Here is a 120438-nt window from a genome sequence, read left to right on the forward strand (position 1 = left end):
CATTGGCTGTCCTGCCTATGGTTGCTGAGAATTGTAGTCCAACAACAGCATGAGTCTGATTCCTGAGATAAAGGCACACAAGCATTATTTATTTTCTAAAATTTGCCCTCCATCATGCATAAGAAGGAATGCTTGAAAGCCAGATCATAACCATCAATTCACATGACTGTATGTGTGCCACCCTTACTGTCTCATGGTCTGAATATTTAATACTAAAAAATTAGAAAATGTTCCCAGTATTTTATCAATTTAAAATATTGTCTTTTTAAAAAACCATTCTTTTATCTTGCAATGCTAAAGTTCTGCTCTATCCAATACATCTCCATGTTGAGACTGCAATGCTGCCTAAAGATCTACAAGTCCATCCAATTCATATCTATTCTTCCTGAGAAGAGCTCTGACCTCATTTCTTCCCTTACCTTGTTCTGTCCACATCTCTTTCCTAAGCACTCCCTCTCCTTCACCCACTCACTTTGCTTTGAATGCCACTCTATAAAAAATAAGACAAAACAAAGGCCTCAAAGCCATTAATTGCCAAGCAAAATTTGCTTGCAAAAATTTCTGCAAGGCTTCAAGGCTTCAGTATCATATATTGGTATAAAGGTACACCAAAAATCAAAATCACATCAGAATCAGTGCTTCATACACTAAAGGCAGCTTAGATGGAATGATTCTTCTTTCTCACTGGTACTGTATAATCAAACTGCCAGTGGAGGTGCAGAATTGCAAGCCACCAGGAAGATACAAGACAAATGTGCAGGATTCTATCAACCTGTGGCAGGCGTATGGACAAAGATCTCAGCCCATATGACTGGTGAATCCTGGAAACAACAGAATAAAGTTGTTAATGAAGTTGTTGCATCCACTTGAGGTATCATTCCTCAAATTAGCACTCCTATTGCTGGGACACTACATTTTTCTAAGCATGTGAACAAGAAGAGTCAGTGCTCAAAAAATAATTATCCTTTCCCAAATAGTTAAGCAGATTTGGATGGAGGTGACTACTATCATTTCGGATGTAATTCCAGAGGAGCAAATGGCAAAATGGACTTTTAAATATTCCATTGCCTATTTTGTGAATGATGATCAGTGACATAACTTCCCCACCCTGGCCTCTGCCACTTGGGGTCATTTTATTTATTGCTTCGGTGGTATTTAGGGTAGCTAAGTTCTGTTACATTGTATGCAAACTCCGACCCCAAATGGTAAATGGGAACTAACATAGGCAAGTCTGTAAATCTGTTAGGTTAAGACATTTAGGGAAGAACCTAGGAAGTAACGAAGTTCGACCTAGGACATGTCTGAGTTCAATGTTAGTCGACAAAAATTGGGATCATAATATTTTAGAATATGATATCCGCTGTTTACCATTTAAGTTGCCGCCTTACTTTGCTTATGCCTCAAAATCTGTGCATATTATAGACATAAAGTTTTAACGCAAGGGAACTGGGAACTAACAAAGCCAATTTTGTATAGACCGTATGATTCTAGGAGAACCCTAGGAGAGTTGGCGGTTGGCACCAGATTTGCCTTAACTATTTTTTGAAATGGTAAGAGCCCTTGCTTTTATTTATGATTTTAATGCTTGTATAATTGTGTATGATGTTAATGTTCATAATCGTGTATAGAAATCTATGAATTTCTATTGTGACTTTCCATATTTATATGCTGTGATTTTGTTGGTCAATGACCGAATAAATTTTATACATACATACATTTATTGCTTCAGAAATTGAGCAGTCCCTGATGTACCATTCCAAGAACATAAATCTAGCTATAAAATGTAACTGGTGAACACAGCATTACTTCTCCAACCATAACAGTAGTCTGCTGTTCTATGAACATCTTCACTTCATATCATTTCCTTAAGGCTGTGTAGTCTGTCTGTTTAGAGCTACAATGCACATTTACTCAAAGAAAACTGCACATTTCTGTATGTCTTCTTAAAAATAATAATAAAGAGAAACAGAATAAATAAAGACAAACAGGAAGGTGAATTCTGTCTTTAAATCAGGACTTGAGGAAAGTAGTACAATGACAGCATGTGACTGAAGCTTTCATTGACCATAAATTAATGTTTATCTTGAAACAGATGACAATGATTCTACTTAATATTTCTATTTACATGCAGCACCTCAGCCATTTTTACAACAATACTGGAAGGTAGGTCACTTAAATTTCTTTGTTGTAGGTAGGCTGAGGCTAGGTTTGGAAGTTTGTTGAAAGCAGTTCATGGCCAAGGCAAATTTTGAATAGGATGTTTACTGGTTCACAACTCAGTCTCTCAGGCCCATATATCACATGTTCCTGACTATGGAGGAAGGAAGATAACAAACTACTAGCTCACTTTTCTGCTCCCTCCATAGCCACTTGCAAGTCTAAAAAGGATTTTCAGAAAGGAAGACCCAAATCTGCATTTGGAATTGAGTAGTAATTAACAAAACCATGCAATTTGCATTGCAGTTAACATTCTGAATTAAAATGGTTTACTACCATAATGGAAATAAGGGTGTTTTATAGAAGTACATCCTGATGATTCATAAACAGCATGGCTCTTCATGCTGGCAGGGAATGATGGGAGGTGTAGTACAAAATGTCTAGAGGTCCACAGGTTGTATAAGGCTGAACTAGGGGCAAAACAGTGTAACAGAACTGTAGTTGGGTAAGACCTAGGGTAACTCCCCTTATTTCATAACAACAGAGGATTAGTTAATGAAACAATATTAATGGCATTTTGCAAAATTCCAGCTTATTGTCTAATTATGGAGCAAAATGAATTTTTTTACACATAACACTATAAACATCTTACAGGGTAATTCTAGGAAACGTTCTTACCTGGAAGTAAGACTTGTTAAACTCAATGACGTTTAACTCTGAGTAGATGTGTATAGGGCTGAACTGTCAGAATCTAGTTACATTATTATTATGTGGGTGGTAATGTTATAATGCAATATAATAAGGAGAACAGAGCCATGATTAAGTGTAATGTGTATTTTAACAAAAAGGTAGATGGTGCTTTTAGTGTGTGAAAATGCATAAGGAAACTGAACTACATTCTTTTAGATTCATAGAATCATAGAATCGTAGAGTTGGAAGAGACCACAAGGGCCATCCAGTCCAACCCCTGCCATGCAGGAAATCCCAATCAAAGCATACCTGACAGATGGCTATCCAGCCTCTGAAGACCTCCAAAGGAGACTCCATTACACTCCGAGGGAGTGTGTTCCACTGTCGAACAGCCCTTACTGTCAGGAAGTTCCTCCTAATGTTGAGCTGGAATCTCTTTTCCTAGAGCTTGCATCCATTGCTCCGGGTCCTAGTCTCTGGAGCAGCAGAAAACAAGCTTGTTCCCTCCTCAATATGACATCCCTTCAAATATTTAAACAGGGCTATCATATCACCTCTTAACCTTCTCTTCTCCAAGCTAAACATCCCCAGCTCCCTGAGTCTTTCCTCATAGAACATGGTTTCCAGGCACATCACCATTTTAGTCGCCCTCCTTTGGACATGCTCCAGTTTCTCAATGTCCTTTCTGAATTGTGGTGCCCAGAACTGGACACATTATTCCAAGTGGGGCTTGACCAAAGCAAAATACAGTGGTGCTATTACTTCTCTTGATGTAGACACTATACTTTTATTGATGCAGTCTAAAATGTTCAGTTTGCTCCTTGGTAAAGTGTCAGACTGAGCAAATGCCCACAATTCACACTCTACACTAAGCAGAAATCAGACTCATGGACAAAAGTGATTAAATCACACTGTACTGATTGTACCACTTATTTAACAAAGCACAGTAGCATATTGCACTTTGAAAAACAGCTACAAATGGACTGTGAAATAACTAACCTCAACATTTGGATTATTATTATTATTTATTTTGGAAAAAAATACTGTAGGAGAAAGGATACTTCTTTGGCATCTGAATATGAATTTTGTAGTTATGAATTTGGAGGGCCCTTTTATTTTCACATCTAGTAAATATTTTAAAGAATGTCTTTGAACTATTTTGGGGAAAGTACTTGGTTTTACAGACTGTAGCTATTTTTGCTTAGGCTTGGATATAACAGCCATAAGGAAACATTATTTATAGCTCCATTAAATGCAAGTCTTTCATATTATAATTTGGAAACAGCAACTGATCATGCAAGGAAAAAATGTCAGCCATAAGTAAAATGGAGCTCTGAAAAGGCAGAGGTGCACAAAGCAACATCAAAAAGTCCTGTCCCTGAAATGTGCCTTTAAAGGGGCTGATCCACCAAATATAGGGGTCTGGACTTAATGTCTGAGGCCTAAACCTAGTTGTTGTAGGCCTAATACTTCCACCAAATAAATGGGAACTTGGAAGGTGCAGATGTAACGGGAAGGAATAATGCAAAGTAGGCAGCATAGCATAATGGTTTGAGTGCTGGACTAACTCTGGAGACCAATGTTCAAGTCCACACTTGGGTGAAAACCTAATGGGTGACCTTGGGCATCTCACACACTCTCAGCCGTCACAAAACTTACGATAGGGTCACCATACGTTGGAAATGATTTGGAAGGAACAAAACAATAAGGCATCTATGATCCTCTATGTGGCTGCAGCGACATAATCCCAGTTGTTAGATTGTGAACCATTCTTGGCATTTTGTGAAGGATAGGTTAAAGCCTGTGAGCAATAGATTTATTTATTTATTTAACATGCTGATTTTCTCCCAAATAGGACACAAGGCTGCTCACAAAAGCTTAAAAGCAGCAACAATGAAACAGTACCATTTAAAAATACAATTAAATAGAGCTATAAAATAGAAATATAAATGAAATATAATGGGAAATAAGGTAGAGCAGGAGCCAGTGTGGGGTACTGGTTTGAGCGTTGGATTATTACTCTGGAGGCCAGGGTTTGAATTCCTACTCAGCCATAGAAACCTACTGGGTGACACTGGGGAAGTCATACACTCTCAGCCCCAGAAGAACGAAAGACAAACCACCTCTGAACAAATCTCGCCAATGTGAAGTCGAAGGCTTTCATGGCCAGCATCCATAGTTTTTTGTGGGTTTTTCGGGCTATGTGGCCATGTTCTAGAAGAGTTTATTCGTGATGTTTTGCCAAGAAATCCTGCCAAGACAACCCGATGATAGGGTTGCCTTAAATTGGAAAGGGCTTAAAGGCACACAACCAATGTGTATGTATACGTGTGCATGCGTCTTCAACTTCTCTGCAGACTTATGGAGACTACATGAATTTCAGAGGATTTTTTAGGAAAGGAATAGTCAGGGGTGGTATTGCCAGTTCCTTCCTCTGAAATATAGCATACAGCATCTGGTATTTGTTGGTGGTCTCCCATCCAAGGGCTAGCCAAGGCTTACTCTGCCTAGTTTCCATGATCAGATGGGAACTAGTGCCTTTAGGGCAAGGGTTTCCAACTTGGGGTGAGAGAGGGAACTTCATGGGGTGCCACAAAGAGTGGCAATCATAATTCATTTCCCCCCCTGAATAAATTAGAATCTATTTGCTCAGTTTAGATTTGCATTTTTATGCACTGAGTAAAAACTTATTTTAAAAAAAATTAATTTAATTTGTTCACCCGCAGAACTGTACGTGGTTCAATTTGTGGTTCAAAAATGATAAATTAGATTTCTTTGTCTTCAAATGTATTATCACTTTTGTAGGGGACACAGAAAAGGCTTCAGGGTATCCAAGGCCATTTTTACACAAAGGTAAGAGACCTTTTTTCCACATTCAGATGAAGCAAAGTGACATTATTCTTCAAATCTTATCTCCAAACCTGAGAATTGTCCTTTAACCAACATCCTTCTTTTGTACTTGCTTTGGAAAAAAACCTGAAGAACATGAAGATTTTAACTTCTAATGTTAAAATCTGATTCAAAGATAAAATGTCCTTGGGAATGAGCTGATGAGAACCAGCAGAGAAACACACTCTGCACTGCAGAAATAATTTGGTTTGACACTACTTTAATTGCCATGGCTCAGCGCTATGGAAATCTGGGGATTGTAGTTTGAACAGAGTGTGCATTATCTTATGTTTTATATATATTTTCAACTGTTTTAAAAGCAGGCATGAGAATGGCAAACCCGCTTTGAAGAAACAGGCCAAGAAAATCCTAAATTTGCCTTAGGGTCGCCATAAATCAGAAATTACTTGAAGGCACACAACAACAACAACAACAACAACAACAAATATAAATTCATGCTTCTAGTTTATGTTCCCAATTTCACATTTGGGGATTCCTCCAGGGCAGAAATACAGGATGTATCCTGGAAAAGTCATAACAATCCCCAGAATTTCATAGCATTAAGCCATGGCAGTGGTGTCAAACCGGATTACTTCTCCAGTGCAGATGTACTCCACATGCACTTTATTTAACTTTGTTTCCAAGCAGTTTGGCAATATTGGTACTAAAAAAAAACCCAAACCAAAAGCAGCTTGGGAGGACGGTTCCGTTTCCTGCAGCCTGCCTTTTGGCGAAGGAAGAGTGGGGAGAAAAGGAAAATGCCAACTTCCTCTATTGTTGTCTGTGGCTTCGCAGATTGCAATGCAGAGGTTCTGCAGAAGCTGTGCATTGCAATGGTCACGGCCTCTAGGAGGCGCTGCAGCGGGAGGCTCGGCTCAAGGGCTGGAATGTCGGAGCCGAGGGAACCAAGCTGGGACCTTAGAGTGTGACATCACCAGCACAGCCCTAAGGCTGATTGAGCTCCAAAGCAGAGATCCAGCGTGGCGCAGTGGTTTGAGGGCTGGACTGCGACTCCAGGAGACCCGGGTTCGAGTCCCAGCCCACTGGGTCACTGATGTCCTCCTCACCACAATGGCACCATAAAATGTGGGGCATTCCACAAAAAAATGGAGGACATGACCCAAAATAAAAGCACAAGAAAACACTCATGAAAATGTAAATCCATGCTTCTTAGTCATGCTCAAAATGGAGGACATCTTGGAATTCTTCCTGGACAGAAGGTTGAAATGGAGGACATGTCTTAGAAAAGGAAGGCATCTGGTCTCCCTGCCATTGGGCAAGTCACACTCTCTCAGCCTCAGGGGAAGGCCATGGCAAACCTTATCTGAATAATAATAATAATTCTGTTTATTTATATCCTGCCTTCCACCCAGTTCAGGGACTCAAGGTGGGATATAAATAAGACCTATTCATTTATTTACAGTATTTATACCCTGCCCTTCAGCCCTAAAGGCTCTCAGACCAATGCCAATAAAATCTTATAGGGTGATCAGAGGTCCTCCTGTTCCAGCACATGTCCTACATTCTGGCCTTCTGTCCAGGAGGCATTTCAAAATTGCTTTTATCTCTGGTCCTACATTTGTTGGTACCTTGTCCTGCATTGCAGTTAGGACATCTGGTCATCCTATTCCAAGATGACCTTTGCCAGGTCACGGTGGAATTTCAATAGGCCCTCCATTATGAGCCTCACTAAGAAGCATGCATTTTCATTTATATTAAGTGTTTTTAGCTTTTATTTGGTCGTGTCCTCCATTTTTCCTGGAATGTCCTACACTTGGTGGTGCCTTGTCCTCCTTTGCGGTTATGACATTCTGATCATAAGGGTTGCCATAAGTCGGAAATGACTTGAAGGCACACAACAACAACAACAACAACAGTTGTTGTTCTTGGGTTTCCCTGCCTGGCCCCTTCTTCCAAAGGCAAAGGCAGAGAAGGGAGAGATCTGCAGCTGCAGCCCCCTTCTCTCCCTCTTGCCTCAGGGATGGAGACAATCGCCACCCGTCCAACCTGTTCCAGACAGGCTAGGCCTGCCCAGGAGGGACTTTTAGACAGCAGCTCTTCCAAAAGCCCATCCCTTTTGGAAAGATGTTGAAACACAAAACAGATTTGTCCCCCAGCCCCCCAAGAGCCAGCATGGTGCAGTGGTTTGAGCGCTGGGACTACAACTCTGGAGTTATTGTTGTGCAGGGTGACCAGAGGTCCTCCTTTTCCAGGACATGTCCCTTCCACATTTCAGCCTTCTGACCGGGAGGAATTTCAAAATGTCCTCCATTTGGAGCCAGCCTGAGAAGCATGAATTTGCATTTATAGTAGTGTTATTACCTTTATATTTTAGGATGCCCTACATTTTTCTTGAACATCTTACATTTTGTGCCGCCTTGTCCTCCTTTGCGGTTATGACGTGATCAGAGGTCCTCCTTTTCCAGGACATGTTCCATATTTCAGCCTTCTGTCCAGGAGGAATTCCAGAATATCCTCCATTTTGGGCATGACTGAGAAGCATGAATTTATATTTCTGTGAGTGATTTAGCTCTTATTGGGTCCTGTCTTCCATTTTTCTTGAACGCTCTATATTTTGCAGTGCCTTGTCTTCCTCTGAAGTTATGACTTTTCCAGGATACATCCTACATTTCGGCTTTCTGTCCTGGAGGAATTCCCAAATGTGGAATTTGGAGCATGACCTAGAAGCATGAATTTATATTTGTTGTTGTTGTTGTTGTTGTTGTTGTGTGCCTTCAAGTAATTTCCGACTTATGGCGACCCTAAAGTGAACATATCGCAGGAATTTCTTGGCATGTTTCTTCAGAGCGGGTTTTCCTTTCCTATGCCTGTATTTAAAACAGTTGAAAATATATATAAACCATAAGATAAAGATACTGCACACTCTGTTCAAAACCTTTCCTCACAAGCAATTAAGAACTAAAGTTGTGTGCCTTCAAGTTGCTTCTGACTTATGGAAACCCTAAGGTGAACCTATCTTGGGGTTTTCTTAGCAAGTTTCTTCACAGGGGGTTTGCCATTGCTATCTTTCAAGGCTGAGAGAGTGTGGCTTGCCCAGAGTCATCCAGTGGGTTTACATGGCCAGATTCGAACACTGGTCTCCAAAGTCGTAGTCCAACCACTACGCCACACTGGCTGTCATGACTCTGGAGACCAGGATTCAAATTCCTGCTTGAGCATTAAAAACTCACTGGGTGACCTTGGGCAAGTCACACTCTCTCAGCCTCAGGGGAAGGCAATGGCAAACCTCCTCTGAATAAATCTTGCCAAGAAAACCCCATGATAGGATTGCCATAAGTCAAAAATGACTTGAAGGCACACAACAACACCCCCCTCCTCCGAAGTGTGAAAGAAAGTTCACATTATGTCCCACATCACTGCCAGATCCTGTGTGGGCTTGCAAGGAAGGAAATCTGTCCGTGTCTAATCACTGCACATAAGTTTTCAGTCACACAAGTCAGCCTTCGGTTCCCACCCTGTTTTTAAAATGTACTTTTTGTTAAAGTACGTTTTAAAGTACTCTTCGTCCAAAAGACACACACACAAGCTCTGAATAGCCCTGTGAGGGGGATTAATGGACTGCTTGGAGGTTACACAGTGAATATGGGGGTGGAAGGCAGGATTTGAAGCTGGTACTCCCCATGATGTTGTGGTCTGAATGTTGGACTATGACTTTGGAGACACTGGCAACCCCTCCCCCCCCCCCTTTAAAGAAACTTGCCAAGGAAACCACATTGAAGGCACACAGCAAGAAACTGTCTGTTGTAACCGTGCATCCACACACCACATCAGATACGTTCACAGGTAACTCCCTCAGGAAAGTACAATAACATTCAAAATGCACAAAACAGCAATACCTTTATTGGGCTAACCAATATAGCTGTTTTGTGGATTTGGGATGCTATTGTCCTTTGCTCTATGTCCATCACCCTGGATATGGTCCCTCAGGAAAGAAAGGCCTCTCCCTGGACCCCACTTCATTAAACCAAACATTGGTATTGATTATTATTATTATTATTATTATTACTGATCCACCTCTTTCCACAGACAGAAGTGGGGAACAACAACAATTAACAGACACACAGTTAAAACACACACATCAATTTAAAAAGAGAAACAAGATGTTCGCATACAGTAGGCCCTTGGTATCTGCTGGGGTTTGGTCCCCCATACCAAAATCAGCCGATGCTCAAGTCCCATTAAATACCACTGTGACATGGGATCCCTTATAGAAAAGGGCAAAATCAAGGTTTGCTGTTTGGGATGTAGACTTGGTTGAATATTTTCAAGCTGTGGATGCTGGAATCCGTGGATAGGGAAGGCTGACTGGGTTAAAACAATCCCCATTTGAAATTCCTTCTCCTAAGCTTCCCCCTGACTCCCCTTCCTCAGAGGAAAACTGGGCTTAATGACCCAGCCTTTTCCAGTAAATGCATCCCATTTCCTCCCAGTCTCTCCCAGCCCCCTCTGTCCTGCCTCAGGCCATAAGCCTCCCCCTGTGTGTCTGAGTAGGGGGGAGAGCAGTCCCTCCAGTAGTGTGTGCGTGTGTGTGTGTGTGAGAGAGAGAGAGAGAGAGAGAGAGAGAGAGAGAGAGGAGATACCCATTCTTCTAGTACTGTGTGTGACAGAGAGAGAGAGTAAGGGGGGGGAAGCCACTCCTCCTGTAGTGTGTGTGTGTGTGTGAGAAAGTAAGGGGGTCACCTATTCCTCCTGTAGGGTGTGTGAGGGGGACCCATTGCTCCATTCCTCTCTGTGAGTGTGTGTGTGTGCGTGAATGAGTGAGAGAAAGAGAAAGGGGGGCACCCATTCCTCCCCTAGTGTGTGTATGTGTGTGAGAGAGGGAGTGTGTGTAAGGAGGCACCCATTCCTTCTGTACTGTAAGTGTGTGTGTATGTCTGAAGTGGGGACCCATTCCTCCAGTACTCTCTCTGTGTGTGAGGGGGGGACCCGTTCCTCTGGTAGTGCGAATGTGTTTTTAAGGGGGGGCATCCATTCGTCCTGTGTGTGAGAGAGGGAGAGAGGGGTTCAGTCCCTTTCCTCCAGCAGTGGAGGTGGTCTCCTCCCTCGGCGACGGAGGGAGGGCGCTGGCTCTTTCCCTCCTTCTTTCCCTCCTTCTCTCTCTCTCTCTCTCTCTCTCTCTCTTCCCAACTTTCTGCTCCTCCCTCCTTCGCAGAAAAACTTTCCCGTCGCTCTGGGTCGGTTCCCGGCTCTCAGCGCTCCACGGATTCCAGAGCCAGCCAGCAGAGCCTCCCTCCTTCTTTCCTTCTTCCTTCCTTCCTTCCCTCCTTTTCTTCCTTCCTTCCTTCCCTCTGGGAGTCCAGTCTTTTCCTGTCACCGAGGGCTCCCCTCCATAGGAGGCTCCCCCACCGGCGCCCCCTTCCCAGGACAGAGCAAGTAAGTAACACAGGCTTGTAAGTAACAAGTAAGTAACAAAGGTTTGGCTCCGCTTTAACTCCTTTCTGGCTGAAGGCTATGGAATTCTGGGAGTTGGAGTTTGTTGTGGGGTCCCCCCACAACAAACTCCAAATCCCAGAATTCCATAGCCTTCAGCCAGAAAGGAGTTAAAGCGGAGCCAAACTGGGTTATATCTCCGGTGTGGATGTCTCTCCTCATCTATCCCAGCCTTTCTTCTACTCAGGAAGAGTTTTCGAAAGGCCTTCCATTTTGAGCACAGGAGGGGATTGCTATTGATGGGAGTGTCTTGGAGCTTTGATTTCTTGGGGCCTGTCCTCCATTTTTGTTTTCTCCTCCCCCTCCCCCCTTGGAAGGTCCTCCATTTTGGGGTGGCAGTGAGGAGGACCTCTGGGGCCACTCTGATTTCAGGAGGAGGAGGAGGAGAAGAGAGAGGAGAACCAAGGCAGCTTTTGTACTTTCTTTTGCATTTCTGTTGAGGTTTGGAGAAGAAGGACCTCCCTCTTTCTATGAAACTTCTGGGGGTAACCATGAATTCTCCTCTTTGGAGGAACTAGTTTCTTTCCTCAGGTCTTTTCTTTTAAAAAATTATATAGTCTCCACTTGGAACTCGTCCAGAGATGGGTTGAAGAAGTCATGGTTTTTCTTTCTGCCTCCCTCTTTCTCAGTTTTAAAAGTTTCAAAGCCAGGGGCCTGTTACAGATTTTTGGATTAGTTTCTTGATTCCCCCCCCCCCCAAAAAAAAAAAAAAAAAGTTCCTTCCACTTTGTCTATCCACTTAGTTGTAAACTGTGGTCACAGTTCATTTTCTGCCAAGGAAGCTTTGCTGGTGTGTAATCCAGACTTTTCCTGCCAGTGTTGTATGTTTCAGCGTAAAGCTAGAAGTGTATCTCCCCCCCCCCCCCCCCAGTTCTTCTGAAGCTTTGAGACCACAAACTTTGGGGTGGTTTTCAAAATGGATTACTATTATTATTATTATTATTATTATTATTAAAATTGGAGGGGATAGCTTGTGTGTGTGTGTGTGTACTGGCAGTTAGGCCATAGTGTTGACAACTGCTGGATTGCACAAACACATTTCCTCAATTAATTACCTTTGTGTGAGAGATTTGCGTAATGCCGTATTTTTTTCATGCCATGGTCACGTGGACGAAAACAAATGTTTTTGTAAATTGTGAAGTCGAAGGCTTTCATGGACGGCATCCATAGTTTTTTGTGGGTTTTTTGGGCTGTGTGGCCATGTTCTAGAAGAGTTTATTCCTGATGTTTCGCCAGCATCTATGGCTGGCGTCTAGATGCCAGCCACAGATGCTGGCGAAACATCAGGAAGAAACTCTTCTAGAACATGGCCACACAGCCCAAAAAACCCACAAAAATCTTTTGTGGATTGGTTGTGTGTGTGCATGTATGTAAGAAAGTGACAATTTAAAATGGCACAGTAGGGTATTGGGAATGAGTGTGGTTCAAGGTGCAACCAGCGCTGTCTTCCCGTTGGGAGGAATAAAGTGAGATGTCCTAGCAGACCTGTCCACACTACAAGAGTTCTTATGTGAAGCACTTTCTAACTTCTAAGGCCTTGAATCCTATTTACCGTATATACTCGACTATAACTCAACCTCATATATAAGTTGAGGGTAGGTTTTGGGGCCAAAATTATGGATTTTGATATGACCCATGGATAAGTCGAGGGTAAAAGCATATAACAAAAGAATCTAAAGCGGATGAAGCAAAGGAAAACAATGCCAAAGAACTTACAAAATTCCAGCAGGCAAAACTGTTTGTGCTCATACTAAAGGCTGGATGGATGAGAGACTAGAAAGGGGGGGGGGGGGGTCAGTGCTTCCAGGGCAGGTTAAACTCTTGCCTTTCACCATATATAATAATAATAGTAATAATAAGTTAATTTATATACCACCTTTCCAAAAAGATCAAAGTGGTTTACAAATTACATAAAAATATATAATACATTATATATATATATATATATATATATATATATATATATATATAGAGAGATAAAATACAGTACTTGCATTGACCCATGGATAAGTTGACCCAGGGTTTTTTGGGTCAGTTTTTTAACCTAAATTTCTAGACTTATACATAAGTATAATAAGTATACTGTATAAGTATACTGTATATAAGTATATAAAGTAGCTGCTTTGGATCCTATTTTGGGGGCAAGGCAGGAGATACATCCAATATAAATTGCTCCGCACACTCAGAACAACTGGGAAGAACTTGTTGGAAATTCCACCTTCTAAATATGTTATTACTTCCCAGATGGCCTTCTCAGTAGCGGCCCCACAAATCAGGAATAGTCTTCCCCACGAGCTCCATCTTATCACCCCCCCCCCCCCCGGAAACATTTAAAAAGAGGCTTATAACCTTCCTCTTCTGTCAAGCCTTCCCCCCTGGAAAATGAAGTCGTGTACTCTGATCCCTTTGACTCTCTTCCTCACCCTATTGATTGATTGATTGATTGAATGATTGTTTTTAGATTGTATATTTAGTGCTCTTGGTTTTATCTATTTTATGATGTGTTTTGTAATTGGTTTTAAACTCTATATAAACCGCTTTCATCTTTTTGGAAAAGCGGTATATAAATAAAATTTATTATTATTATTACTATTATTATTATTATCATTATAAACAAATAAATGAATAAAATCTTTGACACTGCTTGAATGGCTGTGGCTCAGTGTTGTGGAATCCTGGGATTTGCAGTTTGTTGTGGCACCAGAACTCTCTGACAGAGAAGGCTATATAGCTCACAAAACTACAGATCACAGAATTCCATAACACTAAGCCATGGCAGTTAAAGCGGTGTCAAACTGCGTTATTTCTGCAGTCCAGATTCGATCTATAGTGTCCAAGATAAAATGTTTTTGAGGTAGGCATTTGTCTGTTTTGTATGAACTTAGATACAACTTGAAGTCACATAACAACAAAGCTATGAAAGAGCTAGTAAGGGGTCACTGAGAGAAACAGCACATCCCAGGTGGTACATCCTTTTGCAAATAAGGACAAGGCCTCATTTAGAAGCTTAATTTTTTTTGAAGCGGGAGGGTGTTTTGTACTGGATACCATTTTGAGGCCCCACAGGCAGATTGCTATTTGGTCACAGCCCTGCAGGGTTGGATATATGGTTAATCACGTGGACTTGACAAGTAAGTGCTTGCACTAACCAAGGGAAAAACTAATTGAAAGTAGAACCCAAGTAGCTCTTTGTGTTGCCGAGCAGAATCACAGCTTCCAAAAGGAGACCTCCTGCTTTGGAAAGAGCCATTGCTTTTAAGCCATTCCTTCAAGAGTAAGATAAGCAAGATAATTTTGTGTCATGATCAGATATATATATAAAAAAATAGTAGATCCCTTCAGGTAAGTGATAAACTTACCTTCCCCTATTTTTACATGGAGGAACTGAGGTAGGAGGTGATGAGCCATGTTTCAACTTGCTAATGCTTTTTTCCCAGTGAGGCACATAGACCAGCTGAAAATAAGAAGCTATGTATAAAGTACCTTAACTTTCCCATAAATCAGGGCAAATTTACTAAGATTGCAGTTCCCTGTATACTGATCTAAGAGTAAACTCAACTTACTACAGCGAAACATATTTCGGAGAAGACATATAAAAGACTGTGCAGTGAGCCATTTTGTGCTCAGTAGGACTATAGAAGGTTTTGGATTGCACTGTTACATATTGAGGTGGATGAGTGCTAATGGTGACAATCATAGGTCGAGGGGAGTGTTTCTCCGGCTATCTGATGTGGGGGACTAGCAGTTATTATTTTTCAGCATGCCAGGGACCAGTACCATATTTATGCCCATTGGCTACGCTTGTTTCCTTCTTTCCTGGAAACTCGCAGAAACCAGCAGCCAACAGCTTGGGCCAGCACCAGTCCAGGAATTACTCACTTTGAATAATACAGCTCTAGGGAATATCCTGCAAATGTCTAGTGATGTATTTTCTTTATAGAAAGCTATGGAAGTTGTTCTAAAAGTATTATGGCTTTGGGGGGTGGGAGGGAAATAGTATGTCTTATTTTGTGCATTTATATTACAGATGCGGGGATGGGGGACACATTGAGCTGGATACCTATCTTAACTCTGGAGGAACAAGATTGAAGTCCACTTCCTGTAGCTTTAATTTCTGTGTGATAATTTATATTTAATGTCAAGCCATGTGTCTCTTCAGCTGTAAGAATGTGTGTGTGTGTGGTAGTTTTGCCAGTTTCTTCCTCTGAAATTTAACCTGCAGCACTTGGTGTTCATTGGCATTTTCCCATTCAAGTACCAACCAGAGCTGCCCCAGCTTAGCAGAATCTAAACATTGTGAAACTATTTCTAAGGATTTGACAAATGCCACAGTGTGGCATTGTGTCATAATGATGCCATCCCTGCTCATAAACCTTTCCTCCTTGCAAGCAAGAGTTTCTCTTGAAATAAAACATGCTGCTTGTGGAAGTTATGAATGTCAGACAGTTTCAGGGGCTACAAATGTCAGTGCTTAAGACAGTAGTTCCCAACCTTCCTAATGCCGCGACCTGTTAATACAGTTCCTCATGCTGTGGTGACCCAAACCCATGAAATTATTTTACTTCATAACTGTAATGAAATAGGTGTTTTCCAGTGGTCTTAGGCAGCCCCCATGAAAGGGTCATTTGACCCCCAAAGGGGTCCCGACCCACAGGTTGGGAACCACTGGCTTAAGATAAAAACAAATTCTAAACTTCTTGTGAAACCATTTGTACAAAGCGTTTTTATTGGAAGTAATTGTCACTGGGGCTTTTATTTCCAGGCAAATGAGTATAGGGTTGCAGTTCTGCCATTGCCATGTTTAAGGAGCATAGTGTATATCTTCTGAAATAATCTGTACAGTCTTAAATTTACATTAAACATGGGGAGAGGGGGCGATTTAAGTTTTTATTTAGGAGTCTGAAGTGACTTCAGACTGAACTGCAAGTAATGGCAGCTGTCACAATCTTATATGTTTTGTGAAACAAGTTTGACAGCTCTTGGTCCAGTTTCCTTATGGGACTTGTGCTTGTCTTGCAGAAACCACCAGCCCTATTGACAGTAACTGGCCCTCCTTGTTTGCAGTTTCAGTAGATAGCACAAACTAGCTGCACCACAGAATTGCAATTGCCTCCATAACATTACTGGGTTTGGTGGTATGGAAATGTCAGACATGACGTTTCCCCTCATTTTTACATGTTTGATAAATTGATGTGTCTCATAAATTAGTTTGGTATGTTTCATGAGCAAATTCTAACTGGGATGCATAATAGGTTGCTTGAATGAGGTTTATGGGGTACCTGTGTGCTATTACAGTCTCAGGTAAATTTTGCATGTCACGCTAAACCATAATTACTGATGTTCATGTGTTTGCTTGGGGAAACATTGTGGTAGAATTGGTAACAGTGTGGTATCAGCAATATTTCCACAGCATGCAGAGTGCCATGATCTCTCTATTGGCAATTACCTTTGAGAAGTATCATATCTTTCTGAATGTACTGTGCAGTCACAAGAAGCTGTAGTTGGTCTGCTTTCTTCACTGAAGCATATTGAATTCTATTGTAAAAAATGCTTTTGACAGTCTAGTTGTACCTCTGTCTTATGGTGGATAATTCAGTAGCTTCTCTCTGTGTCTCTCAGTGTGAATGAGACAAAGATCTTCAAATTGATGAATAGGTAAATGGTGCATTTTAATTAATTTGTGGGTTGTGGCCATCATGTAGATAAGGTTCGACAGTGGAACACACTCCCTCAGAGAGTGGTGGAGTCTCCTTCCTTGGGGGTCTTTAAACAGAGGCTGGATGGCCATCTGTCGGGGATGCTTTGATTGTGAGTTCTTGCATGGCAGGGGGTTGGACTGGGTGGCCCTTGTGGTCTCTTCCAACTCTACGATTCTATGATAAGGCTGAATGCATTTAGAAGTTGAGTTGGTGTCCAAGTCTTCTTGTCCATGCTTAGCAAGAGGGCTGAGTAATGGAAATATGTACAATTGTTTTCCCTTTCTGTTGTGGTCTGAATTTTTCTTTTATTGCTAGTTGCCTCATTGAGCTACATTGTGTGAAGGACGTAGCACTTCCTCCCTAAAAAACTAACAAACCCAGACTTATGAAAGACGTGTTCCCACTTTATGTCACATCACTGTGTCTGTGTTGAGGTAGATGTAGGACTGCCAGTTGACCAGAAAAGTGTGGTCTGAAATAATCCTGTAGATTTAATTTCTGTCCTGCAGAAATTGGTAAGTGAAACTTTCCATAACATAGAGATAAAACTGCAGATAGGTATTATGATTAAGTCTACAAACATATTTCTCTTCAAACGCAGAGGAGCAGAGGTTGTCTTAGTTGGCAAGCTTTTTAGTCATTGGCCACTATATGTTATATATATGTACAGTTTGAGTATCCCTTAACCAAAATGCTTGGGACTGTGTTTCATCAGACCCCCCTCCCCCCCACATTTTGGAATATACATAATGAGATATCTTGGAGATGGGACCCAAGTCTAAACATGAAAATAATTTTGAGCATAGACTGAAGTTTGTGTACACTGAACCATCAGAAAGGAAACGTGTCACTATCCGCACCCATGAAAAAAAATTGGATTTAGGAACATTTTGGATTTTCAAAATCAAATGCAGGGATACTCAACCTGTATTATACAAAAAAGCCAAGTAGTACATATTTAATTGTAAAGATAAACATTTTGTTAGAAGTATTTAAAGTGGGTAAGTCTAGAGTGAAACTGCTTTCACTCAATTTTATAATGGAAATGACTGGATATTTGGGAGAAATAAGTGCTTATAGCTCATGTTGTGGCTTCTTTGTCAAGAAATACTAAATTTTATAACCCTGGCCTAAAGACATTTTGTTCTACTCCTGACATGAGGAGGTGCTGTAACTCATTGACAGAGCACATATATGCTTTGCATGTAAAAGACTTCAGATTCAACCTCTGGCATCTCCAGGTACAATTAGCAGCTTGACTACATCAGCCCAAATATTCCAGGTACCAGTGGGAGTATTTTGCCCTGAATCCAGTCACACATTGTTAATAAAGCGATCAGATGTCATCTGGATGTCTACACAGTTCCCCAGCCTGAATGCAAATCAGCACCACTTTGTTGTCCCCTACTTCCATGGGTTACCTCTGCTGGTATTCTGGTCCTGCTGACGTCCTAGCTACACACCCTCAGATCTCTGCTGGTGATAACATCAGCAACGTCCCTATGAGGCATCCAGCAATGTGATCAAGGAAGGGAGGGCAATTGCATGGACAGTGGGGCTTTGCCAGGTGGAATCAGCTGGATGTGTGTGCAGGAATCTGGTGCTTGGACAGGATAGTGGCAGCAGCAGAGGATCCAGAGCACTGGGGAGGAAGGCTTTTTAATAATAATAATATAATAATAAATCTTTATTTCTATACTGCTTTTCCTGGGATCAAAGCGGTTTACAAATTCAAAACAACTATACAGCATAAGATTTACAATATAAAATACAATCAAAAGTACATTAGGTTAAAACATCATATAAAAGCAGTTAAAATCTCGAAATCACACTTAAACATCCTAATACATTTCACATTACAGGATAGGGAATAGGAGGATGCATTCTCTATGATGGATCAGGAGGGTATGCTAAACGAAACAAATGAGTTTTCAACATTATCTTGAAAACATCAAGGGAAGGACTGAGACGAATCTCTTCAGGGAGTTTATTCCAATGTGTAGGAGCAATAGATGTGAATGCTCGTTGGTGAGTTGCGGACAGTCTCACCTTGGGATATTCCAGTTGGTATTTGCCTGTTGTTCTGAGAGTGTGGGGCGGATTATGTATTTTCCCCTTCCCCACCAATGTATGGGTTCAACTGAAGTGGGTGACAGGCAGCACTGGCCCATTAAGGATAGCAGTATTTGCCACCCATCTGAATCTGGACCAATCCAGCTCCGAATATACAGCAAGAGCCAGTGAAACTGTATTTTCTGGAAAACTCCAGAGTAAAGGGGAACTTATTAATTTGGAGTACCAGCCAAAAGAACCAGATTCACCATGGAACTGGACTTGCATCATGTAAACTGATTGTAGCAGGGTTTTAGCCAGTGTAGATGGGTGGTAGGAAGGAAATGATAGAGGACTGTTGGTTGCCAGTATCAACAATAAATGTCTGATCATATAAGGCAGCTTCCTAACACATTAGGGTGTGCAGTCTGCAGCCTTCAGCTTAATTTGAAAAGCCCTCTGCAAGTTCTCAATTCTGGCAAGAGTGATCTGTCCTTTCCCTGGCAGCCTACTAGGTAGCGTGTCAGAGGGAGAGAGAGAAGAGGAAAAAGGGAATTACTTTGTTGGCTATCTTCACCCATGGCCAGCACACAGCCCCCGAGAGATTATCCCCAAAGGAATGTGGCCCTCAGCAGATGTATAACCTCTGTACTATATACAGTATGGCCTTGGCCTCCATGTTTCCAGTGGTCTGAAAAGGATGAATAGTTATCACCCAGATTAATTAAAGCCAGCATTTCTTTGCCAAAACAAAAATATGTTCTGTCCTGACTGGTGCAAGACACATGTAGTCGGAAGGACAGGTGTGAGGGGTTTGTATGTGAGAAAGGTATTGCTGTAAAGGGGCTCCTGTTTGTAATTTTGCAACTGTCTTCCATGGCACCTCACACTTGATGCAGTAGCATCCTTGTGCATTATGTCAAGTTTCTTTTTGCAACTTCCCTGGGATTTTAAAGTTCTTGCATTTAATTTAAAATAAGATGGCCACACATATTTTGGACTAAATACTTGAGGTGTGTTTCTAGTGAATACACTGGTGATATTATTGTCTCATAAAATTTGTTATTATTAACTAAATTTGTATGCCACTTTTCACCCCACATGAGTCCAAGTGCAGTTTACAGAACAATAAATCAAAACACTAATGAAAGCAATGAAAGTGAATTTGCTAGTTCTAAAAAAAAATCAAAGATAAGGCAGGCAAAATTTTAAAAGAGACTTTCATTTTCCTGTCTCTTAACTGAAGCTGTTATGAGATCATGGCAATATGGATGTTTCCATTTCCATGATAATCTAAGAGATAGTTATCTGATGTAGGGTACTGGTAATTCCCCACCCCACCCTAATATGCCCAGAACTAGTACCTTTGGCAACCATTGTTTCTTTCTTGGAAGTTGTCAATGGACCAGCAGCTGATGGTTTATGACCAGTTTCAGTCCATGAACCACCACTTTGAATAGCACTGGTCTAATCATCAATATTAATCTTGTCTCATGATTTGAAAAACCTAACATATTAGTGATACTTTTGAAAAGGGTAGCACATTACTCATTTTACAGTACAATAGTGTTTTTTTAAACTTAGAATTAAAAAAAATCCTCCAGTACCCTCAAAGGAGCCTCCTTTCCCAACAACTGGTGGAAATAACAGAAAAACATTATTTGTTACCTTCCGAAAGTACCAGCTATTTTGCCAAATGAATGCTGTTTAGTCCTTGTTATCCCCCAAAATAATACATCACAGATAATGTCATTATTTGCACTTAGCATTTTGTAAAATGATGAAATGTTGTTTGTGTTGGTATAGATCTTTTGGTGTCTCTCTGTTTCAAATGCCATGCTTTTGATGAATAATATACAGTCATCCCTCCATATTTGCGGCTTTGATATTTGCGGATTTGATTATTCACAGATTTCATTAATATGTTCTCTCTGCGACTCTCTAGGTCCTCCAGTGCAACTCTGTGGTCAACTTTAACTAAAAGTTGCACTGAAAGACCATTTGTAGCTACTCCAGTGCCATTCTATGGTCAGTGTCTGTTGGACATTGACCACAGAGTTGCACTGGAGGACCTAGAGATTCCTAGAGAGGTGTCCTCTCAGGTAAAAACAGTGTTTTTGTTATTTGCGGTTTTTCCATATTCACGGGGGTCTTGTTCCCCTAACCCTAGCGAATATGGAGGGACAGCTGTAGTTCTAATTTTGAACTGTACTTTCTTAATATGCAATCCTCTGAACATTGACATTAACAATTGTATTATATACCCTACTTATCCTATAATGAGTACAGAAATTGAAGAATTTTGTATGCATTCATGTGGTGCAACACTTGTTAGATGGGCTGACCACTGCTTTGAACATGTGATACTGTATGTCTATGCAATATCAATACAAACTTGAATGAATATGGAAGGGAGTACAATGAGTAGACTCAGAAAAATAATGTACTTAGCAGTCTGATTTATACATGTTTATTCAGAAATAAGCCTCACTGACTTCAGTGAAATAAGTGTGGATAATATTACAGCCTTCTGGTCTAAAACTAGAAAACTTAATAAAAATTAAGTAGTTCTGTGGTGGACAGAAACCAAACGAGGAAGCTTCACAGTTGTTCCATGTTTCTGAGACATGTTGTGTTGATGTGAATTGTGAGGAAAAGGTTGTCGCAATCTGGGGATCCCAGTCAGCTGAGCCAGAATTTATAGTGTACACCAATGGATATGGTTAAATTGAAATGTTAGCAGAGATTTTTTTAAATTCCTCTAATTAAAAACTGAACTAAAGCTAGGATTTCCGCAAACACCTGGTAGTAATCTAAATCCACTCCCACACAAGTGAGTGGTGTAGTAGTTCAGCTAGAGCAAGGTGAGGTCAGTGCTGAGCTATTTAGATTTCCCTCTTTGGGCAACATGAAGGAGGCTGCACTGGAGGCGGTGTGTGTGTGTGTGTCTGATTTTGTTCCAAAACTCTCTAATCCATGTCCACTGTAGTGATAATTAGGCCCCAGATATTGCCCGTTATATGTTGCAAGACACTACAGATTTAAATCTTTGCTACAGTAATTGAGATGATTGTAATATTTATAGGTATCATCTAATTTATTGTACATTTTTAGATAAAGCCAGTAAAATTATGCTTCTTTTGGAAATTGGGCTTATGCAGCACCTATGTAAATAATATATAGCTTTTTCCAGAATTCCAAGAACCAAAATATTCCAGAGTTCAAAATTGTCTACATGGGTGAGATAATGACACCTTTGTTTTTTGATGTGAACAATTTGCTTATTAAATTTGATCAAGGGCTGGAGCTTAGTAGTAGGAACCTTGTCTTGCAAACAAATAACCCATTTCACTTTTGGTGTCTCCAGGTAGGACTGGGAAAGACTCTTGTCTGATACTGTAGAATTGCTGGCAGTTGTTGTAGATACTAAACAGGTAGACTGACTCAGAATCTGGCTGCTTCTTATATATCATCCCGATTTGCCTAAGGACTAATGAGAAGTTTTCCACTACAAGGCTACAAAGCTTTAAGATCTTTTAAAAATAAGTCGTTTCATTTACTTTTTCATTTTCTAAACTGCTTGCTGAATAGATGGAACATATGATGAATGTTGTTTTGATGAAGAGAGAACATTTTTGTACAAAACTTTTCTTTGTTCTGAAATGTATTCTTCCTTTCCACCTTTCAGCAATTCAAGATATTTTCTAAGATACGTTTTGCTGATATTGTTGCAAAGAAGGATTTGATGAAGCACACTTTTCTAGTATAGGTGCTCTTTGTACTCATATATTGGCTAAAATAGCAAATGTATAATTTTTACCATTTTGAGAAATAATACACCAGTAATCAATATTTCAGAGGGTTTCTCCCCTGTATCTAAAGGCTATCTATATGCCATAATTTTGAACACAGTACATTATAAGGAAATAGTAGTACTTGAATCTGGATGTGTGTTGAACACCATGCAATTGGCCTTTGTTTGCCTTTTTAAATTTACCCTTTGTTTCAGTGGGAAGATTTTAATTCTTAGACTTTGGCATGGTACCCTTTTAAAGGAGTGATTTACATTTTCTGTTTTAACATATGAAGTGACCCCCCTGGATGTTAGGCACAGTGAGATCCCAGACAGCTTTTGGGGCTTGATGTCTCATTACAGTTGGGGCTTGATGTCTCATTACAGTGGAAATCCTTACTTCTCCTGCTAAGGAAAGGCGGTGCATAGGTGTGAAGTAGACTTGGCTCTTGCTTATACAGTGCTTCTGGTTGTTCAGTTTTCGTGAATGACACTAGGACTTGCCCTGTTTTTTTTAGTGTTTTTAGTAAGTTGCATTAAATTTTGCTACAATAGAAGTCTTCTGTTTGTTGCTTGTCTTTGTTTGGATTTTTTTGTTTGCAGTGTTTTTATTATTGATTGCTAGCTTTATTTTGGTTTTATTGTGTGCCATTCTTATTAGTTATTTCATTGTTTTTACTCTAATATTCCATTCCTGGGCAAGGTTCTGGAATGAGTGGTGGCCCCCCAGCTCCAGGGATTTCTAGATGAAACAGATTATCTAGATCCATTTCAATCTGGCTTCAGGCCTGGCTATGGCACAGAGACGGCTTTGGTCGCCTTGGTGGATGACCTTCGCAGGGAACTGGACAGGGGGAGTGTGTCCCTGTTAGTCCTATTAGATCTCTCAGTGGCTTTCGATGCCATCGACCATGGTATCCTTCTGAGCCGCCTCTCTGGGATGGGGTTTAGGGGCACTGTTATGCAGTGGTTCCGGTCTTTCTTGGAGGGGTGGACCCAGAAGGTGGTGTTGGGGGACTCCTGTTCGGCTCCTTGGCCGCTGGCCTGTGGAGTCCCTCAGGGTTCTGTTTTGTCTCCCATGTTGTTTAATATCTACATGAAACCGCTGGGAGAGGTCATCCGGAGTTTTGGGGCACGGTGTCATCAGTATGCAGATGACACCCAACTCTATCTCTCCTTTCCATCTGATTCCAAGGAAGCTGTCCCTGTGCTGAACCAGTGTCTGATGTCAGTAATGGACTGGATGAGGGCAAACAAATTGAAGCTTAATCCAGACAAGACAGAGGTGCTCCTGGTCAGTCATAAGGCAGATCAGGGAATTGGGGCTATGCCTGAGATGGATGGGGTTACACTCCCCTTGAAATTTCAGCCTCGAAGCTTGGGTGTGCTCCTGGACTCCGGTCTGAATCTGGATGCCCAGGTCTCAGCAGTGGCCAGGAGTGCATTTGCACAATTAAAACTTGTGCACCAGCTGCGCCCGTTCCTTGACACGTCAGATCTGGCTACAGTGACACATACTTTGGTTACATCCCGTTTGAACTACTGTAACACGCTCTACGTGGGGCTGCCTTTGGAAACTATTCAGAAACTTCAGCGAGTCCAAAATGCTGCGGCTAGAATGCTGACCAGAGCCAGTTACAGGGAGTATATAACTCCTGTATTGAAACAGCTTCACTGGCTACCGGTTCGCTTCCGAGCACAATTCAACATGCTTGTTATGACCTATGAAGCCCTACACGGCTCAGGTCCAGACTATTTGAAAGACCGTATCTCCCCATATGAACCACCTAGAGCTCTAACATCTTCAGGAGAAGGCTTTCTCTCAGTCCTACCACCATCCCAGGCTCGCCTGGTGAGGACCCGAGAGAGAGCCTTCTCAGTGGCTGCTCCTTCCCTGTGGAACTCCCTTCCACGGGAGACTAAGGCCCCCTCACTGCTGGCTTTTCATAGGCAGGCAAAGACATTTTTGTTTAAACAGGCTTTTTGAGATCTGGCAGGCTTGGTTTTATTGGGAGACAAGAGGGTTGGACTTGGACTTTTTAATTTTAACTCTGTATGTTTTAAAAAAATTATATTTGTAATTTTTATATTTTTATTATTTTAATTGTACAGTTTTAACTTATGTTTATATATGTTTGCCGCCTTGGGTCCCATTTTGGGAGAAAGGCGGGACAAAATAAATGAATGAATGAATGAATGAATAATTTATATTCTAATAACCTTGAGAACTCTGGTTATTGATTCATCTAGAGGGCAATAATAAAGGAATATATATACATGTGTACATCAAGAAAGAGACCCTTTTAATCTGAATTCTTTCACCCCTTGCCTAAAGGAACTCAGATATTGAATTAGGTTTTCCTAATATCTTAAAGACTTCCAGACATCATCAATTAAAAGTATTTCATGTTCCTGTTGTAACTGAGGAAAAACAGGAAATGACTATCCCTTAAACCATAGAAACAGAGACTAGAATAACAGAGCTTTCCTAACTTTTTAGTTCTCATTTGGGATTTCATTTCATGTTGGAAATCACAGATTAGATCAGGGTAATGTCGAGCCAGCATGGTGTAGTGGTTTGAGCATTGGACTATGACTCTGGAGATCAGGGTTTGAATCCTGCTTAACTATGGGTGACCTTACACTCTTTCAGCCTCAGAGGAAGGCACTGGCAAAAATCCTCTGAACAGATCTTACCAAGAAAACTTTGTGATAGGCTTGCCTTAGTATCACCATAAGTCAGAAATAACTGACACAACAGGTACACAAGAACAACAACAACAAAGTTGTAGTCTAACAACATATGGAGGGCCACAAATTGCCCACTTCTCTGTTTCAAAGTAAATATTACAGTGCTTAAAGCCTTTATTGGAAAGTTGTTACAAGTCATTGTCTATCGGTTTACCCCATTTCCCCAGCCTGCTTGCAAAATGGAGATGGTAAAGCTGGAATGCATTGTACGATTATTGCAGACCATTCTGTTTTTAGTATTATGTTGCTCCGCATGGTGCAATATAGATAGAGGAGTTATGGGAGTTGTGGTGGGACACATCTGGAGGGCACTGGCTTGGGGAAGACCTGCGTAGATATTTGGAAAGAGAACATTCCAAGTATTTCACAACAGTGTAATCTAGACAAGTAGGGGGCCACACATTGTCCACTGATTGAACGTTCAGTACTCCCAGCCATGGAATTTGGGCAATAACATTTCATACAGCCAAGTCAATAAATCAGCATACATTTGGCTTTAGTTGGTCTCAAGCAGTTTGTAGCTGAATGCAGTAGGCCAAACTAAGAACATGTCCCAGAGCTACAAATGTGCATATGTGCCTAATATGAAATGCTGTATCAAAGGATCCAAATTGTGGGCTACTGTGCCATGAACAGTTTGCTTATCTTTTTTCCCCCTAAGGAAATCTAATTGGTAATGGTCTGCATGCTCTAGAACTGATCCTGTAATCTCAAGACATTTTTACGTGTTACACTTTCTAGCACAGGGATATTTTTGTCTAAAAATGAGAGTTTATTGTGTAACAATGCATTATGAAACTCTTTTTTCTGCAGCATGGTCTCTGTAGGAATATTGTAATGTGTGAAACAGTAATTATTAAATAGATAACATTTTTATTGACTAGTTTCCAGGTCTGTCTGAGAGCCAGAGTCTCAAGTGTTATGAACAGGAGATTCAGTGGAAGACTATACATCACAGTTTTGTGAACACCACATTTAAATTTTTGCACAAATCTTGGATTTTGGACCTTTTTTACTTTTAATAATAATAATAATAATATAATAAATTTTTATTTGTGTTTCCCCGCCTCTCCCATAGGATCGAAGCGGGATTACAGACTAATTAAAAAACCATTACAAACAACAATATCATAATAAAATCCAATAATACAAAAGCTCTAAAAACAATCATGCAACATACATATCCGGGGTAGGCAAAGAATCGATGGTATCAAAAATTACAAACTTCATTCTTCAGGGGGGCAGGCTTGACAAAAGAGGAAGGTTTTAAGACTCTTTTTAAATGATTCCAGGGGGGTCATAAGACGGAGCTCATTGGGAAGACTATTCTAGATCCTCGGGGCAACAAAGGAAAAGGCCATCTGAGATGTAACAACATACTTGGAAGCTGGTATTTCCAACAGGTTCTTCCCAGATGTTCTAAGTGTGCGGGGCAGATTATATGGGGAGATGCGGCCCCTCAAGTAACTCGGGCCCAAGCCATATAGGGCTTTATAGGTAATAACCAACACCTTGTACTGTGCTCGGAAGCGAATAGGCAGCCAATGAAGATCTTTCAAAATAGGTGTTATATGGACAAACCTAGACGCACCGGTGACCCAGTTGAAGCTTCCGGGCTTGGTACAAGGGTAGCCCCATGTTGAGCGCATTACAGAAATCTAAGCAAGAGGTTACCAGAGCATGTACCACCGTTTCAAGGTCCCTTTGGCCCAGGTAGGGTCGCAGTTGGCGTATCAACCGAAGTTGATAGCAAGCACTTCTGATCGTCGCATCTACTTGAGATGTCAATTGCAGGGACGAATCCAGAAGTACTCGTAAACTGCAAACTTCATCAGTCAGGGGAAGTGTGACCCCATTCAGGACAGGTGGAAACATTTCCTTCCCTGGGCTGGGGAACCTATCACCAGTACTTCCGTTTTCTCTGGATTCAGACTGAGTTTGTTTTCCCTCATTCAGCCCATTACTGACTCCAAGCAGGCATTCAGAGGAGAGACGCCATCCTTAGACACTGCATCAGTTGGAGACACAGAGAAGCATATTTGGGTGTCATCAGCGTACTTTTGATCTCTGAAGTTAAACAAAACCTTTTTGATAAACTGATTGTTTTGTATGTGTTGTCTGACCACAACTACTTTAATGTAAGTGGCTATCAGTTCATTGTAACATAATTGGCTTAGCACCATTTCTAATAACAATTGTAGAGATTGTGATTTATTTGTCTTTTCTGGCGCTTTCATCAGGGAACAGTTAGGCACTCAAGCTTCTGCACCTTTTGAGGATAAATGTTCATCTACCATATACATGGTATAGTCGCAAGCAGAAGAGTATGCAGCCCATTTCTAGACACTGAGTTATGTATGTGTTGGACAATAGTTTCAAGAGTCAAAGGTGTTCTGTGTACTCATTACAGTTAAGAAATAGAATGCCCTCCTTTGTCAATTATTGTAAATACATTACTTTTGTTATCTTAAATAAGATGTTTGATACACACACACACACACACACACACACACACACACAGTTGGCTGTATCCATGTGGCCAGTTAGCTTCATTTGTGTTTGATCATGTATTCTAAGTTTTTGATAGGCTTGATCCACACTCACCAAAGCATCTTGTCTATTTAAAATATTCTGTTTTATTGACTGTATTTTTTGCATCTCAGATTTTTTAAATCCAGTTATTAGTTTACATGGAGTGATATGTTGTTGTTTTTTTTAAATGAAAATAAAAATGTGAAAGCTACACACATGATGCCAGGCTTTCATTGCTGAATACAGAAGTTTGCCAGTACTCTTGTCAACGAGAAACTAGGTAACCTATCAATGTCAAGGCAATAAAAGTTCAGTCTTTGGAGATAGCTTTGTAATTATGTGAAAGGAATAAGGGCTGTTTCCTAAACGCTATCAGTCTTTTACTGTGTAGTGGCAGATCTATTTCTTTTGCTCTGCCTCCTTTTAGGAGAGTTTGAGTGCTCTTTACAGGCATGGAAACAAGGAAACTGGGACAACACACTAAAGTTTGGCTGCATTTTGTTTTGATCTCAGTTTCACACTGATGTAACAAATTAATGCTTGCTGGCAGATGCTCTGGATTTTCAGTAACACATTTTAATTTAAAGAGGATAAGAAAAAAAAGATATATATTTTTTAAATTTTTCAATGTACCTGAAATGTCCTAAGTTGTATTGTAGATTGAGAATGTTTGCCAACTCTCTAATTCAATGTGAAGTTGAAGGCACTCTACTTCAGTTTCTTTAGGTGTGGTGGTGGTGGGGATGGTTGAAAATCCCAGCAACACTGTTTTTGGAGAAGGGAAGTGATTTGAATTACAGAAGTTTGTAAAGAGCTTTGAGATATGTTATTGTTGCTTGATGACTGTCTCCTCCCATCTCCTCTTAAATTAGATCCAGCTGTTCACTATAGATACTAACTTCCAGAGAAGATTCTAGGAGTTCACAGGCTTGGAATGATTTCCAGTTATTGGAGGATGGTTGCTTATTCGTGTGCCAACTCTTCTAACCACTTCTCCCCACCTCCCAGAAGCAGGAAAGGCATAGGAGTCAAGCAAACTGGGAATCTCAAATAAGACAGACTCCTCCAGTGGAACATTGTAGGTGGCAATACTGCCCCCCCCCCCCCCCCCCCGCAGTAACTTGATATAGGACACATTGTTTTTTCTCCTGACCAAGATGATACTCACACAAAGAATGAAAGTGGAGAGATATTCCGGCAAAAAAACCAAAACCCTAATACTGTACCTAACTCCAATTACCTTGTATGGATTAGGAAATGTGTGCTCTGAACATGACAAATTGGTAATCTTGGTGCAAGACACCAGTTATTACTGACTCTTTGGGAAATGGGGACCACAGCCTTGTCAAAAGCAACATACAAAGAAAGAGACCAATTGCTGAGAAAGTCCATAAAAGTAATATTTCAAATGGAGAAACATGTCAAAAGTAAGGGGCTGGTAAAAAGGAAGTTGAAAAAAGAAGTCACAAAAGTTTAGTTGCAATTCAGAACCACAATAATAGATATTCACCTCCTAGAATATATACCACAGATCAACAAAAGGATGACAAAATGTAAGAGGATGCCAGCACAGTTAAGAAGCAAAATCAAGGAAACTGTTAGAGTCAATAAAGCTTCCTTCAAAAAGTAGATATCCTGCCCTTATGAAGAGTGAAAAGAGAACACAAGTTGTATAACAATAAAAGCAGATGATGAGGAATTAAAAAAAATTGAGCAGATTGCTAAAATATTAGTACTAGCAATACATTTGTTAAACATAACCATATCAAAACCAGGAAAGAAAGGGGGGGAAAAGACCAGCTTGGCATACCACTGAACTACTGAATAACAAGAGGAAAGTGACTTTTCAGGAAGAGAATCTCAAGAACTGAAACACATAATTGTGTGAAGAAATGAAATCCTAGGTCTTTTGACACATAAAAATAGACAAATCACCAGATCTGGGGGGTATCCTCCCAATTTTGCAAATTCAAATGTGAAATTGTTTATCTTCACACCCCCAAACAGATTGTACTCAGTACCAGATGCCAGTATAACACGTTTCAAAAAAGGTATCTAAGAAGAATACAGAAAATTGCAGTTTGTTAGAATAATATCTCTTCCAGATGAATTGGTGGAATGCATTATGAAGATAAAATTAGCAAGCATTTAAAAGAAATTAAATCAATATGGCCTCTCCAGAGTAAGCTCTTTGCTACAACTTCTGAATATTTATTCCTAGAACTAGTTCAAACTAGCAACTCGCATTGTGTCCAAAGGACAGTAGGAAGCCACAGAAGATACTGCAATAATGGGGTAAAGTTCTTCCATCAGGATATGAGCTGCTTTACTGCCCTAGCTGAAGTTTTTAGAAATTTCTTGGGTGAGTCTTTACATCAATCTGACCTTGAATTTTCACAAGCTGCTGTGGCTGAATCTTTTGCAGCCGTTTCACGGATGACAGTGGCAAAAAGGCCTCCTGGTGAACTCTTCAACTATACCAGGGGTAGGCAACCCTTTTGAGCCAGGGGCCGGGTTGCTGTCCCTCAGACAACTGGGGGGCCGAAGCCAAAAAATAAATAATTAAATATTTTTTAAAAAATTAAATAAATAAATAAACTGGGACAAATGTAGGACAAAATTTTCAAATGGAGGGCACTTTTTAAATAAAAAATAGAGGACACGCAAAAAAAATTTGCTGATTTTTTAAAAAAATGTTAAGATTAATGCATGTTTCTGAGGCTTCTATAGACAATTGCCCCACCATGCCCCTCGCGTGAGACGCCAAAGGCCCCGGCGGCAATCGGCAGCAGGACCGGGCTGGGGCCGGTTCCAAGGCCTCGCTGGGCCGCATCCGGCCCGCGGGCCACAGGTTGCCTACCCCTGAACTATACTATATAGCAGTATCTGACTGAGGGAATCTGGTGCTGTTAATTGCTGTCAAGTTAGGGTCCATTTATGACAACTGTGAATGAGGAGAGAATCTGTACTCCTCAAAGAAATCCATGTCACCATCTTCTTTGTGCTATTGGCCCTCTCGAAATTATTACTTTATTAAGTGGTGTCAAACTGCATTTTTCTAGGGTGTAGATGCAGCCTCAGTTGATGTGTTTGTATTAAACTCCTCACCATTGCCAGGTTCTGGGTAAGTCATGAGATTACCAAAAGTGGGTCAGATGAAAAGGAGAATGAGCCATTGACACCCACCTGATGGCATATAACTGCATGCTTCCTCACCCAGGGGTTTCATTCCTATCCACAGTCCAATCTGTGGACTGTCTGAAAAGGCAGTGCTAGTCCCACTGGGTTTAGGGTTATTGTTCTGAAGAGTGTTGTTAAAAACACTCCCCCATTTGGAAATGGAAATTTAATACTGTGGAAATATACAGATAACTACGTCAGTCCCTCTGTTTAGTGTCTGGATTCACTTCAGAGACTAAGAAGAAAGACATGACCCCTTTTGGAATTTCGTTCCCACATTAGGTTTCTTTAGGTAGACATATTAAACTTTGTACATATGGCCATACTGTGAAATATTTGATATGAGCTATAAAGAAATAGAGTTAGATATCATTTGCACAATTACTCAGTACATGGTGTGTCCACCAAAGGGTTATTTCTTGTGTTTAGTACATGAAACGCACTGATACAAGCTGAAGGAATTGTAATGTAGCTGAGGCCCTGCGAAAGGGGGCCCTGGTGTTAGAAAATGTGTGGAGAGATGAGTGTGTGTGTGTGTGTGTGTGTGTGTGCATTCGATGTAATCTGGGTAGATAAATGTCCTGGTTTTGGTGAAAAGATGTGTCTTTGGGGAAAATATATTTTTGAGGTGGGGAGTTTTTTGTTGGGTTTTTACTAGGTTTTGACCAGTTTGTTTATACAGTACTTCATCTGGGATGGGCTTTTGAAATCTCATTTGCTTTAATTTTCTGGTTGGTTTGGATTCCCCCAGGGCCTGGTCATAAAGCATGGATGGGGCTTGCAAAAACCTGCCTCTAAAACACACTTATCTTCTAGCTGCTTTGTATTAAGGGGGTGGAAGGGCAGGCAGCCCAAGGCAAAGGGCTTTTACTTTTGTGTGAACCAGATACCTTGAGAATTGCTTTTTAAATGGTGAGTGTTCATCTCCACTATGTTATCAGAGTTCTCTATATGAGGCATTTTACAAGATATTCCACGTTTATCTTTCCTGAGGTTAAATTTGAAGTTCTAAAATGAACCTCCATTATTCTGACACTAGGAAGCCATATCAGGCATGAATAGTGCAGCAGTTTCAGAGATTAAGCTCCTGTTTCTGTCATCCTTTGGGAACTGAAAAAACAGACTGTGGGAAATGGAGTGAGTTAATACTTAAACTGCCTTTCCTTCTAGCAGTGGGCTGTTCTAGCTGGGGAAAAAGAGCTTGTTTCAAGCCTACTCCATACACATGATTTTGTTGTTGTGTGCTTTCAAGTCATTTTTGATTTATGGTGACTCTAAGGTGAGCTGGAGCTGAGAATGTGTGACTCACCCAAGGTCACCTAGTGGGTTTCCATGACTGAGCAGTGAATTCATCTCCATAGTTGTAGTCCAAACACAAACTACTTCTGGCTCTCTATCACACTCTTTTAAATAATCCCTTTTTAAATTTATCCCAAATAACCCATACTGGCTTCATATGTGTAACCAAGAATCCAGAGGGTGACACATACAGTAAGCAAAAGCAATAGGATTCAAAAGGCAGAGAAGTTCCACTCCATTATTAGTCCTTTATTAGTCCTTATTTATTTTGCATATATCTGAGCAAAGAGCACTAAGTCTTGTCTTAATTAACCTTGTGCTTAAAAGCTGTACCCATTAACTTGGCCTTTTAAATAAATTAACCTTTATAGTAATTTTTAAATTGTTTTTATGCATTAAAATTTTATTTAAATCTATTGAGCATTGCCCTGGTTGGTTCTTAAAATGAAGTAAGTAGTGTATAAATATTAATAAATAAATACTGAGTATACAAGTTAGATGCAAGTGTGAGGCAACAGTCTAAGGGTCACTATCACAGAGTATATTTGACACATTAACCACCCTGTCTAAATGATTTAGTAGTTAATGAATGGTTAAAAAGTGGACTTTCCCCTTCTTCCAAGGGATGGTGTGTGTGTGCCTTCAAGTCACCTGTGGACTAATGGCAACCCCATGAATTTCATAGGGGTTTCCTAGGCAAGGAGTACACAAGAGGTGGTTTTGCCAGTTCCTTCCTCTGAAATATAATCTACAGCACTTGTAGTAACTCTGATTTGAACTACGCTGATGACTGTGAATTTATTTTATATATTGTGAAGACAGTTTAGGTTGATCGATTCTCCATGAATAATGACAGATTGCAGCTTCTGTAGCTTTAGGCACGCATAAGAGCTGGTATGAAAGAAATGTTTGGGGGGGGAGCAGCAGTTTTTATTCCATGTTTTTGATTGCTGGGCCTGAATCAGAGACTTAGTATTTATTCTGATTTAATTTATTCAGTATATCTCATTCTTTCTGATAGGAACTTTGGCCCAGTACAGACTGGTGCCTTGCAATTTTAGGGCTTGGGAGAGCGGAGCGTCCGCACGCTCCCAAGCCCTACCGCGCTGTCTGGGTGTCATCATGGGCCCCCCCATCCACACGGGGACTGCCATGATGATGTATGTGTGGCACAGCACCAAATAGCGCTATGCCACATGGACGTCATCAACACATATGAGTGCCAATGGCGCCCTGCACGCGACCTAAAAAGAATCGATGGCAGGAGCAGGTTCTTTTTAGGGCTCCTGGAGGCTGTGCCATTTGGTTGCTGTGGCCGCCATCAGGGATAGAAAGGGGCTGCGTCTTGCCACCGCTTTTCCCCCTGTCTGTTGAGACCCTTTGTTAATATGATAGCCTGCATGAGCTTTGTGTAAAAGATTTTCAAATGTCTAGCATTGCCATCTTTTTCAAAAAGGGGAGTTTCTGAACATCTGCTAGATGTCATAGCTTTTTTTTTAAAAAAAAATATCTATAACACTTGATATGGAGTGGATACAAAAAGTATATTTTGGTGGTAGTCCATTGAGAGGACCATACATCCTCCTCATAGATGACTTGCAAGTGAATTTTAAATATGTACTTTTTCTGCTTAGCTTTCTATTAATAAATGTTTGGCTGCTATTATAATTAGTAGGCTACTTGGTTTTGTTTAAATTAAGTTACTGTTTGCTTTTGCGTTGTTATAAGCGTCCTTCTGAGGGTTTTGTTCTAAATGGTGAGATACAAATAAAATGAAGCTAGTCTTGGGGCAAACTGGCTTAGTAATTTCTAGGTCCCTGGAACTGTAAATTTGCCTAGCAAAACCAGGTAAACCTTGGCATATCTTTAGCATTATTTTTCAAATAAATGTCTAATAAACAGGCTTTATAGCCTGAGCCATTGTCTGTTTACTCAAAAGTAAGTTTCACTAAGCCGAATGGGGTCTTCTCCCATGTAAATCCCATTCCTTCCAATTAGTGACAATGTTTTTAAAACACACATACAAATACACAAGCTTAGCTAGAATTGGGCAGGCCTTTCCAGGTTACACCTCCTATTTAGGATTTTAAGTGTGTGTTTGGTGAGAGTAAATACTATATAATAAAATAAACCTAGGACAATTCTGGACATAAATCAAAATGCTGGTTAGGATGTACAGTATAAAGTTTTTGATACATTGGGTTTAGGCTATCTGAACTGCCACATCTTACTGTATGCAAAGGGATATTGTAGCAAAGGGGTATTAGTATCTAGGACAGTGATTCCCAAACTTTGCTCCTCCATCTCACCCACATCAGTCATACAGCAAAATGAAATGTGGTTGACTGGATGCACAGTTGCTGCTCCCAGGGTGACTGAGTGCAAAGGGAGCAGTGCCCCAGTAGCCAGGTGAGCCATGACTAGGCAGCTGGTCACCTTGGGAGCAGCAACTAAGCAGATGGCTGAGCAGCAAGCAAGAAGCCTCTCATCCATGCTGGCCTTGCAGCAGAGGCTGATGTGGATGAGATGCTTCTCAGTCGCTGTTTGACCAGCTGCTTGGTAGCTGTTCCCAAGATTCATAGAGTTGGAAGAGACCACAAGGGCCATCCAGTCCAACCCCCCTGCCATGCAGGAACTGTCAATCAAAGTATCCTTGACAGATGGCTGTCCAGCCTCTGTTTAATGAAGGAGACTCCTCCACTCTCCGACGGAGCATATTTCACTGTCAAACAGTTCTTACTGTCAGGAGGTTCAGAACTCTTCTTCAGTGCTACATTTCGAATGAGTTCATTTTCTATCTACCAGCTTTATTCACTGTCCAGCTTTCAGAACCATGCATATAAATTGGAAATATGATGGTGTGGACAATCCTAATTTTATCTTTACACTTAAGGGTCTTTTTCTAGTTCCTTCAAAGCTGGCTTTCCAAGTCCTAGCCTTCTGGACTGCAGTCTCTATTCTGATTAATGTCTGAGCCAAAATATGGAAAATCTTGAATTATTTCAATGTCTTTAACATCTACTTTAAAGTTATGTAAATCATCTCTAGTTATTATTTTTGTTTTCTTAATGTTCAGCTCTAAACCTGCCATTATGCTTTCTTCTTTGACTTTCTTCAGTACACATTCTAAGTCTTTGCTATTTTCTACTGGTAATATGGTGTCAATCTGGAAATGTATAATATGTTCAACATACAAGTTAAACAGATAAGGTGATAAAATGTAGGCTTATCTGACCCCTTTGCCAATTGGGAACCATTTCATTTCTCCATATTATGTCCTGATGGTGGTCTCTTGTATAGGTTGTGCATCAGGACAATCTAATGTTGTGACATATCCATTTCTTTAAAAGTGATCCATATTTGTTTTTCGTTTTTCTATGACTCATATAATCAAAGGCTATGCTATAATCTATAAAGCACAGACTGGTTTCCTTTTTAACTTCTTTGGTGTGCTCCATTATCCAATGTGGATTTGCAGTATGATCCTCCCTGCCACTTCTTTTCCTGAACCCAGCTTGGACATCTGGCATTTCTCACTCCATATATGATAAAAGTCTTTGTTGTAGAATTTTAAGCATCACATTGCTTGCATGGGAAATTAATGCTATGGTCCTGTGGTTACTGCAGTGCTTGTGTCCCCTTTCTTGGAGATTGGAATGTAAATTGAGCATTCGCAATCTGTGGACCATTGTTTTGTTTTTCATATTTGTTGACAGATTTTAATTAGAACTAGAGTAGATTTTATCTTTGTAGATTGAAGCAGATCTGTTGGTATGCCACTGGACATATGTGCTGTGTTTATTTATTCATACATTCAATTCACTGTCATTTTATTTTGTTTATTAAAATGACTTTTCTTTAAATTTGCAGTTCAAATGGACTAATCAAGTGTATTTAGTATACGGTATGTAGAACACAGTAATAAAACTTAATTTTAAAGCAGCAACTACAGCAATCAATAGAACCTCAACACAATGGTAGTAAAGAGAGTGTCAGCTAAGTCAGACAAACCAGACAAAAACTGACAAAACAAAGGAGATAAACAAGGAGGGGATCAAACAGACTACCCATGGTAAGGCATTCAAAGACTGGGCACCAAAATCTGGAAGACCATTTCCTATGTTTCTGCCAATCATGCCTTGGATTGGAAGAGAAACTAGAAGAGGACTATTGCAGCTGACTTCAGTGTGTGGGTAGTGTTGTGTCCTTTTTAAATACCCTATCCCAAGCTGTTTATGGCTGGGATGGGCCACTTACTTCCCTTCTCCTAATTTCAGAAGTGCTGTACAGGTGGTCAGTTCCAACGTCTGAACTTTCTCTGTTAACAACATTCAAAGGCAGATTTGGAGAAATAGCTGAACAAAAATCTCTTGTGGTTTATGTGTATGTGTCTGCCACTTTCTTAGTTGCTAAAGGGCATGGTCAAAGTAGTGATCACAGTACTCTTTGTATTGCATATCCTCATTCCACTGATTATACAACTCTCCTCAATTTGAAGCAAGAATATCTTTAATAATCTCCTAACTGAGGCAACACTCCATGTGTCTGATGATGCGATCTATATTCCATGGAAGCTTATGCAAAATAAAATAAATTATGTATTGACCCAGGAAGAGTTTATTGAGATAAGAGTATAAAAATCCAAAAATGTTCAATACAGTTATCCAGTTTTAGACGCTGTGGTTCAACATGTTTCTGCTTGGTGGTGCTTGGTGAAAAGCTGGTCTTTGTGGGGGATTGGCCATCAAACATAAAAGTAGTGAGTATGAAAGCATCAGTAGGGCAGGGTTATGTGCATCCTGTTCTTAAAATATGTCTAAATTCCAACCAAGGAAAGGAGGATTCTCTGTTGGTTAAATAAGTTGTGTAAATCGTATAAATTGGATTCGATTGCTTATTTTGTGTCAGTCCTTTTCTGTGAATAATGGGAAGCTATAATTGACATTAAAGCTGTACCCCGATCATTGGAAATCCTATTCAGATACCCCTCTCGCTTCAAGAAAGGTTACCAGCCTTTTCCTACACACTTTCCAAATGCTTTTTGCAAACATTGGTTTTTGTAAGTATATATGTGTGGTGAATACAGGCTGAAGCAAAAATGCTACTATGTAAAACAGTGTAGCAAGTTAGGCAGCTTCTTCTCCCTTTCCTCTTGTTTCCAGCTTACAGCTAGAGAGAAGTTCTCTAGGGCTGGGCAGGGCAGGGCAAGGAAACAGCTCTTATCACCAATCAGTGGGATGAGATAAGACCTAGATACCCCTGCTCATTACTGGAGACTTTCTGTAGAGGCAAACAAGAAAGAAAAAAAAACACCCCATAGTTGGTGGATCAGCTGCAGAGCAAGCTAAGGAAGCTGAAACCATGTGAGTATTATGGACATGTGTGTGGCTGGTATGCATGACGTGCATGTATGTACATAGAGAAAAAGAGAATGATGTGCCTGTCTTTATTGATTGGGTGTGAAAGAGTAGCTTTGCCCTGCCTTGTCCATTCGTGCCATACCCACAGCCCTTAAGAAGTTGCCCAGATGATAAGCTGGCATTTAGCCCCCAGCCCAGATGTAAAGCTTGTTTTTCTTTTTAATTCTTTTCCCTTCCCTGCTACAGTCCTAAGACATCCATTTTCTTTATCAGAAAAGGACAGCACGGACTAACTTTTCCATTGTTTTAGTTCTTCCTTGAACAGAACTAGGAGAAACACTCTCTTTGTAAGCATTATGTGATGTTCATTGGGAATGAAGATAATAAATTTTCCTATGTCACCTTCCCTTTACCCTTGGTTTGATATGGATATGATCAAGTTGATTGCTGATGTTTTTAGGGTGATACTTTCAATGCACAACTAGAAGGTTAGAAACTGTTATTGTTAGTTGTCTTTGTGCCAACTGACTCATGGCGCCTTTCTGAATCAGATGTCTCCAAGCCCCCTTCCCTTATCTTCCACCTCTCTTCTCAGGTCCTGTAGACTCAGGCTTGTGGTCTTCCTGATTGAATCTATCCATCTGGCATGCTGTCTTACTCTCTTTCTACTGCCCTCTACCATCTCCCACATCATTGTCTTTTCTAATGAATCATGTCATCTTATGATGTCGCCAAAGTACAACAGCCTCAATTTAGTCATCTTGGCTTTCAGGGAGAATTCATACTTGATTTGTTCTAGGACCCAATTGTTTCTCCATTTGGCCACCCACAGTATCCTCAGCATTCTTCTCCAGCACCACATCTCAAATGAATTAATTTTCTTCCTATCTGCTTTCTTTACTGTCTAGCTCTCACATCCATACATGGTAATAGGGAATTCAATGACTTGGACAATTCTAACCTTACTGTTCAGTTATATATGTTTACACTTTAAGATTTTGCCTAGTTCTTTCATAGCTGCCCTTCCCATTCCTATTGTACTCTCCATTCTGATCAACGTTTAACTCAAGGTATGGGAAATCTTTAACTATTTTGATTTGCTCTTTATCTGTTTTGAATTTATGTAAATTCTCCATGGTCATTACTCCGGTTTTCTTTACATTTACTATTAGGCCTACCCCTGTGCTTTCTTCTTTGATTTTCTTTAGTGATTGTTCCAAGTCTGTGATGCTTTCCGCTAGCTGTATGGTGTCATCTGCATATCTTAGACTGCTGATGTTCTTTCTTCCTATCTTCACTCCTCCTCCTTCTCTGTCTAAACCTGCTCTACATGTGATATTCTTTGTGTAAAAGTTGAACAGAGAAGGTGATAAAATGCAGCCTTGTTGACGTCTTTGCCAAGTGGGAACCATTCTGTTTCTCTGTATCCTGTTCATACAGTACCCTCATGCCCTAACTACAGATTCCTCATCAGGACAATGAAATGAAGTGGCACTCCCAATTCTTTAAGACCATTCCATAGCTTTTCATGATCTATGCAGTCAAAGGCCTTAAATAATTTATAAAGCACATGCTGATTTTTTTTCTGGAATTTTTTGGCTCACTCTATTATCCATTGTATGTTTGTGATGTAGTGCCTCTTCCTTTTATGAACACCACTTGGACATCTGGCAATTCTTTCTTCATATATGTTTGGAGTCCATGCTGCAGAATTTTGAGCAGAATTTTGCTTGCATGAGAAATTAATGCCATGGTCCTATAATTGCTGAGGTCTTTTATGACTCCTTTTTTTGTGGATGAAGATATATAATGATCATTTTCAGTCTGTAGGGCACTGTTTTGTTTTCCATATTGGTTGGCATTTTTGGTTAACATTGGGATAGATTTTGTTTGTGTGGTCTGATGCAGTTCAACTGGGATATTGTCTGTTCCTGATGATTTATTCTTTCCAGTTTCTCTGAGTGCCACTTCCACCTCACTTTCCGAAATTTGCATTCCATGTGTCATTCATTTTTTCATCTCTTTATATACCATACATCTTCTGTGTATTGCTCCCATCATCTCTATTCATTGATAAAAAGAAGGACTTTGTCATCTGGTACCCCCATCCCGTATAGTTCATTAGATGCTCTGGTTGTCCCAGTTGCCAGAAAAGGTTGATATAAGTTGAATTCCCAAGCATAGGTAAATGGTTGTCCAGGTGCAACCTTTTTAAAAAAGCATTTTGTAGTCACTGCTTTAACTACTCCTTTTTCATTTGAAGCAGAAAAAAGATGGAAGTTTGGGAAATGCTGGAAGGTATACAATAGTTGTCTAAACGAAACCTTTTTTACCTTTAAGAACATGAGATACATTATGTTTAGCTTTGCAGATAGAACATAAATATACTATTATCAAACAAACCATTATATGTTTTTCAGCTTTTGTTGCAACAGTGATTACAAATATACTTATTTTTAAGATCTAGTGGCTGGTACTACATAAGTAGGTACTTAAGAATGTTTTTTTAAGGAGTAGGGTGCAGAAGTCAAAAATGATATTTGGCTTCTTAGAAATTGTCTGTAGAACAACATTTTCTTACAGAAATAGAGGAAATCATATTGGAGAGGTCATACAATTAGATGCATTCTTGTGTAATTTTACTGATTGTTTTAAAACAAAAGAATATTTCTTAACTGGGTATGTGGAGCTTTTAACTGCCCAGGCCAATTTCTAATTTTCCATACTGGTTCCCTGCTTTTACAACTCTGAGATTACATGGCTTATGAGTATTTTATGAATTCAGCTACACCTCCTTCCATTAGTCATTTAGATAATTTCTGTGTCTCCTAGAGAGAAGCAGAGAGTAAGCTACTATGGATCTGTAACCTGCTTCAGGAGCAAGTATGTACCCTTCACTACTCGTGTGCTTGTAAATGGTTATAGTAGGAAGAAATAGACTTAATTAAGAGCTGGGGCAAAATGAATGACTGATTACTAAACATTTGAGTGTGCATGTGTTTCCACCCACCTGATCAGCTGACCTGGCTAGAAGAAGAGACAAATATGGTGTTACCTAATCTGGTGTCCTCCTGGTGTTCTGCATTGCAGTTCCCACCATCTGTTACCACTGACCTTGCTGGCTGGAACTGATAGTGTGTTGTTGCCCTCAACATATAGGGAGACATTGACTGTTAACCTTTCTCATGTCATGTAGACCCTGTTGTAAAGAAAGAAGTGGGATAGGAGAGAGGATGAGTGCACCTTCTACCAGCAATTAAGTACTGTATTGTAATTTGCTCAGTTCTGAAACAAAGCGTTTTAGTCCTACTGTAAGGTATCATCCTGTATGTTTTATAAACGTGTTGTGGGCCATTACCCCAAATGAGCCTTTATATCTTGGTGTTTAGCCAGTGTGTGGAAATAATTTATTTAATTTACTAGTAGCCAAAACAGAAATTGGAAGCTTTGAGAACCCTGTTCTGTCTAGGCCTCTTTCTATGGTTTGCTGCAACTTCGTAGCCCTTTTATGGCTACCTACCATCTGGTGTTGTGTCCCTTGTGGGCTCCCAGCCACGTGGCTTCTTGTGGTTTCTTATTTGTATTGTTTCCTGAGCTTTGTGCCAGGCCGGAAAGAACAGGAAGTGATAGTGGAAAGTGAAATTAAATCAGGGCTTCTCACAGGGGAACAAGGAGCTGGACAAACTGAAGGATGTTACAGACTTCACCTTTCCTTTCCATCAGCCTCTCTTCTGTCTGAGGTTTGGATAGCATGATGAAAAGCAAAAATGTATATATATATTAAAAAACACATAGTGACTTGCTAGTAGATGCTCTATGAACAGAATTTGCTTTTCCATTCATTAGAATCAACATGGAACACTTTTTTTAAACTTTTGTGGTAATAAAAGGTTCATTTAATGGAGCTGATTTCTTAGTCTTCAGGTAAATCTGAACAACCTATTTGTTGCTGTGCTCAACTTGGATTGAACATCCATTTGGATATGTGTGAAGTAGTAGTCTGCTGAAGTTCAGTATATTTATCTCCTTTCACTTTAAAAATCAGGGTAACTTTGCCATACTTACCATAATGGTTCATACCTTTCTAGGGATAGACCTAGATGTTGGCTGCTTCCCAGTGGGGCATAAGGAAGATGGTTGGGGGATGCTGACAATATTTGTTCCCAAAATCTGTGAAAAGAAGCAAAGAGGGGGCTAGAGTTGAATCTTTCTGCATCACTGCTGGTTCCCAAATGGCTTCCCAACAAGTCAGTAAACCTAAGATAAAAACTGTAGTCCCTCCAGCAGTGATGAGACCACTACGCTAAGTTAAAAAAAAAAATATAGTAAAAACCCAAACAACTCCTGATTGCTTGAAGCCCTGGTAATTTTCAGGCTGTTGAGAAGACATTCAGTCAAGAGAGCTGTGCTCCAGAATTCCTGGGAAATTAGATTTCTGTCATGTGAACAATTCACTGAAAAGCTTTTTGCCCTGGAACACCAGGGTCTATCTGCAAAAACAGAAGTACTGTAATGCAAATATTAAAAAGTAAATGTTTATTTCTTTAGGCACTTGTGCTAAGTGGGCAACATGCCAGTTTTCAAGCATTATCAGCAGCCTGCCTTTGTGATATGTTTGACTGTGGTCGCATAATAGATGGTCAGTTGACAATATTTGACCGGTCAATTGAAAGGTGTGTCAGCCCTACAATTAAAAAGGGGAGAACAGCTGCACAGCCCCCCTCACGGCATACCTTTGTCTTGAATTAAGGCTGTCATTTAGCTAAGCCTCCACTTACCTCCATTCTCATTCTGTGGGATACAGGCAATATGGCATTACGGTGACACCTAGGTTTGTGAGATTATAAAGTAAAGAGGGAAAGTGCTAAGAGAGTGCTTTGGCTGATCATGTGGGAAAGGTCCTTATAATGAATTTGAAATGAAAAATTCTCTTAGGCAAGAGAAATGTGGGCTATGTATAAGAGCAATCCTTAGCAAGCAGATACAAGAAAATGGCTATAATAAACGTATGGTTAGCCAGGTGGATATAAAATTAAGGGGATGCAAGACAGCAATCTTTAAATAGCTGAAGTACTAACAGATTGAACAGACCTGTTCTATGTTCCTTCAGAGGGCAGGGCTTAGAACTGATCAGTGGAAATTACAGGTATCATGATTTTGACTGAAGACTAAGAAAAAAATGTTAAAGATTGTTTCACTGTCAAACAATCAATCTGCAATGGGAAATGGGCTCTCATTCCATGGAGACTTATATGCAAAGCTACCTGTCAGCGAGTCTATACTTTTAGGTGGGTGAAGTACAGCCAGTGGTCAGCATGCAGGCCATACTAGCCATTTTGCGGACCCTCCCATCCCTTTGGGGAAATTGAAAACCCACTCCTGGTATTCTCCAAGAATTGTGTTTTTTGTTTTTGTTTGTTTTTTGTTTTGTTTGCTGCAGCCAGACTGGTCACGGGAACATCAAGATCAGATCATATTACTCCAATATTAAAATCTCTTCATTGCCCAATTTCTCCCAGCTTCTGGGAGCAATACAAAGTGTTGGTCATTACTTTTAAAGCCCTACGTGGCTTGGGCCTCTCCCTACACAATCTGCCCCGTACTCTCAGAACATCAGGGAAGAAATTTTTGGAATATACGAAAACTAGACTAATTACAATTTCCTATAAAGTGTTTACAGCCGCGGCCCCTAAATTATGGAACAACTTACCGGAAGAGATCTGTCTTATTACCACCTTAGAAGCCTTTAAGAAGGTACTTAAGATGGATCTCTTCCGGCGGGCCTATCCATCTGACCTTCTATAGCTGATCTCAAAGAACACTCCCACTTCTGACTTTGATAGCATGGAAAACAGACAACAATTGGTAGTTTTGTTGTTCTATTGATTGTATTTTTTAGATAATACTGTATCTTGTATTTTATTGTTGATTTTATTCTCTGTCGTAATCCCGCCTCGATCCGTAGGGAGAGGCAGAAAATACAAATAAAATTTATTATGATTATGATTAGTAAAACAAGGCACAGGGCCTTCCTGTGTATTTTGCCCTAAAAGGAGGTTTCCTGAAACTGGAAGTGCATTTTAATTTTGATTCCCCCACTTTTTTCATATTGGAAGTTGGTACAGTCCACTGGGAGGTGGAAAATGAACCCTCTGGACTTACCCATCCTTACTGTAGATGCATTATGTATTGCAGATTCAACACCAAATTGGGCAATATGACCTTAGTTTCATTTTAAACTTACAAATCTGTTACTTTTCTAAGCTACTATACTTTGTGTGTCATGACAGCTAAGTTCTTCAAAGTACTGTAGCTAACATTAGTTTTATTTATGAGAATCATCTCCTTTAAGATACCAGATGACACAGAAAGTTGCAAGATAGTACTGTCTGCTGATGCCCTAGTACTGCTTTGACAGTAGATTTTAAGGAGGTTAGGTACTAAAGAGAAGATTCAGAGAATATAAAGTAAGGTTAAATGAACAGCTATTCTCATCTTGGGAAGGGTATGTAATTATAAAATATTAATTTCTGCTGTGCTGAATCCATGGAACTTCAAGCCCAGTTAAGCCACCAAATCTCACAGTTTTCTGGGAGAAAATAAAACTGTTGTTTTATCTTTGTTTCTGGAAACACTGTGTCCAGCTGGTGTCTTCATCTTGTCTGTCTTGCTTTAGGTCTACCAGAAAGCAAGCATTTGGGAAGAAGGAATGCCAGTAAGTCCACAAATCTAGGATTATGTCTGAGCTGTGCTACCTTTTGCAGGTGCTATCTTGAACCTATTTCCTTTTCACCTTTAGTTCTCTCCTCTGCCCTCTTCCTTTCTGTGGCTAAAACACATTAGTTCACAGACAAAACAACTATGCAGGAGCAGGGAGCAAAGGCGGGTGAACATAGAGGAGGCATACTCTGTCAGATGTAGCATCATGGAGAATGCCCCTGGCAAACATTCTCTTTCTCAAAATTAGAAGCACATTTACAAAGGCCTCTGCGTGCCTGCAAATTGTTTCCTCCTGTTAAAGTCCACAGCTTTCTTTCAAAACTATACATTTTCTTACTTAACTGGGTGTAGAAGAGATTTACTTTTTGAAAATCCTTAGAGCTGTTATGCCACAGTTGTCTCAGAAGGAGAGATAGATCATGATTTTTCACACAAACACACACAAGCCACACTGTGAAAACCTCGGAGATTTCAATACTCTGAAGTCTCTGTGTAGAATCATAGAGTTGGAAGAGGCCACAAGGGCCATCCAGTCCATCCCCTGCCATACAAGAACTCACAATCAAAGCACCCCCAAAAGATGGCCATGTGAAATACACCTGTCAAACTGCAGTGCAAAGGAGAAAAAGAGGCACAAGACAACTGTCTGATGACTTCAGGTGGGCTTATTAATATCAGAGTTGGTTAGCATGGTGGTTGAAGACTAGAATGTAATATATTTGAATGGATAAGGCACTAAACTAAGAGCTGGTTTTAAGGGACTCATTTTCAGATCTTCAGCTTTGTGCCCTTTGGGTGAACTTGAAATGCATTGCTATTTGCCTCAACTGGCTATGTGCAAATAGAGATTATTGTTAATGTTACAGTGAGGAAGAAAAAATAACTGTAAGACATGTTATGCAAAAAATACATATTTTGGCACATGTGTGCTTTACTGAAATGCTTGTGGCTAGTATGCCGGTCTGAGTAGAGGAAAAATTGAAATTCAGTTGTGAGTTATTGAGTGTCCTATGCTCCGAAAGATTTTGGTTGCTTTTAGGACTGTGGAACAGATCCCAAGTTAGACCCAGAGTAAGTAAACCTTGCTTGTTAGGACCTTACACTGACTGTATTGCTTTCTATGTGTTCTGCTTAGTGCAGGGGTAGGCAACCTGCGGCCCGCGGGCCGGATGTGGCCCGGCAAGGCCTTGGGACCGGCCCCAGCCCGGTCCTGCTGCCAATTGCCACTGGGGCTTTTGGAGTCTCGCACGAGGGGCATGGTGGGGCAATTGTCTATAGAAGCCTCAGAAACATGCATTTATCTTAACATTCTTTTAAAAATCAGCAAATTTTTTCCCGTGTCCTCCATTTTTTATTTAAAAAGTGCCCTCCATTTTAAAATTTTGTCCTACATTTGTCCTGGTTTATTTATTTATTTAATTCTTTTTAAAAATATTTAATTATTTATTTTTTGGCTTTGGTCCCCCAGTTGTCTGAGGGACAGCAACCCGGCCCCCGGCTCAAAAGGGTTGCCTACCCCTGCCTTAGTGCTATTTGGCTGTTACCTTTATGTGTGGGTAGGAGGGAAGAAGTGATTTTCAATAACATTCCCCAAAGCTTCAGTAGAAGTATGTGTTTTATTCCAACTCAGGGTTAATAAATGAGCTGGCTGGCTCCTCACTCAGCTCATCTTTCCTTGTGCTATTTTTGAAACTCTCCCATTGGCAATCTTCACTTGCACAGGAACGCTTTGTTGTGTGCCTTCAAGTTGTTTCCGACTTATGGCGACCCTAAGGCGAACTTATGATGAGTTTTTTTTAGCACGATTTATTCAGAGGAGCTTTGCCATTGCCTTCCTCTGAGGTTGAGAGTGTCACTTGCCTAAGGTCACCCAGTGGGTTTCATGGCAGAACCAGGAATTGAACCTTGGTCTTCAGAGTTATAGTTCAACACTCAAAACACTGTGCCACACTATTGCCCAGCCATTTGTTTAAATGGTGCATGCATAGGACTGATGTGAATGTGAAACTAGTCTGTAGTTTCTGCTGTTGATGGACAGCTGACTTTTCTAAATGTTAAGGCATTCTCTTTGCATTTCTTGTACAGTGTGGTGCTTGTTAACCCTTCTATGCCTAACTGACTTTTTGTCTTTGAAACTTAGGCCCCATACAGACAGGCCAAATAAAGCTGCTTCAGGTCACTTTGGAGGTATGCTCTTTAAATGATGCAAGCATCCTAAGGCCTGTTACAGACAGCCAAAATAAAGCTGCTTCGAGTCACAGTGGAGGTATGGTATTTCAATGATGCATGCATCCTAAAAGTCCAGAAGCCACACCAAAGCCATGCTCCAGTCTGGAGCGTGGCTTTGGTGTGACTTCTGGACTCTTAGGATGCATGCATCATTGAAATACCATACCTCCACTGTGACTCGAAGCAGCTTTATCTTGGCTGTCTGTAACAGGCCTAAGAGTCCGGAAGCCATGCCAAAGCCCCACACTCCACGGGTGGCTTTGGCATGGCTTCCGGACTCTTAGGACGCATGCATCATTTAAACAGCATGCCTCCAAAGTGACCCAAAGCAGCTTTATTTTGGCCTGTCTGTATGGGGCCTTAGTTTTACAAATCTCTGCATCAACTCTTTTGGTTGCCAGTAACTCATTCTGAACATAAGCATTGTTGTTTTCACTGTGGGGCCATACTTTAATCTCCCTTGGAGGGAAAGAAATTCCAGCCAAGGTTGTGTCTCATCCTCTTTTCTCCTCCTTAGTCCAGGAAGGAACTTGTTCTGCATGTAGACAGCCTTTCACTATACAGTATTTCCTGTGTGACTGTGAGCACTGTCACAGTCTTTTATAAGATAAAAGTAAAATAAAAAGAGTTGTGCAACGGTATTCATAAGGTTTACTCCAGGCTTGAACTAATGTGTCAAACACCTGTAAAGTATATAGTGTATACAAGCCAGCTTCTCTCTGTTACTTCCCCATTGCTGTTCTGCAGCATTCAATTTAAGATTCTGGTCTAGGGTACTTTGCTCGAACCACCCCAAGAATGGAGAGCTGAAGATGATAGCTGTATTTCATGGGAACACAAAAGAATCTTCAAGTGCTGCTGCATTGAAGCTTTTCTGCAGATAAGGACTCATAGTCTTGATTTTTCCTTCTCCCTCCTCCCCCTTGTCAAGAGGAGGAAATTCTGTGTTGGGGGAGATCACACCCAACCTGTAAGATGAAACTTTTCTGCTTTGCAGGTGAGAGACACAACTTACTGTTTTTGCTCCAAGGCAGCAGCCTCTTGTCTGGGCTTGTTGTTGTGAGTGAACTTTTATCCTTTTTCAAATAAAGACTTGGGGGAGGGAGGGGGAAAGACCAGTTCCTATGTGAGGCCTGCAAAAATTGACCCAGCTTCTGCTACTCTCACAGGCCTACCCCTGAGGCACTGAAGAGCAACAGAATAGTCACTGCATGACTTCATCTTGCCTCTGTTGTCTTTTATTGGTGATATCCATCCACATTAAACATCTGTCAGAATTCTGTTTATTGCATTTTGTCTCTGTCATCTTCCCAAATTTCTTTGTCATCTTTCTGCAGCCAATAGTAAGTGTTTGATTGGAAAGTTTTTTATGGAGTTAGTGTGAGCTGGAAGAAGATTTTAACCATAGCATCTGTTGTCTGTCCTAAGGACTATTCTCAGGAAGCAGACAACTACTGCTGGCTCTTTTTTGGGTAGATAATATCTATATGTAGATCACTGCCATATTGTCTTGGTTCAGAAAATGGCTTTCAAGCATGTTTTGCAAATGCAGAACTTCTTATATTCATGGTCCTCATCAAGTTGCAACTATTAGGTGAAGAGATTAAAATAGTAGTATACTTAAGACCTCAAAAAGTAACTGGAGGGTGTTTCTTTTAAATGTATCCCTGAAACAGTAGAAAGAGATGGTGATGATTGTGAAGCATAAGTCTCATCAGTAGGCATTTGAAAATATGCAGACAGGTGATATACACAGCCTTTCAATCCATATATTCCTGTCACTGTGCCTTTCATTCTATGCTTGTGGATGGAGAAAAGTCTGCATCTACTTCATGCACATATGTTAATGACAGCTTCAGAATTGTTTTAATCCTCTGCTCATATGACCGAGAAAGTCTTGCATGATACACATGGTCTTCTGGTCTGTAAATGGGGATAGGTTTGTTCTGTGATCTGGTGAAGCTTTCCCCCCAAATCTTCTGACAGGCCAGAAAAATGGTAAAGAATACTCTGTCTATTATGATGCTATTTGTGTTTTTTTGGAATTCCAGGTATAAAAGTAGAATTCCCATCATAGCATCCGATACCATCTGTACAAGAGGTACATGTTGCTGCAGCCCCCTCAAATAACATATATGCAGACATCGCCCCTCTCTGTTGCTCCAGCTATTTACCTGCTTATTGTTTTTCCAAAGAACTGTAAGGAAGGAGACTGAACTTTGACAAGGTTTTCTAGAAAGTTAAGGATTACATCTAGGTTGCAATGGATATCTACTGTGGTCTTTTTTTTTTAATGATACCTTGGCTTTGCAAAAGCTTGAAAAAGAGGAATTATAATCTCTTGAGGAATAGAAATTTATTCCCAAATTGCTGGCAAAATATCTGTCTGACCCTTCCTGGATTTTCTTTAGCTCTAGCAAGTGAGAGGAAGGATTATTTGGAAATTAACCTAGGCTCTATACAGACTGGCCTGAAAGGCTGACCTGGGGGCAGAGTCAGGGCATCACATCTAGATGACACATGTCCTGACTCCACCCCTAGGGTGCCATGATGCTGTGCGGCATCATGGCACATCTCCAATGCTGCATCCAGATGACACAGTGCCAAAGGAGTGCTATAGCCATGCTGCTGCGGCTATGTCACCCTTTCAAGGACACAAAAAGGCTGAATCGGGCTTGTAGCATGAGGTTGCCATGTCCCTGATCCAGCTAGGAAAGGGGCGGCATCCCATCACCCCTTCGGGGCTGTCTGTTGAGCCCCTTACTGACTTTTAAAGAGATACCTCTCTCACCTTTCTGCTTTTCTTTGAGCTGACGAATATATCTAAATTAATTAAACAAGAAACAGTTTTCAAAAGAGAAAGCAGAGCTGATGGTTTTGTGGACCATTATACAACTGGCCATGATGGCTCAAGAATTCTGGAAGTTATAACCCAAGGAGGTTACTGCTGAACTGAATATTTAATCAAACTTTTTCAAACACATATACACACAATCTTTAAAACAACAGTGGGAAACTTTGGGTGGTCTGGGGGCCTTTTCCACTCTCCTTTGGGCCTCAGTGAACCACACTTACCAATTTTTCCAAAAGTGGATATGACTGAAAGTTCACTTCCATAAAAGTTTCACTAGTTTTTCTTAAAGGTTATCTTGGGCCTAATTTTATGTGTATGCACAATTTGCCAGTTTTATACACAGAAACATAGAGGGGGGGGGGAACCACATTTCCAGTGGGGTTTGCATTGGAGTCCTGGCTTAAAGAAGTTGATTTCTTACCTGTTTTACTCCTCCTGTAGCCACTGGCCACACACTAAGGAGAGTGGGATGAATGGGAAACAGTAATCAAGAAGCTCAACTTGCAAAGGCCTGTGGGGTTTGGCATATCTTTTAGTCTGCAATGTTTCTCTTTTAATAGTTCATAACTAGCACAAGAGAATTCAGTACTTCTGAAATGTATCCATTTTAGTGTTGCATTTTCATTGTTTAAACAGTCCAGGTATCTCTTAAGAAAATTAGCTAACTCAACATCAGCATATGTTTTAATGGATTTTGCTTTGGCGTACAAATGGAATATTTAAAGGAATCATCCCTTCCCGTCCCTTGGGCTGCAGTATTGCCATGCAGATTTGAGGGACAGCTAGAAAATAGTAAAATGGAGTCTTTCCAGTCAGTTGGTCTTCTGACTCATATTTTCTTGCAGTAATCTTTTCTGAGGGTTAGGGAGGCTTACTGATAAAATGGCTAGTTTTAAAACTCATATAAAGTGTTACTGTTGATAGAAACAGATTTAATAGCTGAGGTCTCAGACCCCCAGGAGGGGATGCTCCTTTGAACCCTATCAAACTTGATCAGCAGACCCTCTTGCTATTTAAATTAGGGCCTTTGTATCAGGCAGAATAAATGAAACTGATTTGCCTGTTGTGGGGGGGGGGGGGGGAGGATTATTACCTTGCTATACTTTTATCAGTTTACTCACCCAAATTGCAAATGGGTCTTCTATCTCTCTCTTCTGATCTTACATTGTGTTGTTTAGCCCTTGGTGGAAACTCAGGCTTCCACATTCTTGGTAATCTTTCCTTCAGCTGGCTGTTTGCTCCTCCTTGCCCTCCAAGCAGAAGGGATCCAATAACAGTGGCCCTGTCCTTCTCCACTGTTTAGCAAAAATTACCCACATTCTCATGAACTCATGACAGCTATGCTACACCTGGTTTTTGTTAGCTGTTGCAGATAAATAATTTTGTAAGCATGGGATGATTAAAATCAAAAGAATGTGACTCTAGAGATGTGTTGTTAGTGTTTTTTTAAATAAGAGAAGACGTTTGTGTGCATTTTTGTGGGCAAGATTGAGAATTTCCAAGCAGTGAGTATAAAACCTTTTTAAAAAAAGTTATGAGCATATAAGCATTGCTCTTAGTCTTTCTCTCTCTTCTCTGTATCCTTGACAATTTGCCTCACATTTAACTGTTGTCAATGGAATGTTTCCCTACTGATATGGTCAGTATTGGTATGGTCAGTATATAGCCTAAATATCTAAATATCTTAAAGATGGCAGATCCTGTCTGATCATGGAAACTAAGCAGGGTCAACCTTGTTTAGTACTTGGGTAGGAGACTGTCAATCAATACCAAGTACTGGAGGCAGTATTTCAGAGAAAGAAACTAGCAAAACCACCTATGAGTATTTCCAATCTAAGATCACCCCATGAAATTCATGGGGTCACCATAAGTCAACTGGGGATTTGAAGGCATATACCCACACATAGCCAGTACCCAGCCAATTTGAAATGACTTTTTCAAGAAATGACTGAAAAGACACATGGTTATGGCTTCAATTTGAATTTGGTTTATCTGAAATGGATTTCAGTTCACACTACAATATGTTATTTTGATTCCAGTTTGTCATTTCTAAGCATTTTTATACAAAGGGATTTCATGTGAAAAGGTAGTGAGTTCTTTCAGCTGTATGGTAGCTACAACACTTGATCTTTGACTGTTGTGACTGGCCCATAAACTTCAACATGAACTAGAACCAACACAACAATCAAACACTTGTTCTTTTCTGTCACTAATAAAGGGATCATAGGCACAGTGAAAGAGCCACATATACTGCATACAAAGGATTCTAGAGTGAATCCCTAGTGTTTCTTGGTAACTCTAGGAAAGAAGAATGTGTGAAATGCCAAAGAGCTGCTTCTAGTCATTGTAGATTATACTGAGTTGGATGGACACAGAGCGATTCAGTATAAGGCAACTTCCTACATCTATGCAGAGAAGAGGACATTTGGTGTTCTTTACCAAATGTACCAAAAGACCAGGAAGTGGAATTGAATTACTGACATAACTAGGGTGTTGATGATAGAATTCATGAAAATGCTATTTGCTGGACAATAGTTCAGCAGCAGCATTTGTTTGGTAGCTTCCTTCCAAGAAAAATGTTTGATGAGTCGAGAGCACCGTCAGAAAAAAATGTGATTTGGATACATGGTATTTTAGCTTGGAGAGTCTTATTTAAAACTATACATATGACATTGACTGGGGTTTGGCTCCAGATTCTTCTGTGGATATCAAAATCTGTGGGTGCTCCTATCCATCCTATTACATATAGATAGTAAAATTATGTCCCTTATATAAAATGGCAACATCAAGGTTAATATTAATAATAGGATTTATTTATATCCTGCCCAGTCACTGGGAATCCAGGTGGCTTACAACAGTGGGGATAATACAAAGCAATAACAATAAGGTTTGCTTTTTGTAATTCATTTCTAAATATTTTCAAGCAGTGGATGGTTGAATCCATAGATGCAGAATCCTTGGATATGGGAGGACCAACAGTATTGCCTGCAAAAAGTAAAATTGTGTTTTTTGCCATTCATAAAATCCAGTATAAAGAAATGAAGAAAGAGGAAATACCTCATTTGGGGGGGGGGGGGGGAGGACACTTTCATCTGATAGCAAGAACAACAAGAATGCTATGCAAACTGCACTGATAAGGCTGCCAGGGATCTTGTCTATTTATGATGCTCTGTAAAATTAAACTGGAGAATTTAGTGTCTTAGAGTTATGTTTTCAAAGCAGTATTTTACTCTTATTTCTATACCTGTTAAAACCATTAGTCTCTGTATGTGGGGAAAAAAACCAGAAGTCATTTGCAAGATATGAAGGGAAATCCAGTTAAAAGATAGCTTCTACTATTTGTATAATTGCAAAACACTTCTTATACCCTAGTGTTTTATGATCATGTTCCTGGAAAAGGTTTTGGCTTCCACAATTGACAGTCAGTGTTTACAAACACCAAATCAAAGAGTGTGTAGTACAGGAAGGCACATTTTTTCTGCGCCATGGTATTAGTTAGCTCACTTAAGTACAGCAGGTAGAGTTCACCTATTATCTGATCTCTTCATTAAGGCTTGAAAGGATGGTATGCTTACAGAGGGTTTTGTAATAATTGGTGACTGTTTTTAAGTGGTAGCACCTAGCAAGAACAGACTGGCATAATAGGATCCTACATAACGCTCAGAGAAGAACAGATATGAAATTGGGAAGGAAAGAATGCTGTTGGTACTTGATATTTTCTGTTTCTCCAATGGCAGGTAAGGACTTTTTAAAAATGTAAACAGGCTTTTTGCTGGTTTGAACTGGTTGATGAGGAAGGATCTTCCATGGGGGATGCTGTACTTTTATCCTGGTTGCTAATTTTTACATGCTTCTAAATTATTTTAAGTTACTGCTGTTTTTATTAGGATAGCTTATTTAACTGTTATTTTTTGTTGAAATTATGGCTCTTTTTGAATTGTATTATGTTTTAATCTATATTGTGAGTTGCCTTGGGTCCCGTATTGAGAGAAAAGTGAGATATAAATACATAAGTAAATATGTTCTGAGACAGATATAGTAGTTTGTAGAAGGAAGACAGTATAGACTAGTGCTTCTCAGGCTACCTGATGTGTGGGGGACTGATATGGGGGGATTTTTTCCTCCAGGATGCCAGGGGCTGGTACCATATGCATGCCAGTTTGCTAAAGTTGTTTCTTTCTTTTCTGGAAGTTCTCCACAGACTGCAGCAGATGGCTCAGGGACTGGCAGTGTACCAAGGACCACCACTTTGATTCACACTGATTTAGACCAAAGTTTCAATCTGTGTCTTGTTGTTTCTGTTCTACACACATAGGGTTGCCATAATTCTGGACCTCCAAACTGGGACAAATGTAGGACAAAAGTAGGACAAAATTTTCAAATGTAGGACACATTTTTTAAAATGGAGGACACGCAAAAAATTGATGCTTTTTAAAAAAATGTTAATATAAATGCATGTTTCTTAGGCATGATCAAAATGGAGGACATTTTGGCATTGTTCCTAGACAGATGGCAGAAATGTACTTCCCTTTCTGGCTAACCTCCCCCCCCCCCCCCCATTCCAAACAGCATATTTGGGCACTGAAGAGGAGGAAGAGTGGAAAAGGCAGAGGAGGAGGAAGAAGGAAGAGGAAGAAGGGGAGGAAGAGGAGGAGGAGAAGAAGAGATGGAGAAGAAGAGGAGGAGGAAGAAGATGAAGAAGAGGAGGAAAAGGAAGAAGAAGGAAGAGGAAGAAGGGGAGGAGGAGAAGAAGAGATGGAGAAGAAGAGGAGGAGAAAGAAGATGAAGAAGAGGAGGAAAGGGAGGAAGAAGGAAGAGGAAGAAGGGGAGGAAGAAGAAGAGATGGAGAAGAAGAGGAGGAGGAAGAAGATGAAGAAGAGGAGGAAAAGGAGGAAGAAGGAAGAGGAAGAAGGGGAGGAAGAAGGGGAGGAGGAGAAGAAGAGGAGAAAGAAGATGAAGAAGAGGAGGAAAGGGAGGAAGAAGGAAGAGGAAGAAGGGGAGGAAGAAGAAGAGATGGAGAAGAAGAGGAGGAGGAAGAAGATGAAGAAAAGGAGGAAAAGGAGGAAGAAGGAAGAGGAAGAAGGGGAGGAAGAAGAGGAGGAGGAGGAGAGGAGGAAGAAGAAGAGGAGGAAAAAGATGAAGAAGAAGGAGAGGAAGAGGAGGAAAAAAAAGAAGAAGAGGAGGAGGAAGAAGGGGAGGAAGAAAAGGAGGCAGAAATAGAGGAGGAGGAGAAAGAGGAAAGGCTCTTTCCCCTGCCTGGCTGCCTCCGTCGCCAACGGAGGAAGCCAGGCAAGAGAATGGGGCCTCGCTGAAGCCAAGCCCCAAACCCCTGCCTGGCTGCCACCGTCGCCGTTTTGCCCCCACCCCCGGGATTTACCCCCCCCCCCAGAGACGGAGGCTTGGCTTCAGCCGTCCTCCAAGCCCCAGCCAAGCCTGGAGGACTCTGCGATCACGGAGGAGCCCCCAGGGCATGGCTAGGGCTTGGAAGACAGCCGTCCTCCAAGCCCCAGCCAAGCCTGCAGGACTCACTGGGGGGGGAGTCCCGGGGGCGGGGCCAAACCGGGGTGGGACCGTGCGGACCCGCCCCAAATTGGGAAAGTCCCGCCCCCAGGCGGGATATGGGAACCCTATACACACACATCAGAGAAGTATAAAGCTCTGTGTGATGGATTTGGACTCATCAGAGATATTGCGTCCCCTTAGTTTTTGCCATTACCAGAGGTTTGTTTTCTTTCAGTTGTGAATATGAATAGTGCAGTACTCTGGTCTTCCTTCATCTAGATGTCTGTATATATCTTTCTCCTGTTAACTTTTATTTAACAGAAAATAAACTTGATTACTTCACAATTGATCTGAGGGGTAAAACAGATGGGCAAAATAAATGGCTTCCAGTGTGCGTATATGACACACACCTCCAAAGTGGGTAGAAACCCAAATGAAGGTATGTTTCAGGGTGCAAGGCAGAGCAAAAAGAAGCTGGGATACTCCGGCTTAGCTTTGAAAATGAAAGTGCAACAACTCCAGTGGATGTAATTACAACATACCCAAATCGGACAGTCCAACAGGGGACATGAAGTGAAGGTGGCATGTATGGGGGGGGCCTCCAAGATTGTGCTTTGCCAATGTATCACTCACATACCGATTCACTGATGCCCTGTACTCGCAAAGCATCAAATGTGTGACTGTGTGGCTGATCAAATAGGCGGCCATCCAGTGGAATGGCATCTGAGTGGATGTGGGAAGTACTTGGAGGTCACAGGTGATGTGTTTGTGTGACGGTGCACATGCATGGTAGGGAAGCAACAAAAAAAATTACACAGCAGCGTAGTTTGACATCACACTGTACATTCTGGCTGTGGATATTCCACCCACCTTGGGAGGGTTCCAACCCGCTTTTGGAAAAAGCAGGGCCGAGCCACTTTTTCCTGCTTGTCTGCTGTGGCCTTGAGATTCCTTCCTCCTCCTCTTCCCTTTGTAATAATGCAGTAAAATTGTGTTGTTGTTGATGGTTATAATAATATTAATAATAATATACATTACAAATATTTATCAAGTAATGGAACATGGCTATGTCTTAAAGGAAGACTTCCATAAATCTTCAGTGTCCAGTGGAGGAAGTACAAATGATTTTTCTGAATAATAAAACATATCTATGGGACCTCCCATATTATATACAGCTGTAGAGCTGTAATCCCACTTTAACTGTCATGGCTGCATCCTGAGAATTCCTGGGTCTTGTAATTTTAGGCGGCATTAGAGCTCTCTGGCTGAGAATGATAAAGACTCCTTCCTAAATTGCAAACCCCAGAATTCAATAGGATCTTGCACTGGCAGTTAAAGTCAAACCATAATGCTACTATGGTTGCATAGTGTGAAAGGCCCCTGTGAGGTGAAGCAAAGTACAGAAAAACTGCTGATCTAGATGTCTTCAGAGAATGCCATCATCTACCTACTTTGTATATATTTAAAAATGGCAGCACATCTCCTTAAAGAAAAGTTCCATCCCACACCTTTTGTCTTGGTTTTTGCTGCTGTATTGTAATGATTGGGTAGATTTTTGGATTGATTTCTAATAGACTTTTTGTCAGATTCTTGACATGTATGCTTGTTAGCATCATTCTTCCAGGAAAATTTTTGACTAGAAAGGGGCTAAACATTCCAGAGAGCATCAGCATGGTATGATGATTTGAGTGTTGCACTACCACTCTGGAGACCATGAAATCCACTGGGTGTCCTTGGGCAAGTCATATGCTCTCAGCCTCAGGGGATGGCAATGGCAGTCCTCCTCTAAGCAAAACTTGCCAAGAAAACGCCATGATAGGATCACCCTAGGTCAGAAGTGACTTGAAGGCATACAACAACTGGCATTATAGGACTTGCAGCTTCCATTTGGGTATCTGTTGGAAATGCTCTAAACTATATATTGGCTCTTTCCTCTCAGCCCCAAACTGATCTGCAGTACTCTTTGCATCTATAATTTAAAGGGGGTGGGGTAGGGGTTAAAAGCTTTATACTTCAATAGTGAGGAACATGCTTTCCATGCAGAAGATCCTGGATTTAAATCCTGGCATCCCTTATTAAAAAGAATATTGGGTTGCAGCCCTAAGAAGAAATCAGAGCAAGTAGCACCCGATAAGCTAGACAGCTTCATTGGAAACGTTTTTCTGATACTTGTTTTACCCTCATTGTATTCTTCCTCTGAGCACTGAGCTTCCCCCCCCCCCCCATCTGATGGGAAGGTAGAACAAACGATGATGCATATTGTGGCATAATGAGAATTTGATGCTGATTAGCCTGTGATCTTTTGAACTTAAAAACTTCAAAGCAGTTGTGGGGGGGAAACCACTCCTAGTTAGAATTGCTTCGTTTAACCAGGCCCTAAGTATGTGTATTTGTATGTTCAGCATTTGACACGGTGAATAACTTACCTGACTGGAGTCCTTCTGCAGTTGTAGACATGTTGCATATGTTATTGTATGGGTAGAGTGAGAAATCTGAGAACAAAGAGACGTGTGTATGTATGTGCCTTCAAATCAGTGATTTAAGATTCATTACAATTATTTGAATGGCATTCCATAAAACAGTCTCAACAACCCACCTCTTGAAGCTATAACTGGCCATAGCACTTGTTTGTTCCTGGTTTGAATTCCCAGGTTCCATCAGTCATGACAGAGCTCCTGAAAAAGTCCTTCCTTCATGACTTTCTTCCTCCTTTGACTGTGAGTGAACCTTCATTTGCTTCTGCTGCTGTTTTAGCTGCTGCTACCACAACCCACTAGCTCAATGATCCCCAAACTGTGCTCTGTAATGGATTTTGGACTTCAGCTCCCAGAATCCCACACTGTTGACCACCATGGCTGAGGCTTCTGAGAGCTAAAGTTCAAAATTTCTTACAGGGCACAATTTGAGGACCACTACACTAGGTCATCTGCTCTCCTTCTGCCTGTTCAATGGTGAAGTCTGTACTCAGAGAAAGAGAGCAAGCGGACAGAGGTGATCTGGGCATGCAGATGATTTCTTATATGGAGGGATTCCAAAAACTTGGAATCTCTGCAGCTTATTAGTTCCATCTTATGGTCACAATGGGATGTTGACACTTCGTTTTGCTTTCTCCTAGGACTTTTGTAGGGTGGTGTCAGTGTGAGAACAAACATGCTTGTTTCCTTCTCTCTCCCCCTCTCCCCCATTTCTTGCTTTGGCTGATGTTCAGCAAAAGCATCTTTGCCACCAGAGCTATTAACAAGAATCTTGGAGCCAGAGCCACCTACTCACAACCTCACTGTGTTCCTAATGTCTCCTGCAGTTTCACTTTGCAAACACATCTTCACACATGTTTGCCTCCTCTTGAACTTTCTACCTCCTGAATACTCCCTGGCAGCTTGATCCCTGGGCACCCCTTTACAGCTCTGTGTGTGCTTGTGCATGTGTGTTTGTGTGCGTGCATGTGGAAGAAAGCAAGCTGGAAAGAGTTGATGAATAAGAGAGTGTTGGGAGCCATGTGCGAACAGCAGCACCCCCCTCCCTTCATCCCTCCTCTTTCCTTTGGCTAGCTGCTGTAGTTCTGATCTCCTTATTTGGCGACATCATTCCCAAAGAAGGGGTGGGGTGGGTGAAAGGGGAGGGGGAGCAAAAGAGACGGTGTGACATCACACCACTCAGAGACCAGTAGACAAGAAGTTACTTTTTAAAAAATCACAAAACTCTTGAGCCAATTTGTTGTTGGCAGTTTCTTTAAAAGGAGATGTCTGTCCCAGACCTTTGTTGTACTCTGTCCGGGAAGCTGAAGGAGACACCTCTCTGTTCTCAGCTCTGCATGGGCAGCTGCTGCTGCTGAACATGTTGTTGCAAAACACTCAGCTGCTCTGGCGGAGTGAAGGAGAAAGGGAGAAGGAAATACTGGCAGGCACTATTTCCAGGCCTGCTTATACAACTTAGTTGCAGAGAGGGATTCAACTCCTGCACACATCAGCCAGGAATGTTTCTGAAATGTACTTGGGTCATCCAGAATCATAGAGTTGGAAATACCCTATCTAATCCACATCCCCCCTCCCTCATCATGCTAGTATCCACTGCTAAAGCAACCATTAGAGATGGCTGTCTAACCTCTGTTTAAAAACCTCCATTGTCTATTTGTAAGGGGAAAAGGGGGAATGCAGGGAATATTTAGTAACTTTAGGATTGACTTAATGCTATGAATAGGAAAGAACTAAGATTTGCTCATAAGATCGAAAAGATGGGACATACAGTTTCTAGATTTTGAAAAATAACTACAATATTTTTTCTCTTATCTGTTACATGGACAAAAATAGAAACTACATTAATTGTGTAAAGGCATAAATTCGAAAACAGAATAAGATTAAACAACATTATGATAACATTCAAAATAGAGAGCTGATCAGTCGGAAGTGATATGTATGTTTTTTTTCATTTTATTTTATTTATTATAAAACAAACAACATACATATGCACAAATGATATGTATGTTATATGTAATTTTAGTTATGTCAGGGGTAGAGGGAATTGTCGCTTTTGGGTTAAATGTCAGATTTTCTTTTATGGTGTAATGTTGTCATGTTACGATGGTTTGGTGTTTGTAAAGAAATGAAAAAAATTAATAAAAAACAAACAAACAAAAACCCCTCCATTGTCCATTGCCTTCTAAGGTAGCCTATATCACTGCTAAGGTGTTCTTATTGTTGGGAAGTTCTGATTCATTCAAGTTGGGTAATATCTTTTATAACCACCTAAGTATCACAAATGTGGTGGCCTTACAAATTCTCTTAGGCCCTTATCACACAAGCAAAATTTGAAGTTATCCCAGGGTCAATGTGAAGGCAATGCAGGGACAATCATGGGGTGTCAAGTTTGTTTATCACAGGAAGCCAAACACAATCAGGAGCCATCTTAAACACAATTGAGGGGGGCATTCCAGGATTAGGTAAATGGGGGGGGGGAGGATTTACCTAACACTGGAATGACCCACCGAATGTGTTTAAGATGGCTCCTGATGATTGCCCCTGCATTACCTTCACATTGACTCTGGGATAACTTCAAATTTTGCTCGTGTGATAAGGGCCTTAGGCTTGGATCCTAAGACCACAGCCAAGAAAGAGTAATTCCTCAGCCTCTGTAGTCCTCTGAGCTGTCTGGAAAACCTCCCCTGAGGATCATTTATATCTGCAGTGGCCACTGGGGGTTGAAAATTGAGTGCAGGCACACTATGGATGTGAACAGAGTTCTGGATTTGGAGCAGTCCCCCTTGCTACCTAAGTCTGCCCTGTTGAAGAGTCTTGACTGTCAGGAGAGGATTTTCAGGGTATTTGTCCAATTGCAGGGGAGAGGAAAGGTCAGAAAAGTCTCTCTCCCATCCAACTCCTTTTTTCTGCATGTTATCCAAATCAATGTGTTTGGGTGATGCTTATAATTATTTTTAAAAAGTTAACAAAGTACTATAATGAGTTGATATTAAATTAGAATTTAATTTTTAAACATTTTAGGGCACTTGAAAACAGAATATCTGATTAAAATTAAATCAGTAGGCTTATTACAGTATTATATTTGTAGCAGGAGGATATAATTAATTGTCATCTATTTTGCTTTTTGTGTCTGATAACTGATAGCTAAATTCTTTTGTAAGACGAATTAGGAACTAGGCACTCACATTTTTAGTGCAACTTCAGTTGTCAACAAATGCAGGGTACCTACCTACCCAGGTCTTCCTGTGAATTTTGTGGCAGTCTTCACTCTTCAGTGAGTGTGGGGCTAAACAAGGAGTTAAGCCTTTTTATCTCAGGAGTGATAGTTAGAGATCAAAACAAATGTTTCTGCCTAACCTGTTTTGAGGCACAGAATGGTTCATGCCATTGCAGTCAATTAGGAATAGTGCTGAAAAATGACAGCACCATAGTAACTCCACAAGTGTATTCACATGTACATCACTTGATTCCTCATTGCTTGCTTACTCAATAACTCACAGCTGAATATGTGAACTGACTGCACATAAAATGTATAATACAGGTTGAGTCTCCCTTATCCAAAATGCTTGGGACCAGAAGTGTTTTGGATATCGGATTATTTCAGATTTTGGAATACCTGTATATATGCACATAATGAGATATCATGGAGATGGGAGCCAAGTCTAAACACAAAATTAATTTTTGTTTCATAGCCTGAAAATATTTTTATACAATATTTTTAAATAATGAAATAAAGTTCATATACATTGAACCATCAGAAAGCAAAGATGTCACTGTCTCAGTCAGTCATGAAAAGTGTTGGTTTTTGGAATATTTTTCTGCAAGAAAAAAATATATTGGGAGGCAGGCAGTAAGTAGTGTTTAAATGAGCATGAATGTTCAGGGTTTTACTGAGGAAGATTAAAAGCTGTGCTGAGATAAGCAGCAATATTTGGCTATTGGAATGTTTGCTCCTCCCAAATACACACCAGCATCTAAGCATTAATCAAACTGCTTTAATGTTTTAGTCTTCTCTGTAGAACTGTGAAAGCTAGAATGTTGTTTTAAAAACAGCAACCACCAAAGCTTACATTATCCAGGTCCCTTACTAACCACCAGATTCTAGATGTATTCAGTGCCATGTGTTGTACTTTCAGTCATGTAGGGTGTAATCATACTAGCCTTAGGCTTAAATGGAATCGTTTATGTTGAACTGAAACTTATGTTCTGTGGCTAAGAGAACACCACCTTTAAAAACACACAGGTATAAAATATGTGTAGTAAAAATACCTGCACAGTGGCAAATGCTAAAACAGAATCATTTGTCTGTATTAGTTTCCCGCTACCCCCAACCCCAGTATATGTGTATACAATTCAGCCACCTTTCTGTGCATTTTTTTTTCTGAACTTGGTCTGTATCAGAAAGTGTTCATGGTAAATTTAATATTGTAAACAGGGCATATAGAACACAATAGTCTCTTAACTACAGTTTATGTTTATAAAATTGCTGCTATGTGAGAAGCTTCTGTACATCTGATGCATTTGGATTAATATGCAGTAGGATATTTTTAAACACCCTTTACATTGTTTGTAGCAGGAGGTATTTTCCAACCCCAATAAAAATTCCAATGTATTGCAGCACATATTGAGAGCCAAAAAACCCAAGTAACTGACACTAAATACTAAAAACAAAATAAAATTACAAGTGTATATTTTATGTATCATAAGATATTTTCATATCGCAATAAATTCCAACCCATGAAAGGAATTGCAGACTTTCTCCCCCCGCCCCAATTAATCCAGCCTACTGACAATCAGAGTACGTCACTTTAGCTTGTTTGCATCATGGTTTCTCCTTCCCCCCCAAACAAAACCCATGGAACACTTTTTATGTGTCAGTATACAGTACTGAGACCAAATGGCAAACATGAAATAATTTTTTGTGATACGTATGTATCTCTATATTTTTATTCAAGGTGTGTTTTGTGTATAGGAAGAAAACTGTAAATTGCAAGTAGCTGAAATTTGAATTTTTAGAGTGTTTGCACTGAGGCCAGGGGCTGGTAATTTACAGTCTCACACAATCCTGACAGGCCACAGTAATATGTTATCCCAAACCAGAAGTGCTATGACTTGACCTTCAATTTCAGTTTCACCCAAACAGCCGCCCCCCCCCAGCAAAACCACCACATTTGGGTGTGATTTTGCATGGAAGTAGAACAAAAATCAGCCTTTTTTTTTCATGTGGGAGAGTCTAGGACAGACCTGCACAACCTGGCAGTAGGAAGAGGCCAAAATTAAAATAGGCTAACTTCTTTGGGCCTTAGATAGGTTTTAATTAATTATTATTAATTTAATTTAGTATTTATTTATGAATAATAATTAACATTATTCATATTAATTCCACCCTTGTCTGCCTGGCCCTTTCTTCAAGATAAAGCCAAGCAGCGGAGAAGCACTGCAAGTGTTCACCCATCCTCATCCTCCATCTTTCATTCTCCTCAAGAGAAAGTCAAGCAGCAGAGGAACTTTGAAATCATTCCACATCCTCATGGGCCACCCAAAATCCTCTGGCGGGCCACATGTGGCACCCAGGCCATATGTTGTGCAGACCTGGTCTAGGAACTTCAAGATTGTCCTGATGGACATTGGGGCACATGCAACCCACAGGTGATGCTTTCTCCACTGGTTTCCCAGAAGGATTACATTGTGGGTTTACATTTGTATACATTCTGCAAGAAAAAAAATGCATCTGAACCAAGTCCCATCCTGGTATGAAGAAGCATGTGGTAGAGTGGATGCTAGATTCCAGGAGACCTTTTCTGCTTCTGAAGTCTTGCCTTCCTCTCTGTTTCATACAAAATGCATACTGCAGGCAGTCCCTTTTCAGTTCTGCCTTTTCTGTGATTCTCTATGAATGAGCCCCCTCTTCATGATTCTGTATTTTTGCATTCAAAAGAATGAGGTTGTGTATTCTAGAGTCAGGATACAGCCAATGGCACTTTGATTAATCCATCATCTTTTGCTTCCTTTTAGGTTAACGAGTTGCCATTTAGGGCTCAGGGTCAGAGCCCAGGGCAGCCATCACAATAGCGTCCAACAGCTGGAACGCTAGCGGCAGCCCCGGGGAGGGGCGAGAAGATGGACAAGACGGGATGGACAAGAGTCTGGACAATGATGCCGAAGGTGTGTGGAGTCCAGACATTGAACAGAGCTTCCAGGAGGCGCTGGCGATATATCCACCCTGTGGCCGGCGGAAGATTATCCTCTCGGACGAGGGCAAAATGTATGGTGAGTAAGACTGATATTCCAATCATGATAGATTGGAGAATATATTTATTATTTACTTACTACACACTGATATCATACCTTTCATCTTAAGTAGTTTATGGTGATGTGCATAGTACCTTCTGACTGTCCTCATTTATCCTTTCAGTATTTATGAAAGATGATTTTGGCTGATACTGCATAACCCTCTCAAGGTAATGCAGTGAAATTCATGGCAAAGTGAGGACTTGAAGCATGGTTGTCCTTTTCCTAAACCAATGCTTTACCTACTATGGCACACTGTTTCACATTTTCCTTTAACCTTTAGTGAAAAGAGAGGTGGTGTGACCTAGCCTGGTCTGTAAAACTGAGCAATATGCATTGGCATAGCTAAACAAGAAGACATTGTCCAATAAAAAAAAATCATAGAATCATGGAGTTGGATGAGACCACAAGGGCCATCAAGTCCAACCCCCTGCCATGCAGGAAATCACAATCAAAGCATGCCCAACAGTATGCAAAGGAATCTTGTAGCACCCTGAGACCACTAAAAGAAAGAGATTGGCAGCATGAATATGATACTTAGAATGATGAGACTTGGTATTTATTTGTAAAAATGGGAGAATGAGGTACAAAATAGTTATTTCACACTGAATCTTATGGCTATGGGTAAATTCTGCCAATCTATTTTGTAAAATAGATTCTCTGAAGATGCCAGCCACAGATGCTGGAGAAACATCAGGAATAAACTCTTCTAGAACATGGCTGCATAGCCCAAAAAAACTATGGATGCCAGCTATGAAAGCCTTCAATCTCACTATTTTCTAAAGTATGTTCCGAAGATGATAATATATGATGATGCCCTTCCTGCATCTGAAGATTGGATCTAGAGTGTTTTTACCTATCTTCTGTCATCAGTGCTAAATAAGTTGCTTAAAATAGCCATCTAGTTGCCATGTTTGTACAGTTTAATACACTAGATCCTTCCAGCTGTTGGCTAGTGAAACTCAGGTGGGGGAGGAGGAATTTACTTTTCTCAAATATTTTAAGTTTACCTCTTAAACACCAGACCTGAGAAGCTAAAAACAGATTTTGCTCCTGGCATCTCAGTCTGTTGCTTTCAAGTCTGCGTGAGTGGCTTGGCTCTTGCTGTATGTTATCTCCCTGATCGCTGGGGGTGATAGTGAAGGAGGTGGACTATCTGAAGCCTGTGACACTAAGGGGGGATTATATGTGTGTGGAGCTGGCCATCTTGGAGTGAATAAAGAACTCTAGGGGAGCTTTGAACTCTTCTTCTTTAGACTGATGACTCAGATTTCCTTCATACTTCCCTCACTCTATATATCCCTCCCACTCCCTTATGCCTCACCTCTCCCTTGCCTCCCACTCTTTTCTCTGCCTGGCTTGACTAACTGGTTTGGTAAGTTCATTCCTGTCAAAGAGAGATTGATTTTGTCTGCTTGAGGATCCCACATGCCTGCCTTCAGGCTTGAAAGGTGGTGTATCTTGCCTCTCATACAGGTCATAAACAAAACACTCCATTCTCCTTTCAAGGTTTGCTCATTACCATTTTTCTTGTGTTCAGTTTTATTCAATGCCACAACATGACCTGTATCTATAGTTTAAGTATTTGCTGTTGTGGAGCTGTACTTTGAGAATGGCTAAACTTTGTATTCATTCTTCCTGGGATTAAGCCCCTAAATGTGACTTCCTTCTGAGAAAACATGTGTGGGATTGTGCTGTGGAATAGTTTCCATTGGGATAGCATCTCCCATCTCTGTAGATTAAATGTGGCCTAATTAAGTCAGTGACATCACCAATTATAGCCTTTGCTTACCATCTAAATCAGGATATTGATACTTTGCCCTAGTGGAATATTTTGCTTATTCATTGACTCAAAATACTTACTATATGATATTAATTTATTGAAGTCATGTTCTTTTTCATTTTTATGACTATCTTGTTGTAGATTTGAACTGTAATAGTTGTATAAGCCTTGAGATAACAAATTACGCATGTTGGTTGGTTCCAGTAATCTCGAGGAGCCAATATGATGTAGTGGTTTGAGCACTGGACTATGTATATTTCTGGAGACCAGGGTTTAAATCCCTGTTTGGGCATGAAAACCCTCTGGGTGATACCAAGCACATCACATTCACTCAGCCTCAGGGAAGGAAAAGGCGAACCCTCTCTGAACAAATCTCGTCAAGAAAACCACATGAGAGAGTCACCTTAGGGTCACTGCACCTCCAAAACACTGCAAAGAACAACAGCAGGCCAATAATTTGACAGTGACTATCTTGAAATCCACACCCCACAATACTAATCTTAATACTGTTTACTCCACCTGTGTAGTACATTACGTAGGAGCTACAAACTTGCACAAGATCACAGTTCCAAAATCACATTCTTCAGATGAGTCAGTCACACAGAATTTGCTCAAATGGACCCCTGGCATATTCTTGCCACCATCATTTACTGTATATTGATGCATCTCCTGCAGTGAGAGAAGAGAAGGAGATGTTTTATCAGTTGCTGTGATATGCTGACCTTGAGCTTACTTTTCATTGCCAGATAAGAGGGAAATCACATAACACCATGCCACAGGAAGGGAATGGGTTTTAAAACCTTAAACAGTCCTTGATACGTTTTTTCAAGGTAAGGAGTAGGGCATACACACACACACACACACACACACACACACACACACACACACACACACACTGCCCTACTCCTTACCTTGAAATATATATATATATATATATATATATATATATATATTCACTCATTCTTGGGTTGTTGTTTTTTTAATTCTCTAGAATTGTCAACCTTTCACATCTAATGTGCCCCCAGAAGGCTTTAAAGTTGTGGGGTGTATTGTCTTAAATATAAAAATCCATCATAAATGGTTTATCTGAACAGATTCTCAACAAGCTAATTTTCTTGTATGCTGTTGCCCCAGGTTTTTCTCTGTCATAATATGATTTTGGCCCGCCCATGTTCATCAGAACTGTATCCTGTTGTTGCACAGTGAATTGTGCAAACAAGCATTATGTTGTGCTTCCTACTCATGAGCTCCAGCTAGAGTTCCTTTTGTGATGTCATCCTCTGTGACCTCAAAGAACTATCTCCATGGGAATGTATAGCCTTGTTAACAAACACTGCTTTAATGACTATGTTGAACAAGTGAGGATTGGGGAGCTAATATTCCCTCTTGCTTTAAGTCAGGGGTGAGGAAGTACAGCCTTCTTCCCTAGGCCATATGTGAGGCCCTTGTACCCCCTTGGGCAAGTCATAGAGTCTTAGGGGAAGGCAAACCTCCTCAGAACAAATTTTGCCAAGAAAACCCCATGATAAGTTCGCCTTAGGGTCCCCATAAGAATGACTTGAAGGTACATAACAACATCAACAAAGTCCCCCAATATTGTTTTATTTATTTATTTATTTTAAAACCTCTGACTGGTTTACTTCCTGATTAGAAAAAAGTCCTCTCCTGGGCCTGGAATAGTCTGTTCTCATCTCCAAATGTGGTGAAATTGCTCCAACCCATTTTGGGAATTAGGGACATTTTGTACACATACACAAACAAAATATTTCAAGAAGAAAAGTTTTTTTTTTAATTCACAGGTTGGGGTGCAATGTCGTGTGGAACCTCTGAAGGTACTGTGGGGAAGCTAGTGCTGACTCCAACCATTAGCAAGTGCTTATGCCTACTTTAAGTACAAAACCTTTTTCTTTTTTGGTTTCAAAGTTGGCTAAAGTATGGCTCAAGGTTTAAGCCTAAACAGCGGTCTCCTCATCATCTAGTGGCACTGCCCTGCTCTTGGTTTAATTTGGTACCCTTTAGACTAGAAATAGGAATCATGTATTCCTCCAAATTAGACTGTTAGATCCAGCAGGCCTAGCTGGCATAGCCATTGATGAGAATGTGGGTTCCTCTGAGGTTCAACAAGATCTGAAGGGCTGCACAATTCCCATTCCAGCTTGAGGTTTTGAGAACCATGTGAAGGTTGTTTTATCTGTGAGTCTGTCTTGATAGCTTGATAAAACAATTAAATGATTCCAGTGTTGTAGCTGGGTTCCGGTTGTCCACGTCTTGCTCATGGAGTTGGCACCATGACAGAAGGGGTGTTTACCAATTCTATGAGGAAGACGGGTGAGAATGGAGTCATTTAAAATTTTATAGTACATGTGAGCCACTCGGTAATAAGAAATTTCCTCCTGACTTGGGATAATGGTAGGGTTGCCATATCCCGCTGGGGGGGCGGGACAATCCCGGTTTGGGCGGTGCCATCCCGGTCCGGTTTGGCGCCCAAACCGGGATGGCCCCGCCCACCACGGCCACCTCAGCCCCCGTGGCGGCTCCAAGGCCTTGCTGAGGCCTGGGAGGGCTCTCCGCGGTTGGAGCTCCAGCCGCGGAGATGCTCCCTCCCGGGCCCCAGCGAGGCCTTGGAGGCGGCTCCGCGGTCGGAGCTCCGTCCATGGGGTCCTCAAGGCCCCCGCGAGGCCAGGGAGGAGGAGGAGGCCACTTCCCACCGCGGCGATTGCCGCGATGAGGGGCGGCCCCCGCCTCCTTCCCGGCCTGGGAGCCGGCCGAGGCTTCCTCCTAAGCCGGGGAGGAAGTGGAGACTGCTCCCATTGCGGCGATCACCGCGATGGGAGCCGGCCTCTGCCTCCTTCTTGGCCTGGGAGCCAGGCCCAGGCTTCCTCCTAAGCCGGGGAGGAAGCGGAGACTGCTCCCATCGCAGCGATCGCCGCGATGGGAGCCGGCCCCCGCCTCCTTCCCAGCCTGGGAGGAAGCCTGGGCCAGCAATCACGGAGCCCTGGAAGGCTTCGCCGGGGGCTTGGGCGACACTGTCTCCCAAGGCCTTGGCGAAGCCTTCAAGCGGCTCCCCGATTGCAGAGTCCTCCAAGGCCTCGCTGGTTGCATCAATCAGATTATGTTGTACACATTAGTAGTGCCCAAAATGAATTTCCAAAAACTAAGAGTGCTGGACTAATCCATATCCTTTGTTCTGGAAAACTTGTTCCTAGTCCTAGATTTAGGTATGTGCTGTGCACATCTGTGATGAGGAAGCTGCTCATGGTCATAGGTTCTCTTTGCTATTATGCAAAGGGATGTTGTAGCATCTTTGAGACTTAACTTGTGTGAAAGAAGTTGGTAGCATAAACCTTTCTAGACTTAAGTCTGCTTCATCAGATGCATGGAGTAAATAGCCTAGAAACAGAGCTTTATAGCTATGAATGAACTGTTTGTATGTGTGAATATCAATAGAAATGCATTGCTATTGCTTCACTTGTTCCAGGGCTGGACTCTATGCTAAGCCTTGAGGTTGAATCCTGGCCTGTGGTATTCTTTTAACTGCCCTTTGTGCATCCCATTGTTCTGAAGGGCAGCAAAGGAGTACCTATTATTCCATCCCAGGAAAAGATGTTGCCCAAGGGAACTGTGATACATTGAACCCTTTATCCTTCTTCCGATGTAGGCAACTTAACAGAAGTCCCCAAGCCACAGGAGCTCTGCAATGGAGGCAAGAATGGAAGGTTTCTGGAGAGGCACATTTTTTAGATTTCTCCAGGAATAGCTGGAGTGCCGCTGGGGAGCTTGGCCTTTGTTCATCAACCCAAGTGTACAAACTGGTTTTTCCAGCTACTTGGAGACATCTGGCAATTCCTTAAAGAAACAGCAGCCGTGTTGTGCTTCTACCTTTTTAGCTAAGCTACTTTTCAGTCAGTTTAGAGGTTCATTTTTGCCTTACTTAATATTATGCTCCATCCACCTCAGCTTTTCTTCACTCTTCAGCACCCTATCCTAGACTGTGTCTTGATTAAGTGGAGTTTTCTAGCTGGCCACCCTCCCAGAGCTGAAGCACAAGCTGACTCAGGTTCAAGACCAGTCTTGGTGGGATGGGGGCTGGCTTGGAGGTGTCCATTGGATCTTGTGAGTTTACCTGTTCTCATCCCTAATTCCTTTTGTTAGAAGAAGGCTTGAAGCAAACCAATCCCCTGCCATTGGTGCCATTTACACCCTTTTTTTTTCTTGTGCTCAGTAGACTTCTGCAAGCCTATATGTAGGAAATTTACATGAACCGCAACAGCAATGGTATGCTTTGCTTGAGACACTGGCCAAAGAGGGTCCCTTGAGTCCCATCCCATCACAGTTTTGTTCTCAACCTTAATTCATGTGTGCAACATATATTGTTTTCTTAACTTTAATTTATGTGTCTAAATGGTTGCTGAGGCAGAGCTGGCCCTTTGATATCTTGAAAAAAACAAAAGAAAAAACTCAACCACAAGTCAACAGCTTACCTTACAATCTTTCTGAGTAATTAAGTTGTATAGTTGTGGTCTTAATCTTATGTTCCTTCACAGTTTCATGCTATTTCAGATAATTGAGTCAAATATGTTCTAGATCTTTAAAAGAAATGCCTTGCCTTAAAGCGTAGTTGGGGAACGTGCAGCCCTCTAGATACTGTTAGACCTATCATTCCTCCTTACTTTTTTGAAAATGGTTGGTGGGAGCTGCATTCCAACAACTCTGTAGGGTCCCATTTTTCCCACTTCTCTTGAAGAGTCTTAAGGTGATTCCAGACAAGCCTGATATCCTGATAATGCCCTACCTCAACACAGTATTTTACAGGTGGCTCATACACTGTGTACTATATGCAACCCTTCCATATTTCCCTATCACATCTATTGTTTTTTCTTAGCAAGAAAAAAAATCCTCAAGGAAGAAAATATGCCTTCTAAACGATAGTGTTTAGCAGCCAACCAGAAGCACTCTTAATCCTTAATGTGACAGAAACACTGTGTATAGCAGGTGCAGGTGCCTTCAAGTAACCCTGTCAACTTATGGCAACCCCGTGAGTTTCACAGGGTCTTCTTAGGCAAGGAATACTCAGAGGCAGTTTTGCCAGTTCCTTCCTCTGAAATATAGCTTACAGCTCCTGGTATTCATTGGAAGTCTCCCATCTAAGTAGTAACCAGGGCCAACCCTGCTTAGCTTCCAAAATCAGAGGGAACAGGTGCCATTAGTGTATTTACTGCAACCAATAGCTGCTTCTTTTGTTGCCTGCTTTTTAATAAGACAAATTAAAATGGCCAAAGAGGCAGCTTTGACAAGTAAAAGTTCATTTATTTTCAGGGCAGTTTGCCATGTACATATCATAATCATAACCTTAATGGCCCTTATGCTATAAAGGTATACATTTTCAATGCTTGCTTGTTTCACATCCATGTTATTTATTCCTATAAATAAATAGGGAGCAGCAGCCAATAGCTGTTATTTATTTGCTGTAATACTATGTGATCATATTCTTGCAAGTAGCAAGTTCAGTTTCACAGATCTTTAATACATTTACATATTCTCTTCACATATGAGGGCCCGCTAACACATTATTCCTCATCCCCACTCAAAGTCAGTTATCATAAGCCCTACACACATGGAGAAACGTAGTGCATATACTGTTGAGTACCAGTATATTGAACTGTGCTATCTTAGTCATCAGTATTTCTGCTAGGTTTACTAAAGAATTTTAGGGCTACAATCCTGTTGGTGACATAATATCACTGTACCTACCCTTGCACTGATGGCTGGACATTTTAGGATGTTGCATAATGGTTCTATCATTATTGGCATTGTGCAAGGAGACTGGCGAGACCACTGCATGAGCAGTAGCACTTTTTACGGTATTTCATGAGCACACTTTAGCAGTCTATTGACTGCTGTACAGAGAGAAAGTGGATTGATGTAATGTGAGTTGAGAATTGCATTCTCCATTCTGTATCTACACTTATTACTCAGTCCCTTAATTGGATCATGGAGCAGATTCACAGGTTAAATTCATTTTTATTGTTATAATATTTATTACATTTTCCCTCCATAGGACAAAACGCAGCTCACAGCAATGTTTTTGGTGCAGACATAAGCCCAAGTGAAGATTAATCACTTAAATGAACTAAAATGTTGGGTGAACTGGACTTGAGGACAAAACTAAAGTGAAAAAGAGGCAGAAATAGGGCATCCTCCCTTAAGAGTACATAATCTACTCTGGCAAACTGTTCTCTTATAAGCAAACCAATTGTCCACCCCTTTTTAGGATGTGTTTGTTTGTGTGTGTGTGCGCGCACATAGTAGAGAGGTGCGCTTTCTTTACAAATAATAGAACATTCATCTTTGTGTGAGGAATTCCTTTTGTGTGAGAAATGTGCATTTGTACATAAATGATGCAGAAACAATACACAAGTTGGGTGCATCATTCAGAATAATAATAAAAGAGCTGTCTAATACTATTTAATGTTTTGTCAATACAGCCTTGCCTTACCTATGTCGCTTATATATACGTACACCATGTTCTATACTAAAAGCCTAGCAATTGATTCACAAAGGCATTATTTTTGACATTCTAATAGGAAGACTGCTCTTTAGCTGTGGGTGTTTCTTGTCTAGATTGAACTTGGTGAAACATTCCTTCCGTTACTTTCCAACCTTGGATGGGTCAGTGGGTGACCCACGCAAGGCTTCTGAGAGGTCAAAGATAACTTCATTTTGAGGCAGGTGCTAGAAGTAGAATGCCTCAGGAATCCCAGAACATTGACTAGACGAGCCGAACGCCTACGATAAATGGGTCATACTTGGCTAAAGGATGAGCCAGTTATTGACATGGGGACTGATCTCCCAGCTGCTGCAAAGAGCGGATGAGGGGAAGGAGAAAGAGTTGTGACCTGTGGTAACCTATAGCATTTGAATGATGGCCAGTGTACAAGAGTGGAGAGAGAGCAGAGAGGGTTTGGTCCCTGTATGGCAAGGGGCATTTCTTTCTCCTCCGGTGGGTTAGGGAATTCAGCCAGGCACACGGGAGGCTGAGCACTTGCCCCAGACAGCAGGTGTAACTTGAGTTGTATTCCGTCAGGGCTGGTATGCTGCTGAATGCTCATTGGCTGGAAGGTTGCCCCACTAGGTTATTTTTAACAGAGCTGTCCAACTGGTTCACGTGGTGGTGTCAGGGAAGAGGAATTTGGGGAATGTAGTAATTTGGAGGAGGACGTGCCCTCCGAGAGGGAATGGCACAGCCTCTGGTGAATCATGGGACTGGGACAGCTGAGCAGAGACAGGTCTGCAGTGCCTGCCGGTACCAGAGAGACAGTTAGCCATGGCAGGTGCCCAGAGGGGGAAGGGTCCCTGTGCAGAGCTTCTCAATTGGCTCTACATTTGGGGCACAATCAGGAACAAATGGCATGAAAGAAGAAGGCGGGGGCGGGATGTACAAAAAGTTTTCCTGCTGAGTGTGCACACACACTACTGCTGCTACCTTTTGTTTTGTTGTTGTTGTTTTAAAGCCTACTTTTATATTGTCTCTTAACATGCAAAGTGTCTCATAGTATTTACTGTGATATACAATGGTCTTGTGAAGTGGGTGACTATTACATTTTAGAACCAAATTTGATGTTATTAAGGAGACATGGATCATTGTCTTTTGAGAGTAGCAGTGGCAGCAGCTGTTGGTGTTGTTTTAATGAAAAGCAATCTTGGATGGCTGAAAGCTTGATTGGAGGGGCCAGGGAGAACTTTTGCTTAACTTTTTCTCTCTAGCTATTTTTTCCTATTTAGATTATGCCACTAAACCATTTCCCCCCTGTTTATTAGAACAGTAAAAGTACATGCTTCTTGAAGCACCTCATGCCACTGTATCTCTGCTCTTCAGGTAGTTTTAAAAGTGAAATTGCTATATTCATATCCCATGTAACTTCTAGTTTGTGTCTTAACAAAGGAAGAAACTAAGGCACAGAGAGTGTGTCTTGACCTGCCCACGTATCTACAAGCTTCAAGTGCAGTCAGTTGGGATCTCCTATGATTAAATTCTGCTGTCGATTTGGTCACAATGATTACTAGCAACTGGTATGTTACACAGAACTACATATGAGTTTGTATGCACACACATGAACAGCTTTTTATACACAAACTGGGTACAAGTTTGATTAGCTGGCAAGAGAATGAGAAAATTAGTGTGATGATTAGTGGCTTGCATCTCTGAAATAGTGTAATATAATTTATCTGCTAAATTATATTCTGACTTTACACCAAACATTTTTTAGTCTTAGAGTAGATTATGCTTGATCTTGACAGTTGTCTAGGAGATCTGTGTCCTTTTTATAAATTAATTATTTGATCTTAAAGATTTCTGTATCACCACCTTTGATGAGGGTTTCTAAGGTGCTTTCCAAAAACAAGAGAAACAATTAAATGTGTTTTTAAAAAAACATTAAAATGCCCGAGATCTTTAAAATTTCTTTTAGCTGCCTTTGGCTTAGGGTTGTAAGGCAGGATAAAATTCCAAATATAAGGAACAAAGGAAATGGGGTACCAATTGACTACCTGGAACTTAATAATTATGGTCTTTTTTTTTTTTTTTTTTTTTTGTGGTATTCTAAATATGCCCCAAAACCTGTGCATTAGTTAGATAGGAGAGATAATACTTGCATTAATTTGCCCCTATGAACTGGATTTCTGTTAAGTCTAACCCTCCAATCTGGGACAGATGAGCCCTGCAACAAATTGTTGCACACTGGTGTATTTCTACATTCCACCAAGTCATGCATGCCATTTTTCAGGATAACATGCAAGGCACAGATGGTTTAACCAGGCTAATGCTCATGAATGGGCCTAAGATTGCAGGTGTCAATGAAATGGGTTTTTGCTGTGATAAACTTTTTTGTTGTTCTTTTCCCTTTTCCATGACAAAAAATTGTGAGGTCAAACTCTTTGCCTGTTTAAGGAGTAGTGTGCTGTTCCACAACCAGCATGACACACCTATTGTATTGTTCTCACTGGTGGAGCATGATGGAGAGTTCCTTAAGTAGACCCTACTCTCTGTGTTGGTATCTATCGGAAGATGATTTTGAACTCCCAAGCCATTAAATAGAACTTCCTATCCCAAGGGTTTAATTTTAAGATATTTATTCATTAATCAAGCATTTGACTGTATTGCTTAATTTTATTTATTGGTGATTAGTTCTGATTCTGTGTGGGATTTATTCTTCTATTCTGTAACCTTTTTTTTTTTTACAGTGGGCCCTGTGGGTACCAATATCCATGGATGCTCAAGTCCAATTATATATAGAGGTAGTAAAATGGTGCCCCTTATATAAATCAGCAAAATCAAGTTTTGCTTATATATATATATATATATATATATATATATAGAGAGAGAGAGAGAGAGAGAGAGAGAGAGCGCTGTGGATGCATAATCCATGGATGAGAAGGACCAAATGTGCAATTCCTTTTTTGAGGAGATGAAAAGTAATATCCCCCACCCCCTAATTTTACTTCAGTGCCACCCACAGTTGAGTTCTGCATCCAAGTTCCTAAAGATTTCTGCCTGTGGCTAGTATCCCCGAATCAGGCAATCTTTCCAGAACCAGTGGTTTCTTTGGAGTTATTTTCAAAGTGACCTCACTGTTTCCCATAAAAACTGTTACTGAAAGTAACAAAACTGTTGTACTGATTTCATTAATTTACTTCCTTTATCAAAACTATTTTGTCCCAAGGATCTTAATATTTGCATTGCCCAAAGTTTTGAATAACACAAATGGTGTCACTTTCCAAACCTTCATGAGAAGGGTGACATTTGTTCCTTTCCTTTGAAACAAGAACAGAGGGCTAAGCAGCCTGAGAGTGGAGTGGCTTGGAAGGCAGGAAACAAGCAGTCTAAATCACACGGCTGGCTGGCCTGGCTCATGCGGCTGCCTCGTGCTGTCCCTAGGCTACCTGTAGCTTTGCTTTTCAGGATCCCACTTCTAGGATTTCCTTACGCTTATCAAGCATACAATCCCACAATAACTTTGTTTCTCCCTTTTCACAGTTACTGCCTCTGGTACTAGTCCCTTATTGCATATTACATATGAGCAAGCAGAGTGTAATCATCCATTATTCTAGTTAAGGCTATGCAGCTTTTTAGATGATAAACATAAACTGTCTGACTTAAATAAAAAGTTGTCATAGCTTTAGTCTGCAAGGTTTTTCTCCTGTTTAATGAAGATTACCCAGAAGCTAAACTTCCCCATGCTCAGTCAGAGAACTGATAAGATCTGTATTATCAGTTTTGGTCTGTCTATAATGGAGGGTTGCTATAAGAAACTGATCTTGCTAGTCTTGTCAGTCCACCTCTGTATAATTAGGGCAAGCATTTTAGCACATCCAACATTTTCTTTTCTGTTACTGACCTTTGCTCTACTATGTTAATAAATCTATCTTTATGGTTAGAAATTGGGAATATGCTCACATCTATTTTCAGTGACTTGACTGTGCCAGCACTACACAGAAATACAGGGGTAATTTTGCCCCTGAGTTCATAGGACTCATGCTGTCTATATCCAGGAAGCATGTGTATATAAATATGACTTGGAAGAGGGAATCTTCTATCACTGCTGTACCTTTCAATTTAACTGTGAGTTATAAAAATAAATTTAACCCAAATTAACAGGATAAAAATATAACAAATTAGAGTGCCATCTATATTATAGTGAGATTCTTCTCCTTTCTGTCGTATCATTCTGCAGCACATTATCTGAACAGATGTCACACACAAGAATGCAACACAGAATTAAGAAATAATCATGTAATATACTAAGGCTGCAATTGTGTACCTACACGGTGATAAGTAATCCGGTTACCAACCTAAGGCCATTTGTCTTCATACTCATAAATCAAGTCATTAAAAGCAATTTATTGTTAGCAAAATAAAATTTAAAAATTGTCAATGCAGACTTTACTTGCTTCTGACTCTATTGCTATATCAATCTAGGAAATCAGTTGCATAGTCAAAAAAGGCATTTATTTACATATTTACATAACTAACACATACCCAGTCTTGTTGCCAGTGATGACCTGGTCTCCTTCGTCATCTTCCATTTGGGAATTAGTCACAGCTCACATGGACAACTCTTGCCTGTCAGATATGCATGTGGCAGCATGTACTGGCGGTATTACTGTAAGCCTTGCAACCGTTAAATAAGTTCTGTGCCAGAATGTCCAGCTCCTAGCAGATCCAGACAGGTTCTGTAGGAAGGGATGTTGCCTCCTTCTAAGCCTCTAACAGAAATGAAAGGGAAATGAATAATCCTATGATGAAATAAGATCTGTGAAGGAAATCAAGAGACTTGTTCCTCTAGCAAAGAATTAAGGCAAATCTGCTTCTTAGACACTTTCATTTTATTTATTTTTATAAATTGAAGTGGTAGTAAAAGTAAAATTTATATAGAAAGACTAAATAGGAATTCAGCCATATGTAAGAAGATTGAAAAATAGCACACAAATAAGCAAAAATGCAGGATCTTTGTTATCATCATAATAATGATCATCGTCTTTATTTTTGTACTGCACTGCCTTCCCTCCTAAAACTAGTGCTCAAGCTAAATAAAAGAGATGAGAAAATGAATGATACATGGAATGAAGAAGCATACAAAGATGAAACCCAAATACTAGGCATGAGGTGGAAGCTACAATAAGAGAAATTGGAAAGAGATATCACCAGGAACAGATGATATTCCAGTTGAACTGATACAATCCACACAGACAGTATCAACTCCAGTGTTAAATAAAGTATGCTAACAAATATGGAAAACAAAACGATGACCAACACACTGGAAATGTTAAATATTCAACCCCATCCACAAAAAAAAGATACATAAAAAACTGCAGCAACTGTAGAACCATATAATTACTTTCATATGCAAATTTATGCTTAAAATTCTACAACATAAATCCAAAACACACTGCAGAAATAATCCAGTTGGGACCACTTTAACTGCCTTGGCTTAATGCTAGAGAATTCCGGGATCTGTAGTTTTGTGAGTCATTTAGCCTTCTCTTCAGAAAGCTTTGTTCCACAATAAACTACAATTCCCAGGATTCCCTAGCACTGATCCAGGAGAGTTAAAGTGATCTTAAACTGGATAAATAGTCTTGTTGAGAAATCTGTACTTAGGACAAGAGGCTACTGTTAGAACAGAATATGAAAAATCAGAATGGTTCCTAATTGGCAAATGGATCAGGCAATTCTGCATTTTATCACTTTACTTGTTCAACTAGTATGCAGAAAATATCATATAAAGAGCAGGTTTAGACCTAGCAACAGGAGGAGTAAAGATAGGAAGAAGGAACATCAACAATCTTAGATATGCGGATGATACCATTCTACTAGTGGAAAACATCTTGGACTTGGAACAGTTACTAAGGAAGGTAAAAAGAGGAAAAGTATAAAGGCAGACTTGTTGTTGAACTAAAGAAAACCAAAAAAAAAAAAAATTACTGTGGAGTATCCATATCCACATAAATTCAGCCTGGACAATGAGGAAATCGAAATAGATTTGCCATACCTTGCATCAAACATGGATCAGAATGAAGGCTGCAGCTAAGAAATCAGAAGATTAGGAATGGGAAAGGCAGCTACAAAAGAACTAGACAAGTTCCTAAAGAGTAAAGATATATGGCTGAACACTAAAGTTGGAATCGTCCAGTCCATTGTATTTATTATGTATTGCCATGTATGGATGTGAGAGCTGGACAATGAAAAAAGCAGATAGGAAGAAAATCAACTCATTTGAGATGTGGTGCTGGAGAAGAATACTGAGAATAGCATGGACAGCCAGAAAGACAAACAAATGCATCCTTAAACAGATCAAGCCTGAACTCTCTCTGGAAGCCACGATGATTAATTTCAGGCTGTCGTACATTGGTCACATCATGAGATGGCATGACTCATTGGAAAAGACAATAATGCTAGGAAAGGTAGAAAGCGAGGAAGGCCACATGCCAGATGGATAGATTCAATCAGGGAGATCACAGGCCTGAATCTACAGGACCTAAAAAGAACAATGGAGTATAGGAAGGCTTGGAGATGTCTCATCCACAGAGTCACCATGAGCCGAGTTCAACCTCAGGGCAGCTAACAACAACCACAAGCTTACAAATTCAGGTATAGTGGCCTGATGCTGAATTTTAAGATGTTGAATGCACTAGGACAGGTGGTAGTGTTTCCATCAGGAGATAAGGAGTTACAAAAGTCCAGTGTTGTATTTGTGTGTCTTAAGTCGTTTCTCACTTATGACAGTCCTAAGGTGAACCTTCTTAGCAAGATTTTTTCAGAGGGAGTTTGCCTTTGCCTCCCTCTGAGGCTGAGATTGTGTCTTTCCTAGGGCCACTCAGTGGGTTTCCATGGCTGAGCGGGGATTCAAATCCTGGTCTTCAGAGTCCAAAGCTCAAACCATTACATCACAGTGGCTCTCTACAAAAGTCAAAGGAAGAATGTTTTCAAAAGTTAAGTTCTTTTCTCTGAGGCAATGGGACTGCAGTTTTGCATCCATGGAAACAGTGATTCAGGCAGCACAGGAACTGGACATCCTGAGTCAATTAAAGCACTTCTGCCTCTGAAAAGAAGTGTCTCTTTGATCTAGTGTGATGTCAGATTCCACCTTGGAGAGAGCCAGTCACAAACAATTGTTCCTAGTTTACTAGTTAAATATCAGCTAGGGAACATGCATATGAAATACAGGGAGACAAAGACTAGCTGGATGCTGTTTAGCAAAATTAGTTGCATCTCAAACTTATTTGCATAGCTGTTTCAGGATGGCCTCAGAGGGCATGAGTGGTCATCCTCTACTGTAAGTATCACGATGTTATAGTAACACTTGTAAAATAGCGGAAGGCTATACCTCATACTCTTAAAATTTTCTTTCTAATTGGTGTGGCATAGTGATTCTGAGTGTTTAATATATGTTGCATCCACGCTTCAGAAATAATCCAGGTTGACGCCACTGCCATGGCTCAATGCTATGGAATTCTGGGAATAGTAGTTTTGTGAGGCACCAGAGATATCTAATGCAGGGTGCTTAATGTCTCACAAAATACAATTCCCAAAATTCTATAACCTTGAGCCATGGCAATTAAAGTGGTGTCGACCTAGATTATTTCTGTAATCTGGATGAAACCTAAAATTCTAGGATGCCAGACTTCAAATTCCCCCTTAGCCATGGAAACCCAAAGTGTGACCTTGGGCAAGTCACATTTTCTCTGATTTAGAAGTGGTAGTGGCAAACCTTTTAATAAATCTTCCCAATAAAACACTATGTTGTTTCCATAAATTGGAGAGAACCCGAAGGCACAAAACTGCAGCAACTTTTTAAATTAATGAATAGCTGACAGGCTAATCAGGGGCACTTTTAACAATCAAAACAGCAACAGAATTCCTATGCTGCATAACCAAAAAAAACACCACTGCCTTCACATATAAGACAAGAGCCAAGTTCCCCCAAATAGGTTCAAAATGTCTAAGAGGCAGGGAATGAGAACTAAGCAGAATTATACTGTCAATCAAGATACCCCAGTGTTTCTTGATGCTTTCAAGGGGAGTTCCTTTAACTTTTTGTTACCTTTCCCTCATTTGTGGATTTATATGGTGGGGTGAGGGATGAGAGTGTTAATATTGAAGACCTAAATAAAATATTTGAGAGTTTCATTTAATGGTATAGACCATATTGGCTGTGGATAATGGGAGTTATATTCCAAAACAACTGAAGGCTGAAAGATTGCTGGAAAATGGCTTAGAACAAATGAACAGGCTGTCACAGATGCAAATTACTTGTGAAGTCGAAGGCTTGCATGGCCAGCATCCATAGTTTTCTGTGGGGTTTTCAGGCTCTGTGGCCATATTCTGGCCACAGAAGATGCCAGCCACAGATGCAGGTGAAACATCAGGAATAAATTCTTCCACAACGTGGCCACAGAGCCTGAAAAACCCACAGAAAACAACTTAACTTCTTTTCACAAAATGGAAGGCTTAACTACGCCAGTGAAGGGTTCCAAAGGGAACAGCAACTCTTAAGTGGTTTATGGAGGTAATCCACACACACACCAGTACGAGATCACAAATCCCCTGGAGCCTATTTTTTTCCACCCGTGTCAGGAACTGTGCATATGAAAAGACGTGCAGTGAGCCAGCTGGCTTTTACGCTGAGGGCATTGTTACTCCAGTATATAGTAACATCCTTCTCTTTCCCTCTTACATGGTGTTGTTTGACCCTGTAAAGCACCTGGCCTTGTCTGTTGAAGACTACAAATGGGGAGGGGGGTCTGGAAGGATTGTGGTACATCTTCATTTACAGAGAAAGGCCTGTTCTCCTATCTAACATCCACTGTGCCTTGAAAAGAATACGGGCCATTGGCATTCGCAGAACAACACAATTGCTTTAGCTTTCTTACTCCACTCCTCTTTTCTTTTTTTACTTTTTAAAAAAGAGATCTGAGTTGGCTGCAAGAGCATTTTAGCTAGCTTCAGCCACCACCATCTGGTCTGTTAAAATAAGTCTGGCGTGCTTCTCCACCCCATTCTCCCCCACCCCACCCCCATTGTGTTCAGAGGGGAGGGGATGAGGAAGAAGAAAGCTCCCAGCTGCTCTGACGTTTGAATTTAGATTAGCCACAGCTGGCCTGTAAAATGTGGAGCAAAAGCTCTTCTGCTTCAAATTAGGTTGAAGACTTTGGGAAGTGCTGTTTTAAAAAGCCAGGGCTGCTTAAAATATCTCATGAGATTGCATGGGCAATGTCACAAAATCAAACCCCAAACTCTTGAGGGAAGCTCCATGTCTTTGTTTTGAGAAGTTTTTTCACATATGCACACACAAACCCCAAAGCATGGCCCTGATGTGGTATATTTTCTGCAAGTTTTATTGGAAAGGCAAACATTCCTTGGAGAATCAGGAATAATGCACACAATGATCGTGTGGAAGAACTTTGATGGAGTGTCATGAGACTGGTCAAGAAGTATTTTAGGTTTGCAGCTTGGCCTTCATCAATTAGCTTACTTGCTAATTAGCTTACTTGCTGTTCACCGCTATGATCTTTGGAATAGCGGTATATAAAAATAACAAATTATTATTATTATTATTATTATTATTATTATTATTATTGGCTAACAAGTGGCCCAGCATAGTGAGACTGACAAAATGTCATTCCATGCTAAATTTTAGTGTGTCTCAAGTTTGTGCTCTGTATCTTGAGAGCATAATGTACATGGTTCAGTTTCATGTTCCTTTGCTCATTGCTCTGGGTTAGAATCATAGAATCATAGAGTTGGAAGAGACCACAAGGGCCATCCAGTCCAGCCCCCCTGCCATGCAGGAACTCTCAGTCAAAGCATCCCTGACAGATGACCATCCAGCCTTTGCTTAAAGATCTCCAAGGAGGGAGACTCCACTACACTCCGAGGGAGTGTGTTCCACTGTCAAACAGCCCTTACTGTCAGGAAGTTCCTCCTAATGTTGAGGTGGAATCCTAATTGTTGAGCACCCTTTGGGTTTCAGACAGTCAACCAACTACAAATCCATGTAACAGTTAGCTTGTCTAGCCCACCTTTTACAAGCTTATTTGCAAGAATGTCATGGGGAACCTTGTCAAAGGCCTTACTGAAATCAAGATATACTATATCCACAGCTTTCGCTTCATCTACCAAGCTGGTAATTTTATTCAAGTAAGACAGGGGTAGGCAATCTTTTTGAGCCGGAGGCCAGGTTGCTGGCCCTCAGACAACTGGGGGGCCGAACCCAAAAAATAAATAATTAAATAATTTTTTTAAAAAAATTAAAATATATAAATAAACCAGGAAATTTTAGGACAAAATTTTCAAATGGAAGACACTTTCGTTTTTAAATGGAGGACACGTGAAAAAATTTGCTGATTTTTTAAAAAATGTTAATATAAATGCATGTTTCTGAGGCTTCTATTGACAATTGACCCCCAAAGGCCCCAGCGGCAATCAGCAGCAGGACCGGGCTGGGGCCGGTCCCAAGGCCTTGCCGGGCCGCATCCGGCCCACGGGCCACAGGTTGCCTACCCCTGAAGTAAGAGATAAGATTTGTCTGACATGACTTTTTTCTCTGAAACCCATGTTGACTTTTTGTGATTATGGAATTGCCTTCTAGATGTTCACAGACTCTCTGTTTAATGATCTGCTCTAGAATCTTTCCTGGTATAGATGTCAGACTAACTGGATGATAATTGTTGGGATCCTCTTTTTTTCCCCTTTATGAAGATGGGGACAACGTTTGCCCTCCTCCAGTCTGCTGGGACTTCTCCTGTTCTCCGGGAGTTCTCAAAGATTATTGCCAATGGCTCCGATATTACATTAGCCAGCTTTCTTAATACTATTGGATGTAGTTCATCAGGTCCTGGAGACTTATATTCATTTAGATTAACCAGGTATTCCTGTATTAACTCTTTACTTATTCTGTGCTGAAATTCCCCTATTTTGTCCTCTGCTCCATTTTCCTCAAGGTTGAGCATCCTTTGCCTTTTCTGAGAAGAGTGAAGCAAAGAAAGTGTTGAATAATTCTGCCTTTTCTCTGTCCTCTGTTAGCATTTTGTCATCTTCTCCACGTAGTGGCCCTACCGTTTCCTTCTTCTTCCTTTTGCTGCAGACATACCCCAAAAGCCCTTTTTGTTGTTCTTAACCTCTCTAGCAAGCCTGAGTTCATTCTGCGCTTTAGCTTTTCTGACTTTACCCCTACACAGGCTCGCTATTTCTTTGAATTCCTTTTTCGTGATTTCTCAATTTTTCCGTTTCTTATACATGTTCCATTTAAAACTTACCTCAGTTGAAAGTTCCTGGGTCATCCATCAAGGTGTCTTGAGACACCTCCCATTTTTCTTCAGCATTGGAACTGTTTGAAACTGTGCCATCTGTATTGAACTCCATTCTCTTTTAGTATTCCTGACCATGGGATCACCTCCAGTATTTCTCTAAGTTTACTAAAATTAGTTCTCCTAAAATCTAGAATGTGTGTCTGACTATACCTGGCTTCTCCTTTCCACTGTATAACAAACTCTAGGAGAACATGGTCACTCCCACTTAAGGATCTCACCACTTGCACCCCATTATACATGGTATCAGCATCGATTGATATGCCAACTGCGTCCCTATCTGGACCAAAAGGACTTTGAAGCAGTGGTACTTGCACTGGTAATCTCTCATTTAGATTTCTGTAATGCGCTCTACTTGGGGCTCCCCTTGTACCAAGTTCGGAAGCTTCAACTGGTCCAGTGATTCCCAAACTTTTGCCCTCCAGGTGCTTTAGACTTCAACTCCCAGAATCCCTAGCCAGTTTTGGTCAACACTCGGGAATTCTAAGACCTGAAGTTCAAAATATCCGGAGGACCAAAGTTTGGGAACCACTGTGTTGGTTCATGCACCAGTGTCTGTCTGCAAGTCATTGGCTGCTGGTCCAGGGTGAATTTTCAGGAAACTATGCTAATGCAGTAGTGATATGGCACAAATACTGTATGCTGCCAGTTACTGGCACATAAGGAAAAAAACCACTCCATCACACCAGATATTTCTTGCTTAATGCGTGAGCAGCAAGAGCCCTGGCAAAGACTGTTCAGACTGCCATGGCCTAGTAGTCCATTTGGACAACTGTTGCATTAGCGCCATCTTCTGGTAAAATATCATTGATCTTAGAATTATACTTTAGCCGTTTTCCTCACTGAAAATGTAGAAAGGTGGTTCTGATTTCTCAGACTTCAATACACTAGCAAGTATGAGACAAATTCTGATATTCTTTATGTTTTTTATTTGCTTTCTTTGCATTAGGTCGCAATGAACTGATAGCAAGGTACATCAAGTTGCGGACAGGAAAAACAAGGACAAGAAAACAGGTAAAAATGTGTTTGGTGCTCCTCCTCTTTATTAAAAGTGTGATACTGAGGAATTAGGAACTGGTACCCTTCAAGGTACTATTGAAATCATGCATGTGAATGCATGCTTTATTTTGTATCTTTGCATGTTCTGATATCACAATTAGGTCCACCCTTGAAGTAAATTATGGTATTTCAGGCAGCAGGGGTTACAGCCTATGGCTTTAAAGTTCTTTTTTTTTTTTTACTCAGTCATTAGAGTTCTGTTAGTTCCTTGATTCACTTTCCTTGATGTAGTTGTTAATAAAGATGACACATCGGCTGCGTCTACATTGCAGAAATAATGCAATTTGACACTACTATAACTACCATGATTCACTGTTATGGAATCTTGGGATTTTGCAGTATGTTGTGGCACCAGCACTCTCTTGACAGAGAAAGCTAAATATGTCACAAAACTATAGATGCCAGAATGCCATAGCACTGAGCCATAGCAGGTAAAACACTGACAAACTGCATTATTTCCATAGTGCAGACGCAGCCATTGTTAGGAGAATCTCATCTTGGTGGTTGATATTAAAAAATTTTCAAACTTTGGTTGTAAGCCACTGCGTAAATCCAAGGATTCTCTAGTGAAAGAGTCCTTCTCAGACTCTTGTTGCTTTGCAAACACTCATAAACTTTGCATGCCTTTGAAAAATCTTCTTTCATATGTTGGGTGTAATTGCAGGAGTCTTACCAATTTGCATTATTTTCCCATAGCCTAACCTGCTGTTTTATTTATTACTTACCTTATCTAAGCCCTTGTCCAGAATCTCTGGAAGAACTAAGACCAGCTAGTATCATTTTCATTCCAGCAGTAGAATGGGAAAGATGATAAAGCAGAAGCATACATAGAGCATGTTAATGGGGTGCCTGGTCAAAGAATAAATTTCAGAGGTAGAGTGCCCATTAAGGGAAACCATTCAGCACTGATTGTTTTATCTGCATCTCTTCTCTGCAGTAGATGCTGTTTGAATGTAGAGGACAAGGACATGTGTCTTGCATGAGCACTAGTGTCATGTTCATATTTCTCTTTATCTTTCTCAGTTGTGGAATTGATTGTGCATTGTTCATCCTACACATTCTTCTTTAGTGAGTGTGTTAAATCCTTAATAATTACTACCTTTAAACAGATAGACTCTTCATCAGTAATTAACTTGGAAGCCATATGCCCAAAAATAAAATAAAAGATATCCAATTAGACAGATGCCAGATCATGAAACAGACAGGTATTTAGTTCCTGTTGGCAGATGAAATTAGCATGGGTCCATTGATTTAAGTTCACAGGCACAAATAAAAAAAGAAAGGATCTTACAATAAAAGAGGTAGAACTACAGCCAAATGGAAAACTAAAATGAACTTTCCATTTTAAGATTTTATGTCAGGAAGACATGAAGTGTAAACCAGTAATAAATGATGAGTTTTAATGTGGGCTGTACCTCTTCCTTCTGTGAATGATAGTAACTGATGAACAAAAAATTGTTGAACACTAGATCTTAGAGATTTTTTGTTTTAAGTATATTTCTTTGTATAACAACTCCCTATGCTTCTGATTCTGCATTAATGAAAATATAAGAAACAAAACTATGGGTGGAGGGTGAGTGGGTGATGTACTGAATTCATCTATCCACTGTGCTATTCCATTACTTGGCCATGGGGATTGAGTCCCCAGAATTACTTTGTCTGAATCCTGAAAAAAACCTCAGGTATGCAGACTTTAAGGTAGTAGTGGTATGTATTCTCCATGTAACACACAACTCATTTCTGCTCTGCAGTCTGCACATAGTCTGTAAACTTTTTTAGTGATCTAGGTATATGTGGAACAGTTGGCAGGAGGTTTAAAAAACCTGATCTACACTTTTTCTGTTAAATATGTATGGGCATTATGGTCAAGTATTCGTATAGCTTCATAATGATTATTTGTTCTGTATACTGTGACAGCTTTGGGGAAAACAGAGAAGTGTCTGAAATGAGTAATATTACCCTCAACTAAGGGCAAGGCAAGAGAATTCTTCCTAGCATTCCTGCTGCATCCAAATGTACAAGAGGAATTCAGGATGTTTAGGCTTCCATTACCTTGAATTGTATGACATTTTAATGAAAGTTGTATTGTGTTGGGAAAACCAAAACATTCTAAGCATTCATTTACAAAGATCTCACCAGCTCCCCCTTCTCTGTGTCTGGATCCCCCCTTCCTTGGCACAAAGAAGTTTGGAATAGCAAAACCATACCTGTATTGGTTTCTGTAGGCACTAGCACTGAACTGGGTGAAAGAAGAACTTGTGGAAAAAAAGAGTTTAAAGAGTTTAAAGTTTAAAGAGTTGTACATGGATGTATGGTTATTCTTTTTACCCACATGCTCCCTATTTTCCAACCACCACAATTTTCTAGCACAACTTTAAATTATAAGTAATGAACATGCTTATAATAAAGTGCTGAATACTTTTAATTGACTTTCAACCTGTGGCAAGTTATAGAAGTCTTTATGGCTGATAATAAGATATAGCCTTCACTTTGGAAGAGAGCAGACTTAAGTTGTCTGTTGATATTGCCTGGTTTGCCTCATTAGCTGTTCTAGTCCTTGGGAGCGTATAAGTGCACACAGAAGTAAAAAGAATGAATTAGAGTAGATGACTATTTACTGACTGAGGATAAAAGTCTCCACTGGCTTTCTCTAACATAGACCAAAGTTGGTGCAAATCTCTGGCTTTCTCATTTGTGTCCTCACATTTGAAAAGGAGCCACTTTATTTGGCGCACATAAAAGATTCAAATTGTTTTTAATAATACCTTACTTTAAGGTTCCTGCAAAGCTTCTTTAGGAAGTAGTTTTAACCCAGATATAAACAGTGGTTCTGTTCAAAATAATCATCAGTTTTTCAAAGGCATAATCTCATAGCTAATAGACAGTTTTTGCTCTGCAGAACTGGACCAGGGCTTTAAATATAAACCATGCATATGATCTTAGTGGTTAATAGTAAAAAGCACCTGTGTAAATATCATGGTGCCTTGAGCTAGTGGAGTTTATGACAAGAATTCTGTCTAAAAAAGTTTCAGGCTTCCTGTCTAAAACAGTTTAATAACCTTTGTGGTAGGAGTAGATACATGAAATACTGATGGTCTTCCCCTCTGAAGGTAGTTTTGCAAAGAGCTAAAATATTTTTCTAGATTCCAATATCCATGTTTGAGAACCAGAGGAACAGCTAGAAAGATTACTGAAAGCCTGGATTAAAAGTTTTCAGCATTCGTAGTCTGGGTTGTGTGAAGGACATCAGTTCAGTTGCTTGGTTAAGAAAACCAAATAAATACATATTGATTTGTATAACTCTGGAGAATGGCACAACCCTTAAGCCACAATATTTTATATTGGAAGTAGTCTAGAGTTCACGATGAGTGATTCCTGAAAATCAGATGATCAGAAGTGTGTTGAAGTCTCCGAAAGATAATAATGCTGTTTCTCAGTGGTAATGTCCCAAAATGGTATATACTAAGCTTAAATCTACCTCATTCACTCAGACCATAGCAATTTTTTTCCACTTGATCCTTTCTATCAGCACAAACTGCCCTTTACTTTCAGCGTTCATACTACTATTCCTGGAACCTCAGCTAGCTTAGGTGGCTAGTGTATGTCACCTGGGAAGCACTGTTGTCACTCAGAGCAGTGTGGGATCATGTCTTCATTCTGTTTGTGTTTTCCTTTTTGAATGGCTTGGCGGGGCCTAGGTGTCCAGCCATATACAGGTTCTAGCTCGGAAGAAGGTGCGAGAGTACCAGGTTGGCATTAAGGTACGTTGGAGCCCCTGCCCATGCATCCGTGGTGTGTGAGCATGGGCAGCCCCCTCTCCTTCCTTTCCTTTCCTCTGGTTGACGGCTCTGCTGTTTTTCCCCTCTCCTTCTGCTTTTCTCTCTGCAGGTCTCTAGCCACTTGCAGGTTCTAGCCAGACGGAAATCTCGCGAGATTCAGTCCAAGCTGAAGGTACGCGCTTCTCCAGCTTTCCCACTTTTGAGCCATGGCCATGCTGGCAACTAACATGCTGCGCTCTGTGGTTGCCGCTCTTTTCCTTTTACGTCTTTGCCCCCTCCCTTTGTTCCTGGGACCAGACACTTTCAAAGTCCTGCTGAGGGAAGAGAGAACTGGAAGGGAAAAAAAGCCATAGAGCACCTCCGCTTGGCAGAATCTATGTAGGACTTCCACCTCAAAACAGTCCATTGCATCTTCTCCAAGACAGTGAAGTCATCCCAGTTCAGGACATAATTGCACTGAGGAAGATGGGAGAGTGCATTTCCAGTAACAGCTGGAGTCCTCAGGTTGGTGGACAGCATATGACAGCTTTAGATTTCTCCATTAAGTCTCTGCTGCTACTCCTCATCCCACCCGTCAGTCTTTGGTATATCCCTCTGTGCAAGTGCTCCACCATAGCCACAGGGATTAGGAACTTGCCATAACAAGGGAAGCAAAGCCAGATTACCAGTGTGGCCCATGAGACAATGCGATAATAATAAAAGCTGCCATCACTAGCGAGTGGGAAGCTTCCGCCAGAGAGGGAAATGGAGCACTCTTCTTCATCTCCCAACTCAGTATTATTATTATTATTATTATTATTATTATTGCTATTACTACTATTACTGTGACCTTTGAGGCAAAGTTTCTGCAAAGTTGAAAAAATTAAATATATTTTTTACAGCTGCAATGCCATCTCACTAATTGCCACTGTGCTTGCATGATTTAAATGTTCTTGGTAGCACTGGGTTAATTAGTACACCGAGACTGCAATTGCAAAGTAGGCTAACAGACCCAAACCACAACAAAATTTGTAAATAAGATAAAATAAAAAAGTACCTGTTTTTCTGGGAAGCATTTGATTGCATAAAAAGCCAAAGTTGTGTATGAACATATTTCAATTGCCAAACTGTTTTGTTAGCAAGCAAGGTTTTATTATTAAAAATTGTTCCTGTGTACCTATGATAGATTATTTCAGCACATATAACAAATGTGATGAGATCACTTTTGTGTGTCACATGAACTGAAAATGTGATAGTTCTTGGTATCTGGTTGAGGAGATAAACTGATTAAGATGCAGAACCTCAGATGAGCATCCTCTGTCATCCAGATTCATGTTACTAGGAGCAAATTTATGGGACCAGGAGCCAAGGAAGTTGAGCAGGGATAAAAACCTGAGAGCTTTTATCCTATGATTGCCTTTCCTTTCCTTCTGTAGTTGGCTTTCCTTTTCTTCTTTCTTCTGTAACTGGAGATTGGCTAACCTTTCTTTATAACCCTTTCCTCTGTGTGTTTGTGAATTGTGTGTAGAAGGTACACATGGGGAGTGGGTGTCTTAAGGGAGGGTTATACGGTGAAGGTATTTCACACTTATATTGATTATCTCTTTGTTCTTGTTGCCTGATATATGTATTGGAAAGTACCTAAATATTCCAACTCCATAAGATGTGTATACTGTTCAGTCCAAAATACCCTTCCTTTCTAGAGTTCACAAGGCAGCAGCTGCAGTAAACAGATTGGAGCTGCAGTAAACACTTCATGGTTAGAGTGTTTCCCTATTTTTTGCCCCCAAATAAAGAGAATATTGCTGATCCACAAATATATTAAATTTCATACATGTATTGGCCAAAGTTTCAAAATTAAATGCAACTTAATCAAATCTCTTCCTCTCAAGGAGTAACACAGAATGGCAGAAAAAGATACTTAAAGGCTCTAGCCTTATAGTCAGTATTGAATAGCATATAGTGAGTGGATGAAACTGTAGAAGAGTTCATATTTAGCCTGGCCTGTAGCACTTCTTTTAGGAAGCACAACAAATACATCATTCTTGGGTTGCCATGCCAGTCAGTTGGTGATAATTATTTAACTGTGGTTAGTTTTTGCTTTAGTGTTCCAGAAATACCACTGTATATATGGCAGTTTATGTTTTTTTAAATTTAATTATAACATTATTTGTTAGAGAGTGGAATGGTGCAGTGGTTTGAGTGTTGGACTGGGGACTCCGGGAAACCAGAAATCAAGGCATGGGAGCCCACTTGGTGACCTTGAGCAAGCCAGTAGAGGAAGGCAGTGACAGACCCCTGAATGAATCTTGCCAAGGAAATCCTATGATAGTGTTGCTATATGTTGGAGTCAAATCACGTAACAACAAATCATTTTGTTAGGAAGGGCGGGATGAGGATAGGTTGTCTCCAGTGCTATATGCAGCACTGAAGCATAGCAAAACTTTTCTCACCAGCTACTTCCTGTAACTCTAGGCATGTCCAAAAAGAAAGAAAGAAAAGAGTTGAAAGAGCCAGCATTAACAAAGCCCACATATTTTACTCAGGCTGAATTCCTATACCCACTTGCATCAGCCTAATCCATTTTACAAGGCTGTTGTGATGACAAAACAGGGAGTGTGTTTAGGCTGTCCTGAGATCTTTGGAGGAAGTGTGAAAGTACATATCAAATGCCCAGCTCGAGTCCAGAATTAATCATATTGCATCTGCTGCTTTATGCTTCAGTGCAGAAGGGACCCTGCAGAGAAAATATTTGGACTTGAGTGTGCAGCAGTTACATTTGGTTAATGTAATCTCACTGCTAACATATTTTGTTCATATATGTTTTAACTATAATTTTATGTATACCTCTGCTGAAAGAATAGATTTCACAGCCTCTCTCTTGACATCCTTATCAATTCTATTACATTTCTAGAAATTATTAAAACTGCAACTTAAAGCCACTATATACTGAACAGAAATAAAACAGGTCCATCTAAGCAAACTTTCAGAGATCTAAAAGATCAGAAAGGAGAAGGAGGCTCAGTCAAAGAAGCCAAGCTGAAAAGATACATGGCTGTAGTTATCCTATAATATCCAGCTCAGTTATAGACACTACTGCTAGGATGATACATGAGAGGGAATGCAATCGCCCTCAGTTCTGTATTCCTAAAATTCATTTACCCCAGTGTTTTTAAAATCTGTCTCCAAATACAGGACCACTGTAGGACCACCATAGTCTTTAAAGGGAGAGCTAATGATAAAATGAAAAAGAATGTAGAAGTCTGGTTGGCCCAAACATTTTTCTTCATGCAAGCTTAGACCTGTACAAATTAGCTCTCCACAAATACCAAAGAGAAAGCTAATTACACAGGTACCCATCTTGCACTGTCTGACTACTCCGACAGTTATTTGTACACAGCCCCAAAACCTACATTTGTTCATGTACATTATTACTGTTCTATACAGTTATGCCAGTATGCAGTGAGAGTGTGCAGTGACCATACTGTGGTGCAATTGTTTGCACTAGTGTCATGATTTTTTTTTATCCATGTCCTATCCTGAACTAGATATGTAGCACCATAGAACAGATTGGTCTGTTACATTTTTTTTTAAAAAAAAAATGGCTTCAAACATTATCCCTTTGATTTGTCAAGATTAAGTCATGACTTGCTGAGATGAGCTTCATGCTGTCCACTTCTTTGTTTCTCATTCCTCTTGAAGTTGTCATGCAGTTTCAGTGGGATAGCTTACATTAGGAATCAGTCTCCCTCAGACATCCTTTACATAGAAAATGAAGCCTGACATTCTTTGATGTGCTGAAGACCCATTATGTTGAAAGCTATTATGAATTGCACAGACTCCACCCTCTTAACCCCAATGCCCAATGTAACAGCAGAAGTAGTAACAATTATTTTCCCCCTTTTTTCCCATTTCACACAGGCTATGAACTTGGTAAGTACCATTCAGTTTTGTCTCTCTTCCATTAATTCTCTGAGTAAGGTATCACCATGGAAAAGATCTATTGGACTGAAGACTAAAATGATGGGGCAAGGGCACTGCCAGATTAGCATTTTCTGGAGTGACTGCACTTAATTAGCCTAAACACCAACATGGGTGCTGGTGTTCAGTTTCTCTGAGTTTCAGGTTTGTTGTATAGCTGTAAAAATTAATGTCACAATGATTCCCCATGATTATCAGGATCTCAGGAACTTTAGAAATAATAGTAGCAAAATTCTAATCTCTTTTCAAAAACAGCTTGTTTGAATGGTTCATTGCTAGTATAGTTTGAACCCACTAACAAATGTAAACATATGAGTACTATTTCTATAGGCTCCCAAGAACTCGCTTAGTAACTCCCCTTTTTCTGTTCCTCTTTTGTTCTGTATTAAAGGATCAGGTCTCAAAGGACAAGGCTCTGCAGAGTATGGCTTCCATGTCATCAGCACAGATAGTATCTGCCAGTGTCCTGCAGAACAAGCTCAGCCCCCCTCCTCCACTCTCTCAGGCTGTCTTTCCTGCTACTCCCAGGGTAAGAGATGCTCCCGTCACAATGTCAGCTGCTTCTGCCACAGAGAGTAGTACTGGGTGCGGCTCAAGCAAAGATTGTTCCAAAGCAAATATCTGTTTATTTCTTTGATGATATAATCCTAATCAATAAACTCAGTTTAGAACAATTTAAATCCACCTTTCATTGTGTGTTTCACACCCAACACAAATAAACTCTGTCACCCTGCCTAATTCTCTTTAAACCCATGTACACTTTTTTTTTTTTTTACAAACAAGCATTTTCCCCTCTAAGTTAAGTTCCTTTCAACCCACATATGGGAGTTTCTTTCAATTGTTCTGTACCTTAACCCTCATCTAATATTTGTATCTTTCTTGTACATTATCCTTGCCACTGAGCTGTGGCAAATCTGATCCAACTCTTTCCTTCAGTAGTTCAGTGGAGAATTGGGAAGTGTGCAACTTCTGCTGATCTATTCCTAGCTCATCTTAGCATTGAAAAGGAAAGATTGTGAATTTTCCTACAGAAATTTTGTGAAAATGCTAGCTGTCACTGTCATATATAACAAAAACAAAATCTTCAAGGTGCTTTATTTTGAGCAGAAGAAACTTTGGAGTCTTGACGTTTATTTATTTTGGTTGTGTTCCCTCAGTTTTGGAGTGGGCCTATCCCAGGACAGTCTGGACCTTCTCAGGAGTAAGTAAAGATTTACGTTGGTTTTGAGTATGACTTTTCAAGAGTAAATGCTTGGAATGTTGAGTTACATGGCAGAGCATTTTAAGGAAGGTATTAGCATTGTGTTTCTGAATTGTTTTACAGAAGCTGGTGCCAAATCACTATCTACCTTTGAGCAAGTTGCTCTTTTTTGCCCACTTTTCTAAAATGCTGTAAAGTTTTTCCAAAATAAGGCTGATGCAAGTGGGAGATGGGTAGGCAAAGTGTGACCCTCCAGGACATCAGTTCCCAAACTTGGTTCCTCCCAGTATTTTGGACTTCAGCTCCCAGAAATGTCAGCCATCTTGGGCAATGGTCAGGGATTCTGGGAGCTGAAGTCCAAAACACACGGAAGACAAGAGTTTGGAAACCACTGCTCCAGACTACAACTCTCATCATATCTCTATATTGGCTGTTCATGCTAAAAGTGCTGGATATTAAAGTCCAGTGACTGAAGAGCCACACTTTGGCCACCCCTGAAAACATAATTGCTCAGGGGCATTATTCCAACTCACGTCCTAGCTTTGTTTGAAAATTTCTCCCAAGTAAACATGGCATTCCACTGTCAAAATCCATGTAAGGAGAGTTGCTCAATGACAGTGTTCTTATCTGATGTGGTAAGCTTTTGACATACCACAGTATTACCAGCAGGTGGGGATGCTTTCAAATAGATAGTTCCTTAACTGTTCTGAGCATAAGAGTTGTGCTGAAACAGACCCAATGCCAATGTGGTCTAGCTTATATAGAGATGTCTGTATTAGGGATAGGTGTCCGCAGCAGGCATAGGAGCCAATTTTTGTGCCCTTGCTAGCCTACACCACATCATTTTGACATTTTCAGTGCTATATGTCAACCATAAGTCACTTCCACTTGATAGTTGGTCACTGAGGAGACTTGGAGGAATGGGTTTTAAAGACTATCCACCATTCTTCAATGCAACCAAGAACAGCAATTCACCACTTTTAAGCAAAAAACACGGGGGGGGGGTCACCTTTGGAGGAGGGGTCTAAATGCTTTGGGGGAATCAGGAGAAAGTTTCAGGACCACAAAAAAAAGTCTCTGGGGTGCTGCATACAATCTGTGAGACTCATAATTCCACCCCCTGGCCTGTAGGAAGACCTCAAGCAGGACATGAATGCAGTACTGTCTTACTCCTGGTATTCCCTGGCAAACTGGTTTTCTGATACTTACTGTCTTAAGTTACAGAGGCTTCAGTTTCTCCTCAGGTGTGCATAATCATAATGGTAGCTGGGATAAAAGTACATAATAGTACAAGTGGACAATATATCCTTGGATATTTTTTTTTTAAAAAAATATGCATACTAATCCTATAGTTTTTTGTGGGTTTTTCAGGCTATGTGGCCATGTTCTAGAAGAGTTTATTCCTTCAGGTGCCAGCCACAGCTGCTGGTGAAACATCAGAAATAAACTCTTCTAAAACATGGCCACATAGCCTGAAAAACCCACAAAAGACCATGCATGCTGGCCATGAAAGCCTTTGACTTCACATAGTAGTCCTGCTCGTCAGTTGAAATGACACAGCAGTTCTCAATGCCTGTGTTTTTTAAATATGTCTGTTTGGTGGAAACATATGACAGCCATAGACCTTCTCAAAAATGCTGGCAGAATGCCATGTAGGATAGGAAAACATTAAATTATCATAAATATTGATGTTCCTGTGTTGTGTACTAAGCTGTTCCTACCACCAGTTTTTAGAATTTTGAATATTGTCTCCCCCAACATTTCTTACAATAGAGTGCACAATTGTGGTTTTGTCTGCTACTCCCTGAGACAGATTTACAAAAAATAAAAGTATATTTAAGCCTTTGGTTATGTATGGAAAGCTTTAGTCTTCAGAATGGTAAAGAAACCAGGAAGTTTCCTTATACTCAGACTACTGGCCAAACCTCTCCAAGGTTTCAAACAGAAGATGCCAAGGATAAAAATTGGGAACTTCTCCATGCAGAGAAAAATTGGGAACTTCTCCATTATGAACATTTAACTGCTTGTGTAGCATTAATACACTAGAAACCCCAGTACAGAAAATCCTGGTGAAGTCTCACTTACTTCTAATGATCCAGCAGCTTCCCAACTGTCATATGAAGGAACACCAGTGGACATAAGGTTTACTGCACATATGATATTGGCCAGTTTCCCCTGAAGTGGTTGCCCCAGAGATACACTGATTCTGATTCTTGATGTGAGCAGGGCAATTCTTGCTTCTGAAATGTTAGAGAAGACAGGTGGAGGTAGAAGGACTATAGTTGGATGAGAAGCTACCACAGATTTATCTTTGTAACTTCTGATAAACATGAGCTTTGACTTAACGTGGGGCATGGATGGATTAGAGAGAGGTGTGTCCAGTGAGATCCTAACTAATCTGTTTAACACTATTTTGTTTTTCAGCATTAAACCTTTTGCACAACCAGCCTACCCCATCCAGCCACCCATGCCTCCATCACTAGCCAGTAAGTGGTTGGACTCACTTGTTTTCTCCAACTAACTCCTGCTCTGTGTCAGCAAGAAATAAAGTTTTGTTGCTATTTTAGTGTCTGATCCCACACACTCATACATAAAGCTCTAGCTCTTTTTATGTCATTACTGAGAGCTTCTCTTAGGACTAAACTTTTTTTCTTAATCCAACCAAAATATTGGTTTTAGCTTGTTTCAGTTTTAGAAACAAATAACTTGTTGGTGCACCCTAAAATATTAGGTCTTCTCATCATGCTCCAAATATTGCTTGTTTCTGTACATTTTCTCTCTCCATGGCAAGTAGCAGTACAAATGGAGAAAATGGTGGTGGGGAAGATTAACTGCAACTCACTCTGCTGTCCTGCTGCAATCCCTCCATTGCTGTTCTTCAGCTTTACCAAAAAGTGAGGGATGGACTTCCCATCATCTTGCTTAATTTAACAGCATGGTTACCAGCTTTGCATTGTCTGGGATATGTATGCATGGAATTGTATGAGGTCCAAATTCTGTGTGTAACCAGTTCCTACAGTCTATATGCCCTGTGAGTTGGACTGTGCTTGTCTCGAGTTCTCATAGTCAGCAAAGAGAATGTCTGAGAGGCAGGATGTGAGTTGGACACCAGGCTTGTGTCAGCAAATTATGCAGTTCATTAGGAAGTTGATCTGTCTTGTGAAGTGATTTTCCTGATAGTCTTTGGCCAAAGAACTTTCTACAAGGGTAGGATGGTGAATGCTTGAATTGCTATAGTTCCTGGAAATTGAAGTCATGTATTACTGAGGTAGATGGTATGTTTCATCCTTCTGGTTCATCAGGAATTTGTGATTGCTTGTCAGTCTTGCCTATTTGTTTGCATGTAGCCTTGATTTATGGTGCAGATGAGTCTGGCCCATTTCACTTTCTCTATTGTCTGTATTTATCAAAAGCCCAAAACATTTAGCAGAAAAGAATATTCAAACTATAATCTCAGAGAGGCCAGGTGCAATTATCATCTAACCACCAATGAAAAATATAGGCCCTGGTTGCATAGAAGGATGGGCACTCGGGCCAATGGGAGTCTGATTGTTTTCTCCTTGGATCTGAAGCTGATTCTCCCCTCAGAGTGCTCAGAAATGTTGCAACAATTTCTTTTTCCAGACTATGAGCCTTTGGCTCCTCTCCCACCTGCTGCCTCGGCTGTGCCAGTCTGGCAGGACCGCACCATTGCCTCTACAAAGCTGCGGCTCCTTGAGTATTCAGCATTCATGGAAGTGCAGCGTGACCCTGAAACGGTAACTCTTAAGAAAGATTGTTTTAGATTGTTCTCCACATGTGACTATTCTCCACATGTTTTTATTAAGTAGTTGGTGTTGTTTAGTCTCTTTGTGATTGTGTGAAGACTGAACTTTCCACTTACCAGCTCTCATTTTTTAAACAAAGCTGCCTAAGACATGAGCTCTGGCCATTACTACCTTGCTCCTTTGTGCAATTTACCATGTTACTCTGACTGCTTTGGAAGTGCTCATGTCCATATGGTAGTGATTAGCAATAAATAAATTCAAACAAACCCAATAAATTCAAGCTGGCTCTTTAATTTTCTACTGCAGAATCAGCAGCTACATCTGATTCCTTTTGTAATGGCTTAATCTTGTTGGTAGAAACTGATACCATCTGCTCTCACATGTTTGCACTTCATGTTCTCTTCCCCCCCCCTCCCCACTACAGTATAGCAAGCACCTCTTTGTGCATATTGGACAGACAAATCCCTCGTACAGCGACCCTTTACTAGAAGCAGTGGACATCCGCCAGATTTATGACAAGTTCCCTGAGAAGAAAGGTGGCCTAAAGGAGCTTTATGAGAGGGGACCGCAGAATTCATTTTTCCTTGTCAAATTCTGGGTAAGAACCATGCAGACTCAAATGTCTGAAAAGCCCTTGTTGGGCACTTCTTCACCAGATGATGGGGCAGACAGGCAGAAGGATTTTGCTGAGATTTATTAGTTTTTCTCTAATCTGAATGTAGCTGATGGTGGGGATGAGGAATTCTGTCTGACTGCAGGCCTTCCAGAAGATTTTCTGTTGGTTATCTTTTACCGACTTTTGTATTCTAAAGCAGATTGGGCTCAGTATCTGTAAAGAAATTGTTATGAAATAGCAACCACAAAAAGAGCAAAATTCATTAAGCATTTTTCAGACCTAAGCAAAAACATGCTATTTTCTTGTGGATATTTGTGTCCTATAAAAGTATATACTGCAATAATGGTGTCCATTTTTATTAATTTTGTAGCACTTTCCATACAGTGCGTGTCATCGTGTATTATCTTACCTGGTTTGGACTTGTTTAGTTACCATAGTTAATAATACTGCCCAGTAGTTGTTGGCTACTCCCCATTAAGTTTAAGAGCACTGTGGTTTAACTGTAGAATTTATCCTGAATAACTTTAACTCATCTTCTCAGCTTTTCACTAAAAATATGTTAATTACTATGGTCCACTTAATGATGCCCAGCAGCTTCTGAGACTTGGGAATAGTAATTTGACATTTTCAGCTGTGGACTTAAGAGGGAGAAGCCTTAGGTGTCACAAATTCTGAGCCTCCTTTCTCCACCTCCAAAATGGGCATATTAGCAACTTGCCTCAAAATGTGATGAGAATGAATGGACAAATTAATTACAAAACACCTTATTATTGTTGGCTTTTTAAAAATAATTGATTAGCAATATCCAAATGAGCACAAGTTTTCATGTTGGTATCAGTGAATGTAGCCCAGTGATTTGCTTGCCTTGAAACAAATAATAGATCATTCTAATCTGTAACACATCTTTCCTGCCCTTGATATAGGCGGATTTGAACAGCACCATTCAGGATGGCCCTGGTGCTTTTTATGGTGTAAGCAGTCAATATAGCAGTGCGGAAAACATGACCATCACAGTCTCTACTAAGGTGTGCTCCTTTGGGAAGCAAGTAGTTGAAAAGGTGGAGGTGAGTCCTGTGCTTCCTTTCTGTGTGGAACTAGCAGGAGGGAGAGAGGGTGAACCACAAACTGATTAATGTGGAATTGGATGGGCTGGATTATTTTATAGGTCTAGAGGAATTTGCAGTCCAAGTGAAAAGATGCATTCAGATTCTTGATTGCTAGAAGTGCATGTGCTTAGTAATCTTTATGCAGCATTACGTTTTGAACTACAATTCCCAGAATCACCCAACCAGCATATTATCCAAGCTAGCGTGGGATTTTGGAAGTTGTATGTCATCTTTCTGGGCTCTGGTCCTCAGTTTCATTTTTTTTCTTTCTTTTTTTCTGTCCCAGAATAATGGGCTGTTTTCCTCCATGGGATGCTTCATTTCTCTATTCCTCTTTGGCCCATCTCACAAGCTCTTCTAAATATTACAAATAAATACACATCTTCTTTCATCCTCAGTTCTCCACTGATAACATGGAAAATTTTGGACAGGCTTTTTAAAAAACAAAAACCAACCCAAAAATGTCTGTGTCTTTTTGCAGACTGAATTTGCACGGATGGAGAATGGAAGGTGTGTGTACCGAATCCATCGATCCCCTATGTGCGAGTATATGATCAACTTCATCCATAAACTGAAACACCTCCCAGAAAAGTACATGATGAACAGTGTCCTGGAGAATTTCACTATCCTACAGGTAAAGACTCTGCTTCCTTTTCTTCTATTTTGTGTCTTCCCTCTTCCCTCTCACCCATAGCCTATACATCTAATATGTCTTATTTAGGCCTCATACTACTTTTATACAAGTTAACACTGTCAGACATTAGTTTAGTTTTCAGGATCATGATGGGATTTTACAGGCTTCAAATTGGTAACATTTCCTCCTTCTCCTGACAGTTTTTTCTTCCTCCTTTCAATTCTTTATTCATAATTCCTTTTCCCTCCTAAAAAGAACAGCTTAGTAATTATCAAGTTATGTCATCTTTACTGGGGCAGAGGGATTGGATTTCAATTGCAAAATCATGAGAACAAATGGCAAGCTCATAAGTTTATTTTGGTGACATCTGTGAACAGCTAAGAGAGCTTTAGCTGTTGGTCAGTATATAGAAATATAATATAATATAAATCCCATCCTACTTTTCTACTTTAACTTGGAGTGACGATTTTATATGTATGTTATGTTAATGGACTGGGATGTGAATACATAAATTGTATCTTTCCTGCTTTTTGAGAGACGAGAGGAGGGAAGGAGAAGTGGCAACTGGGGAAAAAAATCAGTGTTCCAGCTCTATTTATGATTTATATATGCATGTGCCCTTGTTGGTTGTCATAAAATGCATGGGTATTATACTCCAGATTCTATGCCTGAGTACTCAAAGTAGCATGAGAACCTGCTTAGGTAGCAGATTTTGGATATGAGTGAAAGGAATCAAATTTTAGTTATTCACTTTGTTGAATTTTTCTGATGGGTTGGTGGTGAAGAATTTACGGGATTTTCTGCCTCACATGGCTGGTGTACCTTTACTGTGTGGGTCTAAGTTGCTGTTCTGCCTAAGGCAACAAAATGTCTTTGGTCAGCCCAATAAAATATTATATTGTTTTATATTACTATATTTTATATTAATATATAAATCAATTTAAAACTAATAGATCTGATGTATGAATAACTGGGTAGATGTCTGTGTTCTGTCTTTTTAAAAAGGGGGGAAACTAAAAATCATGGAATTCTTTTACTCTCAGGAATCTGACTTTCCCCTGCAGTCTTCTCTAATCTGTATGTGTTTTGTTGCTCTTTCCTCAGGTTGTTACAAACAGGGATACCCAGGAAACTTTACTCTGCATAGCCTTTGTTTTTGAGGTGTCCACCAGTGAGCATGGGGCCCAACATCATGTGTACAAATTGGTCAAAGACTAGAGGCTCCTCTGGGGTGATCAAGAAATTTAAGGAAGAAAGAGAGAGAAGTCTTGTCAGAAAAGCCACCAGTATATGATGTCTTGAGAAAGTCTTTTTAAAATGAACAACAACAAAAAAGCAATGCCAAAAAAACCACCACCTGTTTCACAATCAGAGATGTTTTCTACTTAGGAACACTTTTTAAAAACAATCAGAAAAAAAGCATTACAGAAAAGCATAACATGGATGGAGAATTATCTCGGAGACAGAGGAAAGACTGTTCCTTGGGACTGGGTCATCAATGTTTCAAGAGACATCAGTGCCAAAGCCTGGTAACTCTTGATGCCTTTCACAGCATACAGTGCTGTAAAAGGATCTGGTGAAATGAAACTGCCAGCCTCTTCTTAATCTCTGGATGTGTCGGTGTTTCCATGTCAAGATATGGATTTTGTTCTTGAAACCAGCCTTTCATCTGCGGAAAAGAGTTACTAGGGCTGCTGAAGATGTCTTCTGAGAACAGGATGGGAAATTAGATGCTGCCTTGTAACAGATCCTATTCTGTTTTAAACATTGAAAAAGATTTTTTTTTAAATTCCTACAGTCACTTAGTACAATCAATGTGCAGAACCAACACAGGGAACTAGCAGATTGTGTCTTCTTGTGGTGCCTACCCATTGGTTAAATACAAGTGATTTGGATCTCACAATAACCTGGGCATTTTCGATTGCAGAATCTACTGCATTCCCCCAAACTATGATGCTGGTGGAAGGGCACCAGATGTTGATTACGGCAGGAGTGTGGCAATGTTGCCTTCATGTCTTAGATGTTTGGATAATAGATGAGAGTATGCTACAGGAGTGTACACGTCTATATGTATACCACAACAAGAAAAGGATGGAATTAAAGGTTGCTGTCTGAAACATTAAAAGGTCTGAGTATGTATTAGGAGGAAGGGAATGGGCAGTGAGCTGGAGGAAAGCAGTTCCCAGAGTCTTGAATGATGCAACCTGCAGATTAGCAGGCTGACATTAGGTGGCCTATAAGATGTCTGCCTAGAGAAATATTTTCACTGGCTTATGTCATATAGCTTGGGTTCTCCCTCCCCCCCACCCCCACCCCCCATCATACCCCTAGGGAATTTTAAACAGCCCTTAAAGAAGCATTTTTAAAACATTTATCATGTCAAAAAACATATGGGAAAAGCTTAGACCAAAGTTCTTGCTGCCTGGACATTGTTTTGATGGGGTATTAATTTTCATTCTGCTTTTCTCTTCTTTTGTGATGGTCAGGATGTAAACATTAGGACACATGTTTTGCTCTGTATTATGTGTGCAGCATGTCCTTGTGGAGACTGCTAGAACCAAAGTGAAAATTGAGTAGTCTGGCAGTCCAAACCCAGGGAGGTGCTGAAAGATTGAATTCAGTGTAGCTTGGTATGAAGGATCCTTTGTCATTTGGAAGCTGTACCGTTTACTGTCGGAAATGCTGGGAAAGTTTCTATGTATGGGTTAAGGTAATGACAAACCCCTATACATCAAATATCAAGTCTAACAATGTGGGCTTTATAATTTAAATTGGTGCTTTTAGGAATGCTGTTACATGAATAGTGTCAAAATCTCCATACCCTCACTCCGTGGCTCTTCCAGGGCACAGCCCATAGCTTTCAACTATAATTTGTCTAAACACTAACTTGTCACTATATGAATAATAGAGGAACTAACCAAATGTAAACTTTGTGCCTTTTTGTACCACTGAGCTTTTCTCATCTTGTCTTTCAGCTTTTTCCTTTGTTACACTGTGTTTTAACTGGTTGGTTTTCATTAGAAATTTCTCCTTGTACTATTTTTCTCCCAGTCCAGGGATGAACAACCCTTTGTTTCCCTTGTTCAGGGCTTTGTTCCCTTATAGATAAAATGGCATTTACCACCTGTTAATGTTGGACAGGGCCAGAGTCAAAAATAAGACTTGGGTGGCCACTTCCTTTTCTCTCTTTCTTCCCCTCTTTTTTCTCTCTCTCCCTCTTCCTGTAGTCTGAACTTTCCTCAGGCTAATGATCCCCATGCTTTACTCTGATACCTAGAGAGATTCTTATGGAGAAGCCCCAAACATATGCTTGGGGGTGGAGGTGGGAGTGCAATAATCTTAAGAAAAACATTGCTGGAGAGGGAGAATATGTGGCCGTTCCTGGAGCGCAGAGACTTAAATCCAAATTTCTCCTGCTTGGATATCTGTCTAGCTTTAAATGGAGCTTGCTCTAAGGTGTTACAAAGAGAGATTTCATCACCAGGTTAATTTTAAATTTGGCATTAAGACGTGTGACAACCCCCTCATCCAGGAGAAACACAAATAGAGCTGGGGACTTAGGATGTGTTGAAAAGAGAAACTGTTAACAACAGATGGATTGTGACTGTCCCGGAAGTTTGGATTCTACCGTTTTAATGCAACGTTCATATTAAATCCTACAGATCCTCCTTTCACATGTTTTGCTTTGCTTTGGTGTTTTTTGTGTGTTTTTGTTTTTGCCTTAGCTTTTCAGAATTGTCTGTCTTATTACGGTAGGAGGTGAAGTCATAAAATATCCTTTTCACAACTGACTTGGGCATCACCTTCAGTTTGGGCCTGTATCACCACTGCATTGTTGACACCAGGAGCCCTGGTGACACAGTGGTTAAATGCCTATACTGCAGCCACTTGCTCACAAATCACAAGGTTGTGAATTCAATACCAGCAAAAGGGCTCAAGCTCGACTCAGGCTTGTATCTTTCCGAGGTTGCTAAAATGAATACCCAGATTGTTGGGGGAAATTAGCTTACACTTTGTAAACTGCTTAATGAGTGCTTAAGTGCACTGATAAGCGGTATAGAAATGTGCTTGCTATTAACACCCATGTTGTGACTAAAAGGACAATTACTGTTTCCCTTAAGGGCCAGGTACAAAGGCAGTGGATAACCCATACTCTGATCAGCATACTAAGAATGATCGTAGGAGCCTTTGGACTGTTGTTTCAGTGCAACAAGCAGCTATGATGTGACACTACAATGACAACTGACAAAATAGTTTTTCAACATTTTGAACGACATTTTAAATTAATGTTAAGAATTTTACCTGTGAAGTGTTTCTAACTGATGCCACCCAAGGACTTTTGGAAAACTTTGTTACAATGGTGAAATAAACACTCCTCTTTTATCATGTTAAGACTCTGAGGTGCTACATAGAGATTGGATTGGTAGAGCACATAAGTCACAAATTGCTGAAAAGCAGTACAATTAGTGCACTCTTGAGGATGAGCAATAACTGCTGTAGTTATAAAACAACAAGAGTAAGTTACATTCAGAGAGGCATCTTCTTTGCTTCCTGCCATCAACATTTTGATTTTAGTGCTCCATCGTTCTGGACAAATTTAACATGACTATGTGTGATGTTTTGGGCAAATTGGTCTCTTTCTTGTGCCACCACCGTTTCTCCTAAGTATTATTCTTAGGATGAACAGGCTGTCCAGTAAAAGCCAGCTTTGAAGTTCAGGTACGTTTCAAACCCCTGAGCGTTTGGGGGAGAGGTACAGCATCTTTGGAATCAAACAGTAGAACAAGAGGAAATATAGCAACAAGGGGGAGGGATGTTGAATACCGTATGATTACTGCCAGAATCTCTGCATCTGGAAGGGCAGGATTTCTGGCTAATTTATATGTAGCATGTTTATTTTCATTCCTAGATTAAAAAAAAATCTGGGAATTAAGGTTGAAACTTTCCTTGTTGTCCTCAGCTCATGTACACTAAAACACTCATTTTCTACTAAAATGTCTTTTAAACAGAGGTGCATAAGACTTCACTGTACATGTGTGGAGAGTGGAACAGGGCCTTAGTCTTGCCTAACTCCAAAATTCTTTGTACAAAGCTGTTTTTGTTTGTTTGTTTGTTTGTATTTTATCCGCAATCTTCAACCTGACTAGAGATTTCAGTGCAAACTTCCTCTTAAACTGGACTATGTTACATTTCTCATCCTTTCCTTTTTGGTCCATCTATACCATACTTCTCTATTTGTCTGTGCAACATGAAGTTAGAGCCCATCCCCAGCCTTCCTGTTGCAATATCCTTTGCATCTTTTTATCTTACGTTTGTGGGGGACACAAACCACTTCCCATTTGGTGTCCCTAGGAGTATGGCAGCAAGGCTAAGGAAAATACTGGCACCATGATTCCTCTTAGGCGAACATAATACAGGTACACAAAACTCAATAACCGATCCCCCCACATCCCATGTATTTATGAATTTCACATGAAGTACTGTTTTATTTTTTTTAAAAGACTTTGTAAAGCTTACCAGGGTTATGGTCACCTTTTTTAGAGCTCTGTCAGTCCACCGTGTAAAACCATTTTTATGTATTATATTTTGTGTATTTTTTTAATCCAGCTGTGATGGGTTGTATCATATATTGTTGTGTTTACTGTATGTCCATCTTCATGTAGATGAGACAGTGAAGCTTCTAGAAAGCTATGGTCTGCTGAATACTATTAAACTTATTTGTTCATGGGTTGGCTCAAAAACCTTTTTGTGTCTATACTTTTATTTATTCATGAATTACTACAAACAGCAATGAAGACGTGCAAAGTGGCTATAGAGACTGGATCCAGATTTGGTAATATGCAGGCTCAGATTAGCACTACTGTGAGTACTACTTAATATGGATCCAACCATATGTCCATATTGTCCTACCCCACAACATTCTCATCAAGTTTATGTGTATTATACATGCCTGTAATCTCACTATGCAAGGAAAAGATTGCATTTATACATTTCTGGTTTTAAACAAACATATAATATTTATGACTGTGAAACTACAACTTCTAAGATCATCAAATGGCACTTTCATATTCCAGGAGTAAAGATAGTGAATTGATGTGGAATGGGTCTCATTGTTTTTGGTCCAAACATACTTTTCTTTTCCAGAAGAAGGTCTAATGAAGCAAATTTTATGGGTTTGCAGCAGAAGCCAGTAAAGTGCTAGTTGACTGGCACCCATCAAGAAATTTCCCCAGTCTCTCAAACAGTTTGCTTTGTTAAAAAAACATATACATGTGTGTATATTTTATTAATAAGACACTAAGTGGACATGCTGTATCTTAAAATTTGTAAAAATAGGCATATGCATGAAGCAGAGGGAAAAGAACATAAATACAACTTAGAATCATAGAATCGTAGAGTTGGAAGAGACCAGAAGGGCCATCCAGTCCAACCCCCTGCCATGCAGGAAATCTCAGTCAAAGCATCCCCGACAGATGGCCATCCAGCCTCTGTTTAAAGACCTCTAAGGAAGGAGACTCCACTACACTCTGAAGGAGTGTGTTCCACTGTCAAACAGCCCTTACTGTCAGGAAGTTCTTCCTAATGTTGAGGTGGAATCTCTTTTCCTGGAGCTTGCATCCATTGTTCCGGGTCCTGTTCTGTGGAGCAGCAGAAAACAAGCTTGCCCCCTCCTGAATATGACATCCCTTCAAATATTTAAAACAAGGGCTATCATATCACCTCTTAATCTTCTCTTCTCCAGGCTAAACATCCCCAGCTCCCTAAATCGTTCCTCATAGGACATGGTTTCCAGATCCTTCACCATTTTAGTGGCCCTCCTTTTGACATGCTCTAGTTTCTCAATGTCCTTTTTGAATTGTGGTGGCCAGAACTGGACACAATATTCCAGGTGGAGCCTGACCAAAGCAGAATAGAGTGGCACTATTACTTCTCTTGATCTAGACACTATACTTTTATTGATACACCCTAAAATTGCATTGGCCTTTTTAGCTGCCGCGTCACACGGTTGACTCATGTTCAACTTGTGGTCTACTTGGACTCCCAGATCCCTTTCACATATAGTTTCATTCAGCCAGTTGTCCCCCATCCTATATCTCTGCATTTTATTTTTCTGCCCTAAGTGCAGCACCTTATTTCTCCTTGTTGAATTTCATTTTGTTAGCTTTGGCCCAGCTTTCTAGTCTATTCAGGTCATTTTGAATGTTGATCCTGTCCTCTGGAGTATTAGCTATTCCTCCTAATTTGGTGTCATCCGCAAATTTGATAAGTATGCCCCCAATTCTGTCATTGAAGTCATTGATAAAGATGTTGAATAGCACTGGGCCCAGGACAGAGCCCTGTGGGACCCCACTAATCACTTCTCTCCAGGATGAAAAGGAGCCATTGTTGAGCACCCTTTGGGTTCAGCCAGTCAACCAATTACTAATCCATGTAACAGTTACCTTGTCTAGCCCACATTTTATTAGCTTGTTTGCAAGAATGTCATGGGGAACCCTGTCAAAAGCCTTACTGAAATCAAGATATATTATATCCACAACGTTCCCTTCATCTAACAAGCTGGTAATTTTATCAAAGAAAAAGATAATGTTTGTCTGGCATGACTTGTTTCTCTGAAACCCATGTTGACTTTTTGTGATTATGGCATTGCTTTCTAGATGTTAACAGACTCTCTTTTTAATGATCTGCTCTAGAATCTTTCCTGGTATGGATGTCAGACTAACTGGACGATAATTGTTGGGATCCCCTTTTTTCCCCTTTTTGAAGATGGGGACAACGTTTGCCCTCCTCCAGAATGCTGGGACTTCTCCTGTTCTCCAGGCGTTCTCAAAGATTATTGTCAATGGTTCTGATATTACATTTGCCAGTTCTTTTAATACCCTTGGATGTAGTTCATCTGGTCCTGGAGACTTAAATTCATTTAGGCGGGGTACAGACCGCCGCCGCCAGAAGGTCCGCGGGGGAGCCGGAGCCTTCAGACGGCCCGACTCCCGCGCGGACCGAAAAAAGAAGCTCCAAAATGGAGCTTCTTTTTGCGTCGCGTTTGCGACGTAGCGAGGCGCCAGGGGCGCGCTCGCTACGTCAGCAGCGGCGCGACGCGTCTGGACGCTGTGCGTCCGATACGTAAAGATGGCGGCGCCCATGTAGAAGGGGCGCCACCATCTTGTACGGACGGAGTCCGTACTAGGCCATGGGGCGTCTAAAAGAGACGCCCCTTTTTTAAAATGGGACGTCCGGAGGACGTCCCAAATGGCAATGTAGAAAGCCCCTTAGATTAACAAGGTATTCCTGTACTATCTCTTTACTTATTCTGCACTGAAATTCCCCTATTCTGTCCTCTGCTCCATTATCCTCAGGTTGAGCACCCTTTGCCTTTTCTGAGAAGACTGAGGCAAAGAAGGTGTTGAGTAATTCTGCCTTTTCTCTGTCCCCTGTTAGCATTTTGCCATCTTCTCCACGTAGTGACCCTACCATTTCCTTCTTCCTTTTGCTGCGGACATATCCAAAAAAGCCCTTTTTATTCTTTTTAACCTCTCTAGCAAGCCTGAGTTCATTCTGCTCTTTAGCTTTTCTGACTTAAACCCCACACATGCCTGCTATTTCTTTGAATTCCTTTTTTGTGATTTCCCCCTTTTTCCATTTCTTATACATGTTCCGTTTAAAACTTAGCTCAGTTGAAAGTTCCTTAGTCATCCATCCTGGTTTCTTGAGACACTTCCCATTTTACTTTCTCAATGGAACTGTTTGAAATTGTGCCTTCAGTATCTCCCTTTTGAGAAACTCTCATCCATCCTGAACTCCCTTATCTTTTAGTATTTCTGACCACGGGATCACCCCCAGTATTTCTCTAAGTTTACTGAAATCCACTTTCCTAAAGTCTAGAATGTGTGTCTGACTATGCCTGGTTTCTCCTTTCTATTATATAACAAACTCCAAGAGAACATGGTCACTTCCACCTAAGGATCCCACCACTTGCACTCCATTAACTAGGTCATCTTGGTTGGTTAGGATCAGATCTAAAATAGCTGACCCCCTTGTTGCCTCTTCCACCTTTTGGACAATGAAATTGTCTTTCAGGCAAGTGAAGAATTTGCTAGACCTTGATGATTTGGCTGAGTTTGAATTCCAGCAAATATCAGGATAGTTGAAGTCACCCATCATTACTACATTTCTCCTTTCTGAGTGTGTAGTCATCTGTTCAACTTGTACTACATTCACCGACAAATATTCTAGTGTAGAAATTGTCTGTTGCAGAAGCAGCAGCAAAGAATCTTGTGATGCTTTAAAAATCAACATATTTATTATGGTGTAAACATTTGTGAATTAGAGGCTACTTCATCAGATCCATAAAGTGCAATATTCAGTTGTAAGTATATGCACATTGTGTGTGTGGTAGGATGTGGATGAATAGAGTTGTAAGCAATCAAATAAGAACAAAATGCCAGAAGTATGATTAGATTAAAGATTAATGGTGACTACATTGTTTGATAAATTGCAAACATTCTGGCACTGATAAATTAATGTGATAATAAAACTGTTAAACCTTGATTCTGCTCAAAGGTGATAAAACTGAGCTGAATAATTTATAATTCAGTTGTTACATACTGCAATCTGAATTTATAATCCTATAGTACTGAAAAATATTTTAGATAGAAACAGCAGTAACAGTATTTAGGACTAACAGAAAAATTGGATCTTTAATTTAATTTTATAGTAGCTCTGAAAATGTTGAACTCTACAACAATGCTACTCAGACCAGTGCTGGTCCATGAGTCACCAAAGCCATTGGCTGGTGATCATTGGCAAGTTTCCATTAAACAAAAGCCACCGTAGCCAATGGACACACAAGTTTGGCTTTCGACCCTGGCACACTGGGAAACGAATTAATGGTTCCCAACATCAGGTGGCTTTAAATGTACTACTCTAGAGCATGCACAGCACATATCATTTTCTAGCATGCTGTCTTTTGCCATATTCTTTTCCTTCATACTATACAATTTGAGAGAGTAAAATCTTCCATGAAAAAAGATAAATCACCCATTCTAAAAAAAAGTGTAGTTGCTTTTCATTGTTCCTTAAATTTCCATTTTTGTTCCGTTGCAGAATCATGGTGTGTGTGTGTGTGTGTGTGTGTGTGTGTGTTTTCCTCCCCAACCCTTTTTGGAAAAAAAATTACAGGGTTGTGTAGAATAACCCTGCATGTGGTCTAGTACTACTGCTGATTCTCATTATGGAATTGTTATTATTGTTATTATTATAATTATTAATATTAGTACAGATGTTTGACCTTTGAATGGTATGTAAAGGACTACACATACATGTGATGGAATACCGAACACAGATCCCTGCGTCAATTTTCCCCATGTTTTGTTAGTCTGCTTTAGGCAAAGCGCTGCCTTGAAGTAAGCCTCCAGAATAGGATTCTTCTGTGCGCTCTGTGTTTCAGTTACTACAGTGTCTAGGAATAGACAATAGAAAGTACAAACTCTCTTGTAAGGCATGTGGTCCTAAAAAGAACACCGATGGCCACAAATGAACCATAATGGTGAAGCCACTGTGTGTGTGCATGTGCGCCTATTTGCTTAAATGTGACATGTCACTTGTACAATAGACCCAGGACCACGTTTCACTCACCTGCCTCCAACTCAGCACACAGGCGTCAGAGTTTAGCTCAAACTTACCACACATTAGTAACATGTCAGAAGAACTAAAACTGCTTTCTAATTTACTGAAATATCTTTCCTGCATGAGGATGAAAAGGGGATAACTACCTTTTCTAAAGTGCCTGCTTTCTGGAATTTTAAGTACTTGTATTTAAAATAATTACCAAGGTTCTTTATAATCTGCTGCTCAATTAATCAGGGCACCTTAATTAATCAGGGGCAGCTTCTGAATTGACAAAAAGGTTTTAAAAGCAATTAATATAATAGTTTATCCAAGTAAATGCTGCCACTGTAAATGGAACATTTGAATGAAGACTACCACACCAAAAATCACCATCCATATGTCAGGGGGCATGCAATTTCTGGAGACAGTTGATGGCTTCATTATTTTTAAGTATTTAGTTGTGAGTGAGCTTGTTTCATGCATGTCAAATCAAGTGAGCTACAAAAGCCAGCTTCACATGCATAATAGGATCTGTCATTCCAGATACAGTAGACTACCTTCAGATTCTTCCAATAACTGGCAAGGGTCCAGGAGCTGAAAGTAGTTATTTGAAAGAAGCTACTGAAGAGCTCCTTCAAGGGGTAAGTAGATCTTCAGGTGAGATCCTTAGCCAGATTTGTAACTGAATTTTAAATCATGAGATTACTGTATCTTGAAGTATACAAGTGGTAAATTGTGTATGAACATGGGAATATAAACTACACATGATGCCCTCATGTCATTAAGCTATTGTAAAATTGACAATATATCACATTTAAAATGGAGGAAAATGCTGAGGAAAATTAGGGAACATTTGATTTAATAAGAATTAAACTCTGATCTTGCCTACAGCAGGGTAAGATGGTAGAAGGGCCTATACCACTTTGGGCTACAGTTAGGAAAGTATCTTTAAAAAACTGTATAAAAACAAATTGTGAACTTATTGAGGAGTTTCTATTCATATTTTCCTATTGTGCTATCTATGTATCTATCTATTATAGGAAAAGAGGATGGACAGCAGTTTGTTCAGTCTAACATTTCATTCTGCTGGATGTATAGAGTATGCCCAAACCATCACCCAAGGGAATGGCAAAATGTTAGTTGCCATATAGATGACCAGAAGCAGTTCAGTGAATCTGAGGATGGCTGGGTCCTGGCTAGAGATGTTATGTACCACATGCCTGTAAGTAGGTCAGAGTGGTTGAGTGATGACAAAAAGTCCTTATGTTGGGAGAAAGGTGGGATATAAGAAAAGAGTTGTTGTTGTTGTTGTTGTTAGCAAGTGTCTTTATTTGGTCATCTAGTTGCACTGTCCTGTGTAGTCATCTTTTTTATTGCCTCTGTTTTTAACTTCATTTCAGAACAGAATAAAATTCCACAGGATGACGCCTCAGAAGAAAACAGATGAATGCCCCAAAACTGAAGAGAGAGTGAAGAAGATAAATAGCAAGTGGTCCAAATTGGATACACCCATTTCGCAGATACTAAGGGATTATTTTCATATAACCTTACATAAAGCAGCTATTAAGTACTTCTTACCCAGTTTGGATACAGGCATACCTCAGTTAACAAAGCTTCTGACAAAAGAAGTCTTTTTACACTCCCTATCCTCCTTGTTCTTTATCAGGATTTTTTTTAGCAGTGTCAGCATTAGAAGAATGGTGAAAAAGTGCTGGAGAAACCCAAACCATTGGGGCTGAGTTGCAGCAGCATGTCTGCAGTAAACAATGCAATACAGTTTGGGCTGGGAAAATGTGGGATTCTGCTGTGGATATGCATGTCTGCCTACAGACATGCAATTAATATAATAGTTGAAGGCAAGGAAAACAGCAGTTGCCTTCACGGCTCCTTACTGAACATTTGCGAACAGCAAAACAGAGAAAGGGGGAAGAGGAGTATATAAGTCTGCTTCATCAGCTCCCGTCAGCATGTTAAAGAAACATAGATCTGTAAGTGTGGCCACCTAAATGGAAATCATAAAAAAGTGGAAGCTGGTAAAAGAAAACAGAATCTCTGGATTGCACTTTGGAGTAAACTTTCAGTGGTCTCTAGGAGATTCGAAGTGTTCTTGTTGTTTTACTTATGCAAGGCTTACATGACCTGATTGTTTCATTGCATATGTGTGAACAAAAGATTAAATGTTCATTAATAAAATTATTATGAAAAACTGAAAAAGACAAAAAATAATAATCACATAGTGTGCTTTAATTATTTTTTAAAAAAAGCATTTGATTCTTTACCAAACACATGGATTAAATAGACAAATGCACTACATTATCAAGAAACCTTCTGAATGGAAATATCATTGGAAGCCTCAGTCATGATGGAAATTAAAAACATTTGGAAATATTGCTAACTCGGGACCTCCTAACATCAAATACTGAAATAGAAAACCAGGATTGAGTATATAAATCTTAAAATCAAAATTTAATAGTAGAAATATAATCAAGACCATAAACTCCTTGGCCATACCAGTTATTTGATATGGTGCTAGAAATGTTGGTTGGACTCAAGCAGATCTAGACATAGTAAACAGAAAAAGTGACTGCAAATAAGGCTTTATGTTCTCAAACTGATCACTCTGAAGCCTGGCAAAATAAACTACTACATGTTCAGTAGGACATTAAAAGCAGCTCCTAAATAAGCTTCCTTGAGTGCCAGGGATGGTAAAAGGTGGGATAATAACTACTCGTAGCAGTAGTACTACTATTGTTGTGTACCTTCCCTCCTTGGGAAGTTTTTAAACCCTGGATTAACCCAGTAGAAGTGAGAGCCAACATGGCATAGTGGTTTCAGTGTTGGAATGAGACTCTGGAGACCAGGGTTAAATTCCATGCTTGGTTATGAATCCCACTGTATGACCTTGGATGAATTACACACACACTCAGCTGCAGAAGACCCTGTGACAGGTTCACTTTAGGGTCTCCTTAAATCGGAAAGCAAGTCATTTCCAAATTGGAAATTATTTTTGATTGTTTTTTATGTTCAGAACTAAGTCCGCCTTTGCACTTTCCTCCTTGATCTTCCTTAGTAGTTGTTCCAAGTCTGTGATGTTTTCGGCTAGTAGTATGGTGTCGTCTTCGGCTAGTAGTATGGTGTCGTCTGTGTATCTTAGATAGTTGATACTCCTTACTCCTATTTTTACTCCTCCTTCTTAGTGCCTCTTCCTTTCCTGAATCCTGCTTGCATCTTGGGATTTCTCTCTCCATATATGGTTGGAGTCTATGTTGCAGAATTTTGAGCATGATTTTGCTTGCATGAGAGATTAGAACTGTGGTCTTATAGTTGCTGCAGTCTTTTGTATCTCCTTTTTTTGTGGATGGGGATGTATATTGATCATTTCCATTCTGTCGGCCATTGTTTTGTTTTCCATATCTTTTTACATATGATGTCAAAAGATATGGAAAAAGAGGAGAAAAGATGGAGCAGGGGAAAAGAAAAGCCTACTCAAGTACAATAGTTAATTACATAGATTTTGTAATTAACAGTTGCAAAGCTGATGGTGATGTTCTAATGCAGCCAGATGTTGTTGGACTTGACATAACCAGCTGGAATGGAAACAGAGCAAAGAGAGGAGCCAGAAATTGTTGGTATTCAAATGAACCAGGGAGTGGCTTGGCTTTGCATCTTTCCCTCTGTTACAGTCTACTTTATAACATCTGTGGGAGAGACAAAGCCAATCATATGCAACTGGTTTTTCAGCAAAGCTGATAATGGTGCTATTTTCCTTCTTTGCTTGTGCTGTAGCTTGATAGAATGGCCTCTTAATGATGAAGAATGTGCTATTCAACTCTAGGTGTGCTCACATAAGTAAACTTGTGGAAAGCTTCAATACCCCCTTCCTCAGATGTCCTTTCACAACATGTTCTCTTTCTTTTCTAGGTGCCAAGGGTCAAAGTAGACAAGGAGAATGGATATTCCTTCTGACTGACAATGCCTGTCCCTTTTCATCCTGATGGCGTTTCCATACTGTCATGATCGAAATTTAACATTTCTCTAAGAAACAACATTTGTACTGTACAACCTGATTCATGCCATAAAGACTAGACTCTCAAAAAGACCAGTGAAGAAAGAAGACTTTGTTCAAAGTGGACAAATGATGAGGCTTATAAATTTTCAGAGGAACACTTAAGGGATATGTCTCACCACACCTATAGCAAAATAGTTTTTATTGAAGGGAGTATCTGCCAGATTGCTTGTGAAAGAGTAGGTACTGCTGTTACCACAATGGGCATGATGTGCTTCCTCAGTTAACAATCACCACCACCACCATCCTGCTTTTTTTTTCTGATTTGAGACTCAAGGTAGCTTTAAAACAGATACAGCTGACAGCACATATCATACAAAAGTTAAAAAATAATTGAACTATGAAAATATTGTGCATTTAACTGCATATCATGCCTTCCTAATAGGTAATATTCAACTAACTTTATGGACTGTAGAGAAAAATCACTGCATAGGATGGTGTTATGTTGTAAAGTGGGCACCTGTGGGCTTCCAGATGTTGTTGAATTTTGCTTTTGTTAACTTCCTTTGAGACCTCCTCAACTCACAATTATCCTGTGAATGAGACATCTTTGAGACCCCATATCAGCTCCCACTCTGCTCAGGCCCTGCAAATTCATACCCATTACCTCCCCGATTAAGGCCAGCCAGCTGGCTTGCACCAACATGTTTGGCAAGGAAGATTTGTTCAACTCCTCACCTTTGGAAAATTCAAATTCTGCTTCCAGAAAGCAGTCAGTAGGCACCATATTCCCTTTATATTCCTTCAGTGGCTGAAACTTAAAGTGTAAATGTGTAAATTATGTGTGAAAAATATTGCTGTGGCAGTAATTATTTTTTTTTACAAGGAACAGTGTTTTTCCCAGCCTCTTAATAAAAATTAAAAAGCCAAATGGCGTGTTTAATTCTGTGTAAGATTTAAATACCTTAAAAGCACCAGATCCAGTCTGCTCTTGGATGCTTAAGCAGGGTCAGCCCTGGATGGCACATGAATGGGAGACTGGCAATGAATATCAGGTGCTGTAGGCTGTATTTCAGATGAAGGAACTGGCAAAACCACCTCTGAGTATTCCTTGCCTAAGAAAACCATTTGAAAAATTCAAGGAGTTGCCATAAGAAGAAGGCACACACACACACATACACACACAAGCTCTAAAAATAGAAGCTCATTAAGGGGCCATTCACATTACCTTTTACACCAGTTTTGAAATCGATTCTTCCACGTGACGTTCATATTGGGCCCAATTCTGTCACAATCCATGTTGAGGCTGGCACAAGGAAATGCCCCTTACCCCGGGGTATCCCGAATCGGGCTAAAATCTGTCTTTTCTGAAAAGACCCGGGTTCTGCGAAATATGAACTTGCCCTCGATCATGATTGGGGCAAATTCAGGGAGGGATTAAGGTCAGAGGGCGGGCAGAGGTCAGAGCATTCCCTCCCCTCATCGGAGGGGAGGGGGAGGAGGAAAGAGCCGAAGGAAAAAGGGGAATCTGGATGCAAAGGGTGAAGAGGATAAAAGGGGAAATCAGGGTGACTTTTTGGGCTGCAAAGGGCTGTCAGAGGGAGCTGGGGGGGAGTGGAGAAAGTGATGGAGGAGGAGGAGGAGGAGGAGGAGGAGGAAGGAGCCCTGGGAAGAAGGGAGCCATGGAGGGCATCCTATAATGGAGCAGGAGGAGGAGGATGAAGGAGCCAGGGCAGTTCAGAGGGAGGTGAGGGTCGGAAGGAAGGAGGAGGAGGAGGATTGCCCAGGGAAATAGGGCTGTGGGGCCAAGCTGGGGGATGTAGGGAAATGGATGCAGCAGAAGCAGCCTCTTTTGACAATTTATGCGCATGATTTTTTGGGTGCTTGCTTGTTCTACTTTCATTTCCTCTTGCTCCTGGATTATTATTATTATTATTATTTGTGTTATATGTGGATGCTACATTCAAAATGCCTGCGCTGCATTTCCCTTTTATTCCCAATTGATTCCATGGGTCAGTTGGAACTGACAGGTCACTCTCTCTCAGCCTCAGTGGAAGGCAATGGCAAAGCTCCTCTAGCAGGAGGAAAAGGGTCAGTTCAGGTCAGGTCAAAGGCAGGGCACCAACGGATCTCCCATCAGGCACCTTCCCCCCCTTTTTATTTTTTAAAATTATTTTTGACAAAATATGCACATGTTTCTCGAGGCAGATATATAGATGCATAGAACATGGCTAGCTGCTTGTTCACTTTCCCTTCTATTTGCTGGCTTCCAGCAAAGGGGAAATGTTGCAAAGGGCTAGACTTTTTTTCCTTTGCGAATCAATGCTATAATTCGAATGTTACATTTGTTGCTCTTGTAAATTAGGCAACTGGCAAAACGATACATGCTTTTGCTACTGTCTCTTCAGGGCTAGCCCTGAATTGCTTTTAAAAGCAAAAAAGAATGCATGACAATCGCATCCTTTTCTGGCATTTCCAAGGTGAGGAATTTATTATTGTTGTTGTTGTTGTTGTTATTATTATTATTACATGTGTAAGAGGCATTCTGGGGTGGCAAGAAGTGGGGGATACAGGATGCATTAGCTTGCATTTGGGGGTTGAAAATGGGGCCAAGGGCAGATCATAACCTGCACTGACCCAAATGCCCACACACACACACACACACACACACACACACAAAGAGGTTTTAAATTTTGACAAAATGTGCGCACTTTGGGGCATTCTGTGCATGGCTCTTTAAAAAAAAGGAGGGGGGAATCACACTTCCGATGCCCCTGCAAACGTCACCTATGACGATCGCTTGATTGACAGCAGGTACCTTCAAGTTAAACCCGATAAGGCATTCGGGTTAAAATGCCCCTCAAATCTAGTGGGCACTCGCTAACAGAGAGATTCAGGGGAGGGGCATCTGGATCTACCCAGTTCCACCCACGTTAAATGGGCCAGTGGGAATGGGGCCTAAGATAGTGCTCAGAGGTGGAAAGTCATAGAGGACTTTAAAACAGGACTTTTCATGTCTACAAGGATTTTTAAACTGCAGTATTTTAAAACCTCCCCCCATCATGTGCATTCAAGACTTATGTTTGTAAAGCTAAAGGTTCCCCTTTGACATGGTTGTCTAGTCATGTCCAACTATAAAGGGCTGTGCTCATCTCCATTGCTAAGCCAAAGGAATCAGCATTGTCAAAGACAACTTGACTCCATGGTCATGCTAGCATGACTAAATGCCAAGGTACACAGAATGCTGTTATCTTCCCACCAAAGTGGGATCTATTTATCTACTTGCACTTTTACATGCTTTCAGATTGCTAGGTTGGCAGAAGCTGTAACTAGTGACACGAGCTCACCCCATCATGCGGTGCATGGGTCTCGACCTGTTGACCTTGCGGTCATCGACGTTGGTGTCTTAACTGCTGAGCCACCATGTCCCCGAGTTTAACGCACTCTCAAAACAGGATGTTCTGCTGTGGGACGTGGAGATGGTGGCACTGTTATCAAAAGGTACTTCAGTACTTGTAGTTTCCTGTTTGTTGTTCTTAACTGTCCTCGAGTCAACCTCAACTCATGATGACCCTGTGGATGATATCTCATAAGACCTTCTGTCCTGCACTATTCTGCTTAGGTCCAGCAAATTCATGCATGTAACCTTCCTGATTCAGTCTATCTGGAACGTGGTCTTCCTCTCTTTTTACTACCTTCTACCTTTCCAAGCATTACAGTTGGACCTCCAAATTTGTGGCTTTGAGTTTTGCATATCTAATTATATGTGGTTTTGATTAATATCTTTTCTCTAGGAATCTCTAGGTCCTCTAGTACAACTCTGCCAGAAATTGACCATAGAACTCTGCTGGAGAACCTAGAAGTTCCTAGAGAAAACATTTTTCTAGGCATTTATAGGTCTTCTAGCATTATTCTATGATCAATTTCTGGCAGATGTTGATCACAGAATTGCACTGGAGGATCTGGAGATTCCTAGAGAGGTTGTTCTCTCAGGTAAAAAGAATAGTATTGTTGTTGTTTTTAATTATGGGGGTCCTTCACCCCTAACTCAGCAAATGTTGAGGGACCATTGTATTATCTTTTCCAATGAGTCATGTCTTCTCATGATGTGCAACACCAAAGTACAACAGCCTTAGTTAATCATCTTGGCTTCCAGTGAGAGTTCACACTTGATCTGTTTAAGGACCCATTTGTTTGTCTTTTTGGCTGTCCATGATATCCTCAGCACTTTTCTCCAGCCCACATCTTAAATGAATTGATTTTCTTCCTATCCGCTTTCTTTATTGACCAGGTCTTACATCCATACATGGTGATGGGGAATACAATTGATTGAACGATTCTAGCTTTCATTCTCAGTTGTATATCTTTACTGCTTAAGATCTTGTGTAGTTCTTTCACCACTGACCTTCTCATTCCTAGTCTTATTTCTTGACTGCAGCCTCTGTTCTGATCAATATATGATCCAAAGTACAGGAAATATTTACTTCCATTTCCTCATTATCTAGGTTGAATTTATGCAGATCCTCCGAGGTCATTATAAATAAATAGTGATTAACCTGTTATTATTGCGCAATTGCATTAATGGTTTTCACATGACGTCAAGGTGAAACATAATTAAAGTGCCATTAATCCATGAACAACCAGGCAACAAACAGCAGCAATGATGTTTTGCTGTTTATTGCCTGGTCATTCCCTGGTTATCCACACGATAATGGCTATTGCATTAATCCCATTTTAATCGTGTTTTAATGTCAATTGCATGATTTTCTCAGGTTAATCACTGTTTAAAGTCCCAGTTCCCCCCATGTGATAAATCTCTTTGTTTTCAACACAGTAAAATGTAAGGTACTGCACTTAGGATGGAAAAATGAAGTGCACAGATATAGGATGGGGGACACCTGGCTGAATGAAACTACATGTGAAAGGGATCTAGGATTCCAAGTAGACCACAAGTTGAACATGAGTCAACAGTGCAATGCGGCAGCTAAAAAGGCCAATGTGGTTTTAGGCTGCATCAATAGAAGTATAGTGTCTAGATCTTGGTCCAGGCGTTGGAGGTGGAGAAGATCTGCTGGACCTGATCCTATTCCCCACCACCACTCCCTTCTCCTTTTGTGTCGTGTCTTTTTAGATTGTAAGCCTGAGGGCAGGGAACTGTCTGACTAAAAGATTGTATGTACAGCGCTGTGTAAATTTACAGTGCTTTATAAATAAAGGTTAATAATAATAATAATCAAGAGAAGTAATAGTGACACTCTATTTTGCTCTGGTCAGGCCCCACCTGGAATATTGTGTCCAGTTCTGGAGCATGTCCAAAGGAGAGCGACTAAAATGGTGAAGGGCTGGAAACCATGTCCTATGAGGAACGACTTAGGGAGCAGGGGCTGTTTAGCATGGAGAAAAGAAGGTTAAGAGGTGATATGATAGCCCTGTTTAAATACTTGAAGGGATTTCACGTTCAGGAGGGAGCAAGGTTGTTTTCTGTTGCTCCAGAGAACAGGACAATGAAGCAATGGATGCAATCTGCAGCAAAAGAGATTCCACCTCAACATTAGGAAGAACTTCCTGAAAGTAATGGCTGTTCGATGGTGGAACACACTCCCTCAGTATGTGATGGTGTCTCTCTCCTTGGAGGTCTTTAAGCAGTGGCTGGATGGCCATCTGTCGGGGATGCTTTGACTGAGATCTCCTGCATGGCAGAATGGGGTTGGACTGGATGGCCCTTGGGGTCTCTTCCAACTCTACGATTCTATAATTTTCTTTATGTTCAGCAGTAAGCATGCCTTTGCACTTTCTTCCTCGAAAGCCACACAAAACAGAAGCGCAATAAGATAAGTTTTGGGAAGTGGATGCTCTTGGAGTACTTTATGTCAGGATTTTATTTTTTCAGGTGTGCAACAAGGATTTTTTTAAATGGTGTCCCACTGGGTTATCTTGGTGTTTGGTGTATTTCAAAGCCTCCTTCCCAGGGAGACTAGATGCTCTCACAGCAAGAGGAGGACCAGGCACTGCAAGAATGTACACCCTTCGAGGAAAAAAAAGACCAAATGAAAGCTAAAAACAACTCATAGAAGCTGATGCTTCTTAGTCATGCTCCAAAGGGAGGGCATTTTGGAATGCCTCCTGGAAAGGAG

At 40.5% G+C, this 120438-nt stretch overlaps 1 protein-coding gene across 3 annotated transcripts; it reads left to right on the forward strand.

Annotated features, from left to right (window-relative positions):
- The first annotated feature begins 10912 nt into the window (after nt 1–10912).
- On the forward strand, nt 10913–105428 carry TEAD3 (TEA domain transcription factor 3). 3 transcript variants are annotated; one of them, XM_089514804.1, is made up of 13 exons: nt 10913–11130; nt 63648–63902; nt 84521–84585; nt 88329–88391; nt 88519–88581; nt 92761–92898; nt 93527–93570; nt 95995–96056; nt 97195–97328; nt 97762–97935; nt 98877–99017; nt 99541–99693; nt 100798–105428. In XM_089514804.1, exons 2-13 carry the CDS (start codon nt 63767–63769, stop codon nt 100909–100911), a joined length of 1287 nt encoding a protein of 428 aa, XP_089370930.1. In that variant the 5' UTR covers nt 10913–11130; nt 63648–63766; the 3' UTR covers nt 100912–105428. The 3 variants fall into 3 exon arrangements, with proteins under 3 accessions (XP_089370930.1, XP_089370931.1, XP_089370932.1); XM_089514805.1 differs by lacking the exon at nt 88329–88391; XM_089514806.1 differs by lacking the exons at nt 10913–11130; nt 63648–63902; nt 84521–84585; nt 88329–88391; nt 88519–88581 and adding an exon at nt 92227–92321.
- The last annotated feature ends 15010 nt before the right edge of the window (nt 105429–120438 follow it).

Source organism: Sceloporus occidentalis, unplaced genomic scaffold (genome assembly GCF_023333645.1).
Source record: "Sceloporus occidentalis isolate IW3139 unplaced genomic scaffold, rSceOcc1.0.p SCAF_3, whole genome shotgun sequence".
NCBI lineage: Eukaryota > Metazoa > Chordata > Lepidosauria > Squamata > Phrynosomatidae > Sceloporus > Sceloporus occidentalis.

Excerpts from the sequence above, each read along its gene's own strand:
- TEAD3 (XM_089514804.1), top strand. The coding sequence starts at position 63,767 with ATGGACAAGAGTCTGGACAATGATGCCGAAGGTGTGTGGAGTCCAGAC. Across the intron at positions 84,586-88,328 it reads AAACAAGGACAAGAAAACAG|GTGTCCAGCCATATACAGGT; the intron begins GTAAAAATGTGT and ends GGCGGGGCCTAG. Across the intron at positions 99,694-100,797 it reads AGAATTTCACTATCCTACAG|GTTGTTACAAACAGGGATAC; the intron begins GTAAAGACTCTG and ends CTCTTTCCTCAG.